Source organism: Halichoeres trimaculatus, unplaced genomic scaffold, assembly GCF_033239565.1.
Source record: "Halichoeres trimaculatus isolate MK-OKI-2021-1 unplaced genomic scaffold, fHalTri1.1 fHalTri1_scaffold_1, whole genome shotgun sequence".
NCBI classification, from domain to species: Eukaryota; Metazoa; Chordata; class Actinopteri; order Labriformes; family Labridae; genus Halichoeres; species Halichoeres trimaculatus.
Genome location: NW_027437179.1, coordinates 41,373,744 through 41,517,922, shown reverse-complemented (window position 1 = coordinate 41,517,922; position 144,179 = coordinate 41,373,744). Strand labels below are relative to the sequence as shown.

Genomic DNA, 144,179 nt, shown 5'->3' with positions numbered 1-144,179 from the left:
TTTGGTCAAATACAGGTGCTTTTGGCAAAACAAGCCAGTTTCAAGTTTTTTAATTTTTTATTTATTTTTAAAAAGGTATATATACATATATACATATATATATATATATATATATATATATATATATATATATATATATATATATATATATATATATATATATATATATATATATATATATATATATATATATATTTATTTATTTATTTATTTATTTATTAAACTCTGACAGTGTGGTTTAAAAATAATGCATATATATATATATATATATATATATATATATATATATATATATATATATATATATATATATATATATATATACATATATATATATATATAAAGTTTAAGAAAAAAAATATAGAAATCTAAATATGTATGTACGCATGCAACTGTGTATGTGTATATGTATATAAACATGTGCATATTCATGGGATATATATATTTACTACTTGCTCCTTTTTAAATATGTTATTCACTTCTTTTGATTTCACTCTATCTGTCATTAGTATTTGGCTTCTTTGAATTTTCATTTTAAGATGTTGCGCAGAAAACTGTTGGTTGTAATTGGGGAGTTCATTTTTTTAATGAAAATGTAAGGAAATGTAAAAAAATACTGCCAATTAATAAAGAACAGAAAAATGTGGAAACTGTTTTGTTTTGTTTTGTTTTTTTTTCTTGCTGAAGAGGAGAATCTCTTTTATCTGGTGGTTTTGTGTTTAAATAGTCATAAAACACAATATTCAGTGGGTCTGAGATATCGGTCCAAATGGACTGAAACAGCCGATGAGTTGAGAGACAAAACTGACGCCTGGATTGGAAGTAAAGAAGAAATGTTTAACATCTGCCAACGGGTGAGAAGGATAAACATGTTTAATTTCTTTAAATTAACACAAACATTACTGAAAGTGATTCAGTCGCTATTTTTTGTCTTTTTTTAGCTTGAAAAAAGACATTTCTTCTGCTCTGTCAGGTGAATGTGGCTCAGATTGAGTATTATAGGACAACTTTTGACTAAAAATAAGACACAAACACTTGTTTAGATTTCAGATTTTGCAGAAAATGACAACAAAGAGTCGAAATGAGCCGAGCCTGGCATGAAATCCTCCATCTGGGTTTGTGCTGGGAGTGGAGATGGACAGAACATGGATCTGGTGGAAATCTGGCTCCATTTACATTTTGATGTTACATCTGTATTATCCTCATGTTGAGGTTTATTGCTGTTATGTCTTAAACTTGAGCATCTCTTTTAGAAGAAGTCCTTAATCTTGACTTTCGTGACCTTTTTTATCTGTTGGTCATCGTGAAAACTCCTCCCAGGAGCTTTCAGCAAGTTTTCAAAGTATGAATCTTTTCTTAGTCACGCATCAACTCTTCAGTTTTCTTCTTATTCATTCAGAAAGTTTTCTTCTGAAGTCAGGTAAGAAGTGAGAACGTAACTAAAACACTCATCAGAAAGATGATCTGAGTCATCAGGAGGAAGAAAAGGGTTTGAGTGTGACCCTGAAAGAGATCCAGGTCTTAATGATGAGGCCTAAAGGTGTCTTCAGTGTCTCCTGTAATATCGTCTGCCTGATGTTCAGACTCACAACCCGTCCAACGACTGAAGCTGTCGCCGTGTTTCCCTCGGGTTATGCTGACCTGAAGATTCCTGCTCCTGCTGTAAACAGGTTATCTGACAAACACCTGAAGATGCAGAGCTACGCTGCGTTCAGTCTGACTCTAAATCCCCAGCAGTCAGACCGGTCCCGTTAATCGCAGCAACAATCTGCTCCCCTTCACTCCTCGTCACGTTTATGGCTTTATTGAAGCCGTGATGTGGATCTGGAGTCTCCTGAGAGCTACTGTAGAGACTGATGGACTCTGAGGGGGTGAAGGGGGCGGGGTCCGGGTCTTTTGTTGTGTGGTGTGGTTGCTGCAGGGTTTAGATCGGGAATGTGAGGCTCCAGCTTCAGGCTGGAGTTTGTTATGACGAAGGAAACTCGATGCATGATGTTAACACATTTTACAGTGATTCGTGAAAAAATATACAAACAGACTTTTTTCTTTTTTTTATTTCAGTGATGCTCATTCTCACGTGCAGCTCATGTCTCCTTGTCTCCTCCGCTCCCTCCTCCCTTATTAAATTTACAGGTATTGTCTTAGTTTTTATCTTTAAGACATTTTCAAATAATAATAATAATAAAAATAAAAAAAAAAATCAAAAATAAAATAAAATAAATAAATAAATAAATGGATTTAAAAAAAAAACAAATAAAAAAAAAAATTGAGAAAAATGAATTTGAAAAATGTTCAAAAAATTGTGAAACCATAAGTTTGCAAAAAAAAAAGAAAAATCAAAGCTTTATGAAATTTTTAAAAGTTTGCAAAAAATTAAAATAGTAATTAAAATTTCACATTTTGGGGGGAAATTTGAAATATTTATCAAATTTCACACAATTCCAAAAATTTTAGAAATTTGCATAAATATTGTTTTTTTAAATAAATACATATATATATATATATATATATATATATATATATATATATATATATATATATATATATATATATATATATATATATATATATATATATATATATATATATTCCCTTGAAATAAAAAGAAAAAAATATTTATTATTATTATTATTATTATTATTATTATTATTATTATTATTATTATTATTATTATATCTAGATCCTTAACCCTTTTCTTGAGTTGGACCAGAAAGATGCACATTCCAGAAACTCAAGCAGCAACTTTTTAACATTTATGCCAGGCTTTGTACTTAGATATAAATGATTTTTATCCAAAATGTTAATTACTTTCATCCTTATTTAATTTCAGCTTGAGTTTATCACTGATGCTGAAGCTCTGATTGTTTTGTCTGATTTAGAAATTTTCAGAGAAAAGCTCTGAAAAGTTGGTGAAAACCTCCCAGCAGCTAATCCCACCCTCTTCCTCTCCTCCTCTGCTTTTTCTCCTCCTTTGTTTCTGTGGACACACCGAGGACCCCCGCTGCTCTAATACAGAGCCCCCATTGAAGTGAATGGGCGACCTGGGGTTCAGCGCTGCTGGGCTTTTGTTGATGTTCAGGGGTCATTAGCTCGCGTGCTAATCAGTGAGGAGCTGGTCTCTGCCCAGCTGCAGGAGGAGCAGCACATTCCTGCTCCCAAACCTCACTCCTCCTCCTCCTCTTCCTCCATCTTCTTCTTCTTTGTTTGTCTGAGCGTTTCCTCGGCTCGCAGCTTCCAGGAGCTCAGAGCGTGTTTGACGGAGGAGGCCGGCTGTGTGCCGAGCAAACACGCTGCTGGAGTCCAAACAGGAGCACGTGTTGGAGAACATGTGGACGTGTTAGCTCAGCCACACACCTGAGAGTTTACCTTCAACATTAACCACAGTTCTCCTCAAAGGTCAGGGGCTGCGCTTTAGTTTTTATACCTTAAACAAACCGATGACGGCATCCTGAGCACACAGTGAGTCAGTCTCAGTAAACTCTGAGCTCCTCCAGGCTCTGGAGAAAGTTCACTGATTCCTCCTGAAGAGATAAACAAACTCTTAAATATGAGCCCTACATCCCTTTTTTCTTTCGTTTTGCTAATTTAGGTGGAAATTAACCTGTCATAAAGTGATGAAGGGGCAGGGTCTACTTTCTTCAAAAGAGCTTGTATCATTAAATGTTTTTGCAGAAGCCTCCACTCCATCTTTAGTTACTGGTGCTTCACAGATTGGAGAGATGAACTGATGATCCCAGTTTTACATCCTGCACATCTCACTTTTTCTGTCACATGACCAGGAAGCTCCTCTCAGGGACCTGGACCTTCTTTTACCTTATTCTAAACCCACAGTTTACCTTGGTGTCAAGATTAACAGTGATCTTAAATTGAATCCAGTTTTTATCACCTCAGGCTTTTATCCATTTATCTTTTTACGATTTTAAGCGAATGATTCATGCTTTGATTTCTACATGGTTGGATGTCTGTAAGGAACTTGCTCAAGCTTTCTCATTTTATTTTTAATGTTGTTCTGAACGTTTTGTTTGTTTGTTCTATTATTCTTTGATTGCAAAAGCAAAACAACTTTCGGTTGCTCTACAAAAATCACCTGGCGGTTATATCCAACCAGGGTCAGTAAACACAACTGAAAAAAAAAAAACACTTCTCAAAATGTAATAAAAGCCAAAGATACTGTTTTATTCTGTTTTATTTTGATTCAATTGATTTTATCTTATTGTATTTTATTTTATTTTGTTTTATTTAATTTTATCTTATTTTTTATCTAATTTAAATTAATTCTATTTTATTTTAAGTTAATGAAATAAAACATAATTTAATGTAAATTAATTTCATTTATTTCGTTTTATTTTTTATTTTATTTCATTTTATTTTATTGTATTTTAATTCAGTTTAATTTAGTTTAAATTATTTCATCTTATTTTATTTGGATATGATTTATTTTAATTTATTTTATCTTATTTAAATATATTTTATTTCTGTTTAATTTAATTTAATTTATTTTAATTTTATTTTATTCTTTTCTAACCCTTTTGTTTTATTTTTTTTTTTCAAGGATTTTTGATACCCCTTTTTTCAGACCTTTTCTAGCACAAGTACTCTCTCCTTAGTACTCACAAATACCAAGTGCTGATACTAGTATTGTTTGATCCATAAAGTTTCAATTAACAGTGTCTGATCATTTTGAACTAAGACAGCACAGTCACTCTGACATTTTGTCCGAAATAAAACACGAATAACTCTCTCTGAGTTTACGAACAACAAGTTAACAAAAGTTCAAAATAAAACTAAAAACTGTCAGCGTTTAAGGATTTTTTTTTTTTAATATTCCCTGGTTTATTCATGTTTTCTGAAAAAGACCTGACGCACATTTGCCAGATACTGATAACAGTTTTCGTCCATTCCTAATTTTATGAATAAATAATGTTTGGAGCTTGGGAGCCATGACAGACAGATTTTGCTGAGTCAGTTGTTTCATAATCATAACAGAGTCGATATTTCCACGACTAGGATTGAGTTATAGATCCTGGGATTGGAAGAAACTGTGAATCTTTGTGGGAATAATGTGTTTGGATCAAACATTTTCCTGGTCTTTGATCGTGGGAGCTCCTTTTGTTTCTGTAGATTGTCTAACTTCCAAAGAAAATATTAATTTCTGCAGATTTTGATCAGAACTTTTGTTTTCACTGAATTTAAAGATGTTAAGTAGTCTGGTTTTAGATGTAAAACACTGAATAACTGAGTCTAAGGAGCTTTAATCTGAGATGATGGACTGATTCTGGTTTGTCTCTCAGACGTGTTCTGCAGGGAGCATGTCGCTCTCAGCCTGAAAGTTTCTCACGTTGGATTTATCGTCTGTCATGTTTGTTCAGATAATTAAACCTTAATGTGACATGCCGCTGTCGATCAAACGCCTGTTTGTCTCTGTAACCACCCTCTCCTCTCTGCCTCTCACCTGTCCTCTGTGTGTTTGGGTGACTCACATCATGAGTCACACGTTTTATTCTCAGCGGGGAATTCCCCTCTGGTCATTAAAGCTTCATCTCAAACACAAACAGTCAGAGGCTTTGTCGGCTGTTGTTCCAGCACAATCCTAAGTGTTGCTTCTCTCGCTGCAATCGCTGTGTTGGCACGGCCCAGGGCGCAGGCTGCAGCAGAGAAGATCAGTGTGTGTGGAGAGCAAAAGCATGCAGGACACAATCAACACAAAGAAATGTCAGCATGAAAGTGCAGCTAACATTTGATGCTGTGTTGCAGTAATCCGTCAGAGTTAAGGTTTCCTGACTTCCTTGAATGCAACAGAGTTTACAGAACTCAGGTTTCAATTTTCATTAATATGAATCATGATGTTTGTGAGAAAAAAATAGAGGTATTTGTTTCTGCTTCAGGGTCATAACCGCTGAAGGAAGCTGGAGTGAAGCCTCTGTGTGACTTAATGTCTACAGTGAAACTGAGACTCATCCAGATCTGAGCACATGCTAGCTTCTGAAGTTGGTAACCAGACTGCGATCGCTAACTGCAGCTACGAGGAGATGACACGTGAAGATCCGTCAGGAACGACGCTCTAAGACTTTTAGATATCCGTCTTCCTCACTTAGAAGTTTGGAAACTATCAAGAGTGTTTCAAGTGGTGATCTACGGCGCGTCAAAGTTTGTGTCGTGCAAAAAGATGGTGGATAGATTCATGAAGTCAATTAAGCAGCAGCATACTTCATCTCACTCCAGCTGTGTGATCAGTCCGGCTCGTATCTGGACCTCCAGACAGCTGGAGTCACAGACTGTGGAGTTCCTGTTGCCTCCTGGTCTGGCTCCAACCATCACATCAGCTTGTTGTTGTTGTAGTCAAGATAAATAACATCTAGTTCAGACAGATTCTGGTTCTAGTTTTGACATATTTCCACTTAAAAAAAAGGAAATATATTTCTTTTTTAAGATTTCTTTTTTTTTTCTTTTTTTTTTTTTTTTTTTTAATTGCCAGATAGTTAAAATTCTCATTTTATTTATTAAATTTTATTTATTCTTATTTAATTTTTTTTATTTAATTTTATTTTATTTATTTTATTTATTCATTTATTTATATTTAATATATATATCTTTTTATTTACTCATTTTTTAAATAAACGTATTGTTATTTTATCTATTTATTTTTCTTTAATATATATATATATATATATATATATATATATATATATATATATATATATATATATATATATATATATATATATATATATATATATATATATATAATTTTATTTATTTATTTATTTATTTTTTGCCAATGTATGAAATTTGGGGAATTTTTTAGAACTTTTTTTTTTCAATTTAATCAATACATTTAGCGAGTTGATAAATATATATTACAGTTTTTTCTTATTTTAAAAAATATTTGCAAATTTATTAAAAACTGAAAACTAAGACATCACACGCAAAATTTAAAATAATAATAAACAAAATCTCATTTCGGTAATTATTCGGTAGATATTCACTAGGTTGAGAATGTTAAACATTTTTGTCTTTATTGTGAAGATAAAGTAGATTTTGTGGCTCCAGAATGACTTTAATTCAGGTGAGGTGAGGCTAAATGGCCTTTCACTGTTTTTCTTTATCCCCGAAGGTGACAATTCTTCAACCAATCAAAGGACTGCAGTGATTCTAGCTCCAGTTCCCAAGGTTAGATCTGTATTTTTGGACACCAACTGAAGGGGACCAAAAAGTGTGACGGTACGGATCAGTAATTTGGGAATCAAAGGAAACGCCACGAAATGCGTGCTGTACTGAGACGAGCCGAACTGAACCACTTGGTGGAAACAGGTCTTTAAGATCTCTGAATCTTGTGTATGGTGACGATCCGTGGTCTGGTCAATCCTCGCTGAACTCTACGGACATTCACTGGTGAATTCTTCGTTACATCTCGAGGCCTTCACATGCTTCATGAGCAGAAATTATCCTCGTGCACAAACAAAGCTGAACATTCACAGATTGTGTTTCATGTCAAACCTTCCCTAAACTCTCTGATAGTTGGTGGTGGTTCACAGTTAACTGCTGTTATGCAAAGTTATCACAGTAGGAGTGGCGCTTACACAAGCTTCAAAAGGAGCCACATGTTAACCGTGCTTGTGCACACACACGTGTGCATCATCGACGTGCTACAGTAATAATAAAGACAGCTCCTGATGGGAACGCTGGACGCAGCCGTTTGTCTCAGCTTCGCAGACGTTTCTGTCCGTTCTCCATGAAACCAACCATTCAGAGCTTTGCTGCATTCAAGGAGAACGATGTTTTAATGAAACACTTTCCTTCACAGGGTTTGACGACGCTCAGGTTAATGTGCTGTAGCCCTGAGGCTCCTCCATCTCTCTGAGTTTAATGACTCAATAAATGTTTCTCCAAGCGCTCCAGGAGATCACTCAGAGGCGTGTTTGATCTGACGTCCTCTCTCAAACACTGGATATTTCTGGCGCCTGGTGAGACCGTTTCTTCTCCTGAAGCTGTCTGAACAGTTTTCAGATCTCTCTCGGACTCTCATGGAGCGATGAGCAAGCGTTTCCACAGAATCATCCACCTGAAGCTGAGTGTGAGAGGAGGAAAACGTGTTTTCTGTACAGACCTCAGGGACTCCAGTCAGATGTCAGAGGGGAATTTCAAGACTCTCGAGAGCGTGTGTGTCTCTTTCCACTCAGAGGAGCAGGCAGAGCGGGACCTCCCCTCATTTACATGTAGACTCAGTGACCCTGACTCTGTGAACACGCTGATAGAGGTGTCAGCCTGTTTAAAGGGCACGGCCTGCTGCAATCTGAACCCAAACACCTGAAGAAGAAATCCTCAGGTTAACCCCTCATGGTGAGGAGGACATGTCGCTGAGTCATCTCTGCTGGAGACTGAGCAGCTTTGAGCAAACTGTCAGATATTTAAAACTCATGGTTAGAAATGTTAATGGTGGGCGGCGTGTAAACTGGAAGCTGCTAGCTGGGTCAGCTGTGTAATAGCATGACGCCATAGCAGCACCACACAGTACAGTCTGCAACCTGCGGCTCTTTGTAGCTTCAAAATATTGTTGAAAAAAAAAGATTTTTATCTTTCTTCCAGAGTGTATTGATGATTAAAGACACTGACACTAAATAAAATCCTGTGTTAACATTTAGTTGAACTAAATCTTCATCCCATCTGTCAATAAAGCCTGCCACCGCTCTACTTCACCTCCTACAACATCAACAGCCCACCAACTTTCCATGCACCTGTGGCTAACCTCAAGTTTTACAGCCCTGGGAAGATAACTACATCTACAAAAAGACTAATTTGGAAGAAAATACTGATTTTAATTCTGTGAGGATGGATTCATTTAACTGACAATATGACAAAATAATATACATTATTGGTTGTTGATTATTGCAAGACACTGGCAAAAAAAAGAAAGAAAAGGAAAAAGAAAAGGAAAAAAATCTAAAAAAAAAAAATCAATGTACATTTGTTTTTAATTCTAGTTTTTTTTATTTCTCCTTTTTTTTTAATTCATTTATTTTAAACTTTCAGAATACTCTGATTTTATTTATTATCTATTATGTTACAATTTAAAATAACCAATTTGCTTTTTTTTAATTTTTACAATTTTTCAAATAACTAAATTCAGCATTTTTTACAAATAAAAACTATAACTTTTTGTATATTGACACATTTTTGCAGATTATCTCAATGGCAATTTTTTTTTATTTTTGCATTATTGGTTATCATGTCCAAGGTTTTTTCTTCTTTTTTTGCATCTATAAAATTTTGAACTTACTAAATTGTCTGTTTTTTATGAATATCTTTTACATTTCAATTTGAAAAAAAAAATGATTTTTTTTTATTTTTAAAATTTTGCATTTTTTAAAAAAAAAATTATTTTATTAACAGCTCTAGTATTTTTTTTCTTTTTTTTACCAATTTCTGCAAATTTTTCTGAAATTCAGATTTTTGGGAAATATTTGCTAAATGCTTAAAATTTCAATCTTTCAATTTTTGCTATTTTTTAATTTAAAAAATCTGTATTAGATTAGATTGATTAGATTTCATAAATTTAAATTTTAGAAATTTTTTAATTTTTTATATGTTTTTGAAATTTTTGCAAATTATTTTAAAACCTTTTTATTATATTTTGCAAATGTGCGACATCTCTTTTTTTTTAGATTTTATTTTTTTAAAAATCTTTTTTTAAATTTGCTCATCTATAAAAAAAATAAATAAATAGAATTAGAAATCACATGTAAAAATATATATATATTAATATTTACAAAAACTTCTCATTTGGACAGTTGTTTCAGATTCTAACTATGTTTGGGTTTTGATTTTCAACACTTTATGGACTTTATTGTGAAGTTAGTACATTTTAGGCCTGAGAATGACTTTAATCCAGATGAGCTGAGGTTTCAATGGCTCCTATGGAAGTTGCAGACCCTGTATTCTCACAGGATCAAAGTTTTGGAAACTCCAGAATATCCTGATTCTGAGCCGTATCCTGATCATGGTGTTCACACGCTCACAGAGAAAGCTGCTGGTTCCCGTCCCTATAATCATCATCATCATCATCATCCAAACCAGGAGCTGGCTCATGAAACGAACCCCTGGATGAACTTGTGTAAACTGTGCAGGTTTAACTGAGCGTGTGGGCTGGGGTGATGGTGTTAACATCGTACCATCAGTGTGAAACCAGAAGAGCAGAATTGTTGAAGGTGAGAACGGCTGAGAGCTCTGCACGTCGCTGTGTTTGCATGCTGCGTTGATATCATACAAAACCTGTTGCTCCATCCTCCATCCTGTTGTTGTTCACACTTTCCACATCACGTCCTGAGACTCTTCCTGCACCCTCGGCTTCACTCTGAGGGGGACGTGTAAACAACCAGTTCAGCTCTGGAAAGTTTGGGGTTGCAGAGCTCCTGCAGACTCTGAGACAGTTCCCAGGAGAGCAGCCGTGAAAGAGGTTTCTGTGAGCTCTGAGAGCGTGCACAGCAGTGTTTTCACCGTCGAGCATGGCGCCGTGAGCCTGCAGCAGCGTTGACGTCCTGCAGAAAGCTGGTGTGTCCGCTCTCCTGCTGCAGAGAAACTCGACTCAGCTCGGAGGTTAAGGAAGCAGACTCTGTGTCACCTCACGGCTACGATCCAACGAAGCAGACTCTGTGTCACCTCACGGCTACGATCCAACGACGCCGACACAGAGCAGAGAGGAGCCAGGAGTGTGAATCAGACTGTAGGCCGCTTCTTACTGCGTGCTAATGACGTGTCGATGGTTTGATGGCGAGCGTTTTCACACATGAGGAGGATGACCAAGAGGAGGGGGGGGGTGACACGAGGTGTAAACCTGCAGCCACTGAGTCTCAGCCACATTTACACATGAACACGGTGACCCCGTGCAACACAACCCCCCAACACACACACACACACACACACACACACACACACACACACACACACACACACACACACACACACACACACACACTGCGAAGTGTATCTGTGTGCCACAGCTGAGGGCTCTAACATGACCCAAAGATCAAACAGCTCAGAGACGTTTCCTCTGTTAGCATTTCACACCTCGGTATCAGGTCAGAGAGGACGCAGGAGGTGAAATGCATTATGGGATACTGTTTGTCTCAGAGCTTGGTTTGATGTTTGGGTTCAGTATCTCTCTGTAGGATGAACCCCTGACCCAGGAGGCTCATGGCCGCTCCTGTCCTCGCCCTGACATATGTCACTGTCTTTTTTTTTTTTTCTGGGAGAGATGAAACTGAAACTTAACTACCCCTCAAGGATCAGTAAAGAAGTCCGAATTCTGGATACTGTGAGGGCTGGTTTTGGTTCAGGGTCCCTCTCACTCTGAAGTCCCAGACCTGGATCCAGCAAAATAAACAACAGGCCATTTCCATCTGATGTCCCACCCTGAGGAGCCACCCTGTTCAGACTTTGGTTCATCAGTCCATGGATCCATCTTCCCATCATGCATACATACCATACAGCGCACGTTTTGCTACCTAAGGGGGCAGAGTTTTGGTGTTTTGGCTCTCAAGTGAACAATCCAGATCACGTTTTTTTTAACAATTCCTGCCTCCACATGTGCAAACTACGGTGGCTGATAGGTGTCAGCTGATTTGCAAAAGCAACAACATGAATACAAAGGCCAAAGCTAATTTTTTGCTCTTGCATTTGTGTTGTAGCTTTTGCAAATCGTCTGACACCAACCGCCCACCGTAGCACGCCACTGTTCACCCAGTCAAGACTCTTTATCAGCGTACCAGTGGCCAGTGTTGGGCATTAACGTCATTAGTAGTTCAACTACATTTTTTAGTAACGACGTGGTAGAGTCGTTGTTTACAAAATCAAAGAACGTTTCAATAGCTTTGTTGTTTTTTTGGTCATGTAGCGCGGTGGCGAACGCAGAAGTTACATTAAACATTTTAAAATGATTCATGTTGATGTGATTGAAGTGGAGCTTTCTCCTGAAGTCTCATCTCACATTTGTAAGGATCAGACTCCAAACGCTACTCACTGCATACACACACACACACACACACACACACACATGCCCGCTTGAGTTCACTGAGAGATAACAGAAGAGGAAGGAGAAGAGGAGCAGCTGAAGGAGTCACCGTGAACCTGCCTAAACAGATTTATGAAATTTTGTAAATAAACGGGGAAAAGTTATTTGTTCAGATGCCGACTGTGCCAACGTAAGGCGAAGTTTCTGTCAACTTCAACGACTTCAAGCACAAATCTGAGAACCGGGTACTACCAAATATGCAGAACCAGCAGTTAAGCTAACCACCACATGTCAACTGTAGAATAAGACGTCAACACAAACAAGCTACTTGTCAACAGCCAACAATTCATGAATGTTTTCAGCTAATTTGGCCATATTGTTGTAGCTTAGCTTGCTTCATTTCTGATGGTCATAGCTTCAGTGTCGTGAAGCTTGATTTACCACAGAGTAGCTGATAGCTTAGCTCATTACATTTTGACCTCAAGTCATGTAAAGTAAAGAAATGTGTGATTAGTCATGATTGATGATCCCAGGGTTGCTGTGGATGGTGATAATGTTTCATGTTGCACGAGCAAACAGACTCAAGAAAGAAGGAAACGCTCCTGAGAGGTGGGCTTACTTTATGCATGTGGACAGCAAGTATGATCCATGACATATGACCACCGCGACCGCTCCTCTTGGCAATCATTTTAAACAAAGCAGGGGTGTTAGAGGGCTGACGAGGTCGCTTCTTGAAAACAGACATTTCATGATGATGTAGGTGAGCCATGCGCATATGTGATACCTGCTAAAGTCTGGTTCATTTGACCGCTGGACGTACTCTCCAGCGGGGAAATTGCTCTGCAGCTTGGGCAAGGCTTGGATGGCCAGATCCAGACCTCGTCCTGTCAGAGCCTCCAGTCCCAGGGTGTGAGTGTCTCTGGATGCTAAAGGAAACTCTCCTCTCTGAGCTCACCTTGACTTTCTTTGACCTCATTTCTGTGGAGCACAGACCTGTTTCTGGAAACATCCTGATGCTCTGTCTCTGTCTGCAGGAATCGTCTTTTCCTGCTGGTTTTTACAGCGCTACACGACAGTGGTGATTGCTCTAAGACTGCAAAGGAAGCTCAGCTTCCCCTAAAATGTCCCTTATAAAAAGTGTTGATATGTCCTGCTGTGTGAACATCTCATTGATAAAATCTGAGCTAGAATTCCTTCATCTTTTGTTCAGAATCAGCTCCGATCACAGGTAACTGGCTCCACCTCCTTCTCATTCATCCCCGCAGCGTCTCAGCGCTTTAACACAGTCGGACGCTCAGCGTCTCTGGGGGTCTATGAGGCAGTGGGCTGGCCTGGACGCTGGGCTTCTGCATGATGATTGGATGATCTGTCTGAGGCTGAATCCCTTTTTGATTGACAGTGAAATGAGCCAGTCAGAGATCTTGAAGTATAACCCTCCACCGGAGCATCTTCTCAGTTTTACAGTCAGTTGTTCTGGACTGATCCTGAGGCTTTATTGATCCCCAGTTTACTTTTCTTAAAAACGACGAGCGTTGTGTTTAAAGATTCTCTCTCTTTTCACCAATAAGCAGCTACAGCTCCAGCTGTGGAGCTTCTCCTCCTGTCACTCACACTTACAGCCTGTCGTAGTCTCACGTAGCAGCTCCAGCTGCTAACAAGCTGACATGGAGGGTAGAATTTACGTTTAAATAAATAAACAAATTTATGATGTAGGAGGAAAAAAAATGAGCTCCCCCTCCTGGACTGACCAGCAGCCGCCACTGCTACAGAACGATACTGATCAATAACGCTCACCAAGAGGCTCTGGTTCATATTTTTCACTTATTTTACATCTCTACCATCTCAAACTTGTCATCAGACTTGAGCTGCTTCAAATTAAGTTTCAATAAAAATGGAAAAACTGAGCTGTTCAGAAGGTTTTGACCGTCGTGGATGAAGATTTTCAGAGCAGCTGTTTTTTGTTTCATCAAGTTAAACTGAACCACAGACTGTACTAAATGTGTAAAAGGAGCTCAACAGGCAGACACACACACGCCGACACTTTCCTGGCACTTTCCTGGCTGGCTGCACACACACACTCTCTCACACACACACTCTCTCACACACACTCTGCATCTCGTGCCTGTGACTCCGCTCTGATATAATCGTCGTATTATTTCAGCATGACTCTCACACTCTGTGACGTACGGACAGGAAACGCCGCGTCAGAGCTGGCCGCCGGCCCCTTAAGGGGGGAAGCTCCTGGCCGGGGCACTGGAGCAAAGGCTTCTGGGTAATGGGTTACAGATGAGGGGAATGTAGGACAGCTGCGTCAGGACTTACTGGCTGTTGAGTCACATCCCGAGTGTGGATTTAACGTCTCAGCGTGAACACATGAGGATGAGGATGATGAGGGTGATGACGAGGAGCAGCTGCCCCACACGCCGACCGCCGCCATCGTCACACCAGATTATGAAGCCAAGATGTAGATTTTTATGGGAGCGCTGAGACTTTAAACCTGGAACAAAGAAAGTTTTCTTTCCTCCAGCAGCAGAGAGCAGAGATTACACTTCAGCGTCTCTGATTTATCTCTGAGCTCTCATCTAAAGGTTGATGTGACTGAACTTTAAATGTCAAACTGAAGTTTTCTTTGACTTCATGAGGGTTATTTTTCTTACAGAGGGTATTGATGATTAAAGACCCTGACTCTAAATAAAATAAAAAATTTCCAGGCCTGGTAAGATAACTAAATCTACAAAAAGACAAATCTCAAACAAAATGCAGATTTTAATTCTGTGAGGATGGACTTGTTAGGCTGACAACGTGCTGGCTTAAAAATAAATGCTTGATATGTAGCAAAACATTGGCCAAAAAAGAATTAATTTTTTAAAAAGTGTTTTTTAAATTGAAGTATTACAAAAGCTTGTTTTTATTTTATTTTTCCTTTTTTTATTTTAAAACAATTTTAATTTCAACATTGCCAGTTGTTTTTTTTTTTTTTTTTTTTTTTTTTTACCATTTTTAATATAAAAATTTATAAATTTAAGAAAAAAAATAGTTCATTGTTTATTTTTTTCTTCAAAATTTTGCAAATTTTCTGAATATCAACATTTTTTAATTCTTTGCATTTCTTTTTAATAACATTTTTTTTAGTTTTTGCATTTTTTAGCGTATCTTTTTTTAATACTTGCAAATTTTTTTGCAAAGTTTATAAATAAAAAAAACTGTAATTATTGAAAAATTTAGTTTCTTTTCTTGGACAATTTTGCAAATTTTCTGAATATATAATTTTTTTAATACTTGCATTTCTTTTTAATTACATTTATCTTAGTCTTTGCATTTTTTTTACCTTTTCTTTTTTTTTTACTTGCAGGATTTTTTTTTGCAAAGTTCTGAAATATTTGAAATAATTCTTGAATTTTTTTTTTTAATTTCAACATTTTCTTGACATTTATGCAAATGTTTTGAATATCAACAATTTTGAATATTTGGCAATTTAATCATTTTTTTTCTTTTTTTAATTTTTGCAAATGGATGAAAAAAAACAGAATCTAAAACATCACATGTACAATATCTAAAAGATATTTAAAAAAAAAGAAAAAAAAAATCCCAGTTGGATTATTATTCCCTAGATTTTAACTGTGTTTAGAAGTTTCTACACTTCACAGTCTTGAATGACTATCGTCCAGGTGATCTGAGGTAAAACGGCTCCAGTGAAAGAAAACGTTGCAGACTGCTGGTCATGAAAAATGTTTGGGTGTTTAAATCTTAAACTCTGACCACCAAGAGGACTCTGAACCAAAACCAAACCAAATATCAGAGCTGAACTTTCATTTATCATCATTTGTCCCGTATGAAATCAGCCTGAGTGAGTTTATCTTCCTCTGTTTCTGTATTCAGAGTCTCTGCTGAGGCCACTGCTGAGAAGGTCGTGCCATTTGGTGGCCTTTACCTATCAGACGTGTTGCATCAGGCTGGAGATAAAGCTCACTGAGCTGGCAGCCAGGCCCAGTCACACATTTTACAGGTTGAGTCAGAAAGTCCTGAAGCTGCTGCTGGTGTGGATTTCAGATATGAAACAGGATGATGCAGTCAGAGAGATGACTCAGAGAGATGTTTTTTATTTATGAAGACAAATATGTCAGAGTTATCAGGACCATCATTGTCAGAGACGACAGGACAGTGGACAGAGCAGGAAACAGGGTCAGAGACGAGCAGGGAAGAGGTCTAAAGGTGGATTCAAACCGAACACTTGAGGATTAACCTTGTGGTGCGTGCAGCCTAAGCACCAGACCACCCGGCTTTAGAGGTGAGGTTTGGTGAAGAACAGGGCGTTAGTTTGGCTTTGTGGTTAACACGTTCAGAGACTCTGGTTGACCCCAACCTGCAGCTCCTCTCTGACCACCATCCCTCCTCTTGTCCCTGTTTCCTGCTCCATCCAAACAGGGTCAGATCAGGTCTGAACTTTAAGGACCTGGCTTCAGGGAAAAGGTTCAGCAGAGACCACGTTTCTTCAGGAGCTCAGGGGGAAGAGCGTCATCACCTTCTGCACACCACCGCAGCTCTTCAAACACAACACTGACTTTAATTAAAAAAACATATCAAGTGAACCAACTTTATTTTTCATTAAATGTCATTAGCATACATTTTAAAGAAGTAATGTGTCAGAATTTGTAAAAGATGGAAAAACTTTGTATACATTTGCAGGCAAGTCCATGTGAACTTTAAAAAAGGGGATTTTTTTAATCAGCTGAAGAAATGTCACACTCTACATTTTCATATTCAGATTTTAAACTTTTTTTTCTGTATTATAACAGCCTGAAACTCTGCATCGTTTCCTTGAAACTTTAATATTTTGATGCAGTTTAAAGCAAATCAGGCAAGTTCCTCTTTGAATTGTGTTTCTGACATTTGTTCCTGTCCAATCCACTTTATTTATTGTGCACATTTTAAGAAAAAAATCAAGTTTCCCACAGTGATGCACAGTAAACATCAAATAGGAAAATCAATTAAACAAAAAAAATCTAAAAAAAAAAAAAAAAAAAGAAAAAGGAAAAAAAGTTCCCGCACTGGAAAAAATTTAAAAAGCTAGTCCAGCTGAATAAAACTGTTTCAGTTGGTGACACTCTAATAGTTTAATTTTGTTCAGATGACTGTTTTTATGTTGGACTATCATTGGTTTAAGTCACATGATTTTAATAATTTGATTCATTTGAAATCATCATGTCATCAAGAAAATTTAGACGAGCTAACCAAATACTAAAAAAAAAAAAAAAAAAAAAAAAAAAAAAAAAAAGATTTTCAATGAAATATTCTCTGTAAATAAACTTAAAAAAAAGCTCTTTTTCACTGAAAAAATAAATAAATAATATTTTTTTATTCATTTGTTTTAGCAAGTTTTGTCTGATTTTTAGTGGAAAATGCTTTTTAAGACATTTAAGTAAAAATAATAAAAAAAAGAAATTTAAAAAAAAATCTGCCAATGGAACAAGAGAAAAGTTTTGTGTACCAAGACATTATTCTAATTTTAAGCAAAAAAAAAATGTCCCATTGGCAGATTTATTTTAACTTGTTACGGCAATTCAGCGCTCATTTTGTCCTTAAATAAATAAGACATTTTTCTGGATTGATCAGTTGAACGTGGCTCACGTGGAACATTTTTTACTTAAAATAAGACAAAAACACTTGATAAAATTTTAGTTTTACAGTGTACATTTAAAAAAAATGGTTTTAGTAAAGTTATTTTTGTTGTTGCTGCCTGTGCTGCATGGCACAGACCAGCTGTGCTCCACTACATGGACGACTGGTACATTTTACATAAGAAACGGCCGCCTCCCACAACATCACTTGTGCAAAAAACACAATAGAGGCCCATCTCACCCTGGTCACAATTTTTATCCCTCAGTATCCAGCACACTGAACACAACGGGACTTTTTAGCTTCATCTTCGTCTTTTTTTCTAAAGTCTTAATTAAAAGAAAATGAACTGATGACTGTCATGCTAACTTCCTCGTCCTCTGTGATGAAATCTAAGGACTTGAAAACACTTGTGACAAATCTTGTGATGGCAGCGAAAAACACCCAGTAACAAACTCTAAACATAGAAGTTAAACCTCTGTCTTTATAAAGAACTTTAATCCCTGAAACTGTTTGTTGAATCTTTTCAAAAGTGGTCGTAAATGTTTATTTTTCCACGTCTAATCAACAGAAAACCTCTCTGGGATCTTTTTTCTTCTTCCTCTGACGTTTTCCTGCTGCTGTTTTCACTTTACAAACCAAACGTTTTGACTCATGTGTGCTTCGCTGTGGCTCATGGTCGGCGCTCAGAAAGCGGTTTGGACTCAGTTATGTAATAAAAACTCTCTCAGCTCTCTCATTATTTCCTCAACAGCTGGAAAATAAAATAAACTCCAGCCTCAGGGATCTTTTTTTAAAACCGTTTCTCAGCGTTTTCTCCAAATTCTCTCTTTGTCCTCTTCTCGTTTGTTTCCTCTCTTCAGTTTTCTTTTTCCATCTGTATCCATCCACACACACACTCACACACACACTCTCTGTGTGTCGTGATGTGGCGGATTGGAATGAATGAGTCAGAAAATCTGGGTCACTGAACCACATGAGAAGCAAACGCAGTCAGCTACTGTACACAGTTACACAAACAAGACACACACAGACACTGACGGAGCTTTTGTCTGTGACGGAGTCTAAAGAGCCGCTCCACCCAGAGTCCATCAGGATCAGACGGACATGGAAACTCTGTTTCTGCTTCCTTCAGCACAGAGGTGGTCTTCTTACATAACACAGAACAAGTTTAACACAAGTTTAACAGCTGATAGAGAAGCAGTTTGGCTGAAAGAGATGGGATTGTGAGGTAAAAGTCACAATTCCTAAATAATGAGAATTAATCCACCTCCACAGGGTCCAGGACTGAGCTTCTTCAGCAGTCTGTTCAGTCTCTGTCTCCTGGATCCTGTCTCTGGTAGCCATGTCTGTGAATAGCATGATGCTACCCTGCCCTCTGGTATTCCCTCTGTTGCTGGGTTAGCACAGCTAGCTCGTCCATCTTATTGGAGATAGATCTTCACCTCCTTCTCCTCACCTTGTGGGGAAACATCCGGCCTAGCACCAGTTAGCATTGACATGCTCCAGGCTGCTAACAGCTGATTTCACATATAAACAATGCAGCCATGTTATACATCTAACAGCATTGTGTGTATTGTTTACTTGTCTTCTTCTTATTTTTTTTTTAATATTTCCTTTTATTTTCATGTTTAAATTTCTATATTTTCATCTTCTACTTACTTTTTTATCCTAATAAAACATCATCAGTTTACAGCTGGAATAAACCAGGATGTCATAATGGTGGATTGTGTTCCTCCTGCTTTTGCTCTCCATACAGACTGTTATTTCTGCCGTGCTGCAGGCAGACCACCTCTCATAGGAAAACCCAGGCCCCTGTTTTTTGGTACCCAGCTCAAACGATGTGACTGTATTTTAAACTAGTTGGGTTATTTATCCAGAAACAGTGAAAGGAAGAAGCTGTGATGTCATCAAAGTTGGTTAAACGTGTAAACTAAGAACATTAACACATTAAAGGTGTCAGTTGAAGCTAAGCTCCGCCTCTTTGTGTGTGACCTCACACCCTGCAGCAGAAATCCGGCCTGGCTGAGTGTTTGTGAGCCTGTTTGTAAATGTTTGTGTGTGTTTACATGTTTTTAGCTCAGGCTCTTATCGCGCCTCGCCCTGCTCCCTTTCATAAAACAACAAATCTAATCTGTCAGCCGCTGATGAAAAGGCTTTATGACAGCTGGAGCAATCTGTTCGCTGCTATCTGACCTACCTGTCAGGCTCCAAACCAAACACTCACCTTGACCTACATACTTCTTTTTGTTGTGCATTACTCAACACACACACACACACACACACACACACACACACACACACACACACACACACACACACACACACACACACACACTGACACTCTGTCCTCAGGCCTGAGAGCCTGAGGACTGGATCTGCAGATGGCAGCTTCAGGAAGCTCATTCAGTGAAATTCAGGGTTTGTTTTCTATCAGTGTAACGTCCCATACTCTGATGTGTGGTTTGATATTTTTTATTAGTCACTAGCGTCCAGCTCTTCCTGGTTAATGCTGCAGTATTTGGACTCATCAGGAGTTCCAGTCTGGTTCCTTCCAGGTTGATTCAGGTCATGTGTGTGTGTGTGTGTGTGTGTGTGACTCCATTGTTCCCCAAATAAAGACCTGACTGGTCAAACTGAGCATGTCCCTTTGACCTGAGTCTTCCCCGTGTTGACTGACCTGCAGGTATTCACCGCCCAGTTAGCGAGCAGTGTTGCTAAATACTGTTTCCACAAGTTTGTGGCTCTGAACTCGATGTAATATGATATTTTTTTTTTTATTTGAAGTTATATTTTGGGTCTTTTTACACCTTTATTTAAAGGAACAGGACAGTGGACAGAGCAGGAAACTGGGAGGGATTTGGGGGAATGACAGGAAAAGGACACCAGACAAACACAAGCCATTTACTGTAAGGGCACAACTTAACTCAGTGGCTCCACCCCTAGGGTTACCTGAGGGCACTCCAGGGGGTCGCAACCAAGCAAAACTCCTTTAATGCCATTTAGTCAACCAATGTTTAAATCAAATATAAGCTGAGTTCATAAAGTGAATATTGTATCCAACAGATCAGGGGTATTCAATCAAAAGTCGCTGAGGTCCAGCTATTAAAGCTTCTTCCAAGTCAAAGGTGCGAACCCATCATTCATTCAGCATAAATAAAAGTAATTCTGGGCAAATAAATGTTATACCTTTATTTCAGAAGCAGAAACCTGACTATAAAATTAATTAATAAAAAATAAACAGAGCTGAATAACCATTTTTTTCTCTTAAATTAAAGAGGTCCCAGCCAAAGGAATTGAAGGCCTGCACTTAAAGCAAAACGTCAACAAAGAAAGAATAAAAGTGGTTATTTAAAGAAAAAAAAACAAGTGCAAACATAGAATTAACTTTTAACATGTTTCCCTTCTTTTTTTATTAAATTAAAGAAAACCCAGCCGAAAAAAACTGAAGACTTACTTTTAAAGCAAAAAGTTATTGTCTTCAGAGTACAATAAATAAAAAGTGTAGAACACAAACAAAAAGAGCTTTGAAAACCATCCTTTCTCTATTTTTTTTCTTTCTTTTATTCTTTAACTTTTCTCAGTGAGCGCAATGGACCCGTGACGAGTTGGTGGATCTTTCATCCTGGGCTCTAAGCTCAGTTATTTTGTGTGTCTTCACTTTGGACTTTGGATAACTTTGCTCAAAGGAGCTTGTTTTTGTTTCGTTGTGGCGCTTCATGTTGCCACTCTTAGTTAATGCCACATTTTCAGAGCATATGAGGCACACTGACTAAAACAACAGTTTCCCACATCAACCTTTCTTTTTTTGGAGCACGCCATACTCTCAGCGATGTGGCTTCCTCACCGCTCCGGTGCGATGGCCGTGCAGGATAAACAAATGGGTTTTTCAGATTCATCACAGTTTGAGACCAAGTGACTTAACCAGTGGGTCAAGCCTGCTCCTACTTTCGGTGAAATAATAATTCAACAAATCAGAACTTCTTGGCCTGGAGTTGTGCGCACACTGTCATGATGACGTGACTCTACACAAGGCGTGTCTTTGTTAAGGAAATGATGGCAGATCAGATCTTCTTTTTAACTCTGCTTTTCTACGTTCAAAACGACTTTTTCCCAGATCCAACTCCACGAGGTAAGGTTTTTATCATCAGTTAGAGCTACACTCTGAAACGTGGCAACAAGCTAACTTTTTTAGTTTGTACCGTTGTTTAGTAGCCAGAAAAATGTAGCGCTATCGGCAGCCTGGTGCTCTGAGACGTGTCTGTAACTTGTAACGTTAGTGAATCCTGGTTCTGTCCTACCAGAGCTCATCTACCAACTCCAGCCTCACCAAGCAGAGCTAACGTAACCTGGCTCTTAGCACAAATATATAGCTCTTTTAGCCTTTAGCTCGTGCTCTATCTCTCTCCTGTTTCTCTTTCTTCTGCTCTTCTGTCCTTTTTCTGTCCGACAGTTAGGCTCCAGTGTCCACCATCACTACAAAATTAATCACAGAAATCAAGACAAAGATAAATATTTATGTCTAAATGAGAAGTTATTTAATGATTTTGGACTCATGAGCACCTCTAAACTTTATTCTTGACATAAAAAACAAAATCGGAGTGAATGTGAGACCTTCAGAATGAGGCTAAAACAGACTTCTGGGTAAATTCAGTGTAAATGTTTGAAATGTTAATATAAAAAATGAGATTAGTATTAGCTTTATAGTCTATTGGTGTTTCCGTGGAAACTATTAAGTCTAAAAATATTAGTTTCTGAGAATAAATTAAACTTGATTTTAAAAAATAACTCTGAAGGACTTAAACTCCCAAATGTTTTCTCTTGAGCTCGTATGTTTGTTTTCTTCATGTTGTATTGTGACGGCCCATGAAGCCGTCCATGCTTGTGTGGCACTGTTGAGCTGCCCTGCTCTCTCTCATAGGTGACGTCTGGAGTAGGCGGAACATGCATGATGGAGCAACCCGAAACACCTGGCCAGTGTGAGGGTTGGGCCTCCTATTTCTTCGAGCCTGCAGGGGGAGATTGGGCTCTCTTGTGTGTGGACGTGGTCGTCGTTCTGGATGTCTCTGCGCGGCTGCGCCCGAGTAGCTCTGATTCCAGAAGAGATATTATGGACTTTTGCTTTTTAAATAATAAAAACAAACGTAAACCGGTTTAAACCTTGGAGTTGTCTCCTTCCTTTGGTGCGCCTGAGAGCCGGGCGTAACAAATTGGGGGCTCGTCTTTTGATTTCGAAGGGATAAATTAGTGCGTCAGTGCGATTAGGTAATTATGTTGCACGCGGGAGAGGGAGATTAGGCTCCGGTGTGTGTGTGACGTCATTCCCTGGGATTTCCTCTGCTGCAGGTAGTGAGTGATTGCGCTCCGGTGTGTGGAGGCTCACTTCAGCTGATTGTCTTGCTGTGCCAGCATGCGTAATGCGCTTAAGGGGACGCGCTAAGGTTTAAAATTGTGATAATCAACCCGTTCACTTTTTTTTGGAATCAACAGGACCGGTGCGGTGTTTCTTTCTACGGAGATTTGGAGAAGGTAAGTGTAGTGTGTGTGCTTTTGTGTGCGCGCGTTACCTGTCGGTGTTTCCCCAGGTAGGTCTAAGCGGCGTCTCTCCTTTGGGATTCGTCGGGGGGGCTTGGTAGTGCTGAGGTACGGTGGTTGAGAGCATCCCTTTCCCTTTTTCCTACCGCCGCTCGGGAGCACATCCGTGGTTTCGAGGGGGGTGAACATCACCGGGATCCTCTCTCGGGCTACCGGGCTGCAGTGCGTAATTACCCACCGCCACGCCTCATGAAGACTAGGGGGGAGTGAGCTAGTCAGATTTCGGTTAGGCAGTCAGACAGGGGGAAACTCCGGTGGAGGCAGTTCATGCTTGGTGCACGCAGTACGTACCTACACTTAACAGTTCTCAGTTCTCGTAGTGTGCTTTGTTTGTTTGAAAATGGATCCTGTGGTAAAAGCTTTCGTTGACGCGCCGGATGAGAGTTTTCTGGATGATTGCTCTAAGGATGAGTTAATTAAAATAGTTGATCACTTTGCGATCGATGTCGGGGACAGACGGCGTAATGTAGAGACGGTGAAAGCGAGTTTAAAATCCGGTTTGGAAAAAATGGGAGTCCTGGGTGCTGGAAAAGCTGAACTTGGCGCTGCCGGTAAGGCTGTCCCTCCTTTCCCACAGGTATCAGGGCCCGCAACGGGGTTAACATTCGAGCAGCAGAAAGAATTAATGCGTTTACAAATAACACTAGAGACGCAAAAGGAAGTAGAAGTGGAAAGGCTGAGGCAGGAAAAGTTCATAGCAGTGGAGAAGTTGCGACAGGAGACGGAGCAGGCTAAGATTGAGCTGCAGAGACAGAAGCTTGCGTTAATTGGCGACGGAAAAGTTGGAACAGAGGTGCTGCTGAGTGACGGTCCGACTCTCTCTAATGGTGTTGCGAAGCGCGATGAGTTAGGGGATTTGAGGCTCGTACCTAAATTTGACGAGGGGGATCCTGAAACGTTTTTTGTTTTGTTTGAACGTTTGGCGAGTTTAAGAGAGTGGAGTGATCCTGTGTGCACACTAATGTTACAATGCGTGTTGACCGGCAGAGCTCAGGAAGCTTTCTCGGCTTTAAGTAGCAGGGGGGAGCTCACTTACGACGCGGTGAAGTCTGCCGTTCTTAAGGCGTACGAGTTAGTGCCGGAGGCCTATCGTCAGCGGTTCCGCGGCTGGAAGAGAGGTAGTAAGTCCCACCTTGAATTTGCGCGTGACCTGTCAGCACAGTTCGATCGTTGGTGTGCTGCTTCAGATGTCCACAGTTATGAGGATCTGCGCGATCTACTAATCTTGGAACAGTTTAAAAACTCTGTACCTGAGGCAATTGCAGTCTACATCAGCGAGAGTAGGGTTAAGACTGCGGCTGAGGCTGCTGCCTTGGCAGATGACTACACTCTGACACATGGTGGAGAGTCCTGGCATGCCAGTGCGCAGAGTGCAGGGGCGCACAGAGGACGTCAGTCGGCTGTGGGGGCCTGGTCCTCCCGCCCAGGGGGAAACTGGGGAGCCGACCATGGAAAAGAACGTGGAGTTCGTGAGTGTGATAAAATTTGTCACTTCTGTCAAAGAAAGGGTCATATAAAACGAGACTGCTTTGCTTTCAAATCTAGGCAGAAGCAAGCTGGAGCTTCTGTAAATCCCAAGCCAGTCATGTGTGCAGCGCCAGTGGCTGGGCAGCTGAAAGGTGTCACTGGGGGGGAGTCGAGACCTGCGGTAAGTTGTCAGGAGCTCACTTCTTACCTGCCCTTCATTAGAGAAGGCTCTGTGTCTCTGGTGGAGGGAGGAGAACAGGTAGCTGTACAGATATTGAGAGACACTGGTGCGTTCGACTCTTTCATTGTTGCATCTACCTTACCTTTTTCTGATGTGAGTAGAACAGGGGCTTGTATTCCGGTGCGGGGCATGGGAATGGAAATTTTGTGTGTTCCCCAGCATAAAATGTGGTTGTCCTGTGAGTTGTTTCAGGGTGAAGTTGCAGTTGCGGTGCGGCCTGCGCTGCCTCTGGAGGGCATCCAGCTGATTTTGGGTAATGACATTGCAGGAAGCCAGGTGTGGTCGGACAAGCGGTGCCCTGCTCCAATCCACTCTTCTGCTGGTGGTCAGGGGTGCTCCAACCAGGGAGCAACCCTTCCTGTGATTGCTCCTACACCCCTGATAAGGAAGGTGCCTGAAGAGAGTGGAAGTGAGATTCCAGGTGTCTTTGCTGCGTGTGCAGTGACACGGGCAATGGCAAAGGCTCAGTCAAAGGAAGCAGGTGGTACAAATGGAGACTTTTCTCTGGATGTTGATGTGTTCAGTGTTGATGCTCCTTGGTTTGTGTCTCGCAGTGATCTGGTGTTGGAGCAGCGAGGGGATGAGTCTTTGAGGCCCTTGTGGGAGGTGGCGCAGCCCATTGGTGAGGTGAAAAATCATGCACAGTGTTACTTTGTGAAGGATGAGGTCTTGATGAGGAAATGGGTGCCACAATGGGAGGACTTTGTCGGTGAACCTGTGTACCAGGTGGTGGTGCCGTCTAAGCTCCGCGATGTGGTGTTAAAAATTTCTCATGACCAGTCTGGCCATTTAGGAGTAAGGAAGACCTATGACCGCATCTTGAAGTACTTCTTCTGGCCTAAACTTAAGCGTGATGTTTCCTCTTACCTCAAGTTGTGTCATGTGTGTCAGGTAACAGGTAAACCCAATCAGGGTATTAGCCCAGCACCCTTGTGTCCAATCCCAGCAATAGGACAGCCATTTGAGCATCTCATAATTGACTGCGTGGGTCCGCTGCCGCCTTCTAAATCAGGTGCCAAATACCTTTTGACTGTAATGTGCCAAAATACCAGATACCCTGCTGCTTATCCCTTAAGAACAATCACAGCTAGAGCTATTGTGCGTGCCTTAACACAGTTTGTTTCTGTGTTTGGTATTCCCAGGGTGATCCAATCTGACCAGGGGTCGAATTTCTCGTCACGTTTGTTTGCACAGGTGCTAAAACAGTTGCAGGTCGCTCACAATCAGGCATCCGCATACCATCCACAGAGCCAGGGAGCCTTAGAGCGCTTCCATCAGACGCTAAAGTCAATGTTGAGGGCATACTGTGTGCAGATGAACCGAGACTGGGAGGAAGGCTTGCCCTGGTTACTTTTGTCAGCTCGTGAGGTGGTCCAGGAGAGCACTGGGTTCAGTCCAAACGACCTTGTGTTCGGTCACAAGGTTCGGGGGCCTTTGGCCTTGGTGCAAGACGGCTGGACTGATGCTCCACCTCCCCAGAACCTGCTAGAGTATGTAAATGGCTTCAGGTATAGGCTGTATCGGGCTCAGGAGGTGGCTCGGGAGAAGCTGGTTGCGGCCCAAGGGAAGATGAAGAAGCTTTTTGACCGTCATGCAGAGAAGCGAGTGTTCCTTCCAGGCGATCAGGTGCTAGCTTTGCTACCCCTTGTGACGTCTCCCTTCCAGGCCAAGTTTTTAGGTCCTTACACAGTGATGGAGCAACTGTCAGAGCAGAACTATGTGATTGCTACTCCGGATAGAAAGTCACATACTCAGCTCTGTCATGTTAATCTGCTTAAGCCCTATCAGTCATCTGAACGACAGTCAGAGAGTGAGAGTGGGGGTGCAGAGGGTGTCCATCCAGCCTGCATGGCAGTGTCAGGGTCTCATCTGGTTGAGGCAGCACAGGTGAGTGAGGATGTTCGGGAGCCTGATGAGATGGAGTTGTGTGGCCGGCTAAAAAACTCAGAGTCTTTAGAGAAACTTGACCAGCTGCTTTCCCATTTAGATGTGTTGAAGCAGAAGGATTTGATTGAGCTTATCAAGAGCTATCCATGTTTGTTTCAAGACACGCCCACCCGCACGCACCTTATTGAACATGACATAGATGTTGGTGATTGCAAACCCATCAGACAGAGGTTTTATCGTGTTCATCCAGAGAAGCGCAAATTTCTTGATGCAGAGGTACAGTACATGCTGGATAATGATATAGCACAGCCGTCCTCTTCTAGTTGGGCGTCACCCTGTCTTCTCGTCCCAAAATCTGACAACACACCCAGGTTTTGTTCTGATTTTCGCAAAGTGAACAGTGTGACCAAGCCTGATTCTTTTCCACTCCCTCGGATAGAGGACTGTATTGATCTTGTCGGTTCTGCTAAATATGTCAGTAAATTCGACCTTTTGAAGGGATATTGGCAGGTGCCGTTATCAGCCAGAGCTCAAGAGATTGCAGCCTTCATCACACCCTCTGGTTTGTATTCATATTCTGTAATGCCTTTTGGTCTGCGAAATGCACCCGCAACTTTCCAGCGCCTCATGAATATGGTAGTGAAAGGTTTGGAAGGTTGTTCAGTGTATTTAGATGATGTTGTTATCTATTCTGATGATTGGAATACCCATCTTGAACGCATTAACAAGCTGTTTGCCTCTTTAGCTGATGCGAATTTGACGGTAAATCTTGCAAAGTGCGAGTTCGCTAAGGCTACGGTGACCTATCTGGGGAGAGTGGTGGGTCAAGGTAATGTGTGTCCCGTGCGTGTTAAGGTGCAGGCTGTTGATAACTACGCCCCTCCTTTGACAAAGAAGGCTCTCATGCGGTTTTTGGGGCTAGTGGGCTACTATAGATCCTTTTGTAGGAACTTTTCTACTGTTGTGGCTCCCCTGACCAATCTGTTGAAGTCCTCTGTGAAGTATGTGTGGACACCTGAGTGTCAAGCTGCATTTGAGAGTGTGAAAACATTGATTTGTACTTCTCCTGTTCTTTCAGCTCCAAAGTGGGACCGGGAGTTCAGGTTGGAAGTTGACGCAAGTCATGTGGGGGCGGGGGCAGTGTTGCTGCAGCCTGACGACCTGGGCGTGGATAGGCCTGTGTGTTTCTTTTCCAGGAAGTTTAACAAACATCAACTGAACTATTCTGTGATAGAGAAGGAGACACTGGCTCTAGTGTTAGCATTGCAACACTTCCATGTTTATGTCAGCTCTGGTCCAGTGGTGGTGTTTACAGACCATAACCCTCTAACATTTTTAAGTTCTTTACAGAGTCCAAACCGGAGGCTTGTACGTTGGGCTCTGTTCCTGCAGTCTTATAGTCTTAAAATCTGCCACATTAAGGGGCGGGACAACGTAGTTGCAGATGCGCTGTCCCGGGCTCCTCAGGAATGAGTTTGTGTTTATTTTTATTCCGCTCTGTCAGGGTTTCCTAGGCATTCCTTCCTGCTCTTAAATGCTTCCAGGATCCAGTTGCTGAGGAGGATGGGAGTGTCGAGGAGACCCCAGATGGATGCGGTGAGGTGTTTTTGTTTTTTTTTCCTGTGTTTTTGTCCTGCATTTTTCATAGGGTTAAACCACATGGGTTACATTACGGTTCCCTTTGGGACCCTGTCTTCATGAGGGGGGGTGTGACGGCCCATGAAGCCGTCCATGCTTGTGTGGCACTGTTGAGCTGCCCTGCTCTCTCTCATAGGTGACGTCTGGAGTAGGCGGAACATGCATGATGGAGCAACCCGAAACACCTGGCCAGTGTGAGGGTTGGGCCTCCTATTTCTTCGAGCCTGCAGGGGGAGATTGGGCTCTCTTGTGTGTGGACGTGGTCGTCGTTCTGGATGTCTCTGCGCGGCTGCGCCCGAGTAGCTCTGATTCCAGAAGAGATATTATGGACTTTTGCTTTTTAAATAATAAAAACAAACGTAAACCGGTTTAAACCTTGGAGTTGTCTCCTTCCTTTGGTGCGCCTGAGAGCCGGGCGTAACAGTATCTTCAGGTGTTGAAGTTGAAATGCAAACATGTAAATTATCTTTTATCTCTGAGTGTAAAATCTTTGAGGACCGACTCAGATGGAAAAGCAGGAAATCATTTCACGCCACTGCTTTTTATCGTCTGACCGATGCAGTGAAACCTTTTTCCAGAACTGACTTCAAGAGAAACACAAACTCGGCTCAGGACAGAGATAACACACACACACTGTGTGGAGAGCGTTACACACTGACACACACACCCGTCTGGCACATGTCCACCTGCTCCACATGCTCACGGCGACACATGGACTGTGCTCAGGTTGCACAATCGGCCTACCTGCTGCGGCCTCACACTTTGCCCTGAGAAAACACTCCAGCAGCTTCACACCTGGGAGGGGTGGCAGAGGTGACAGGTGTGTGAGGGAAAGTATTTCTGCTCGGAGAGGACGGTGCTCGCTGAGCTCAGTTAGTCTCCATTTTTATACCACACCACTCTAAATATCTCAGTGAATACCTGCTGGGAGGGATCAAAGCTGCTGATCAGACATGTCGTATGTTTAAGGTTAAAAACAGGATGATACTGTCGTTATTTTCCAAGTTAGACCACAACAACTCCAGGTCAAGGTTAATTTTTCATTCCTTCTATGCAAACCCTACAGACCTGATCCAGTCTACAGAGCCCCACAGCTCAGCATCGCCCCAACACTTCCTGTTTGTTCAGACTGAGGCGGTTTGGAGCACTGTTTTGGTTCGCCGGCTCTCGATGAGCGAAGGTGGCTTCACAAACCAAGTCCAACCAACAATAAGACATTTAGAGATATCCTTCTACACATTTCCTTTCTCCATCTTTTGCTCTTCATTTTAAAGTTTTAATAGAGTAGAATAGAATAGAATAGAATAGAATAGAATAGAATAGAATAGAAAATACTCTATTTATCCCTGAGGGGAAATTCAGGAGTCACAGCAGCATTTAAGCAAACAAAAGTAAGAAAGTGTATAGAAAGTGCAAAAATGTCCATAAGAAATTAGATGACGACATCCCGTCCACCACTCGTCCACCACTCTCCAGCCAGTCTCCACCTCCACAGGGTCCAGGACTGAGCCTCCCCAGTAGTCTGTTCAGTCTCTGTCTCCTGGATCCTGTCTGCTCACAGCAGGTGAAGCTCTTCCAATGTGGCGCCGGTGTCCGATGTCAGCTCCGTCGGCCACGTCCGTGAACAACACGATGCGGCTGGGTTAGCACGGCTAGCTCGTCCATCCCACTGGAGATAGATCCCACATTTCCAACAACGATGGATGGAAGGACAGGTCCACGTCGTCACTTCTTAGCTCACACCTGAGAACCAGCACGTCGTCCTCACCTCCTTCTCCTCACCTTGTGGGGAAACATCTGGCCTTGCACCAGCTAGCATTGACATGCTACAGGCTGCTAACAGCTGATTTCACATGTAAACAAAGCAGCCATGGTTACATGTAGGATCTCCAGACAAACACAGGAGAAAAGTAGTAAAAATATCACTGAAGACACAAAAAGTTTGGTGTCCATGACCAACAATGAGCCGTACAAAGTGATGATCCACTCCAAATACAGAGATGACGAAAAAAGAGACAAATAAAATTACAAGAAACGGACAAAGAAGAGAGAGCTGCTGCAACAGGCAGCTACTTGGGCAGCGCCAATGGAAGGTTTGGAAACAAAGTTTTATCGTTGATTTTTTATTATTATCATAAATGTTGATGGAATGTCGATGTTTTAGTGTCAGCCTTGGTTTGTTTTGTGATGGTTCCTCTAAGTTTGTCAAGCAGGTGAGTTTAGTCGTCCAATCGAGCTTTCTTCACCTGAGACACTGAGCCGGAGTGAAGCCCTATCTGAAGTCTTTAAACGTGTTATTCACATGTTCATCACTAGCTGGTTGGATTACTGTAAGTCTCTGTATCATAGTCTGGAGCTAGACTCTGTACATACATTCACTGGTTGATGCTCCAGCTCAAACCATGACGTCCAGTTCCCAGTTGGTCTTAAATCCTCAAAGGACTAAACTTAAATCTGGAGGCGACAGAGCTTTTTCTGTGGCAGGTCCCAGACTCTAGAAGAGCCCTGCATTAAATACCAGATCTGCACAAACACGGGACTTAAACTCTCTATCGTTCTGATGCCTGAAAAAAAAGTTTTGAGTGTTTCTTTTTTGTCTTAAAATAGATCAAATGAATATGATCGAGTTGCTTTGCGCCACCCTGTTGGCTATGGCTGCCTTTTGCAGCAGCTCTCTCTTCTTTGACCATTTGTTGTCATTTTTTCGTCTCTTTTTCGTCATCTTTTTATTTGTAGTGGATCATTACTTTGTTTGGCTCATTTGTTGGTCATGGACACCAAACTTTTTGTGTCTTCAGTGATATTTTTACTACTTTTTCTCCTGTGTTTGTCTGGAGATCCTACATGTAACCATGGCTGCATTGTTTACATGTGAAATCAGCTGTTAGCAGCCTGTAGCATGTCAATGCTAACTGGTGCTAGGCCGGATGTTTCCCCACAAGGTGAGGTGAAGGAGGTGAGGACGACGTGCTGGTTCTCAGGTGTGAGCTAAGAAGTGACGACATGGACCTGTCCTTCCATCCATCGTTATTGGGAGCAATAACGATGTTAGACATGGCTGACAGAGCTAACATCAGACACCAACGCCACATTGGAAGAGCTTCACCTGCTGTGAGCAGACAGGATCCAGGAGACAGAGACTTTGCAAAGACTCACCTCTGTAGACCGACTTTACCACAGGTTGACCTGAGGGTTTGTCTTAAATGATTAGTTGTGTGAGTGTTTTTACTGTGGCTTATACGTATTTTATTCATTTAATTATATATATTGTATTTAATTTTCTTGAGAATATTTGTATTTTGCTTGTTCAGCACTTTGGGCAGCCTGAGTGGTTTAAAATGTGCTTTATAAATAAATTTAACCCTGACTTTAGCATCTTTAAGCTAATATTTGTAATATTTGTCTTGCGCTACTTTAGTTTTATGGTGTCTCTTTCCCTAAATGTTCCTGCTTTGAGTTTTTTCATGATAAAATTAAAGTTTCAGCCAGAGTTTGTCTCTTTCTAATCTGAGCAGTGTGCATTTGTGTGTGTCTCGTCTGAACAGAACGACACAAACGTCCCAGCTCTCAGCTCTTCAATCTTTAATTACATCAATATTAAAAAAAGTGCTGCTTGGTAAAGAACATCTTTTTAAATCCTCAAAATTCAAAATGAACAAAGAAAAAATGACAAAAAATAATTTATGATACAATAACAAAAATATTTACACTTTAATAGAAAAAAAAATCTATACAATATTATAACCAGAGAAAATAAAACAAGGTTACAGGCCAGACTGCAGCCAGGTGGAGGTAGGTTTCATCATGCTAACAAATAAAAAACATCACCCCAGCTGTCCCGGGAAAACCTCCGAGTCTGTTCCGTCAAAAATGAGCAAAAAGTCTGAAAAGAGTGGAGGTTTTACCGGGACAGCCACGTCAAAGGAAACAAGGAGTCCTGAACAGAAAACATTTCAAGGCAGAACAGGTTTTTACCATTTCAACACCAAAACACCTCCAGGCTCTGTTCAAGTACAGCCAGGCTGAAGAGGAAGAACGACGAGGGTGAAACAGCGACAGGATGACACAGATCTACACGTTTTCATCACTAACAGCACGTTACAGGATAAAATCAGCCTCAGACGCCTGGAGGTGCGACCAACAGGCTCCTGGAGAGCGTCACTCTGCGCCATTCTGCATCCCTCTCAACCAAACAGCTTATCTGGGAACAAAACGGCACCAGAGACGAGTTTCCATCCATAAAAAAAGGGGAAATTCTTCCTAAATGAGCTCATAATGTAAAATATACATGGTTTAAATCATTTTCTACCATCATCATGATCATCATACAGGCGCCTTTCAGCTCAGTCAGCATCTCATTCGTGGAAGATTGGTTTGAGCAGGTGAATGCGAAGCAGATTGGCGTTCACAGAATCACAACAACATCATCCGTCTGATTCTGCGCGTAGAAAAACTAAATGTCACAGCTTCCTCCAACCACAACCTTTAAATAAAACCTCCGACGTGCGAACGCTTTCTCCGACTTTGGCTGATTTGCTACTCTGCGCGGCTCGCGGCTCAGCCCGCCTCCCGCGTCGCCCCTCCTCAGAACCTGAATGCTGTTTCTTATGGCTACTCTTTAGCTTTAACGGGTAAAACACACACACAGTTACACACTCACACACTCTGAGGGGGGCGACGCGGTGGCGGCGGCGAGCTCAGCCTCAGGCCGCGCTCTGGGGTTCGTACAGTATCAAACCTGGTCTCTACAGTACTGTCTTTGACACGTTAACCTGATAACAGAGTGGTGTTGGGCCCGAGGGTCCGCCTGAAGTCACACGGGGCTGGACACGCGCGGAAAACCTCTCGACTTGGCGGGAAAACATCAGATTTGGAATTGAGAGGACTCACGGGGCGGATAACGTGAAGCCAGCATCGCAGGCGGTCAGCGTGGAGGGATCACTGGTTAGTATGGCTATAAGACGTCCTGAAAGCACAAGATTCAAGTTTCGTTCATCTACTGAGCGGCTCTGGCTTCACGTTATTCGGCCGTTTGGCGTCACAAACGTACGGGATGACGTGAGGGATTCAGCGTGCGTCCAGCCCGACTTAAATATAAAAAATCTGCTCTCCAACCTCGTTTCGTCTTAAAACTCCTACTCTACAACAGTCAGCAGTCAAGGCATGAGAATGATCTGAGGCAATGAGTGTGTTACATGAGTCTGTACAGTCCAGGCGGCGTTTTCTGGCGCCGTGAAGTCCTTGAAATGTCTGGAGAAGTTGTGCGCTCCTTTCAGCATGACGCCACCTCTTCTACCTCCCTGTCCGTTTTGTACAAAGTCTCAAATCGTCTTCACGCAGCTAAAGCGGTGGCCTGCGATTGGTCCGTTAGCTGCGGAGCTGCTCCAGCCGCGCCTTCAGCTCCTCCTGCTTGGCGCGGAGCCGCTCCCGCTTGGACTGCAGCCTGTGGCCTTCGTCCTCCAGGCCGTAGATGCAGTCCCGCGCCTTCTTCAGGATCACCACCTTGGACGCCTTGTCGTTGTGCGACAGCTCGGGGACGTTGTCCCGCAGGCGCATGAAGCAGTTCTTCAGCTCGTTCCGCCGCTGCCGCTCCATCACGTTGTGCGTCCTCCTCCTCTCCTCCTCGTCTTCTGTCTCCGTCGAGTTCCTGGACGAGTGGTGGTGGTGGTGGTACCGTGACGAGGAGGAGGAGGATGAGGAAGACGAGCTGCGGGAGGAAGAGGAGTAGTGGAAGCGGGATGAGCCATCGCCGCCTCTCGAGCGTTTGTTGGATGAAGGTGGCGGCGAGGCGGGGCATGGCGCGGCGTAGTTGTGCTGCAGCTGGATCTCGAAGTTGTGGCGCTGGAGAGCTCGCTGCTCCTCTTCCTCCTTCTGGCGGGCGGACAGGTCGGCCAATGAGGGCAGGGGGGAGGGGCTGGAGGGGCAGCGCACCACGGTGACCACGTCGATCTCTTCCTCTGTGGGGAGGAGACAGAGAGGAGAAAGGTCAGGTGAGTTTTCTGCTGCGACCTTGTTTTTCTGACCCGTTCTGAAACTGAATCTGAGGTTTGGTGACGTCATGACATTTCAGAGGAGCGCTGACACCAAAAACACGAGTGTGGGCACTGTACACATGTGGGCTCGGCTTACACACACACACACACACACACGGAGTAGTAAAGACTCTTCCTGTCACTGTAAACAGACGCCGTTTGACGTCTCTGCTCGATAAAATCAAAGTTTCATCCTCTGGGATTTTAATCCGAGCATGAAAAGTTATTATCTGCACATAAAATTTGTTTGTTTGTAAAAATAAGAGAAAGAAACTTTTAAAAAAGCTGAAAAAAAAAGTTGAATTCTTCCTATTTTTAGCCGTGACTAATCCTGACGAGATAATTCAATCAGCCTCTTCTTCTCTGGTTTATAAAGCGCAGGATGCCACAGGGCGAAAGTCGTTGCGATGACTCATTAGGTGGTAATGGATGGTGCTTCATAACATGACTCACACACACACACACACACACACATTTACAGTCGATTCCCTCTCTTAAAACCCTCTCATCTCTTGTGTCAGTCATCAGCTACACCCCGCCCACGCTCAGACTTCATCCTCACGTCGTAAAGCGCTCCCGCAGATTACAGGTGGGCGGCTGGCGTGCAGATAAGGCGAGTTCAAAGGACGCGCTGGGGCTCGGTGCCACTAAACATTAACGGTGAATTATCAATGAAATCCGCGGGAAGGAGCTCGGGGTGAGGAGTGTTTACGCTGATAAGCTGCAGGAGAGCAAGGTCGGATCTGGTTATCGGGACGGAAACGTCCATAAAAGAAGCAGGAATGTTTACGAGCTGACTTTCTGTTATTGGATTAAAAATCAGCAGGTTCTCACCTTCGGTTCCTGAGCTGAAGTTAAAGATTGACACGCCCGTTAAAGTAAAATAGATCCTAAAAGTTTGGATCACTAGTCGCCAAGCCACATGTGCACAAAAGAAGAAGAAACGTGCATGAAAATGTTAAAAAGTCTCACCTGAGTCACTGGAGGAGTACGTGGACAGCTCGCCTCCCGTGGAGCCGTAGTCTGACGTAGCCTCGTTGGTCTCCTGCGTGTCCATCAGGTTCTGGCAGTCCAGCGTGGACCCAGCGATCTCCTCAAAGATGCTGTCGTTGATCTCCGACAGCAGCGGGCTGGTGCCCAGCATGGTGGACACCAGCTTCTCCTCCAGACTCTTGTCCACGGCGAGGCAGCGCCACAGACAGTCCTCGCCGCTCTCCTCCAGAGGGGAGCACGGCTGGACGGGCTCGCCCTCCTTCTCTGCAGCGTCGGAGTGGAAGAAGTCGTAGTTCCAGTTGAGCTGCATGTCGCGGTCCTCCAGGAGGAGCTCCGACACGAAGCTCAGCTGGTCCTCTTTGGACAGGGGCTTGCTGCTGCCCACCTCGGCCTTCATCGGAGGGGACTGTGGGGGGGTCGGCAGGGACTGGAGGTCCTTCATCAAACTCTGGCAGAACTCATCGTCAAACAGCAGCGGCTCAGAGTAAAGCCAGTCCTGCGACTGAGCGAAGCTTTGCAACATTTTTCTTGTAGGATCTGTGAGAAAAACAACAAAAACCACCAAAAAATAAATAAACAAGCGAGGTAGGTGAAGTTAGATCCACAGAAGAGACGCCAGTAGTGTGTGTGAGCAGCAGCGCCGTGTCAGGGCTGAGTGGGTAAATCCCCGCTGAAGCAGCGACACGTGGTGTAGTGAAAGTTTAAACCGGTCTCTCCTCACTGAGAGCCCAAAAGGCAGAGAGCCACCTTTTATGTGTGTTTACATCACTAAGGCTCCGCCCACAACGCTCCCCGAGGCGTAAATTACCCCCAAGACTTAGCACCCCCCCCCCTCCCCATGACATCACAGGAACAGCTGGGAGAGAGTGGGACAGAAACTTTACACCTCTTTCCACAATTTGCATTTTTCCTCTTCAGAAACTTCATCAAACTGTGTAAAGGAGGAGCCGGCTGCCTGCTGAGGAGAAAGTTCCCGGCTTTTGTTTGACTTCTTTTTGTTAGGCAACACTTTACACCTCTGCTACCAGCTCACGACGACTTCTTTTCAGGAATAAAACCTAGTTTACACAGCAAGAGTCAGGGAAGTAAATCATCCTAAAAGCCCTGAGGAGATCCCTGTAACAACACCAACCAGCCAGGACATGCAGCTTCTCCTCAGGCTGGAGCAAATCTCATCAAAGTTATGAATTAATAAGCAGGTATGAAGCGTAACAGTGTAAAATACCCAGCTTTAACCTCAAGTCAACAAACAGAAAGGAAGCCAGAGCTTGTGAGGGGGAAATCCTCCAATAATCAGGCTCTCATGCTCCTATATGTGAATGTATAGCAGTCTGTGTGTGGGAACAAAGCAGCAGTGTGTGAGCTGCAGACGGACCCAGACTCAGGCAGGGAGACTTTAAACACAACTTAAATACTTCTCTGTTGCAGGACAGTGAAATTAAATCATTAACAGTGTTTATTTTGACTCATTTCCAGCTTTTGCAGAAATGAATGGGTGCTTTTTTTCCTTTTTAAAGGACCTGCGGCTGAGTACAGAGTGTGCACATGTGAGTTCACAGTCAGGAATAGTGAAAATGTCATTTTAGTAAATCAGCTTTTGAGTAGATATTTGATTTAAAGTCGTGTTAAATGTAATTTTATGGTTGTTTAAGATTAAATTTGATTTTTTATAAAAATTGAACATTGTGTACACTGATTTAACTAAATTAAATAAATGTCACAAATATAGACAGTGCATGAAGATGTGTTTTTAAGCTATACTAATGCAAAAGAAGGGTGAAGGTGTAATTTCCGTGCATGAAAAGCTCAAAGTCCGCATTGTTTCAGAGGTTGACCTGCTCTTCGGGTCATTTAAACCCCGCATGGGTTGGAGCAACTCCGGCTCCCCACGTGAAAACCGGCTTTCTCCATTTTTTAACCACTTTACTCAACAAAAAACTCGAAAACATGCTTTAAAAATGCACAAAAACTCTAATTAACGACACAGAATGAGGTGACTTAAACGCCTCATTCTGCATCATGTAACCCCAATTCACCCGAATGCACCAAGTTACCTTCAGCTGTCCTTAGAGAAGACGAGAGGAGTCAAAGTGAAGAAAAATCGAGAAGGCGTCCGAAATATCCGATAAAGTCCAAAGCGTGGGGTGAAACACTACAACTGAGTGTCTGCGTGGGGTTTTCTGCGTGTGAAATTAAAGTGAGAGCACGGCAGCATGGTGTTTATCTCCTGTCTTTCTCCTTTCTCCTTCTTCTCCTCCGCTACGAGCAGACAGAGTAGGTGTGGCTGTCGGGGTCGCTCGGTTTATAAGTACGGCGACTCGGCCGTGCTCTTCCGCTGCCACCAAAATCGCGCCAAAATGTTAAAACCACTCAATTTCACTCCCTGACACCCACATGTATTGTTAATATATTCAAATTAACGTCCTGTTTCTTATAAATCAAGGCGTGAAATAGAAGGTGAAAGCGTTTTACAGAAATTTCGCCGTGAAGTCAGGGTCTATGTTGTCTTCTCGGCGGAGGGATACAGAGAAGGCAGGGATTCCAGGAAAATGGTGGCGGGTAAAAGTTGGGACAGAACACACGTGGATTGTGCTGAGATGCCGGGTGTCTCACTGCCTGTCTGTCTGCCTGTCTGTCCGTCTTGAATCAGGATGTTCATTTGAGCCTAGAGCCGCACTACAACACTAATATTAAACAGTTAAATATTAATTTCGAGTTAAAATAAACAAAAAATGCTTTGGTTTGTGTTACATTCAGGGTCATTTGTGCATTTTATGTTTTTTTTCTGATCCGAAAACTACTTCTCACACTGATTACAGCCGGTACAGTAATGCTTAATGGTATTTTTACAGCATGTTAAAAGGTTGTGTGTGCTTTGTGTGTAACACAGCAGAGAGACAGGCTGGCAGGCAGACAGACGGGATGCTTTCAAAGCCACGTTGTCCTCGAATTCCAACTCCTCTTGCAGGAGTGTTTCACCATCCATCCATTTAACCCCAGCTCCTCCTCCTCCTCCTCCTCCTCCTCCACCTCCCACTGCTACTACTACAACCATAAACCATCTGAAACGGTCACCTACAAAACAAAACAACACTTAAAGCGTATGCAGAGTTGAATTATCTCAGATTTCTGCCTGAATTAAATCCCTGCATTGATGGCTTCAAAATGCAAAGTACAGCAAAGTTTGTAAAATAAATAAATAAAAAAAAATTAAAAAAATAAATAAAATATTTCTCTGATTTTTTTGCACTTTTATGCACAAACATGACTCCAATAAAACCTTAAAATCACATTTTTCTCGAAAAAAAAATATCGCACAAAATGCAAATGAGTTAATTAATTACTGTAATTACTGGTTTAAGGAGTATGCATTAGGATGAATGAACTCTAAGCAGCTCCTGCACAGATACCGCAGCCCTCCCTCTTCCTCCTTCTTCCTCCTCCTCAGCCTCTTGTAGCTCCTCTCGTGCACTGCACGTTACATAAGGGACAAGGATTCGCCGGTACACGTGCAGGAGCACCGGCCAATCAGAGCACGAGCCAGCTCGGTTCACGTGAGTTCTCGGCAAGGCGTCTTGTAACAGGAGCTCACAGTCTTTGCATCTACAACTGTCCTACATGCATGATTCATACACACACATGCCTTTAATGTGGCGTTTACGCATGTCCAGTTGGTGGTCAGATGGAGTCATATTTACAAATGTAGGCTGCAGGAACAAACACACTGTTCTTTACATTTAAAATGAGTTTCTGCATCAGTAATCTCAGTTTATCCCAGTTAAAGTCTCCACACATGTAAATAAACAATCCCCTTTGTGTGTTATTGGTGCATGCATTCTGTACTTTAAAGATAATGGCAGCTTTGTTTGCACTCCATCATATGGAAACTGGTCTCCCTGACCCTAAATGCTCCCTCCACATCTCCACAAACGCAGAGCCGGACGCTGCAGAAATCTCAACATCAGAAAAAAAAAATAAACCTGAGTATTTAGAGTGAGCTGCTCCACATTGGGATTTACCCCCGTGTGTTTATGAGCGGAGCAGCTGATGTAGGGCGGATCACAGCAGCAGAGCAGAACAGAACATTTTGCTCCAACAGCAGTAGACACAAAGAGGAGGAGAGGGGAGGAGGAGGAGGAGGGAGGAGGGAGGAGGGGGTCGTGCAGGGAATAAGTGGGTTAATGTGCCACCTACAGGCCGACTGGCAGACTGACTGAGTGGCCTGGTTTCTGCAGTGGATACCAACCCCAGGCTGGCAGAGTGACTCACTGGTTGAGTTCATGACTAACTGGTTAATTCTGGGGTTTCTGTAAAGATCTGCATGAACACTGATTCCCAAAACATCCGCTTTAGATCATGAGATACATTTTTAATCATTTAACTGTTTACACACTGCACGCTTTAAAGTTACCTCCCAGATTTTTCCCAACCCTTACTGTCATTCAGTCAGTTAATGTCAAACAGTTTGAGCTTTATTTTTTTGTCAGAATTATTCCTGTTTTGTTTTTCTCTGCTTTAGCAGTTAATGTGTTGGACGTGGCCTAAACACAAAGAGACATTTTGGGATCAGATTTCAGTGCAAGCTTTCTGCAAATAAAGTCCTGGATCTGTTGTTTTTTTCTGTTTCTGGTGTGAAATTCTTCTGTTCTTGTGTTGTATTCATGACAAGTAGAGATTATCATTTCTGCATCTCTTAACTTTAAAGTTTTGGAAAAAAGAAAACGTAAAAAATAAAGTTGTTGGAGTCTAAAAGAAATTTTCTCTACAGCGCTTTACGATCAGGCTCTTTTATCAAACATTTTTTTGTGGTGTCAGATTTTGAATCTCTGACTTGATAAAATAATAATTCAAATACTGTTTTGAAAAACTGCTCAACCTCATCTCTCTGTTGCAGAAAATGAAAAAAAAAAAAAATCTTCCTTGATTTACACATTGGCTGATTAATGGTTGAATCATCGACTCTCCGACCACCTGAACGACTCTGACTCACTGAGCTTGTTTGTATTCTAATCAAACGACTCAGGACTCATACCGCAGCTCCTGGACGATTCAAAACAGCAACTAGACATAGAAATGGAATAGAATAGAATAGAATAATATAGAATAATTCTTCATTATCAACCGAAGTGGAAATTCGATTTGGCTCACCAGCACAACACTGCAAAAAACTGAAATCTTATCAAGTGTTTTTGTCTCATTTTCATTAAAAAATGCCTTTTAGACTCAATCTGAGCCACATTCACCTGACCAGTCCAGAAAAATATTTGTTTCAAGTTATTTAAGGAAAAAAAATGAGTCTGAAATGCTGTAACAAGTTAAAAAAATATATATATGCCAAAGGAACAAAAACATTTTTGCTCTTTATAAAAGACTCAAGCGTCATTTCTGCTCTTTAAAATCTTGAAATGAGCCATTTTTCTGGACCTGTCAGAGGAATGTGGATGACTTTGGGTCTAAAAGACTAGATTTATTTAAAATACTGAGTTTTTATTTCCCTACATGATGTTTTTGGGCAGGTCCTCTGTGACTTTTGAGTTTGAACCAAGTTTAAAATGAAACTAAACAAACCTTGTGTGAGATAAATGAGGGAAATCTGAGAAAATCTTCAACAAACTGTCAGAAAAAAAGTGTGATACAAATGGTCACAGAAACCAGTCAGTTGTAACTGATAAAAAGTGGTAGTTAAAAGACTGAATTCCCTGGTTGTGAACAGTTAGCTTTAACAAATACTGCTCTCACTGTTATTTTGTCCCTTTTGGCACACTGTAGTTTAGTTGCCGCAGTGTTTCCTTGCTTCCTGCCCTCATGATGCTCAAACTTTAGTTGACCCCACTTTAAAACAGTAAATATCAGACTTTACTTTGAAAAACTAACTTTACTGCCAACTTTTAACAGAAAATGAGTAAATTTAAAGTTTGATTGTTTTGAATTGACTCCTGATAAAAAAAAAAAAAATGCTGACGTATAGTTTGAGTTACTAAACCACAGAAACGTGGAAGCGTGTTGGTCACAGACGTTGGGCTGTTGAATTTCTCATGTTGCAGCGTGGTTAGATTCTGGATTAGCTCTTTCCTGCTCAAAGACAAATCTCCGCGCTGTGACTGGCTGATTGACTGACTGACCAACAAACCGACTGACTGCTCGCCTGGCCCAGTGAACTTGACGGCATCAGAAAGTTAATAAGACGCACTGCAGACTGCACGGGGGGAGGGACGGCCTGGGAATGGGATTACTGCTGTGTGTGTGTGTGTGTGTGTGTGTGTGTGTGTGTGTGTGTGTGTGAGCACCGAGCGCTGTGATCTCCTCCTTATTAGGACTCCTCATCCTGCAGTGCGTCTGTGCAGACAGACAGGCTGCAGCTGCCTGTCTCTCTGCCTGCTTTAATTAGACCCCAGCAGCTCCTGGATGAGCTCATGCTCTCAGACACTTCTCTGAGCTGAGGGTTCTCAAGCTGTGGTTGGAGGGCTGGCTGGGGTCCTGCAGCCTGTTGCTCCAGATCTGGATCAGCGTGGCATTGTGTGAATATGTCAGGACACAATCTGACATTTTTACACACTTTAGTGGAGAGTTTTTTTGTTTTTGTTTTTGTTTTTTTGAGTATTTTAATTTGCTTCACTGCAAGAATCTGAAATCTAATCAAGTGATTTTGTCTTATTTTCAGCTGAAAATGTCTTTTTAGACTTAATCTGAGCCACATTCACCTGAAAAGTCCAGAAAAATGTCTTAGTTTGAGTTACTTAAAGACAAAATGAGCTCTGGATTGCTTGTATAAAGACATTGTTCTAGTTTCACCAAATTTTCTGGCAATGTTTTTTGTTTCATTTGCAGATTTTTTTTTTAACTTGTTACAGTAATTCAGACCTCATTTTTGTCTTTGAATAACTTGAAAAAAGACATTTTTTTCATCCAAATAAGGTGAATGTGGCTCATATCAAGTGTAAAAGGACAGTTTTTACTTAAAATAAGACAAAAACACCTCATAAGATTTCCGTTTTTTGCAGTGTTTACATTACTATAACCCAAGTTTTAATATTATGCATTGACTTGCGTCTAAATTACGATAAATTGTTTAAAAAGACTGAAATAAACCTTAAAAAAAGAAGAAAAAAATGTGTTTATTTATTTATTTATTTTATAAATGTTTCCTTCAAACTTCTCAATGTAATCAATCAATCAATCAATCTTTATTTATATAGCACCAAATCATAACAAATGTTATTTCAAGACACTTTACAAAAACATTTACAGGTCTAGACCCGTAAATGTTAATAAAATGTAAAAAAAAAAAAAAAAAAAGGGGGCACAATATCCCTTGGAAGCATATGAAATGTATTTAAAGTCTGTACAAAACTTTTTTTTATTATCTTTTATTTTTAGAAAAAGTCAAAATGGAATTAATAATAATCTAAAAAATATATAATGCAGATAAAATAATAAATACATAAATATATACATAAATGAATAAATAAATAAATAAATAAATAAATAAATAAATAAATAAATAAATAAATAAATAAATACACAGCTAAATAAATAAATAAATGTGCAACATTTTTAAAGAGACAACACTAACAGGAAAATAACTGTTTGCAACGTTGTGATTTAATTCCTAAGTGTGCCTGATATTTATGAACACAGACATTTTATCTACAAAAACATGGTGGTCCACAAAAAGTGGATTTAAAAATAGAAGAAAATCATCTTTACTGAGTTAAAAATTCAGAATAGAGTGAGACAAATGACCACATGATGACGGTAATCTAACATAGGAGGTGCCATGGGCTCTTTACACAGATTTTTTGTTATGTGTGCTTCAATGTGCATTTTTCTACAAACCATTCCCTGCAGAGGGAAAGTGCTAAATCGATCAATCAGTTTCCTTTATTTAACCCGGTAAAAACTCATTGAGATTTAAAACCTCATTTTCAAGAGTGACCTGGCGTGCAGTGATCCATAGCTCACTTGTAAAGTCTAGGAAGAAGTCTTACGAAAGAATCAGACAGAATCAGACTTTCCCTCCACTTCAACAGATGGCGCTGTGTCTTTTTACAATAAGTGAAGCTGCATGCATAATAAATTTGTTTCATTTCACCTGCAGAGGAAAGAACTTTCCAAACACGGTGGGTGAGATGGAAGCAGGTGTGTTTGTTTGCTGTGTTGGAGCACAGAGACCCTTTTTATCACTGTCTCTACTTCCTCTTCCTGGGGAAATTGACCAAATCCAACCTCAGTCCGATAGCAGTCACATTAGCCATGCTCAGTCCATTCTTGATCTCACTAAGATGTTCACATGCATCTTAATAGTCTGATTTTGTGCTGACTAAGCTCATAGTCTGATTTCTTCAGCTGCGTGTAAACGTAAAACAGATTAATCTGTCTCATCTAGTTTCAAATCTACGGCCAATCAAAAAATGAACATGCCAACTTTCTTGCTAGAAGAAACTGTTGAGAAGTTATGGTAATTTGAATTCACCGCTTCATAACACCACCCGTAGTGACAGGCTGAGGACAGGGTGCAGAGCCCTTAGTGAACAGGTTTTGTGCAGAAGGATTTTGCTGGGAAAATCTTCAACAAGTTGTTGGTAAAGAATAATTTGTCGTGCACATAAAGTGAGGACCTGACGCTTTAACAAAGATAACTTCTCTCTGCAACCACTTTTTGTTTTACTCATCTTGGTTTGAGTCACTTTGAGGCAACAGGAGGATCATAACCAGACATCAGGACTCGTGTTTCTCTGTCATTACTGAAGGTGACCGAGGTCGCAGGAAAAGAGATTTGTCTTCCCTTCATTCCTCTGAAATTACAGCTCTGAGAGGATCTCACCAAAGTGTGTAATGACAGACCCCAACGAGCGCGCTCAGACTGTCAGTGTTGATGTTTTAAAGAGCTGTGTTTGACTCCACACTGAGAAAAATCATCCACAGTCAGCGATGCGTTTTCTGTTTCCAGGTTGGTTCAGATAAACAGAGCATGTGTGAACGCAAACATCCCAAATTTTCACTTTTCTCTTTTCATGCCAGCCTCTTGGTGAAATGTTAGTGTGACGTCACAGGAAGTGGATGTAAAAACACAACCCAGAGTGGTAGAAGAAGACGTGTGGAGGCCTTGAAGAGCGACGTGCAACAGGATGGATAAAAAGAACCAAGGTTAAAAATCTAAAAAAAAATGTTGAAGATTTTCCTGATATCAGCTCCTGGTAACCAGTTGCTCTTGACACAATGTTTCCTGTGAGTGTTGTGGTTCACACAGATGAATTAAAAATGGGGTATTCTGCTCTCTTGTATTTTAAAGATAGATGTAAAGTAACACTGCTCGATGTTTGGAGGAAACATGTCGTTCATGATACGTCTAAGGGACGGGGTCTCAAATACTCACAGCCTTGCCATTGACAGGCCTCCAGAAGGCTGGCCAATCAGAGTGAAGGGGGTTCATAGAGCAAGGAGCCTTAAAGAGACAGCAGCTAAAACAGTGTTTCAGAAAGAGGCTGAATTAAGGGTTTTCTAAAACACCAGGGAGAGAAAAGAAGAGTTTTATTTTAGCTTTTTGATCAGAGGGAAAGAACAGCACAACACCCACTCTTTAATTTTCACTCATGAGATTGAATCCAATCCCTTTTGTGTTGGTCACCTAAGGGTGGGGTGTAACTGGAAAATCTCAACAGGAAAAATGAGCAAATGTGCTTTTTGTCTGGTTTTAATGTGCTGGTTTATTTTTACGTCCTGTCTCCGTGATTAAATATCACAGACAATAAAAGTCGTTAAGTTCAACGAGCTCCAGGTGAGTAAAAAACAAGTTTATCAGAAGTTACGAACGTTGATGTTAAAAATAAACCAATGCTTCACAATTCCCATTGTGTTTACCTGTGTTCTGGAAAGTTCTGAGCTTGGCACCGGAGCCCGGATGAAGAACAATACGCTCGAAACGCCGAACGATGCCAAACACGCCGCGCAGACCACCGGCAGCTGGATCTGAGGGGGGCAGCGGTTTCGGGTGGAGCTTTTCCTTCAGCGGGGTGAGCGCCCGTCTGACCTCAGTCAGCTGCTGGAGGAGGAGGAGGAGGAGGAAGAGCATTCCTTCTGGGAACAGCCTTCATGTGGTGTGTGTGAGTGTGAGTGTGTGTGTGTGTGTGTGTGTGTGTGGTTCGGCGTGCCTGGTGGTAGTCATCAAAGGGAGAAACCACAGCTTTGCCAGGAAGATGAAAAAATGCATCCTGCTGCACTTTCTCCAGGGTGTGTGTGTGTGTGTGTGTGTGTGTGTGTGTGTGTGTGTGTGTGTGTGTGTGTGTGTGTGTGTGTGTGTGTGTGTGTGTGTGTGTGTGTGTGTGTGTGTAACAGGAAAGGAAAGAGCTCTAACTGCAGCTTCCCAGTCAGAGAGGAAGCAAACACAGGATGATCCAGGTGTCCCCGTCTCTTCAGGTGTTCAGAGTTTGACCTTTGACCCCAAACTGACCCGGCTGTGCCATCAGTGTGTGTGTGTGTGTGTGTGTGTGTGTGTGTGTGTGTGTGTGTGTGTGTGTGTGTGTGTGTGTGATGAATACTGTTGGTGATGCCTCTCATGTGAATGGGTGAACATGGCGTGAAGTCTTCGAGCACTTTGTGGTCAGAGGACCACAGGAAGTGCCTTTTAACCACTTCCTCCAGGTCACATGTTAGTCTAACACTGTTCCACGGTCTTTGTGTCAGTGTTGACATTTCTTGGAGGTGGTCTCTAACTGGAAAACAGAACAGAAGGTGTAGATGACTCATCCTGGAGGCACTGATGCTGATAAAGATAATTTGACACGGTGGCTAAAGCGTGAAACTGCTTCACGCTCAAAGACTACTCGAAAGTATTTCAACTTAAAAAGTGTCGAAAACAAAGCATGTATTTGAGTTTTAAAGTGACAGATTGGGCTCCTCCAGACCTCTGAAGGTATCCTGTGGTATCTGGCACCGAGATGTCAGCAGCAGATCCCTGAAGTCCTGAAACTGTGAGGTGGAGCCTCCAGAGATCTTGTTTTTCTGGTTGTGTATCTGTTCTCACTTGCTTTTATTTTGAAGGAGACTCTTTATGCAGCAGAATGCCGTTTATCCCTGATCCTCAACAGTCAGTGCATGAATGTCTTGTTATGCTAACTGTTATGCTAACTCACACCTGTTCATCAAGGATCGGCTTGAGGCTGGTTTTAGAGAGACCAGAAGTTACAACCACCAAGCCAGTAAAGAAGGCCTGAAAAGTTTGTTTTCAAGTGCTAACCTGGATCTGGATCACGATAATATAACCTCTGGATTCTGTATACCACTCTGCTCTCTGTTTCATTACTGCTGACAGGTACAACACACACCTTGTCTCCTCTATGAGAAGGCTGGTTGGCCAGAGAAGGAACAAACATTGTTTTTTATACATTTTTAAAGCCTTTACCGGAAAACTTCCACCCTACCTCTAAAACCTGTCAGAGTTTTATGAAGGGTCCTTCACGGACCTACGGTTGCTCGGCGCTACCCAAGTAGCTGCCTGTTGCAGCAGCTCTCTCGTCTTTGTCCGTTTCTTGTAATTTTTTTGTCTCTTTTTCGTCGTCTTTGTATTTGGAGTGGATCATTACTTTGTATGAATCATTGTCGGTCACGGACACCAAACTTTTTGTGGCTTCGGCGATATTTTTTACTACTTTTCTCCTGTGTTTGTCTGGAGATCCTACATGTAACCATGGCTGCATTGTTTACATGTGAAATTAGCTGTTAGCAGCCTGTAGCATGTCAATGCTAACTAGTGTAGGGCTTGATGATTTCCCTCGAGGTGAGGAGAAGGAGGTGAGGACGACGTGCTGGTTCTCAGGTGTGAGCTGGGAGGTGACGACGTGGACCTGTCCGTCCATCCATTGTTGTTGGGAACGTGGGATCTAGCCCCGGGGGATGGATGAGCTAGCTGTGCTAACCCAGCGGCATCGTGCTGTTCACGGACGTGGCTGACGGAGCTGACATCGGACGCCGGCGCCACATCGGAGGAGCTTCACCTGCTGTGAGCAGACAGGATCCAGGAGACAGAGACTGAACAGACTGCTGGGGAGGCTCAGTCCTGGACCCTGTGGAGGTGTAGACTGGCTGGGCTGGAGAGTGGTGGACGAGTGGTGGATGGGATGTCGTCATCTAATTTCTTATGGACATTTTTGCACTTTCTATACTCTTTCTTACTTTTGTTTTCTTAAATGCTGCGGTGACTCCTGAATTTCCCCTCGGGGATAAATAAAGTATTTTCTATTCTATTCTATTCTATTCTATTCTATTCTATTCTATTCTATTCTATTCTATTCATGACTGGTTCATCTGACCTTCTAAATCTCTAAGCCCCTCGAATCCACACTGAACTGGGAAAATTTGCATTTTTTATTTGATGCCCCATACTCTTGGAACACAGTCCAACAAATTCAATAAACAACGTCCTTTCCTTCTCTCAATGTCAAACCTCAATGTTCCTTTCAAGAATAAATAAAGGTTTGAATGAATGAATGAACCCAAGCACAACATTTCCCGCATAAGATGTGGATCTTTGGTTGTTGTTTGTCGTTGGGGAACAGTAGTCCCGTGTCCTGAAGCCAGACCAGTTGAGAACCTCTGGTCTAGAACATCCCACAGATGCTCAACTGGATGGAGAGTAGATTGTAAACAAAAAAAAAAGAAAGAAAGTGAGGTTGTTACAAAGACAGCTCCCCCTGGTGGCTGGCTGCAGTAAAGGTCAAAACATCAATCTCCCCAGTCATTCCAGATGGGCTGTGGCCAAACTTTAAAAAATTAATACACCTGGTAGAAATGTTTCTCACGTCTGATTGTTGTGGTGATTTGAAGATATCATTTGGCTGTCTTATATTCAAGTTCTATTTTTTCTGAAAAGTTTCTTTATCATCAGTTATTTGAGGCTAAAAATGAGGCTTAATGTCAGGTTTAACGATGCTTGACAGCTGTTGTTCTTATGTATTTTTTCTGGATTAGTAAAATATTTCAGGATGGAGAGCCAAGAAGAGATTAGACTCTGGAAAGACCAGTTTCTGGAGGCACAGGCCCCTGCAGACCGGGAACACCCCTCAAAAACTTTAGCTGTGGAGAAACTCTGACTCAGGCCAACTCTTCTCCACAAGTGTGAGACTTTTTGGACTCAGGCCCCCAATTCCACAAACATTTCGTTGCGTTTTCAGTGAAAACGCAAACTTTTGAAAACGCTCCCCAGAGTGGAAAGATTTGAATCCGCTCCTCCATCCAGCTTCGCGTAAACACAGAGCGGAGCGTCTCAGGGTGAAACGCTGACGTCTCCACATGCGCACTCGCAGTTTCAGGTGAAGGCTGTGCGCGCAGCCACAACTTCCTGTTAAGCCATCATGTTCCAGTTAGTGGCGGTAATGCGCGTCATGGTTGGATTGCCGACCGTCTCGCACAACAAAACGGCAGAAAAAGAAAGAACAACCACAACAATGATGGCGGATTTCTGAGCAACATACGTGCTGCTTCCTGTCCACATCGCCAACTACTAGCCTGGCATGGCCACTACATCGTTGTGACTTGTCCTCCTGGAGTCGTATGAACGTGGATCGTTTTCACGCCGTCCTCATGTAAACGCGGGTGACTCCCGCAAAGGAAGAATCTTTGCGGGAGTCTCCGTGTAAACGGGGCCTCACTCACACAGTTTTATACCCAACAGAGGATGGAAGGTGTTGTGGATGATGTTCATCTAGAGTTTGAAGCTGTCCTTAAATTTCTAACACTGAGATCATGTTTGCTAAAGTCGGCCGTGGAAGGAGAGAGATAAGCCGTTCTGAACTCCAGCTTCATGTTGTGGAGTCTGGGCAGGAAGTTGTGGGTTTGGGAATGTTGATCAGGGTCTGTTTTTAACGGTAATTTAATCTCAGGACAGCAGCCTTTTTCTATTGAGTTAAGTTTTCCTTCCCATGGATGGACTTTGTTCTGCTCTATAAATGAAATGAGGAGGCCGTGGTCAGCGTTAGTGCAGAGGAGCACAGAACAGGACATTTAGACCCGGCGTGCCCCGAACGAGGGGTCAGAACATCTCATCCTGCAGGCTGCATCAGCTGACCTGAGAGCGGAAGTCATCTGCAACGTATTTACAGAGATATACATCCAAACACACACACACACACAGGCTGTACAGTACAGATTCCCATGGGTGTGTGTGTGTGTGTGTGTGTGTGCAGTGATGGCATGCATTACCAGACAAAGGCAGATTGATCTGCATGGCTTCATGAGGACACAGTGTGTGTGTCTGTGTGTGTTTCTAACAATGAGGGTACACACAGAGGAGAGAGGTCACGGTGGAGTCAGCTCTGGTTTGATTCATGGAGAAATGTGTGTTCCAGGTTTTCAGGAACAGATTGTCGTCACGGTAATTCTCGTTCAGTGATTAGACGGTTCAGGTCACGTTCTGTTGAAGAAGTGGTTTGGTTTTTCTTTCGGCCAAGAGCCAAGTCGGTGCCACGTCATTGCGTCACCATATGTAGCAGCTCCAGGAAAAAGCGGCGTCGGCTGTGGACGCAGGGGGCGAAAGACGGCAACAAATTTGGCTTTAGGAGCGGTTTTAAACAGTGAGCTTACTTCTTTTTAACTAAAACCAATCAATAACATAAGAGTGTTTAGTCTGTTTAATAAAATAACTATGTACACACCTCACAGGGATGGGGACCTTTAACATTTAAAATGATACGTACCAACGCCCAGGACCTGGCAATTGGTATTGGTACTCAACAGTACCAATTTTAGGTACTTCTGTGTGTTTCTGTGGTGATAAAAGTTATTTGTTTAATTCTAAAATCTCAAATTTCTTTTGATTTTGTTTGTTCATTTTCCACCGCTTATCTGAGTCTATATTGCGGGGGCAGAAGCGCCATCAGTGAAGACCGATGGTCCCTGTCCCTGGTCACTTCCACCAGCTCCACTGAGGAGATACCAATGCGTTCCCAGGTCACTCAAGAGATGTGATCTCTCCATCGTGACCTGGGTCTACCCCAGGGTCTCCTCCCAGTTGGACATGCCCGAACCACCTCATCTGGCTCCTCTGGATGCTGAGGAGCAGCGGCTCTACCCCGAACCTCTCCCTGATGTCTGAGCTCTGATCCCTATCTCTAAGGCTGAGCCCAGACACCCTAAGGAGAAAGCTCATTTCAGCCGCTTGTAACTGCCATCTCGTTCCTTCGGTCACAACCCACAGCTCGTGGCCATAGGTGAGGGTTGGAACGTAGATTGAAGGTATATTGAGAGCCTCTTGCTCCATTTCCCCCCTCACTCATTAACAAAACCCCGAGATACTTGAACTCCTCCACTTGGGGCAAAGACTCTTCCAACCTGGAGTTGGCAGTCCACCCTTTTCCGACTTAGAGGTGCTGATCTTCGCACTCGGCTGCAAACCGCCCCAGTGTGAGCTGGAGGTCAGTGTTGGATGAGGTCAACAGGACCACATCATCTTTCATTCCATCAAACTTCCTGAGGTTAACCTCTTGTCTGAGGGTGATCCTGGCTGCACTGTGAGACGTCCAGAGTAAAAGATGCAGATTTTCAAACCTCTGGAGAAATCTCTCAATCTGTCGGTGGACTGATTAAAACACTGTTCTAAAAATAACATCAAATCTTCTCCAGATTCCCGTGGACTCATCACCCGCAGGAGGGGCCATAGGGGTTGGGTGCAGTGTGAGTTGGGCGGCAGCCGAAGGCAGGGACCTTGGCGGTCTGATCCTCGGCTGCAGAAGCTAGCTCTAGGGACGTGGAACGTCACCTCTCTGGCGGGGAAGGAGCCTGAGCTGGTGCGCGAGGTTGAGAAGTTCCAGCTAGACATAGTCGGCCTCACCTCGACACATAGCAAGGGCTCTGGAACCAGCCTTCTCGAGAGGGGTTGGACTCTCTTCCACTCTGGAGTTGCCGATGGTGAGAGGCGGCGGGCAGGGGTGGCGATACTCGTTGCCCCCAGGCTCGGTGCCTGTACGTTGGAGTTTACCCCGGTGGACGAGAGGGTAGCTGGCCTGGGAACGTCTTGGGATCCCCCCGGAAGAGCTGGACGAAGTAGCTAGGGAGAGGGAAGTCTGGGCTTCCCTGCTTAGGCTGCTGCCCCCGCGACCCGACCCCGGATAAGCGGAAGAAAATGGATGGATGGATGGATCTTCTCCAGAATTGCTGAAATAATGACGCCATCGCATAAGGATCTCCTTACTGCCTCACGATATGTTGCAGGGGCAGGGCCTTGAACACCAAGGCAAGCCCATAGCTCCGCCCCAGGCCTCAGAGGGCTGGCCAATCAGAGGGAAGGGGGTTTAGTGGTTTAGTTTTCAAGTGGTTTAGTTTAGTTCTTGGTATGGCTAAAACCAAATTACCGAACCATACCGTCCCACTCTTTGGTACCCTTCTGTTGGGGTGCCTGACATACGGATCTGACCCCAGAAGGTGGAGCTAGAAACACTTTTAAAGAATCGTCACTCACACTTCTTCTTTGGAAAATGGCGTCACCAAACAGCAAGAAACTACAGTCTAAAAGTAGATATGTTGTGCTTTTCTTCTTCGCTGGATTTATTAGCGAGTCACGCTGAGTCACGCCATAACTTAGCTGATGTTGCTACCATCATCCAGCTTACACGCCACCTACCAAGAACGGCATGGTTGGCTGGGGAAACACAAACAGGATCAGGCTTTGCTGATCCAACCCATACCAAACTGTTCTGATCCGTACCGGACCGTTTGGTGGAAACAGGGCTTTAAAGTCACAGCAGCTAAAACAAAGTGTTTTAGACAGAGGCTGAAATATGAGTTTTCTAAAACACCAAAGAGAGAAAAACAGGGATTTATCTGAGCTGTCAATCACGTAGAGATACTACGGGAGCACCAGAGGGACAAAATTAAAACTTGAAACAGCACAATGGCCCCTCTTTAACTTCCTGTGGTCCACTCAGTAAAATATCAAAATGAAGAATCTGGATTGGAGCTTTTTAACGAACCCTGCGTCAGCCATGTGTTTTTAACTCTGCGGTTTGGGAAGAAGTTAAAGCCACAACAGACAACGCTTCGCTTTCTGCCAACTTGGAAATACCAGCTCATCCTGTCACGTGTCGTTTTCCTGGTCGGACGCTTTAAACGTCACGGTGAAATATCCCAAATATCACCAGGTGAACTCTCACAAAAGCTCTCTTTCCAAAAAGGTTGGCAGGAATTCACACATTTAAAAAATAAATAACGAATTAATGAAGTTTTTGAACCACAACACGACCAAGCTCCAACTGATGACATCATCATGTGTCAGCTCACTGTCCGATTTGTAACCTCCTGTCGCAGGAAAGTTCAACACATCTGTGCTGCTGTTCAAACAGAAAGGAAATCTGGTGTGTGTGTGTGTGTGTGTGTGTGTGTGTGTGTGTGTGTGTGTGTGTGTGTGTGTGTGTGTGTGTGTGTGTGTGTGTGTGTAATCAGTTGCAGTCTGTGTCAGGACAGATAAGTGAATCCTGAGCAGCAATCAATAGAAAACAAAACACACGCTGTTCATCCCCAGAGTGCTATCAGCAACAACATACTGCTGTCCTGACACACACACACACACACACACACACACACACACACACACACACACACACACACACACACACACACACACACACACACGCTTGTGTATTGATAAGAGAGCTGGTATGCAACACTGAGCATCTGATCACACTCACTATCACTTGACTCCACACACAGACATCCTCGTCCTACTTCCTCTTGCTTTTGCCCACACACACACACACACACACACACACACACACACACACACACACACACACACACACACACAGTTACTGAAACTTATGGGTTCCTTTTAAGTGAAGAAACGTTACAGACGGTGGTTATTCTGCAGAATCCCACCCCCCCCAGCATTAACCAACACACACACACACACACACACCCACACACACACACACACACACACACTAACCTTTATGTAACTGAGATGCCAGCCCTGGCGGCCTCAGGATGGTCGTTGCACAAACACAGAGACACCACGCTGCTCTGATTCCCGTCACTGATGCATTTTTGGCGCCCTCCCCGCCGCCGTGCAGAGTTTACTCGACCGCCAGCGCTTCACGTGTGGATCAAGATGCTTCTTTCAAACACACACTGATGATAAAGAATGAAACAATCACTTTATTATCCTCCAGTTGGATTTCTGACTCACAGTTTAGCTTCATGTGTCCAAACTCACGCGTCACAGAATCCAGATTTTTCATCCTCAACAAGCGAAGAACATTCACGGTTTTCAGGGACACAGAAAAAGCTTTGTTGCACTTTCTTTGACCTTTGACCTGTGCTCTTTAAACAGATTTTTTACAGCATACTTAGAGGGCAAAAAGCCTTCGCCAAAAACGACTCAATGAGCAGCATTCACCGCGTTTCCCCTCGGGACGAGGAGTTACGAGTTTGGTGAGCATCTGATCTCTGCAGCCTGAGGTTTCTACGTTTGTTAGCCCCTGAAGTGGCCTCGGGTCTTTCACTTCTGTAGTTCTGTGGATCGGAGAACAACCCTGACCAAATTCTGACCACAGGGTGTTATCAATCCTTCAGACTTCTTTGGGTTTTTAATTTTATTGTTACTGGTTATAAAAGGCGTCTGTTTGAAAACAGTCGCACATTTTCTCCACCGAGTCGGGACGTCCTGCAGGGACTCGTTTCCTCGTCTAGAGAATAAAAACCTAAAGAAAAGAAAAAAAACTCATAATTAAACACGGTTTATCAAACACAGGGTCTGCAGGTTAGCTGGTTTTCAGAGTGTGGCTAACGTTAGCAGAGCTAGCACCCCTTGCTTAGGGTTATCCTCCCAGGTCCAGCTCTGTGCAGTCCGTCCTCAGCGATCCTGGAGGTCTATGAGCCTCTGATCAGACGCCCGCTGCCTGTGGAGGCATTCAGTGCACACCCAAGTGGAAGAAAACCAGGAGACAGATCCAGATCTCACCCGGAGGATTACACTTTCCATCTGTCGCAGAGAGACTGGGATCACCCAGGAAGACTTGGAAAACAGAGAAGGCGTTTTGGCTGCCATCTTAACCTGGCTGAAATGATGGCAACAACTAGATCACTGCTTCCAGAAAGTCTTCGTGGCACTTTGGAGTAAATTCACTTCTTCCTCAGAATTTGACAGTTGTAGTAGTTGGTCTCTCGTCATGTTTTGTTTTATTTCTTTGTTGTTGTTGTTTCTCTTTCCTCCAAGCTGTCGTTTCCCTGAATTTCTTTCACATCCTTCCATAGTTCCTTTTTTTACGCCCAGACTTTATTCCATGTAATCACTTTGAGTTATCTTCTTTGTATTGGTCCAGCGTCTCCTTTATGCTTTGTTCAAGGCCTTTGTCAGCTGCTGTGGCGTCTCTTGTGACCTTTGTTTCAAAGGCCCTCTCATTTGTCTCTTTGACTCCAGTTTGTGCAGTCGTACCTGAGCACAGGTTTATACTACAGAAAAGAAAAGTCAAACCTCATTTGTTTTTGTGTTTTGGTCGAGTTTAGACTTTTTATGTGTAGGTCTTTTTATGGGAACAGGAACTGGGAATCAGTCAGGATTGAGGGAAAGATGACTGCAGCGATGTACAGAGACATCATGGATGAAAACCTGCTCCAGAGCGCCTTGGACCTCAGACTGGAGTGGCTTCAGGAGGATTCTGTGAAGGCCCTTGAGGGGCCCAGGAGCCCAGACTTGAACCTGATGGACCATCTCTGGAGAGATCTGAAAATGGCTGCCCCAACGCTCTCCATCCAACCTGATGGAGCTGAGAGGAACCGACCAAACTGTCCAAAGAGAGGTGAGCCCAGCTTGAAGCATCAAATTCAGAAAGAGGCGTGAATACTGAAATACTTGTGCTCTTGTGAAGTCTGATTTTTTTTTTTTTTTTTTGTCCAAAAACTGGAAAAAAATTAATAAATAAAATAATGAACTTTTTTTTCAGGTTGCCAGTATGTGGTGTTATATGTTGAAATTTGAGGGGGGGGGGGGGGGGATAAATCATCCAACATAACAACATGTAAAAAAAAAAATGGTAAAAATCAAAAGATGAATAAATAAATTACATTAAAAAACCAGAGATAAAATTAGAAAATCAAAAGATAAATAAATAAATAAATAAATAAATAAATAAACTTTCTTCAGGTGACCTGGTACTTTTTTTTGTTTTGTTTTCAAAAAATGTGAATAAATTAAATTAAATTAAATTAAATTAAATTAAATTAAATTAAATTAAATTAAATTAAATTAAATTAAATTAAATTAAATTGGGTTAATGTAGGAACGATGATGCAACATAACATGTAGAAAAAGTGAAGCACTATGAAAACCTCCTGGATACTGAGTCTGTAAACAGAGATTAATGAGCAGCACAAAGAGGATGTTAATACTGAAACACTTGTGTTCCTGTGATGTGTTTTTTTTTTGTTTTTGTTTTTTTTGGGTCAATTAATTTTGAAAAATAGATAAATAAAAAAAAAAAACTGTTTTCCAGGTTGGCAGTATGGGATGTTTTGTGTTGAATTTTGAGGGGGAAAAAAAAAGAAATCATCCAACATAACAACATGTAAAAAATGGCAAAAATAAATAGATTAATAAATAAATTAAAAGACACATAAATAAAAACATAGAAAAATAGATAAATAAATAGAATAAAAAAATAAAAAGATAATTAAAAAACAACTTCCTACAGGTTTCCAGGTACTTTTATTGTATTGTTTAAAAAAAAAAAGAAAAAAAAATGAAAAAATAAATAATAAAAAACAGCACTTTTTTGGGGTTATTACGGGATATTAATGTAAAATTTTGCGGAAAAATAAGAAATGTAACTTTTTTTGGAACGTAGATTCAACATAACATGGAGAAAAAAGTGTAGCGCTTTGAAGAGTTTCTGGATGCTTAGTCTGTAAACGAAGATTAATGAGCAGTAAACTGATGAGGGACCATCCTCCACTCTGCTCACACACACACGTGCTCACACACACACACACACACACACACACACACACACACACACACACACACACACACACACACATCAGTGTGTCAGGAGCCGACTCATTCACAACTCTGCAACAGGACGAAGGAGAGGAAGAGGAAGCCAAACCGTCCGCTCTCTCTTCCTCTTTCTGCGTAAAAATAGAAAGTTTAGAACGTTCTGGACCCAGAATGTTGCAAATGTCGAGGTGGCGTTGCATGCAGACTGTGGGTCAAACACACTGCAGACGTGTGTGTGAGAGAAAGAAACGTTCATGTCAGCAGAGAGGTGTGAGAGCAGGGGAACTCTGGTGTGTCTTCATACTTTCTGACAGCGTGGATGAAAAAACCAAACAGATTCCTGATCGTTGGTTCGTTTTCTCTGTGGTTGGCAATTTGAAAACATTCATTCAGACTCATAACGTCCTATTTTGGGGGTGAATTAACAGAATCTACTGACTCATGACTCATTTCCTGTCGTCTGGACGCGGGTATTTTGAAATTAGAGATTAGATCAGAGGTGTTTTTTGGGGAATTTCATGCCGTTAATTAAGAAGACAGCAGAAGAAAGACAGGAAAATGTGGAGGAAAAGGTCAAACAGAGGGCTCCTCACCTCCCTGAGCTGATCCTGAACCGGCTTCAAACCGTTTTATACTTTAAACAGATCCAGGAGCAGATCTGAACGCTCTCCTGGAGCAGATTCATCGACATTTACCTCTAATCAAACAAATTTGGAGTTGCATAATCAAACCTTTGAGTTGGATCTGATAATTTTCCTGACATTTCACGGTTAATTCAGCAGAAAGGAAGCAGCAGAGAGCATCAAACCGTCCTCGGAGCCTCCAGCCCACCCTCTCATCCTCCACTCATCCAGTCACACACTCCTTTGTCCCTCAGCCATAAACAAAAACAAAACAGTCTGTGCTACTGATCCTAATCCCCTGCAGGTCTCTGGACACACACACACACACACACACACTCACAGATGCTCCTTTGTGCGGTTAAACACTCATTTTTTTCTGTGTCCCTCAGAGTTTAATCACATGTTTCGTTTATTTCGTTATTCAGCTCAGGAAGTTTTCATGTCTGGACTCTGGAGCTCAGTTTGGGACATTCTGTACGTTCACATGTTCATGTACCAAACCTGAACCATCGCTCCTGCATCAGCATCTTCACTCTGGTCACTTTAAAGCTCTGATTAAGACATGCAGGAAAAAAAAATCCATGTGTTTAATATTCAAAACAAAGTGAAAATCTAGATAATAATTATTTAAATGAGAAGTTTTTTTTAAAAAAAAGGTTCTATAAGATTTCACATATGATGTCTTAGTTTTTAATTAATAATAAATTTACATTTTTGAAAAATTCTGAAATGAAAATTGTGCATTGTTAAAATGTTTAAAAAAATGTATGTTTAAAATTTAAAATACTTAACTATTAAATTTATACAATTATTCTAATTTTTTTAATATTTCACAAATTCAAGAAAAATACTTTTAATTTCTTTACTGTTTTTTTTAAATGTAATTTATAGAAATTGACAAACAATGAAAAAAAAATGATATTAAGAAAATTTGCAAAAATTCCCCAAAAATTATTAAATTGATTTGCCACAAAACCAGAAATTCAAAAAAACTGAAATAAAAAAAGGGGGAATTTTTTTTATTGTCAAACATTTGCACAAAAAAAAATAAAAAAATAAAAAATAAAACGTCAAATAATTACAGAAATTTCAGACAATTTTGAAATTTTTAAGATTTGGAAATATTTTTAAAAAATGATTCTTGAATTAGCTAATATTTTTTGATTTTATCATCCTTTATTTTTATCATTATTATTTCTTTTTATTATTATTGTTTATTTATTCATTTTTATTATAATTTCTCACTTTCAAGAACCAATCTGTGTATATATCTCACTTATATATAAACATGTAAATAGTAAAATTTTTTCTTCTCTATATTTCTTATATTTCTTTAGATTTTTTCAAGTTTCGAATTCAATATTTTATTTTCATTATACTGTCTTTATTGTTAATGCATTACTTCACTTTTTTGTGAGCTGTTGTGACAAAAAATTTCCCCCAAGGGGGATTTATAAATAATATTCTGTTCTATTCTATGTGAATTTACCTTATCCTCAGCACCTCCCACCTCTGGGGTACCCCAGGGCTCCATCCTCGGGCCGATTCTCTTCTTGCTCTGGGTAAATTTTCACAACACAATGTTTCCCTTCATTGTTACACAGACGACTTCCAGCTCTACCTGCCTTTAACTTTTTAATCTGTCAGAACTTTGCTTGACTTCCTATAAACTGTTTAGTCCTGTTGGCTGCAAACTTTCTTCACTTCAGTGAAAAAAAGACAAAATTCACAACGTTTGGATGTGATCCAGCAAATTTTCCAGCTGGTTCTCTGAACCCAGTTACACCTCCGTCATCTGTAAAGAATCTTCAGATCTGTGAAGTTACGACCTGTCAAACACCAGCTCATCACTTTATCTCCTCCTCTCTTTGTCTCCTTTCTTCCTCCAACACGTTTAAGGGTAATGAAGTTATTTTCATTTTTGTCTTTGGTTACACAGAGATACTCGATATGAAGCTTCCTGACACACCTCATCATGTTAGAGACAGAAGAGCTCAAACACGCTGCAACACTTCAGGGAGGATCACAGATCAACTGGACCAGACCGTATCCACAAAGTTCATGTTTGAAGATCCTGGTGCATAAAGAGCAGTTTGGGAGCTTTTCTGAGAAGTTTCCGTGTAACTTGGAAAGCTGTGAGTCTCTTAAACCAGCTGACATCACCTCTGGTCTGTTTCAGTGTGAAGATGCCAAACGAACAAGGAAATAAATGAAACCGAAGTTTAGAGAAGTAAAAAAAACTCAAACGACTGGACGTTCTCGACAAGGGAACTATAAAGCTCTACAAACCGGCACAGCACCAAGGCTGTGTCCACACTTAGTCAGGTATTTGGGAAACAGCGTATATTTTTATACGTCAAGTCCTGCGATCCGCATGAAACCACAGTTTTACGTCACTAAAAACTTTCCTGAAAACTCCGACCAAAGTAAGGGATATTTGAAAACTCTAGTTCATGGTTTCGTGTCGACACCTGGAAACAGAATTTTTCAGATTAAAGAGGCCGATTCTCTAGATTCTTCTAAGCGTTTCACTCCTGGGTTCATTCCTGTGGTTTGGTGTTACGAGGCGTTCGTCGTTGCCAAACCTCGGTGGGCAGCGTTTGCTTTTCCGTGCTCCCAGTTTTCTTTTAAAGAGCTGGAACTTTAACCAACATTTGTGGAAAAAATGTAGGTCAACAACCACGAATAGAGTCAGCGGATGGAGGTTTTTGCAGAAAGTGACGCTGAAAAATGAGACTTAGCTGCAGTAAGTGTTAACCTTTAAGTTGCTATGATTAAATTTAACATGTGGAACAAATTGTCCTGCACAGTTTTCAGCATAAAGATCTCTTTCTGTATTTTTTTATTCATTCAGGGTAAAGTTTGCTGTGCTGTGCAAACAGACAGGCCTGCTGTGGACCAATAAAAGGCCTGACATGTGTATGAACCAATCAGACGATCAGACACACGGTGCTGATAAGCTCACATGTGATCTACATGTGGAGACTCTGAACAGACTCTGACTGAGGCCGACAGCAGTTTGTGGAGCTGGCAGCTCCTGGATGTTCCCTGAAGCTGCAACCGTGGAAGATTCTAGGAACTTTAGGAACGAAGCCCAGGGAGGAGGAGGAGGAGGAGGAGGAGGAGATGAGTGTGTGTATGTGTGTGTGGGAGGGGGGGCAGGACGGGAGATCAGGGTTAGTGCGGTGGAGTGGTGTTACCAGACGACTTTATTTTAGGAACTACAAGAGTGAAATGTAAGATCTGAATCCAGGATCAGGTTTTTGATGCTGAGAAACTCGCTCAGACTTTTGAGGGAGTGAGTCATGTGACTTTTTTACCTCCGCTCTGCTCATTCATTCATTGAATAATCTCTGCTATAAACTTGACCTTAAAATAAAGGATTTTGTATTATTCGTGCAAGGGGGTGTTGTGTGTTTGTGGTCAGAGCAGTATCGACCAATCAGTTGTCAGCAGGCTTTGGTAAATGAGTTAAAACAGTCAGTATGGAGAGCAAAAGCAGGAGGAACTCAGTCCAGGTCCCATGGTTTTTAGGACGCGGTCACACTGGCCAATCGTGCCGTGCCCAAGCACGCTTCAGCACGTTTGGAAAGGCCAGTGTGACCGCAACTGTGCGGTACTCAAGCACGAATGCTTCACGATGACGTAGGCGGGCTGTGCGCGTGTCTGATACCCGCTAAAGTCTGGTCGACGTAGGGGTAGTGTGAGCGCTGGCCGTACTCTCCAGCTGGGGAGCAGCGCTGCAGGGGGGCAATCGTGCTGAGGCACAGCACGGTTTGGGTAGCTGGTGTGAGCACGCTCTTAATCGTGTCACACACAGAAATCTTTCTCTCTGGATCCACCTCAGCTCAACTGTAAGGCCGACGGTTAAGGTGGGCAGCTCACAAACACGGGTAGAGGGTGTGTGAGGGGGGTTTATTGTTTTTCTTGCATTTTCAAGTCGTGATTGACCCTCGTTTGTATGAATTATTGCTCTGTAATGTAATATTTGTGGGTAAGGGCCACTCCCAGGGGAGGTGATTTAAGGTGGGAGGAGATTTACCTGAGCGGGGTCTGGAGGAGAGAGTTCTGGCGTTCCTTCATGCAGAGGAAAAATCAAATCCTACGGCGATAGCAAGTCTGGCTGGACCCTGGGGAGCTGCAGGAGTTTTCTCTGGGAAGGGAGCACTAAACCCGAACTAAACTAAGGCCCCGTTTACACGGAGACTCCCGCAAAGATTCTTCCTTTGCGTTTCCAAAAGCCACCCGCGTTTACATGAGGACGGCGTGAAAACGATCCGCGTTCATACGACTCCAGGAGGAGAAGTCTCCTCTTCTGTTCTTTCTTTTTCTGCCGTTTTGTTGTGTGAGACGGTCGGCAATCCAACCATAACGTGCATTACCGCCACCTACTGGCTCAACTGGAAATGTGGCTGAGCGCGGAGCCTTCACCTGAATCTGCGAGTGCGCATGCGGTGACGTCAGCGTTTCACCCTGAGACGCTCCGCTCTGTGTTTACACGAAGCTGGATGGAGGAGCGGATTCAGATCTTTCCACTCTGGGGAGCGTTTTCAAAAGTTTGCGTTTTCACTGAAAACGCAACGTGGTCTCGTCTAAACGGAAGGCCAAAACGCAACGAAATGTTTGCGGAATTGACCGTTTTCGGCGTCGTGTAAACGGGGCCTAAACCCGAAGCGTTTTTGAGGAGGAGATCAGTGGCGTCGCGCTGATTCGGTCATGAAGAGCAAAGGAACGGTAAAGCCCTGAGGTATTTGCAGTACCTCAAATTTCCACCAGGGGCGGATTCCAAAAGGGATGGAATCCCTATAAGTCTCATTGTAAAACGTCGGTTTTCACAGCAGAATTAAATCGTCTTGCTGCCAGGTATGGAAACGGGTTTGGTCTTGAAATCTTGCGTTTTTGTTCACACATTTTACAAACAACTTTTCATGACACCAATTTTTTCCTGTGTTTTTATTTCTCAGTCTTTTTTCTACCTTTATTACAGAGCTAGACCTTTGAGACCGTTTCTGAGTTCACTAACGTTTTATTGAGCCCAGTCATCGTGCTCTAAAAGCCTCTCCAGACTCTGCTTGGTGCCGTTTCAAAGAGTCTTTGCTTGGTTTGGTTGGCACAGACTCTTCCTCTTTTTGGCGTCGCTCGGGGACTCCCCTGGTTCCTCATCACCCGCGTGCACGTGCTGCTCACGCCGCCCCAGCACCGCCTTCGGTAACACCAGCGTAACTCCTCACAGACGGTTCATTACTTAATCTGGACATCCTGGGCGAAGGCGAGGGTTTTTTCATGCTCGACGTGTGAACGCAGGTTTTTCTGTGTCAGGGTTCGGAGTGTCCTGAGCGTCCCGCTTCTGTTTGTGGATAAAAGCATTAAACAGCTCCAGGATCAGCTGAGGCCAATAAAGAAGAAGAAGAAGAAGTCTTTCCAGCTCACACTCTTTCTTCCCTGACCATATTTGGCGGCCTGTTGCTCCCTCACACACTCACACACACACACACACACATTCCCCTGCTGTTCCCTCGCTCTTCATGACCGGGATTGAACCGGAGAACCTGAAGACTCCCCCCTCCTCCTCCTCCTCCTCCTCCTCCTCGTCTTCGTCTCCTTCAGGTTCAGTGGGTGATCTTCTGGGAATGAAAAGCAGGAACAGCCTTTTTGGACGGCTGGTTGGCGGGAGTTTCTCCTCCTCCAGAGATTTTCCCACCTGTTGATCGCAGCATGCAAGAAAACTGATTAAAGCTGCTTCTTCCCAATCCATGCATCATGATTTCAATTTCTGCACGCACCCAGCTCCGAGAATAAATGTGCTACTATGTCATCAGCGAGTACTGGATCTGTGTAAGGCAGCCGCGCGGGTCAGGCCGGTGAAATCCCACACTCGGTCTATTTCAGGCAGGAATGTGTTGGACGCAGCTCGCCGCCTTGACACTCTGCAGAACCAAAATAACAGATTCAAAACGACTCGTCAGGGTTCGTCACAGCTCCAACACCTGACTCCGCGCCGCAGGGTTCAGCCTCTGGTGACATTTAACGCCTCGTGGGTTACGTAAAGGAGATTTTTTAACGTGAGACGAATTGAGGATCTCAGCGTTACTTTGAAATGTCATAACTCCAGCTGAGGGTTTGACCTGACATGAAATGTTTTCCGTGTTTCTGAAGATTGATGGGATATCTGGTGAAGGCCTGAGAGCAGGATCTAAAGTTCAGATGTTAGAAAGACGGGATGGAGCAATGACGAGGATCTTAACGATGATGTCGGTCACACAGTTTATCTCCAAGCTTTAGATAAAAAAGTTACCTCATCAAAGTGACAAACTTTTCTTTTTACCTCTTATTTTTTTCCTCCTCACTTGTCCTGTGGAGTTAAAGATGCTGTGAGGAGGATCTGTTTTAATGGGACTGCCTCGCCACCTTCTGGCCTGGAGTCTTGTAAACTACTTTTAATGAGGTGTGTGTTTGTTTTGGAAATAAAAAGAGATCAGATGAGACAGATTTTCTTTGTTCGAGTCAACATTTTACTGGATACAATGTTCTGAGGTATGTATCAGTTAAGTTACGTAGCCCAACAGTTTGAAACGTGGCATCAAGCAAATGTTGTAGCAGCCGGCTACATGTAGTGCTATCGGCAGCCTGGTGCTCAGACGTATCTGTAGGCTAGTGTGACAACAAGCTAACACTGTCAGTTTGTACGTAGTTTAGAAGCCGTCACAACACCACGTCCGCTGATGAAGTTTAGTAGAGAGAAGAGAGATCTGTGTTTTTCTCTGCTGAAAACGATTTCTGTGATTAACTTTGTAGTGATGGTGGACACTGGAGCCTAAAGCCGTGTTTCCACCAAACAGTCTGGTTCGGTTTAGCACAGTTTGGTACGGTTACGCCTGATCCCGTTTGCGTTTCCACAGCAAACTGTGCCCTCTCGTGGTAGGCGGCGTGTAAGCTAGATGCCGAAAGCTGCAGCTGTTAGATAATAGCATGACGCCTTAGCAGCGTGACACAGTTTACCCCGCTAATAAATCCAACGAAGAAGAAAAACGCGACACAGTAAACAAAGAGCACAGATGAAGACATGCAGCATTTCGTCCTCTCTGTGATTGTCATGTAGCTCTTTGATACAAAGAACAATCAAGCTTTGTTTCAGAGAAGTCTGTGTGCCGCCAGGAGAAATACAGCCACTGTCACACAGGAAGTGACGAATCTTTTGACCAATCAACAGTCTGCAGTGTTGTAGCTCCACCTTCTGAGAGCGGATCAGTTCAGTCTAGCACCCATACGAAAGGATCCCAAAAAGTGGGACGGCTGGTCTTGGTTATTTGAGGATCTGTCCCGGGATAAGTCGGCGGAAACGCCACAAAATGCGTGCCGTACTGAGACGAACTGAACCGGTCTGCTTGGTGGAAACGTGGCTTAACTGTCAGACAGAAAAAGGACAGAAGAGCAGAAGAAAGAGAAACAGGAGAGAGATAGAGCACGAGCTAAAGGCTAAAAGGGCTAATCTGTTTGTGCTAATGTTGCCTCCAACCCACAGTCAGCAGTTATTCTGCAGTGGTCTGTTCAAACTTGAGAGTCTATCAATAAAATGAAGAGTGAGGTTACGTTAGCTCTGATTGGTAGATGACTGACGAGACATAACCAGGATTCACTAACGTTACACATTACAGACACGTCTCAGAGCACCGGGCTGCCGATAGCGCTACATATAGCAGGCTGCTACAATGTTAGCTTGGTGGCACGTTTCAGACTGTAGCGCTATGTAACTGTACTGATAGATACCTTACCTCGGCATGCTGTATCCAGTTAAAGCTGACTTGAACAAAGAAAATTTATTTTGATCCGATTTCCATTTAATTCCAAAACAAACACACACCTCACTAAAATTAATCTATGACAATGTGAGGAGACTCCGGGCCACAAGGTGGCGAGGGAGAGCAATCAAAACAGATCCTCCTCACAGCATCTTCACTTTTCCTTTTTATTTTGAGTAATATTTTGTGATTTACATAAACATTATTAGTTACATCGTGAAACATTGTGATACTGTTGTATCGTGACATTACGAAATGATTCTTCCCCTTTAATTTATGTAAAAATAAATTTTAAAAGGAAATGACAACATAGAGTTTTAATAGTGATTCCGACTTTTGCAGCCTTCCTCTAGTGGACACTTAAGGAACTGCAGGCTGCACTGTTCACTGTTGAAAATCACTTCAACCACTGCAAAGATGAAATACTACAAAATAAAGTGGGCGCTTATGGAGCAGAAATGGTTCAAACCTGCTGTGTTTGCCCTCACCTGACACCATGACACTTTAAAGTGCTGAATTAATGAAACTAAAGATGCAAAGAGAACTCTACTTCGTCTTAAAAATTAAATTATGAATGTGAAAAAAATTTTTCCTGGGGGTGTAAAAAGTGCTGATTCTGGTTTTTAAAGGTGGAACACTCAGAGCTGCAGAGACTCTCTACTCCCGTCTGAATCCACGTCCAGAGTCTGAGGATGAAATGTGGACTCTGACTGCTCCCTGCTGCTGCAGACAGCCTCAAACACAGCTCTTAAAACATGCACACACACACACTCTGTCTCTAACACACACACTGTGCAGACTCAGGCTGACACAGCTGACGTGGCGTCCACACGGCACGTGGATTACTCTGTGTGTGTGTGGGGGGGAATGCTGAGCGTTTTTCAGCTGGAGGGATTTAAAGAGGGCGTCTCTCTTTGTTTCACACACATACATGAGTCTGAGCACACACACGAACACACTCACATACATGGAGGAGAGACTTCCAGCTGCAGAAATGTTGGTTTTTACTACAAACCTGTTCGCGTCTCGTTCCTGGTCAAAGTGCTGAATGAGCGCACGCTGCTGCAGCTGTTTGTCTGCAGGCTCAGGTTTCAGAGACACAAATAAAGTCTGAGCTTGGTGTCATGGAGTTCACACACTCCTGCACGTATGTAAGCAGAGCAGAGATGCTGGAGAGAAGAAGATGAAGAAGAAAATACATCTTAGAAAACACACTTCTATTGTTCCTTAATGAAATCATGAGACAATGAAGCCCAAACCTCTGGTCTCACTGTCGGAGCTGCAGAACAAGGGTCTTCAACCTGCAGCTCTTTGGCTCCTTTGCAGTGGCTTGAAAAAATATTACTGAAATAAAGATTTTTTTATTTTTCTTACTGAGGGTTTTGATGATTAAAGACACAGACACTAAAAAATCAACAGCCCACCAACTTTCCATGCACCTGTGGCTAACCTCAAGTCTTTTTGTACATCTACAAAAAGACTAATCTGAAAGAAAATACAGATTTTAATTCTGTGAGGATGGATTCATTTAACTGATATGACTGATATGTGGCAAAATATTAGCAAACAACAAAAAATGGTGAGTTCAGTTATAATAGCAATATGTATTATCAAATTCAGTTTATTTTATTCACAGTTTAGAATTTTGAAATTTTGAAAATCAATAAAACATTTTAAAAAAAAGGAAAGTGAAAATGAGTAAGATTTTTTTTTTCAAATTTTTGAAGAATATTCAAAAAAATATTTGAGTTTGGAAATTTTTGAAATTTGAAATAAATAATAACTTTTACAATTTCAGGATGCAATAGTTGAAATAGTTTTTCTTAATTCTTTTTTATTTTCGCAAATTTTTAAATGCAAAAAAATTTGAAATCTGCAAATCTTGAATTTATTTTTTTATTCTTTTTTTATTTTTGCAGATTTTGAAAGGAAATAAAATTGAAAACTGCAAAAAATATTTCTTTTTCAACTTTTTTTAAATTTTTGCTCATTTTTAAATGCACAAAATTGAAATCAGCAATTTTATAGAGACTTAGTTATTTTAAATTCTTTTTATTTTTGCCAATTCTTTAATGCAAAAAAAAATGAAATCTGCAAATTCTGAAAATTTCTAAATGAATATTCTTTTGAAATAAATGAAATGAAATCTGCAATTATTTTAAATGTCATTGTTTTTGTGAAATATTTGCAAATTATTTAAAATTAAGACCTAGAAATCATATATACACAAATTTATAAATTCAAAAAACGTTTAATTTAAACAATTATTTACTAGATTTTAACTTTTTTTTTAATTTTTTTACACTCTTATTCTTTATTTTGAAGATAAAGTTGATTTTGTGGCTCCTGAATGACTTAGATCCAGGTGAGCTGAGGCTAATTGGCTTTAACAAAAGTAAAGGTTGCAGACCCCTGCTTCAGAAAATATCAACCAATGAGAAGAAGATAAAAAAGATGTAATTCTGCTCCAGGGTCTGAAGAAGTTTGGTTTGATAGCAGAACCTCAGTCTAAATTTAGCTTTGTGGTATAAAACGAGGTGAAAGGTGATCCAGACATGACTTTTCTGGAAACACCCACATGTGCAGCAGCAGCAGCTCCTAAAAACAAACAGCCGTCAGCAGACCGACCACAGAGACGCAAACATTAATGCACGCTGAGTTTCTGGTATTTAAAGCTCATTAAATGAAGAACCACAGTGTTTGGAAAATCCTAAACTTCCCTCCTCAGAGCCGAAGACGATGAAGATGATGGAGTGACTCAGCGCAGAGCCGTCTGCTGCCATCAGTTCCTCCAAAACAAAAGGACAGAAGAAGAGGGGGAAGTTTGGAGTCAGGAGTGACTCTCAGTTCCTCAAACTGTAAATAAAAGTCAACCTGAGGTGTTACGTAACAACGCAGGACTCTGCAGGGTGGAGTCGGGACTGTTTGACTTCAAAGTGGAGCCCAGAAACAGGATTTCAATCTCTTGGTGGTAGATTTAGTGAGGGGAACTGTTACGCTTTTATTGGAAATATTGGTGGCTTCAATCGACTTCTTGTTAATTCTTCCCTGAATGTTTTCCTAACTAAGTGTCCAACAACATCTAACTTAAATACAGAGCTCAGACATGAATAGAGTTTCAGGCGTTAGTCGGTGTCACGCAGGGACAAACTGGACTCTCTGACAAACAGAGGTCTACAGACTTCCCTCCTCAGAGCCGTAGATGTTGGACTGACTCACCGCAGAGCCGCAGTTCCTCCACAACAAAAACACCAAAAGAAAAGAGGAATGTAGGAGTCAGGGATGACGCTCACTTCCTCATCTGAAAATATGAAACAACTGAAGGCGGCGTGATGTGGTGAAGCTCGGATCCTGGAGGTTAAAGCTGAGAGCGGTTCCCTTGTTGAGTAGACAGTCGATCGAGCCCTGATCCTGTCGACCTGAGTTGGGGTCAAACTAGAGGACAATAAAGAAACTAGAAACTGAAATGTAAGTTTGAGCTGAGCAGGGAGGTTTGGATGGAGGTTTCCAGAGTAAGACTGACTCGTTTCTCCTTTAAAGACCTGATGATTCCTGCCTGTCAGTCTTGGCACAGAAAGTCCGGACAACATTCGGTTCTACAAGAAGTCACTATTTTAACATCAGCACTGGAAAAAACTGAAACCTTATCAAGTGTTTTGTCTTATTTTCAGTAGAAAATGTCTTTTTAGACTCAATATGAGCCACATTTACCTGACCAGTCCAGAAAAATGACTTTTTTGTCTAAAAGTACATCTAAGCAGACAAAAATTGCACGTGGAGTCCCCCAAGGCTCCATCCTAGGGCCTCCTCTATTTATCATATACATGCTTTTATTGTGTTACCAGGTCCTTTTTCATGTTCCCGGCCCCTTTACCGAAAACAGAGATTAGAAAAAGGTTTTTAGGACTTGTGCATCCTAGAAAATTAACATTTACAGACGACACTCAGTTTTACATCACATCCATCCACCAGACGATCATGGGCGGAGACAAGCTCTGAGTGAATGTGTTGAATAAATCAGTGAGGGGGTCATTTTCTACAGCTGAGCAAAGAAAGAACTGAAGACACTTTTGGAGCTAAGAAGGAGGGAGGAAGCAGCTACAGAGGTGAAAGTTATAGAATCTGGGGGTAGTCATGGACTCATACCTGGATGTTAAAAACTGAAGACTAATATCACTTGAAATTAAGAACTAAGGGTCTGATAGGTCAGCAGGACCAGGAAAATCTGGTTCAGTCATTTATCTTCAGTGGATTTAAAGTGATACTCCGGGATGGAACAAGTTGGGTCCTATCACAAGGTTTAGGGCAGAAATTACCCCTACAGCAGTGTTTTTGTGCAGCAGAAGCCCAGGGCGCTCGCACCAAACACCCCCTCCCTGCTCCTCTGCCGGTTTCCTCTGCACTCAGACGGGGCCTTATTTTACTGACCAAAAACACAAATAAACGGACTCCCACTGAAAAAATCTGATATGGGTCTGCATTCACGCTTTATTTAAAGAATTTTCAGCGCGTTACTTTCACACAAAAACACCGCTAAATAAGGCTCTAGTTCTCATCGTGTCTCTTCGTCCTGGCAGACTACCTGCGTTTGTTTATATCTGGCACGCTGCACGCGGACTGATACACTAAGCGGCGAGCGCCTCGTAGCCAGCTGTGGCTCTGCAGCGGAGGTAGCGCCGTTTTACGACACGATGAGAACTAGAGCCTTATTTAGCAGTGTTTTTGTGTGAAAGTAACGCGCTGAAAATTCTCTAAATAAAGCGTGAATGCAGACCAATATCAGATCTTTTCAGTGGGAGTCCGTTTATTTGTGTTTTTGGTCAAGGAAAATATGGCCCCGTCTGAGTGCAGAGGAAACCTGCAGAGGAGCAGGGAGGGGGTGTTTGGTGTGAGCGCTCTGGGCTTCTGCTGCACAAAATCACTGCTGTAGGGGTAATTTCTGCCCTAAACCTTGTGATAGGACCCAACTTGTTCCACCCCAGAGTATCACTTTAAGGACTGTGACAGTGTCTTTAGAGGTCTCATCCAGACAAGTTCAGAACGCTACTTCTTGAGTCCTCACTGAAGCCTCATTTCCACCAAGTGGTTCAGGTCAGTTCATCTTGTTCATTATGATTCTTTTGACCAATCAATGGTCTGCAGTGTTGTAGCTCCACCGTCCTAGAGCGGATCGGTTCAGCCTGGCACCCCTACGAAAGGGTCCCAAAAGGTGGGACGGCTCGTCTCGGTTATTTGAGGATCTGTCCCGGGATAAGTCAGCGCTGTAGCAGCGCGACACAGTTTACCCCACTATTAAATCCAACAAAGAAGAAAAACGCGACACAGTAAACAAAGAGCAGAGATGAAGACATGCAGCATTTCGTCCTCTCTGTGATTGTCATGTAGCTCTTTGATACTAAGAACAATGAAGCTTTGTTTCAGAGAAGTCTGTGAGCCGCAAGGAGAAAAACAGTCGCTGTCACACAGGAAGTGACGAATCTTTTGACCAATCAACAGTCTGCAGTGTTGTAGCTCCACCTTCTGAGAGCGGATCAGTTCAGTCTAGCACCCATACGAAAGGATCCCAAAAAGTGGGACGGCTGGTCTTGGTTATTTGAGGATCTGTCCCGGGATAAGTCAGCGGAAACGCCACAAAATGCGTGCCGTACCGAGTCGAACCGAACTGGTCTGCTTGGTGGAAACGGGGCTCAAGTTACTGACCCGTACCGTCCCACTTTTTGGTTCCCTACTGTTATTTTTAGTAATAAGGAAACAAAGCTTGATTGTTCTTTGTAACAAAGAGCTACATGCCAATCACAAAGAAGATGAATCACTGGATGTCTTCATTGTTGCTCTTTGTTTACTGTGTCACGTTTTTCTTCTTCGTTGGATTTATTAGCGGGGTACACCGTGTTGTGCTAATGTGCCGTCACAATGTTACTTAGCTGACACGTCTATCGGCATCTGACTTAGACGCCGCCTACTACGAAGGGCACTGTTTGCTGTGGAAATGCAAGAATCTGCCAATGGAACAAGAGAAAAGTTTCTCGTATTAAGACATAATTCTAGTTTCAGACAAATTTTCCAGCAAATTTCTCTTGTCCAAAGTCAGAACCAAACATGAAGAAGATGAGACCAAATATCTGAACAAATATCTTTTTTTTAAACAAGCGACACTGCTCTGTAGTTTTAATGTTTACATTTTTAACCTGACTTCCTGTTAACGCTGTTTGATTATATTTCCAACATCGACCTTTAGTCTGACTCGTGCTGTGGCCTGTGAGGAGGAAATCACTCCTCTAAAAGTTTATAACTGCTCGGTCTCTAAACTCTCCTTCTGATTCATGCTTTGAGGAGTCACCTCCATGAGTTAATATAATCAGACCAACCTCAGCGTGACTCAGAGAGGATCAGACTGAATTTAATCTGAATACTTAACGCTGGCCCTCTCTTTTTGGTTGTTTGATATTTTCCATTTTGCTGCAGAGGAAGTGAACTCGCTTCAGACGACACCGTGAGTCAAATTCAGCCATTTCAGCTCTGAGGGAAGTTTGGTCATTTCTAAAAGCGTCTGATCAGGGAGTTCAGGGCTCTGTTACTGAGCGTGAAATGGATCCAGTTTGGGTTTAACGACGGGCCGGTGTTTGGGATCAATGAGATCACATAAAGAAGAAACAAGAGAGAAAGAGGCTGAAACGACTTCAGACCAACAGAAAATCAACCTGACATCAGAGAAAACAGCCCAGCAGATGATTTCTAATCTGAGTTTCATCTGAAGATGTTTCTAAATTGTCCTTGTTAAAGTTGGTGAGCAGGGAGTGACTCCTCTAAACCCCAGAAATTAAAAACGTACTGATGTTTATGGGATCAAGGAGGATTTTTTCATCTCCTCGGCTGATTTATTCCTTAAATTAACATTTTCATTGTACATTTATGATTTCATTTTATAGTTTGAAGTATTCAGAGCCAAGTAGCTGGTTTTAGAAGGTATTTCATGACCCCACTGTCAGAGTTTTGTGACCCACAAGGGGTCCCCACCCACACTTTTGTAACCACATCAGAACAGTACAAAGTCAAAAGTTTAGAAAAAAGGGAACCAAAGTAATCTGTACTGATGCACTGCAAAAAACTGTAATGAAAATGTATTTTTAGACTCAATCAGAGCCACATTCACCTGACCAGTCCAGAAAAATAGAATAGAACTTTATTGTCATTGTAACAAGTACAACGAAACTGCAGCAATCAAGTAAACAAAAGTAAGAGAGTGTATAGAAAGTGTAAAAAGCTCCATAAGAAAATAGATGCTGACAGCTTGTCCATCATTGTCCAGTCAGCCAGCCTCCACCTCCACAGGGTCCAGGACTGAGCTTCTTCAGCAGTCTGTTCAGTCTCTGTCTCCTGGATCCTGTCTGCTCACAGCAGGTGAAGCTCTTCACATGTGGTGTTGGTGTCTGATGTTAGCTCTGTTAGCCATGTCTGTGAATAGCACGATGCTACTCTGCCCTCTGGTATTCCCTCTGTTGCTAGGTTAGCACAGCTAGCTCGTCCATCTTATTGGAGATAGATCTTACGTTCCCAATAACGATGGATGGAAGGACAGGTCCATGTCGTCACTTCTTAGCTCACACCTGAGAACCAGCACGTCGTCCTCACCTCCTTCTCCTCACCTGGTGGGAAACATCAGGCCTTGCACCAGTTAGCATTTACATGCTACAGGCTGCTAACAGCTGAGTTCACATGTAAATAATGCAGCCATGGTTACATGTAGGATCTCCAGACAAACACAGGAGAAAAATAGTAAAAATATCACTGAAGACAAAAACAGTTTGGTGTCCATGACCAACAAATGAGCCAAACAAAGTAATGATCCAAGAAACAGACAAAGAAGAGAGAGCTGCTGCAACAGGCAGCTACTTGAGCAGCGCCTAGCGACGAAAAAAAAAAATGTCTGATTTCAAGTTATTTAGAGTCAGGTTTGAAAAAATCTGCCAGTGGAACAAAAGAAAAGTTACTCGTTTTCTAGTTTCAAGCAAATATAAGAGCAAATTTATCTTATTCCATTGGCAGATTTTTAAAAGATAAATAAAAATAAATAAATAAAAAACTTGTAATAAGAAATTCTATGATGGTGTATTGCATTCACCTGAAAATAGAAAAAAATCCTCCCGTTTACAGAGATAGAATCTCATGAAAACAGGATTTTTATTTACTTTGATTTTCCTGTTTTTGTGAGATAGTATCTGATAAAAACAGGAATCTGAAAAGTAAAGGAATTCCTGAAAATCTTGGATCGTTATCTCGATGAAGAAACACGTCTGGCCTGTTTAACCTCAGTTTATTTCTCTCTTGGTTTGAAACAATGAGAGATATGTGTGTCTTTAAGAAGTTTAGATTGTATTGTTAGCAGTTTGTCCTCATTGTTTGAAGACACCTGAGGAATTTGTGGTTGTTCAGGCAACTGCTGAAAGTACTGGAAAAGTACTGGTTTGTAACGCTGCTGGAGACGATTTCGACGCCTCAGTTTCTCTCCATGAGGATCCAGAACTTTCAGCAGTTGCTGATTGTTTCTTGACAAACCTCGTAGCCAGATTGAATGGACTTCAGATTATCTTTTATCCCTGCAGCCTGCCGCGTTAGTCCAGCTGATCCTGGAGAAAAAACATGATTCTGTGCAGATCTGAGCGGGCTTTACGCCTGAACAACCCAACGAGATGACGATTTTGAGGGATTTCAGATTCCTGTTTTTGTGAGATAAGTAAAATTGAAAAAAATTGTGTGTGAAATAATTTTTGAGTTTTATTTTGACAAGTCATCCTACAGCTCTCAAGGTGTTATGATCATTTCATGTTGGGTTTAGATCTCCAGGAAAACTCTGTAAACAAAGTATTTGGATGCATGTCCCTTCCGGGCTTCCGTAGCAAACTCTGCAGCTCTAACTTTCACTCCTCTCACAAACCAACACATCTGGTCAGCACATTCACTGACCACGCCTGCTCCTCTTTCTAACCTCAAGCTAAAGTGTGTGTGTGGCTGTCTGAGTGTGTGTGTGTGTGTGTGTGTGTGTACGGGGTCCCCTATGTGTGTGTGTGTGTGTGTAAATCCCAAAGCTAACATCCGTAGCTGGTAGATCCTGGCTGATAGGGAGCGGCTCACACTTACGTTATCATAATCCAGGGACAGGAAGAAGGTGGTGTGTGTGTTGATAGAGCAGCAGAGTGCAAACACACACACACTGACACACACACACACACACACACACACACACACACACACACAGCTGACACAGGAGGACAGAATGGTGAAATGTCCCTTTAACTGTCAGAAATGGGGAAAATGAGCGTTTTCTCTCTGATTTCCAGATTACAGTTTAGATTCAACGCCCCACGAAACGAGCTCCTCAGAGACGGCGAGCAGACCTCCCTGAGAGTGATGAAGATGATGATGAAGAAAAACACCATCTGAGCCAGAAAGAGAAGATTTGAGGGGGAAACATCTTATCTTCTGTGTTTATCTCTCAGACAGAAAGTGCGTCAGGATGCAGGAACGCAGAGACGCTTCCAGGATCTGAAACTGAAAAATGTGAAACAAATCTTCCTCAGAACGTGTGATATGAATATTTACTGGATCCTAAAGGCTCTGCTGTGAGTTTCAGGGGAGTCTGTGATCCAGTTTCTGGAGAATCTGGGTCAGTGTGAGGCCTGGCCCTGACAGTCCAAACGTGACGTCCTCTAAACGACCCTGAAACCTCAAACATCACGTTATCGTTGAACCCAAACGCTCCCAAACCTCCAGTCTGACCCAAACTCCAGCCCGCAGAGCTTAAATCCTCCAGAAACCGTTAACCCTTCACTTTCAGAGCCTCAGATTATAACCTCAGCCTGCAGCCACACGCTGCCGCACACTGGGAGTGCCTTTAAGCAAGGCATTGATCCCCACACAGGAATGTGTGTTTGTACAAACAGAGAGCTGTGTGCATTTTTATTCAGTTATAAAAAGAAAAAGATGTTTTTTTTTTCAGTAATGTGTTTGTGTGCTCAGGGGAAAAGGCTTAATATAAAAGATCATAGTGTTGTAGATCCAGATCCAGAAGATTCTGGGTGAAGAAAGCTGATGTTCAGCTGTCGGCCCGGTAAGTGACAGCTTCTCCAAGAGTTATTTAATTAGTTGATTATTTAAGTAATCATTTATTGATTTATTAATATTTTGTTATCAATTTTTTTTATCAATTTCATTAATAATTTTTGAATCATTTTTTTATCAATTTGATATATGTATATATATATATATATATATATATATATATATATATATATATATATATATATATATATATATATATATATATATATATTATTTTTTTATATATTTATTTATTTATTTTTTATTATTCAACTTTTTATTATCTATCTATCTATCTATCTATCTATCTATCTATCTATCTTTGGGTGAGTTTCTATGTCTCCAGGGTAGATTTCAAAGAAGAAAAGTTTTTTTTACAAAAAAAAAAGAGACAAATTGTAAGGGTTAGGTTTAAGAAGTTGTGAAAAAAAATAACTGCATCTCAATAATGATATTTTAATTCTTTTTTTTTTCTGTGTGTTGAAAATTCAAATGTGTAAGATGTTCTCTGTTTTGGGCTTGTTCCCCGTGTGATGATAATGACAAATTTCCCTTTATGCAGAAAATGCTGGTTGAGTTTGGGACTTGCTAAGCTAACAGGTTAGCTGGCATAGAATGAACACAAAATGCGTGTTAAAAGTGACATTTACTACTAATTCAGTACTAGTCCAGAGGATCAGCAGCAGGGGACGCCTTACCTCTGTGCGCTGCAGGACCGAGAGGTTCCGAAGATCATTCCTCCCTGCAGCCATCAGAGTGTACAATTCTCTGCTTGGAAGAGTGCCCAAACAACTTGAATTTCCCTCCGGGGATTAATAAAGTATGACTTATCTTATCTTATCTTATCTTAATTAGTTCAAATTAAATCAAATTTAATTGAACCAAAAAAATAAATTAAATTAGTTTAAATTATTTAAAATAAAATAAAATATTATAAAACAAAATAAAATAAATTTAAACAAAATCAAATTAAATGAAATTGAATTAAACCGAAAAAAGTAATTGAATTAATTTAAATGAAATTGAATCAAACCAAAAAATAAGAATTAAAATTAATTTAATTTTAATTAAATCAAATTAAATTATAAAATAAAATTAAATAAAGTTAAACAAAACAAAATCAAATTCAAATAAATTGAATCAAACCAAAAAAAATTAAATTAATTTAATTTAAATCAAATTCAATTTAATTATGTATAAAAATAAATTAATTAATTAAATTAAATAAAAATTGTTTAAACTAAATTAAATTACTCATGTATGTTGGCTGTAAAAAAAATCAGGTTTCTGCCTCAAGTCTTGTATGGTCATCTGGAGCATCTACTTAGCATGTCACAATGTCAGTAAATCTTTGTAAAAACTTTATTAGTCTGTAAAATGTTGGTTGTAATGATATGTAATGATGGAAGTATAAGGAACAGCAAAATTCAACTATGAATTAATTGTAAATTGAACAAATACAAACTATATGAATTTGAAAAAAGTATTAAAATATCATCATTGACTTCCAACTGTCTTCTTGTTATTTCAGGCTGTTCTGATCATTTTTTAATCCTTCTTTCTGCCCGGCAACAAGTGTTGAAATTTGGCCTGGTTATAGCGAAAAGGGCATTTCTAAAGGATGGAAGTCAGCTACTCCTCTCTCTTTTAAAGCCAGGCTAACTGATGTGGTTTCTTGCTTTTACTTGGAGAAGATTTGTTACACTCTGTCCAACTCAGTCTATTAACTGACAAAGTATGTATGTGTCTGTGATGAATATTTCTGTTTTTTTTTGTAATCCTTTCCTTTTTTCTTGTATGAAATAAAGTATTGAATTTAATTCAAGGTGCAGAGTTTAATCTGAGTAACAGTCTCAGTGATCAATAACTCTCCTCTCAGTGATGCACGAGGAGGAAGATCGACCCTGAACTGGCTGTAACTCGTCTCCAGAGGACGGTTTAAACCTCCTGTTTTGCAATATCCAAATGTTCCTGGATCTGGACCAAAACTTGTAACTTGTTCCTCGACTCTTGGCAGAAGGTTTCCAACACTTCACGGAAATCTCTTCAGAGATTTTTGAGGAAATTACTCAGTGATAAACTGTAGGGTGGAAAGAGGTTACCCAAGCTCTGAAACTCAGGCTGAATATGACGTTAGACGGTTTGAAGTGGAGCTGGACTCTGATGGTCTCTGGGGTGGATCAGGATCCAGGGACTTTGGGTTTTTCACTTTTTTCTATAACTTTGTAATTACTTTTCTGAACGGAACTTCTTGACACACTTGTTTTTAAGTTCACAAAAACGCAGCCAAATGAAATATTAGCTTAGCGTTAGCTTCTCTTAGCTTAGCTGTCTCATCTCTCATGAGATGCAGTCCATGGTGGTGAAGTCTGTTTGCTGTGAATGAGTCGCCCTAATCTGACATCAGTTTATCATCACTTTGTAAAAATATGTTCCCCTTGGAGGAGAAGAAACAGTCGCTCGCAAAAGTCTAGGGGTGATGACGTAGCGGGAATCGAGTGGCGTCTTGTTTCTCAGGGCGCAGAAACGCTGACAAACTGTACCAGATCAGACCCAAGGAATGATCCAAACTGTCCAGATTAATCTGACATTGTGGATTAAAACGGTCTAAACACACGTTTTCTCGTTATGTAAGCGTCTGAAGGAGAAAAGGTGACGGAGCAGAAACAAACACTGAGGGGACGTCACTGCGTCATCCAGCAAACCGTCTGAATATTTAATGACACGGCGCTCCGTCATCAACCTGCTGATGTCTCTGCTCCTCTGGGGACTGGAGCTCAACATGACATGGATCAGATATGATACATACACACACACACACACACACACACACACACACACACACACACACACAGGGAGGCAGAGTGCTACGCCCCAGACGGATAATTGTGTTTCCAGTATCAAAGTGTCCTCTGAGGACTGTGAGGCTGAACTGCTCAGCTCTGCGTGGCCCTGACACACACACACACACACACACACACACACACCCTCGAACAGACTACCACACACACACACACACAGGAAGTTACTCAAGCTGGCTGTAATTTCATTCAGATGCTTTGTTTCCTTTATTTGTGTGTGTGTGTGTGTGTGTGTGTGTGTGTGTGTGTGTGTGTGTGTGTGAGGGGTTAGAAGTTATCACACAGTTTGAGGAGCATGGTCGCCATCTATTGGCTGATGGAGGTAACTGCAGCTCGCTTAGAGTAAAACATGATTAAAGCATCTTTTTTCTTCAAACCCATAATTTTAAACTACTACTTATGACGGTAAAATGAAAAAAAAAACATGTTTTAAATCTGTAGATTTTTTATTTATTGATTGATTTCTATTTCTTTTTACTTTTCCATGACTTTGCTCTCCGACGTTATCTGCACTGAACCTAAACTTTTGCTTTCAAAAGTCATCTTGATTTTCTATTTTTTAATTGTTTTTTGTACAAAGAAAAAAACATATGAGCAGATATTTTGAAGTATGATGACAAGCTTGTCTGAAGCTCTGTATAACTCAGACTTCCTGAAATAAAGACAGACAGACAGGTGTGTTTCCAGCCAGAGGGGTCAGAGGTCAGCCAGCAGCCATATTTAATTTAGCTCAGGGGGTCTCGAGCAGTGATTTGGTTTCTCTTTCATTTTCAAAACTGTCCCTGTTCTTTTCAGACCACTATGAAACTGAAATGTCGTAGAAGAAGAAACAGGACTTCTGTATCAAGCTCTCATTTCTTGTTGAAGTGGCGACGAAAAGCCTTTTGATTGGGCAAACAGAGAAGACAAAGTTGCTTAAGGAGGAGATTTTCTGCTTTCCCATGTTTTACTCATGGATAGAGAGTAACAATCCTGAATGTTCAGACTGAGCATGTGCAGACTTTCAAACCTCTACATGTTCAAACCATAGCCTGTATATAGAGTGGACAGCGTGGCTCCGCCTTTAACCATTGTACGGTTTTGAAGCCAAAATTCCTCCATCACAGGTGCCGCCATTGAAGCAGTTGTGCAGCCAGAGTCTGACAGTAGAGACTGTGAGGGATTCTGGGAGAATCTGAGTGGAGCTGGGTGACAAAAATAATAATTATTTTTTTCTCTCAAGAGTCTAATCACTTCTTGACTCTACCTCCCGACATATTTTACAATCCCCGAAAAAAATACACGAGAACGTCAGCTGTCAATCATCGTTAAACGTGACATAAAACCTTGTTTTTAACCTCGTATAACTAATGAAAATGAAACTTTTCAGAAAAAAGAGGACTTGGATACAAGACAGCCAAATGATATCTTCAAATCACCACAACAATCAGACGTGAGAAACATTTCTAGCAGGTGTATTAATTTTTTAAAGTTTGACCACAGCCCATCTGGAATGACTGGGGAGATGGATTTTTAAACCTATACTGCAGCCAGCCACCAGGGGGAGCAGCTTTTGTGGAGACCTCACTTCAAGCCGAGCAAGAGGACGTCCATTTTTTTTTTTTTACAGTCTATGGTTCCTACATTGTAAGAATCCCGCTAACTTCTAAAAATATCACCCAGAATCCACCAGATCATGCTGAAAAGGTGAGGTCATTGCACCCCATGTTTACAATCAAAGATGGCTGCCCTGGGTGTAAACAGTAACTAAGCTCCTGCTATATTCAGCTTATTTTTTTGACGAGAGTTTGTTGCACTAAATCAGACATATACAGAGTATTATCTGATGTTTATTTATAGAAATTTAGCTGTTAAGGCAGCTCCCCACTTCCCAGATCAGATGTAAATGCAACGCACCAAAACAAGGCCTCCTGAGGGCTGGCCAATCAGAGGGAAGGGGGTTTGTCTTAAAGAGACAGCAGCTAAAACAAAGTGTTTCAGACAGAGGCTGAAATAAAAGTTTTCTAAAACACCAGAAAGAAAAATTAGATGGTTTTTTTTTTAGCTGTAAATCAACAGAGAATTAAATTTCTGATACATGGAGGGATTATTAATCTGGCTGTTCGGGATTTTTTCCCACCAAGAAATCCTTCAACTTTTTAATTTTTACAAAAAACGAGGAGGGAAACGTGTGAAGCTGGTGTATTCAACATTTATTCTGTCATTTTAAAAACTGTTCGAGGACAATCAAAATATAAATACATTTCTCAAACACTCATACACACTCACACACACACACATTCACGCCAACCAGCATCAGAACACCCCCTCACACACACACACACACACTCACAGTCTCACACAACCCCTGCCCCTGATTTAGAAGTCAAAAGGTGCAACAATCAACCATCGACGATAAATCACCAGAAACGTTCAAGAACTGCATCGTCCAGGTTTCAGGAGGTTTTACAAACACAGAGGAGAAAAGTTAAACCGTGTCTCTTTGCGGCCGCGACGCGCTGATGGTTTGATGTAAACATGAACAGAGGAAGGAGCGTTTACCGTCCTCACTGTTCTGCAGTTTGTGTAAAAAAAGGTGAGTCAGGATAGAAACTCTGATTCCTAATCAATGATCCAGATCCTGTGAAACACTCATCCTAACCACGCCGTCACCCGCTGCGTCTGTGTCTAACACTCTCCATCGACCAAAATAAACACTGAGCCGTGAAGATCAAACTGTAAAATCAAACATCTGGCTCTCGCATGTCGACCCCACCATGAGTCAGGGATAAATCCAGATCTGTCTCTCTGCGGTCTGGAGCTTCCTGCTGAGCTCCCTCTCATTTTCTCAGAGACCATAACCACGCTTTGAACGCCTCAGAGGACGAGCACCGTCCTTTAAAGACCCCCCCACTCCCACTCCCACAGACCCAGGGGTAAAAATACAAACAGAAGCACATGGCGTAACCGCAGCCCTGCAGGGCGGACCGAGGTCTGGATCCCAGCAGAGCAGAAGAAGCCGTTTCCTCCTGGATGAACAGAAACTTCATCACAGACACACGTTGTCTCCCTCTGTCCTCTGAGGACGACGTGTCTGTACATATTTACACTCCTGAACACAAAAAATACCAAAATCATCATGATTTATGAGTTTCTGGATGATCACAGCGAGGAAACATGAGAAAAAGTCTCATTTTCTCTCGGAGCGATGAAGCGGTGCAGACACAGTAAGGGCCTGTTTCCACAGACAGCAGTTTTTGTGCTGGCACCGCCTTCGACCTCTGGTTTAAATCTCTCTGCGTGAGTTAATCAGTTTTTCTCTTTACAGATAATTTACAAAGAAAGTGAAGAAAACAATGACAGAGAATTGTTTTGTGTTTCTCTTTGTTTTAGTCCTTTCTTGATTCTGATTGGTCAGTCAGAGAGAAATGACTCTGATTTGGCGATTTTCACGAGTTTACGTTACGTTTATCTCAGAGTAAAATGTTAAAACACTGCTTCAATTATACGTGTTATTCGGCTGAAGTGATTTTTTTTTTTAGCCATGAAAACACTTAAAGTGGACACAGGCCCTTAAGAGAAAAAAATAAAGATTTTGAGAGCAAAGTTATGATTTTACAGGAGAAAACGTGTAATTTCATGATAATTAAGTCGTTATTTAATGAGATAAAGTCAGTTTCTAGCTGTGCTTAAAGGGGAAATGGATCATCTTAAGTCTAGCAAAAAGTTTCATGAGTCCAAGACTGATCCATCCTCATGACTTCTTTTTACTTTAATCCCCCATTTCTCAACTTTATCCTCATTATTTTTGATTTTTTTATCCAAACTATGACCTCAAACCACAGTCATGCCCAATAAAGGAGCTCTTTATTCACTTTACACTGCAAAAAACTGAAATCTTATCATATGTTTTTGTTTTATTTTCAGTAAAAAAATGTCTTTTTAGACTCAATATGAGCCACACTTGCCTGACCAGTCCAGAAAAGTTTCCTATTTCAAGTTATTTAAAGACAAAAATGAGGTCTGAATTACTGTAACAAGGAAAAAAAAAAAAAGGACATGAGGTCAGAAAAAAAGTTTTATGTTTTGAGGCATTTATCGGACCTCTTTGGTTATTTTTTTTTACTTGTTACAGGCAATTAATACCTCATTATTTTCTTTAAATATCTTAAATAAGACATTTTTTTGGATTGCTAAGGTGAATGTGGCTCATATCAAGTATAATAAGACAATTCATACTTAAAATAAGACAAGAACGCTTGATAAGATTTCAGTTTCTTGCAGTGTAAATGTCTGAATCTGCACCTGAGGATGGTACAAACTGCAAAAACTTTAATCTCATCAAGTGTTTTTTTCTAATTTTCAGCAGAAGATGTCTTTTTAGACTCAATATGAGCCACATTCACCTGAACAGTCAAGAAAAATGTCTGATTTAAAGTTATCCAAAGACAAAAATGAGGTCTGAATTGCTTTTAATGAATTTTAAAAAGCTGTCAATGAGGTCTGAAAATAGTTTCCTGTTTTACAACATATGTCAGGCCTCATTGGCAAATTTTTTAACTTGTTACAGCAATTAATACCTCATTATTTTCTATAAATATCTTGGAATAAGACCTTTTTCTCTGGACTGATAAATTGAATGCGGCTCATATAAGGTATAACAAGACAATTTGTACTCAAAATAAGACAAAACACTTGATACGATTTCAGTTTTTTGCAGCATAAATGACTAAAGCTGCACATGAGGATGGTAAACACTGCAAAAAGTTTCATCTTACCAAGTGTTTTTGTCTTATTTTCAGTAGAAAATGTATTTTTAGACTAAATATGAGCCACATTAACCAGACCAGTCCAGAAAATGTCTGATTACAGGTTATTAAAAACAAAAATGAAGTCTGAATTGCTTTAACAGAGAGACATTAAAATTTGATCAAATTTTTCTTGTCCTGTTGGATTTTTTTTACTTGTTACAGCAATTCAAACCTCATTTTTGTCTTTGAATAACTTAAAACAAGAGATTTTTCTGAACTAATAAGCTCAATTTGGCTCATATTAAGTGTAAAAATGCAATTTTTACTCAAAAAAAGACAAAAACACTTGATAAGATTTCAGTTTTTTGTAGTGAAAGGAGACGAGGAAGGAGGAAAACGGAGCACAGCCAGCACAAAAAAAACACTTTCAGTGAACACAGACCTTTAAGAAATGAATACTAAGAGATTTGAAGATAAAGCCATAAACTTATAAGAGGAAAGGTGGAATTTCATGACAAGAAGTCAACGCCTGCAGCCACCGATGGACTTATTCACAGGATGTTTTTACTTAAAGTGCCAATTTTTTGCACTTTATCCCATATTATAACACTTTTATTTTCTTTATCCTTGTAATCTTTGATTGTTTTTGTCCCAAGTCCTCTGAAAAGGAGCTAATTATTCAGTTTAAAGGACTAAAACCAAATGTAAGGATGAAACAAATATAACTGAACCATACTGTGAAAGTTAAGTCAACTTCCACTCGGACACAGGCGGAGTTTGGCGTCTTAAAACATAGGTTTTCATTTATTCAGGTAGATTAAACTCATATCCTGTTATAATTAATTCATGATTTTAAATTTAGTGAAGTTTTGTTGTGATTTGGCCTTTTCTTAAAGTCTTAATCCTCATGTTGTTAATCTCCATCATGGCCTCTCGTCCTCACAGCGAGTCGACCGGCGCTGAAGCAGGAACGAGTGGAGAAATTCTGCTTTTCTGTGTTTTTTTTTCTGGATCTGAATCGATGAATCGTCGTCTTCTCTGCTCCGTTTTCATGAATGTCTGAATCTCTGAAGTTGGCATTCATTCTCAACCACCGCTCAAAAACCAAAAATCAAAAGTCCCACAAAGATCCTCTGCAGTGATTTTACACAACAACAAAAAAACGGACAGAGGAATAAAAACTTGTACCGATGTAAAACCTCCACGTCCCTCCGTCCTCCTTCAGTCTTTTCAGTACGATCGAGTTACAAAATGCTGCTCCTGATCCCGAACCTGTCCCTCTCCTCTCTGTCTCTGTGTCTCTGTGTCTCTGTGCCCGTGTCTCAGTCTGTGTTGCACCTTAGAAGCCAGCGGGGGGCGCTGTTAGGATGCCTTTCCCAGCTCTATCTTCTTCTGGATGACCCGGGCTGAGTGGTAGATGAGTGAGTCGATCAGACCAGCCACTGCAGGAGGAGAAGAAGAAGAAATCCAGATTTTAATAACTTCCTGTTTGGTACGAGGCGACACATCAAACATCAGGAGAAGGACTGACCTGTAAACACTCCTCCGATGATGGCACAAACTCCTGTTAAAAAGTGTGTGAACGATCTGAGGAGAAAAGAGGAAACACTGATTAGATATTATCCCTTAAAAAGCTTCTTACAGAGCAAACTCCTCGCCGTCTCCTACCTTTGTTTCTCTGTGAACTTCACCATCATGGGCGACAGCTCGTATAAAACGAACACGCCCGGCAGCCCCTGGTCCCCTATCAACCCGTTGGCCACTTTCTCATGTCGGGTGACTGAGAACTGGTTTGTTTTTACCACCTGAACGCACAAAAACAACAACAAGGGATGAGCATCGACAGTTTGTAAGGAGAAAAGATGAAACGGTGAGAAGTCCAGCTCTTCTCAGTCTCACCTCTCCGTCCGTTTTCATGTAGATGGTCGGGACTATTTTCACAAAGTACTGGTACATCATGGAGGCTGTGAGCAAAGAGAGGAAGTCATTAAACCAATCAGTAGCTTTTCATTTTGACTTTTTAATCTAAGATATTTGATGAAGTATCCCTTGATCTCTTCTTTTCATCTCTGAATCTGAACTTTCTATCTTGTAATTTTGACATTTTAATCTCACTATTTATCAAATAAAACTGTTAGATTTTTGATTTAAAAAAAATGGCTTTAAGTGTTTTTTATGATGGCTATAATATCACAAACACAGAAAACTGGTACACCAAGGACGGATGAATGGATGGACGGATGAATAAATAAGAGACCTGAGGCTGGAACAAAACAAAGAAAACCAAACTAAGGCAACAGCTGTCATGGAAACTTGTATGATCATTAAAAAAAAAAAGAAAAAAAAGTGTCATTTAATGGAAAATGTGTGAACTGTGTGTTAAATATAGCCAGGCACATCAGCTTGTGACCATACACACATTGAAACTACTGATGTGTTTGGTAAAAGTGTCTGAGCTACAGGTGCAAAAAAAATTAAATAAATAAAAAATAATAATAATAATAATAATCGCAATAATTTTAATTAATTTGGAGGATTTAAAACTAGGAATAATGATGATCCAAATTGAATTAATTCTCAATAAATACATAAATAAATAATATTTCTATTTACACCTGATTTATTAGAGTACTTCCTAAAAATAAATTATTGGAACCTAAGTAAAAAGTTAACAACTGTTTTTTTAAGAAAAAAAAACAACAACAAAAAAAGCAATTATTTATTATTATTATTATTATTTTAATTTTTAATTATTTTTTTTAACTAAAAAATAAAAATAATAACAATAATTTTAATTAATTTGGAGGATTTAAAACTAGGAATAAGGGTGATCTGAATTGAATTAATTCTCAATAAATACATAAATAAATAATATTACTATTTACACATGATTTATTAGAGTACTTCATAAAGAAAATTAATGGAACCTAACTAAAAATGTATTTTTTCAACTAATTTATCTGGATTATTCAAACTGAAAGCTATTCCTGTGGTGCCCACGGGGGGCGCTGTTTCCCCTCCTCCCTGCTTTGCTCCTCTCTTTCTGTGACTCGTCGGTCTCTCTGTCCGGGTATGGAGGTCTGCTAAAAAGACATTTAAACGCTGCTGCGCTAAAAACACGATAACCATCCAGTTAGGAACCAGAAAACTCATTAATTAGAAAACATAAATCAAGGTAAGGCTGGTTTTAAAATATATTTTTGTATTTAACGGTTAAAAAGTCCGTGTAAGGGTTTTTACTCTCCGTGTTTATCTTTCAAGGCCACAGGTGACGTTAGCCTGACAGTTAGCATGCTAAGCTAATAAAACATGATGTTCCCCACACTGTGACAGGGAGTGAGAAGGAAACTGTTGAAAGTAGCTTTCTTAAACATGTTCAATACAATATAACGGCTTAAAAAGCGTAATAAACACATGTCTGATTAAACCATTTACTCACGGTATAATATAAACTTGCTAACGTTAGCTTAGCCTGCTACTTCATTAAATAACACTGAATAACCTGCTCTCACAGACATAAAGTCACGACTAAACCTTTGATTAACGCCAAAAACAGACTTCAAACTGTTGAAATTAAATTGAAATGTTTCATGTAATATATATTTATACCACATTAGCTGTACTGGATCACCAGCTGTGACAAACCCATCTTTAAACAGTCCAGATAACAGTGAGTCAGACCCAGAGGTCAAATATTTGACTTTTAGGAAGCTGAAACCTTTTCTTACTCTTAGTGATTACGTTCCCAGAGTCATAAAGTTGTCATAATTTATATCTTACATGTCTAAGTTTTGAAATAAGGTGTTAAAAGTTAATGTTGGAGTCTTTCAAGTTAGTCTTTCATAATCATAACAAAGTGAAAATTGGTAAATTTGGAGTTTAAAATGGGTTAAAATCAATGTAGTGGTGCACAAATACTCTACAATTCTTATCAGGCTCATTCATTTATGTTGTGGATGCATGTTTCTGCCTTTTTTATTATATTGCTGACATTTTTCTACCTCTGTAGAGAAGTATTTTATCCTGTGTCCCCTCCACATAAAAGGTTGTGACTCAGCTGACAATAAGCATTTCAGATCAGTAAAATCATCAAAAACTCGATGAAGGAAAACTAACTTATAGAATAAGTTGCTTAAAGCTCTCGTTAGGAGTCTTTACCTGGTCCAGGGTTTATGCTGATATCCTGAGGTTAAATTCAATACCTTTTAAAGACTTTTTTAAAAACCTTACAAAAAGTCTTAAGACATTATCGCAACTTTAAACTGTTGTTAGCAACCGATCTTTGATAGTTGTAGTTTGCATTTTAACATAAATTAGGTTCATTGCTAAGGAATAAAGCTTGAAAGAATAAGTGAAACTAAAGGCAGGTTAATTGACATTCTCACAAAAAGTAACAGTGGGTATTTAAAGGCCAACTTGTAGATAAAAAAACAAGAATTTATTTCATCATTGTTAAAATTTAGGACATGTGCTTAAGATTGTGTGATTTGCTTTCTGTCAGCGCTACATACTGACGGCTACGAAACTATTCTACAAACGGAGTTTGTTGTCACATTAGCCTACGGATATGTTGGGCTGCTAGTGCTACGTATAGCTGGTGCCTCACAAAATGACAACTTTGCTTATTGTCACGTCTCAAACAACAGCGCAACATAACTGTATTGATAAATACCTTATCACATTGTGTAGTATCCAGTAAAAAGGTGATTTGAACAAAGAAAAACATTTTCCAACCTGACGGACTATTTCCAAGGCGGACATTTGGAACTGTCCGTCTTTGGAGTTAGAGCTTGAACACCAATAAAATTTAATATGTCATAACATTACGGTTAAGACTTTTTTATACTTTTCAAAGGCCTTAATTTTCCCACAACTGATTTATCAACTTTTAATACTTTTTAAGACCCTGCGGACACCCTGTGGTCATGAAATGGGCTTGTATTGATTGATTGTAATGCCTGTTTATGAGATTTAAAGTCAAACTAAGCCATCAGCAGGAAGACTATTTAAATAAAATTATTGTGGATATCAGAGATTGTACTCCTTTTACTGTGTTTGCTACAGAAACTCCCTTTTCTAAACCTTTCCATGACTAGTTATCTGTTTGACTGTTGTAATGTCAGATTTCTGCAGAGATGGTATACCGTGCAGCATTTATAAACTTAGTGTTGTAACACAAAGAAAAAAAATGTCTTCTGAAACACTGTGGACACTGTTCTTACAGTTTCCCTCTCAGGTAATGGATTAAACACAAACTAATTGAGGAACACGGATTAAATCAAGCTCTGTTATCTCTTTAGTTCATTTGTAAACATCTATAGGCAACAGCCTGAGCTCAGTTTATCTTTCCTCTCCAGATGCCTGTTGCAGTAGGTCCGTATGGTCAGACCCAGCCCAGCTGCTTTGACCGGGTCAAGATGGGTTTCATGATGGGGTTTGCAGTAGGAATGGCTGCTGGCGCCATGTTTGGCACTTTCTCCTGTCTACGGTGAGTTATTCAGCTTTTACAGAGAGAAACTACAGAACCAGCAAACATTTCAGTCTACAAGAGGATCAGTTATTAAGCTGCTGTTTTATGTCCCTGATACTCATTGAACTTTTTTCACAGTCTGATCATTTTATAGTTTTTCAGCTCACTCTCAGCCAAGGTGGTTGGATTATTCTCAGTTTATCAAAAGCTAGACTCCTGACACAACCTCACTTCATTTCCTTAAAGCTTTCCTGTGAAACAGTTTGACTCCAAACTCTCTGAGTGGTTGTTTTGCGAATCCCCCAAGGAGTAAAAGTTTGTTTCTTATCGTTTATAAGTGCTAATTAAAGTTAGTGTCCTGGAGTTGGTGGCTGTTTTTCTGCATATTAATGGAAACAAAAGTAAAGTTTATCATTTAAAAAAAGTCTTCTCTAGTAGAAATGAGAACTGTTTCATGTTTTTTCTGTCAACATTAGTAAAATAAAAACTATTCTCTTTGTCTTTAGGATCGGCATGCGTGGCAGGGAGCTCATGGGCGGAGTAGGAAAGACCATGATGCAAAGCGGGGGCACGTTCGGCACCTTCATGGCCATCGGTATGGGCATCCGCTGCTGAGGAAGACGAGGATTAACCTCCTCCATCTCCACACATCTGTACAGCTATGGGACTCCTCTGAATATTTCAATCACGTCTCTGTGTCTGCTCGGCGCTGTCACCGCCTCAAACGGCAGTTTAGTTTTGTCAATAAAAGTTCAGTTTGTCAAACAAACTCTAGAGTTTTAACCTTTCTGAAACGGCAGAAAGAATTTATACACCTGGGGGGAATTTTTTTCTTTAAATCCTTACATCGTCCTCTCCTCCTGTGTATCCTCTCTGAATGACGATAATGGGTAAAAATCTGACAGTTTTTGATCACCAACCTTGCTGCGCTGTGACGTCCGTCCCATCCAGCGGGTTAACGATGCCGGGGTAATCTCTCCCAAACGACAGGTGCTTTATCAGGTGGGTCATGTTTATCTGTGAGGCCACAAATAGAAGACTAAACAAACTGCAGCAACTTTTCAGAAAAAGAAGTTTAGGAAAATATTTCTGCAGACTGTGTTTACAGTTACAGAAATAAAAGAGGCAAAAAAAAGAGGATGGAAAGAGATTGATTAGAGATGTGTTACTCACGTTGTCTAAGCCGAAGCTCTGCAGGTCGTGTACTGCAAAAAACACACAAAAAGACACAAAACATGACTGGATTTGTTCCCTACAGAAGTTTCAGACACATTTCTCAGAGGAAAACAACAGTTTACGTGTCCCAGCTTAAAGACGTGTGATAAACGTGAGTCGTGTCAGTGTGAGCTGATTGGTACAAGCTGAAGCCAAGTGTCACACAGAGTTAGTGCGTGTGTCAGATCTACTCTCATGGTGCTACAGCCTGACCTTTGACCTCCCTCAGATACAGCTCTGTCTGAATAACTGAACAAAGAGTCAGCTGGGGAAGTTTTTCTGTGAAATCTGATCGTCTGCAGCTTCATGAAAACCTGTTAATCAGGTAGGTCAACACAATGCAACTGATGTTTCTCCTGCAAATTTGAGAGTCAGGCTCTGACGTAGAAACGCACGATGTATCTGTATCAGCTGATGTGTAAAAGTTAGGGATGCACTGATCCGATCCTGGTATGGGCGCTGATCCAGCCCCTCAAAGCTGGATTGTATATCGGTGGGAAAGGATGGGTCCAAACTTAACACTTAGACTAAACTATGATTTAGTCTACAACTTTATTTGTTCAGCACTTTAAAACAGACACTGTTGGCCAAAGTGCTGTACAGAGAAATTAAATAAATAAAATAAAATGAAATACATGGCGAACAAGAGACAAGAGAGACACTTCATGTGAAATACAAAAACAATTTATAACGTAGTTAAAGCACCATTAAAAGGCACTGAAAGAGCAATCAGATAATTAAATAAATAAAATAAATAGACTGAGGGATTTCTGTGCCAGGGAAAGCCAGGGAAAAAAGTGGGTATAAGGTATAAGATATGAAAAATTACAATTCCTGTAAATTCTGAAGCTTTTTTTAAACCAAACGCTTTTAGTTTAAATCAATTTTAACTTCAGTAATTCTGCTTGTACTCATTTTTGCCTTTACTCAAAACATTACCAGTCTTATAACACTGGTATCTGATCAGGATCGGTATCAGTCGATATCCAAAGCCCAGGTATCGGTATCAGGGTCAGAAAAGCTGGATCGGTGCATCCCTGGTAAAAGTGGACTGATATTTTTATTCATTAGCTGCCAGCCATTTTCAGAGCATCTTGAACGATCTTTCAAGACCCCAATGATCTTGTTTTCTATGACTACAAAACCCCAAAACTATTTTTTTGTTTACCAATATTGATATTGTATCAGCCACAGTTTTCATATTGGTCCAATCTTGCCCTGAAGTTACAGTGTATTTCCTTTTGAGGCGTTTACAGAGAGTGGGTTAAAGCTGCAGGAGGATTTAACAATTTTACTGGACAGCAGCTGCCGACTCATCACAAAGTCCAAACACACGACTTCAACTCAGAATACAAGAGTTACACGACTCCGCAGCCTGTGTTACTCGGGGTGAAGCAGTGAAAGAAACTACACACTGCAAAAAACGGAAATCTTATCAAGTGTTTTTGTCTTATTTTAGGTAAAAATTGTCTCATTACACTTGATTTGAGCCACATTCACCTGACCAGTCCAGAAAAATGGCTTGTCTCAAGTTATGTAATGAGGTCTGAATTGCTGTAACAAGTAAAATAATCTGCCAATGGAACAAGGGAAAAGTTTCTTGTATTAAGACATTATTCTAGTTTCAAGCAAATTTTCCTTTGTCAATTGACAGATTTTTTTAACTTGTTCCAAAGAATTCAGACCTCAGACCTCATTTTATCCTTAGATAACTTGAACCAAGACATTTTTCTGGACTAACTATCTTCATACTAACTTCACCTTCCTCCTCAGACGGTCAGCTGAGAGTGCGTTCAAGACAAAATGAGGTCTGAACTGCTTGTAACAACTAAAAAATCCCAGACCTTATTTTGTCATTAAATAACTAAACAAGTAATAAATCTGGGCTAACTATTTTCGTACTAACTTCACTTGACTCCTCAGGCGGTCAGCTGAGGGTGTGTTAACAACAAAATGAGGTCTGAACTGCATGTAACAACTAAAAATCTCAGACCTCATTTTGTACTTAGAAACTTGAAATAAGACATTATTAAGGACTAACATTTTTTTACTATCTTCACTTTACTTAGACGGTCAGCTAAGGGTGTGTTAAAGACAAAATGAGGTCAGAATGAGGTCTGACCTGCATGTAACAACAAAATAATCTCAGACCTCATTTTGACCTCATTTTGTCTTTAAATAACATAAATCAGGACATTTTTCTGGACTAACTATTTTTGTACTAACTTCACTGTACTCAGACGGTCAGCTAAGGGTGCGTTAAATACAAAATGAGGTCAAAATAAGGTCTGAACTGATTGAAATTACTGGAAAAAATCTCAGACCTCATTTTGACCCCATCTTGTCCTTGGATAACTTAAAATAAGACATTTTTTAGGGCTAACTTTTTTTCGTACTTACTTCACTTTACTCCTCAGACGGTCAGCTGAGGGTGCGTTCAAGAAAAAATGAGGTCAAAATAAGGTCTGGACAGCTTGTAACAAAAATTTCAGACCTCATTTAGTCTTTACATAACTTCAAACAAGACGTTTTTCTGGACTAAATATGTTAGTACTAACTTCACTTTACTCCTCAGACGGTCAGCTGAGGGTGTGTTCAAGACAAAATGAGGTCAAGATGAGGTCTGAACTGCTTGTAACAAGTAAAAATATTCTCAGATCTTATTTTGACCTCATTTAGTCTTTAAATAACTTAAAACAAGCCATTTTCTGGGCTGTTCAGGTGAATGTGGCTCATATTAAGTCTAAAAAGACACTTTTTACCAAAAACAAGACAAAAACACTCGGTAAGATTTCAGTTTTTTCCAGTGCAGAGCCAGATTTCATTCTCCTTCTGCAGAAATCTTTGAAACTATATGATAAAAACCTGTTTATAGTCATATGAATCAACGCATGAAGCATTTTAATTATTGTGTAGAAAACTGACATGTATTTAGTCACATCTGGGAAACTCTTCACATCCAGAATAAATCAGTTTAACTTGTGCAAATGGATTCAAAGAAATCATCCTGCCCTACCTCACTGATCTACAGAAACTTCATCAACTTTATAAACCACAGGAAACTACAAATAAAGATGGACTTACTTTCCACAGCGTGCACTGCAGAAAGAAGAGAGAAGAGTCACTGTAATGATGCAGGAGCACAACAAAGCAGCTCACGTTGACGTGTCGGAGAGACGCTGCTGGGGCTGCACGACACTGACGCATGACTTTTAAAACAGCTTTACAGACTTAAAGTTTTTTTTTTTTACAGAAGAGCAGAATGTCCCATCACAGAGGATTATCCATCAGAGGAAGAGTCCGTCAGGGTCGTCATGCAGCCCCAAACACACGGCACAGCGTTCATAACTTTAAGATCTTTGGTGTAAGATGCTTGGAGATGAAGAATAAAGGGAGGTTTGGGAAAATAAGGGTGAGGATAACTTATTTCAGCTTTATTTAAAGTAAAAACCTTCAGCTTGAGTGATTCTTGTCTCTTTTTTCTGCTGCTAAGCATTCAAATGTGACGCTAATGAAACAAGCTAGTTAATTTAAGTCACACTGAGCAGGAAACTGACAGCAGAAGCAGAAGATCAGACAAAAATCACAACAAGACTTTTCTCCAGAGACCAACCTCTCCTGCTGGAGGGAGCTATTGATAAAAATTACTAAACATCACGTTTGGTAACTGTCTGCTGTGTGTTTCCTGCTCTGGTTTGAACGTGCAAACACTTGAAGCATGCAGATACAACAGGAGAAACTGAGGCACACGCAAAGGAAACACAAATGGAGATAGATGCAGTAGGAACGTGGACTTTGCAGTGAATTAGGTCAGAGGAAAATAATCTTTGATCCTAAATCCTGAGCATCCTGTGATGAGCGTCCTGAGATTCAGCCTTGAATTAAAAATGTGTTTGGGAGTTTAGTTTTTGCAGAGATTGTGCACAGGATGATGACTTTTTGAGTAATACTTTGAGCAAAATAATCCCTCTGTCAATCAGTGTGTTTACACGCACGCAGCAGTCAGACTAAGGTCATAACTGGATCATGAAGTCCCATCAGGAGGTCTGGTCTTGTCTGGGTATTCATGCAGAAAGCTAAAGCTGCACCTCTTATGTTTCTTACACACTATTCGTGGTTATCACATGTCGGGATGAAATTTGCTGGCGCTGAACTGCAGTCAGACAGAAATCACATTATCTAGTCTGATCTCGTGCTGACTGAGCTCATAGTCTGATTTCTTAAGCTGTGAGTAAACCAGTGGCGTCTGCTGATCAGTCAAGGAGGGGAAGCTCATTTTTTTCTGGCCTACATCATGAATTTGTTTATTTATTTAAAGGTAAATTCTCCCCTCTGTGTCAGCTTGTTAGCAGCTGGAGCTGCTACGTGAGACTACGACAGGCTGTAAGTGTGAGTGACAGGGGGAGAAGCTCCACAGCTGTAGCTGTAGCTGATTATTGGTGAAAAGAGAAAGAATCTTTAAACACAACGCTCGTCGTTTTTGAGAAAAGTAAACTCGCTGTGGATCGATAAAACCTCTGGATCAGTCCAGAACAACTGACTGTTAAACTGAGAAGATGCTCTGGTGGAGGGTTATACTTCAAGATCTCTGACTGGCTCATTTCACTGTCAATCAAAAAGGGATTCAGCCTCAGACAGATCATCCAATCATCATGCAGAAGCCCAGCGTCCAGGCCAGCCCACTGCCTCATAGACCCCCAGAGACGCTGAGCGTCCGATGGGCGGGACAAAGCCCAGCGTTTATCCAATGACCATCCAGTTTCCACAGTGGAACAACCCACTCTACGCTTCCCCGCTGAAGTCAGAAGACGCTCAGCGTCCGACTGTGTTAAAGCGCTGAGACGCTGCGGGGATGAATGAGAAGGAGGTGGAGCCAGTTACCTGTGATAGGAGCTGATTCTGAACTAAAGATGAAGGAATTCTAGCTCAGATTTATCAATGAAATGTTCACACAGCAGAACATATCACCTCTTTTTTAGGGACATTTTAGGGGAAGCTGAGCTTCACTTGCAGTCTTAGAGCAATCGCCACTGGTGTTAACGTACCATATCCGAATACTGCAATAAACTTTTATTTCCCATGTGAATTTTTTACCATGTTCAGTGGAATATCAATAACTCTCAAATATTAAAAAACACACAGTAAAAATATGGGCTCTCAGTCAAAAATTACGCTTGAATAAAAAACTGTTAAAAAGCAAAATTTCTTTTGTGATGTAGCAAACTAAACTCTCTGTGTCCGTGTTAATTCTCATCATCCAGCTCAGTTATTCTGAACGCTCCAAACCAGGAAACCGGACTGTTCAGAGTCTGTGAAGACGTTTCTCTTCTCATCCATGAGCCTTCATCATCCTCGTCAGCTTCATACCAAACTACAAAAACAAACCTGCACGCACATGGTGATAAACTAAGGCTGGCATAATTATTGAGTTCTTTTCAATTACTGAACAATTAATTGATTTATTGACTATCGTCCCAGGCTTAGCGGTATAATTGGTAGTTTGATTTAGATAGACTTTTTGTTAAACTGGTTAAAATGATCTATATGTCCCGATGGCAGCAATACATGATGTGTTCTTAAATGAGAGCAAATAATATCCGTTATCTACAGGAGGAGAAAACCCAGGAAAACATCAGCCAATCACATCGATCAGGATCCAATCTGATAAACCAATCAGATCCCGTCCTGCCGTTTTTCCCTCCTCCTGCGCGGACATTTATATTAAGATCTAAACGCTATCGGTAGATGCTGATATTATCAAGTCCTAGAGAAAATGTACATGTACTACTTGTATTTTAGCTTTATTCCTGAGGGGGGGCTAGGCGGAGTCCTGACGAGATGCTACACTCAAACTCATGCTAGTTTTTCAGGACTGCCAACCCTGCCTTTAAGTGCGATTTTTTTTTTTTTTTTTTTTTTTAAGGTGAAATTTTTAATTTCCCTTTTGCTCATTGTGCAAAAAGTGTCCTGACCTGTAAACTCGTGGCTCCACCAGGACTAAACTCTTACTGGGACCTGCATTCAGAGCAAGACCACCGACCCAAACAGATCTGCTCCTTCGCCAATATCTTTCTAAACTTCAAGTTTTTTTCAGTGAATTTACTTCAGAGACTGAGAAAAACACAGATAAGATAATCAGATCTGCTTTCACTCTGAGCTGGACTTCCAGGGATTCACATCATAAAGCAAATGCAGAAATTTAGGTTTGCAGTAAGATCCAAAAAAGTGTCAACATATATTTATATAAAAATCTTAGAGAAAAAATTAAAATTGATCAAAGTTATTAAAAAAAACATGGTTGTCCCCCGAGCTGTGGTTTGTCTGAACTGGGTTTTATAAATAAAGCATTCTGATGCCTGACAAAAGGTCATCGTTCAGTCAAAATAAAAACTGTGCAGGCGTTGAATAATGATTTCTAAAAACTGGATATTTGATGTGATTGATGCGATGCAGGTTGGATGATGAGTGGAGACAAACACACAAACAGCCGATGTTTCTGAACACCCTGGATCTTAAGCACAGTGAGCTGAAACAGTGTGGAAACACACACTATACTCCTGTCCTGTGGGGTTTTTATTTACAGCAGATTTTCTTTTCAGGGACTAACTGATCAGTCAGAGCTTGGGTCTGTACGAGGAAAAGTTTCACATCTTAGAAATAAAACAGGAACAAACCTGTGGAGCCGTTCAGCTGCTGTTTCAGGATTTTGTCTTTAATAATCATTCTGAACAGACCCCAGCTCTCTGAATCAGAGCTATCTGCTGAAGGATCAACTTTCTTTGTAAGTTCGATTTTGTAACATGTGCAGTCTTTGAATTTCAAAGAAACTCAGGGTGTTCAAAAACATCCCAACGGATCAGAGTGAGATCAGAGTTTTTAACAGCCGGTCTTACCGTGGACGTGAGACTGCTGGAAACTTTTCCCAGGAGCAAAGTGGAAATTCCCCGCCACCTGAGACACAAAGAGGAGAAGAAGACACACAAGTTTCAGATCGAGACATTTTAAAGACTCTTTACAAAAAATTCAGAACTATAGTAGTGGTGATTTCCTGTGACTTTCTCTCACCCAATTAATGATGAGCAGTTATTCAACGATTAAAATCAATCAACCAACTGTCGTTTCCAGAAGGCGGACGCGAGGAGGTCCCCTGCAGCATGCTGTTTTACATCTGTCACACCTCCATGAGACACTGAGAAAGTTCTCCTGCATGCCTTGCAGTTTGCTTTATATTCATCTTCAGTGACTCTATCGAGCCACGGGTTGCCCTCTTCCCACTCCCGTCTATATTTTTGCAAACGTTTCCTCTTTTGAGGACAAGGTGGGGTGTCCTGAGCATCTGCTGTAGAAGTCGAAGACATTTTTGTTGTTTTTAAGACGCGTGGCGGTGCACTGAGCAGAGCGAGCGAGGTAACTAGGCAACGAACGGTAACCAGGAAGTGGAGCGCGAAAGGGGCTGGGCTGTGCAGTGCAGGGCAGGGCAGGCAGGCAACATATTTTGCTGTCTTTAATATTTCCTGTCCTTTATTTGTTAGTTTAGTGTTCACGTATGTGCGCGAGCGTGTGTGTGACAGTCGTGCATGGGACAAATGTGAAATACGCAATAACTGCGTTCCGTATTGGTTCAATAAGGAACGCAACTTTTAATTCCCAATTACGGAAAAATTCCGTATTTCAAGGGACGGGTGGCAAGCATAACCAAGCCTTATTTGTACAGTGAGTGTAACCACCTGGATACGGCTCTCCTTAAGTTTCACTTTCATTTTGTCAAGTGACAAGGAGCAGCAATCTTCAGGTGTGTGTGTGTTTTGCTTCGTCTAAGCTGTTTTATTCTCATATGACATGATCTAAAGCATTTAGGGATGGGTACCTTTCACATTTGAAATGATACGGTACCAGTGCCCAGTACCTAGCAATCGGTATCAGTACTCAACGGTACCAGTTTTCGGTACTTTTGTGTGTTTATGTGGTAAAAAAAAAAATCAATTTTGTTTAACAAAAAATTTACTATTTTTTCAATTCAACATATTAATTCTTAAATATATATAACCTTATAATGCTGTGTTCATGTGCAGCATGGAAAATTGCCTACTCTTTCAGTCCATCACAGTCACAAGGAACATGGTACCATTTGATTTTACGTGAATCGGTACTCTGTACTTTGGACAGAATTCTGCCGGTACCTATAAAAGTATCTAATTCGGTACCCATCCCTAAAAGCATTTACTCCCATTTTTTTGATCATTTTATTGTGTAATTAAGCGAAAAAGTCCAGGCAGGTATTTTAAGGCTCAGGTGTTAAAGGGTTAACATCTTGAAATCAGACACTTTCTGGTCTCGTCAGGTGATTGCGGCTTTTGTTACGTCTGATAAGATATTTTATGTGAAAAATGTGAGCCAAAGTCAATTTTACACTTTGGTGGATAATGAGGAAAATATTCTATTCTATTCTATTCTATTCTATTCTAAATAAGCCATAAACACTTGCTGCTTCTTGACTTGTTGTCGTCATGACTCACCTTGTTGACCTCCAGGAAGCCGTAAACCTGACAGCCTTCGTTCTTCTGCTCCTGCATCTTCTGCGTGAAGCCCTCCCTCTTACACTGCTCGATGGTGTCGGCGCTCTTAAACGCCCAGCCCCGCCGCCGGTACGCCTCCCGCACATCGTCACAGGTGTTACAGCACCTGAAAACACACACACACACATGAAAAGGAGCCTGGTTACACACAGGAAGAGAGCTGAGAGGACGTGTCCGTCTATGTCTGTTTCTTACCTGAGGTCTTCAGTCTCGGCTCCATAGCAGCTCTCACATCTGTTCGGGTCGAGCGTGCTGGGGTCAAACGTTTCCCCGTCGTCAGCCTGACCCAGGTCTACACACAGGAGATACAAAAAGAGTCTTCACCAGGAGAAAAACCTGATCCTGTGTGACCCTGAAGTCTCATACTCTCTGATCCAGAGCCTGTCCTCTCAGGCTCTGAAAACTCTGCACCCAAACTGAGTTTCACCTTTCATTTGGAGCTTTTCTCCTTCTGCAAACTCTGATATTCAACACAGAAAAGCAAAATGCAACAGGGATGTCTGATCTGGGAGTAAAGTTGAGGCTCACCGTGTTTCTCTGCCTCGTCTGTCACAGGTTTCAGGTCTTTGTCCAGACGCTGTTTGTACAGATTGTGTTCCACGTCCAGCTGCTGCTCGCCGGCCACGTCCATTGCGTCTATACTGAGATCTGAGCAGAAAATAAAGACGGGAGGGGGTTTAGGGTAACACATTCAGGGCTTATTTGGGAAGTTTCAGATATTTAGCAAGTTTAAGGCCTGCGTTTGACCTCAAAGGCATCAGTTTCGCTCAGCTGTTACAACACAGCAAAAAACTGAACTCTTATCAAGTGTTTTTAGTTATTTTAAGTAAAAGAGTGGCGTGAATCTCTCCAGCAGTGGAGAGAGGAGTGTGGCTGTTTTTGGCTGTAAACAGCCACATAGCTCCATGCTCAAGCTTCCCATCTCAGAAGAAGACAGACTAAGTGTCTAGAGTTCATTCATCAGGAAATGTTCCAGCTACACTCAGTAAAACTGAGCATGTGTGAGCTAGTCACTTCACGGCCGACTGCTTTTCCAACTTTGGACAGTCCAACAGAGGGCTAGCCAATAGACTGGTCCTGAATCCAGGCGCATTACCAACCATCCTCCAACAAACCTGGGACCCTGGAAATGTGAGTATTTTAAATGCTGTGTGCTGTGGAGCAGATGGAAGAGCTTTTCCTCAGTGTCCCCCCTGTCTCTGTGTTAGCTTCAGGATGCTAACTTTAGCTGCAGTTAGCCTGTTGTTTTAGCCTGTAATGTTACGGTAAGCGAGCTTCTCTGTTTTCTAAACATTGTGCACTCGGAGCTCGTGGCGCCGCTCTCAGTGACGTGGAAGAGCGGGGCGGTATCAGCGGTGGCTCATTTACATATGAAGGCCACGCCCACTAAATCAGAGGGTTCTGAACAGAGGGGCTATGAGAGCCTGGAAACAATGCTGCTGTGCTTGATTTATTGGCTTTTTGGACCAAAACATGTCACTACCATTTCATGAAGACATCAATGATCCATGTTTAACTGCAGGAAAGGAGCAGAATATGGGAACTTAAAAATAAGACATTTAGTCAGACATTTTTCTGGTCTGATCAGGTAAACGTGGCTCAGATAAAGTCTATTAAGACATTTTCTGTTGAAAATAAGACAAAAACACTTGACAAGATTTCAGTTTTTGCAGTACAGAAACTCAAAGAAGTGTACGGTTAAATGTCGGCTGAATCTGGTTTTTAAAGATCAAAATTTCTGATTGTCTCCTTTTCTTTCACAGAGATTTTCAGGTCTTCTGTTTTTTAAATCGTGAAGGAATTAACGCTCATCTATCACAGCTTCAACCAGAGAAGAGATCAGAAAACAGGTGTTTGAACCCTGAAGCTTCTGCATTCTTCTTTTTATTCCTTAAAAAACAGTTTATTGGATAGTTGTCTCTTTAACAGGCAGAAAAATGTGTTTTTTTTCTTTTAATTCATTCGTCTTTAAACACCATTAAAGTGTCAGAGTTCCCCATTTTTCCACCAAACTCTCTGACAATAAAACACCTGCAGGCTCACAGGAAATTCTCATGTTGTGTGTATATAAAGAAATGACCACACTGGCATTTTAAGTGTGTAGTGCTGCAGATTAAACGGTGAATCCGTGGTACTTACAGGCGCAGGGCATGTGGGGAAAAATGATATCGATGTTTATTTTTAGTTTGTCTCCTCTCGACGTGTCGACGTACAGCTCGGGGTGAACCTGCAGGAAGAAAACACACACGAGGGGTTAATGCTTCGACTTTCTGTGGGATAAAATGAAATCACACAGATTAGGGAATTTCCTAGACTCATCTTTTTACCCTCCCCCTCCAAAAAAAGGAAGAAAATGATGCAGTTTCATCTTTTATCTGACTTCTTCTACAACTTTAAGACTGAGTCAATAAATCTGATTCTTCTGTAAGATCATAAATCTATGTTGTTGGATCTTGAAAACAAGTTGGATCTGTCATCACGAAATAAATCTTTGAGTGACAGAGAGACAAAGACCGCTGAGGAATCTCCAAGGTGTGCGTCTCCAGCAAACTGAAGTGTCATTGTTTGTCTCAGAGGACTCCTCAGACCGGTCTGACAGGATCCGTGTCCTGAAAGCTGCGTAACGTTCACCTCAGACCATCAGTTTTATGCTAATCTTTCGTAAACAGTAACCTTCACAGATCTTTATCAGCTGAACAGGCCTCTTTGTTTTCTGGATGTTGACCCCCTGCTGTGGGAAGACTCTCATAGGCTGATCCAAAAACCAACAAAAAATACATTTTAATCACTATTTTTGGACGTATTTTACAACAACAGATGAAAGATCAAAGTTTTATTCTTTTTTACAGGACATTTCAAGGCCACACATGATGACCCTACAAAATCAGCAAATATATAAACATCAAATTCAACCTCCACGCCCATCAGGATCGTCTGATGAAGCTGGGAGAGAGCTGATTGGTTGATCTCAGGATGACAGAGATGCTGTCAGAGTTCAAACTGTTTGATTTGAAATGAATAAAAATCCTTCTTTTCAAATTTTCTTTGTTTTGTTTTTTTATTACTTTGCAAAAAACACAATATGAGAAAGGCTGAGTGCTGAATTAGCACTTTTTGCTTTAAATCACAAATATCATAAATAACTACCAAGCTTTTTCAACATTTACAAACCGTTTCCTGTTATTTAGTTCAGAAACTTGTCAAGAACTCAGACAAAAAGCTGAAAATGCATCAATTTGAGAATTGAAGCAACAGTTAAAGGAATTAAAACAACATTTTCAGGTCAATTTGCTCCTAGCTTCGGTGTCAGATTTGATGGAGTTGTGTAGGGATGGGAACCTTTCACATTTAAAATGATACAGTACCAATGCCCAGTACCTGGAAATCAGTATCAGTACTCAACGGTTGTGTTAATGTGGTGATTAATATTTATTTGTTTAATGATAAAATCTCAAAGTTTTTCTATTTAACATTTTTATTATTCAGTATATAAACTCACAATGCTGCGTTCACGTCCAGCATGGAAAATCGCCTACTCTTCATCTCTCTCAGTCACATGGATGTGTTAAGGGACCAAAATATGGTTAGGGATGGGTACTGAATTAGGTACTTTTTTAGCTACTGACCGAATTCTGTACCAGGTACCGATTCACGTAAAATCAAATGGTACCATGTTTAGGTACCTGAAAGCATCCTTGTGACTGTGAGGGAGTGGAAGAGTAGGAGATTTTCCATGCTGGACATGAACACAGCATTGCAAGGTTATATATTGAAGAACAAATGTGTTAAATTGAAAAATGTATTTTGATATTTTTTACCACTTAAACACAAAAAAAGTACAGAAAGTTGGTACCTTTGAGTATCAGTACCAATTACCAGGTACTGGGCATTTCACATTTCAAATGTGAAAGGTACCCATCCGTAAACATGGTACTCTTTTATTTTACATGAATCGATGTGCGATACTACAGATGAAATTCAATCTATTGGTGCTGAGTGAAATTTAAAACTGAACAACTTCCTGTCCTCTTAGTCTGCTTCAAAACAATCCTGGAAACTGTGGCGTTACAGCAGCAATTTTCAAAGCCAGCAGAAAAAGAAAGAAAATAGATACATGGTAAATAAGCACTTAACGTGTAAAAAAATACAATCAGACGAGTTATACACACCAAGAATTTATCAACAGACCTACTGGTTTGAAAAATGAAATACAAAAAAGTGTAAGTAAGTTGTGGGCTGTAAAAGTGTAAAAAAAGAAATTGCTTGAGTTAAGATTATAATCAAAATCAAGAACATATTAATGTTAATTAAACTCTACGTACTCTTGTTTCAGACTGTTTGTTTTTATGGTTTTTAATAAGAAGACACTTCAAATTGTACAGACTCTGTGGCATACTCCACGTTTTTAAACTGTGCAATACATAAGGAGACCTGTCTTTGTGGCAATACCTTTTATAAATGTGTTATACGTGTTAAATATGTCTTTACATCCTGTGTGAAATGTAATTTCAGCTTCATTTTTTAGCCCAGCTGAGGAGGAGGAGATCTAATAATCCCGTCGTGTGGATGAACTCACCTCTTTAGTGAGATAGTACTGCAGCTCAGAGACAAACAGGATTAACATGATGACACCGCTGATGATGGTCACTGCAGACAGAAACAGAGAGGAGGGGGAGTTAGAAATCAGAGGAATGAACCTTTAATCTAAAAGAGTGACATTATTTATTCTCTTTAATTGACTTTTGCCTGATTTTCTCTGGAAAACTTAGAATTAAAACATCTCAGAGTTTAAATCTTAATTTGTGCTTTAACAATGAAGAGTTTGGATGAATGAATGAATGAAAACATGGATATAAATAACCGCTCCTGATCAAACTGTAGCTGCACCATCTGTAAAGTCTTTTTACAACTTATTTAAGACTGAGTGCTTCTGATTTTGTTTGAGAGGGTCAGAGCGACGGCAGCGAAAGGAAAAACTATTCAGAACAATAAAGGTTGACAGTCCATCTTAACAAAAACAACAATGAAAGAAGTTTTCAACAGTCGCTTTGAATGTCTATCATCAGATATTGCAGCAGTGTTGGCAACTTGTTGTACTTGTGTATAACAAAGAAAAGCATTGTGTACTGGTTTTTGAAAAGGGCTGAAGTTACTTTTTTTTTTTAGTAGTAGAAGAATGGTGTCTTAACAACAAAACATCACAAACTGATCCATCATTTGGACTAACTTAGCCCCTACACAAAGATAATGTTGGATATGACAGATCATGTTCAGGTCTGGGTCTTGATTTTTCTATTAAGCTCGTTATCACTACAACCCAGAAGTAAGGGATGGTTATGATTTTTCAATATTTGAATAACGGAGTAAAAATGGCAAATTGAATAGTGTTAGTGACTATTAACTCAGTTTTAATGTGTTCTCCAGCCCCTGTTAGCAATAACAAAATTAATGTATTATCAGGAAACAGCTGTTGTATCTCATTGAATACCAGTAGACAACTAAAATCATGTTTTATATCAGTGCCTTACTAATAAATGTTGATGTTTTGACATAAAGACACTTATAACTGGTGTGTACCTCCTGAAATAGTTGAAGGATAAACGAATAACCACACTAAGGTGTTGATCTTTAAAGTACAGCTTAATAATATGCATTTACAGTCATTTTTACCTAAAGCCATATCGTGATGATGCATTATTACACAGTGTAACGTATTAAATGTGTTTGTCCTGCCGGTGTTCAGACTAACTGAGTGTAAAAATGTTCCTGTTAGGCTTTAACTTCATGTCTTTTTGATATTTGTGATATAAAACCCAGATGATTCAGTTAGCCTTGTTGTTAGCCCCAGCTGCTAACAGCCTGTGTGTCTGAATGGCAGCTCCTCTCTCTCATTAATAAAAGCCTCTCACCGGTCGCTCCGCCCCACGTCTTCACTCGGAAATCCTCCAGAGTTTTGGGATAAGCGTCAAACTGCTTCAGTTTATTCAAAGTGTCCATTTTCTCCAGCAGAAATCCACCTTAGAGTAGAAGTGTATCCGACAGATTCCTGCTCTCCAGCTACTCATCAGTGCTCCGCTTTCACTTCCGGGACACGCACGGCACAAGGCCCGGCTCGACCAATCAGAGGAAGCCGCGTAAATTCGCTATCGGCTTTTTTTGTTGTGTGTTTGAAGAAAAAAATAAGAAAAAGAATTCGATAAAATAAATAAATAATGAAGTAAAATTTAAGGCATCGGTTAAATAACAATTTTACTTGAAATTAGAGGGTTTAAACAATTTTCACTTCCTCGTTTTGTACTTTTTTGATATTTTTTTTTTTTTTTGAGTAAAGGTTGGAAAAATACACAAGGCGGTTAAAACCATTAAAAAATGTAATGAGTTAATGCGCGCAAATGGCTTCCTCATACGTATTTGTTGAGATTTCTTTCTTTTTTATTTTATTTTTTTATTTTTTATTTTTTTGTCTTTTCGGTTCTTCATATGTTTCAGCTGTGAGAAATCCGTTTTTCCAAAGTAAGAATTTTTATTTCTCATGTCAAGTATATTAAGTTATACAAATATACAACTATATTCCGAATATCAAATCATAAGTAGCGGTTGAAAAGGTTAAACACTGGTTATAAATAAAGGATGGCTCTGCATGTACTTTTTATTAGTTCATTTATTCATTTATCTCTTTTTTCAGTTTTTTTTTTTAATCTTATGTATTTGCTGTATTTGTTGAGTTGAACCTCTTTTTAGATGGTATTTTTCTTATAGTTTATTTGTGCTTAATTTTATTGTATCTATTTTTTTCTGCTATTAAGCATTTTGTTAACTTATACTTTAAAAGATGCTGTACAATTTGTATTATACTTATTATAATTGATAATAATGATAATTATAATTATTATTGTAATTTTTATAATAAAAATAATAATAATAATAGTAATTATTATTATCATTATTATTATTATTATTAATGATAATATTACTTTTTTTTAATTATTATTTTTTTTGAAAACAGAATTCCAATTACAACTATTTTTCTGACATCACTTAAAATAACAAATCCCAGATTATCGGCTTATTTTAATCTACTAGAAGTAAAAGTTGAGACAGAGCCTTACTTTACCTTTGTGTGATCATTTATGTCTTGTATTCCTCCACTTCACACCTGTGAATCTAACAGCAGTCAGCCTCACCTGTGTTAATGTTTTCATGTTTACTGAGAAATCATTCAACAGACAGGCAAAGGCTTCAATATTTTAAGTTATAATTTCACTTTTTACAGTGTAGGATAAAAAAAGGCATTAAACACTTATATGTCAGAGAAGATTTAACATTCTGAAGAAAAGTTTGATCCAGCAGGTATCGGACAATCAGTGTTTTTGTTGCCTGACAGTTCATCTGTACATCATAATTAATCAGCATTTCTCTTCATCCTCCACTGCTTCAAGGTGAAGATGATCTCGGTCCACTTCCTCTTGCTCATCCCTCTGGGCCTTCAGTTGACCTATGACCTCATGTCCGACCTGGAGGTCGACCACAGCCGTCTGAACCAGCCGCAGACGGGATTCTCTGAGGCAGCGTCTCAGCTTGGCTCGGCGGTTCTGAAACCAAATCTGTGACACAGACGGAGAGGACAAAACGTCAGTCAGGGGAAATGTGAGACATTTGAATGTCCTCTCAGATTAAATGTAAAAATCAAAGTTTGGATCTAAAGAGGGAGCTGACTGAACCTGTATCCGGTCCTCATCCAGGTCCAACCTCCCTGCCAGCTGCTCCCTCAGCTGGATCCCAGGATAACAGTTCATCTGGAACACGGACTCCAGGACTTTCACCTATACCACACAAACACACACACACACACACACACACACACACACAGGGCTTTAGTTTTAGATAAAATCTCCTTCAACTTGAATATTTGGTCCCAGGATCTAACGACTGACTGACTGAGTGGTTACCTGGCTGTTGGTGAAGGCCGTGCGTGGTCGGCGTCCGATGTACCAATTTGACGTTGGCCTGGTGGAGTGCAGCTGCTGAGTTTGATGATGATGATGATGAAGATGAGAAAGGTGACAGTTTTGGTGTTTTGAACACAGACTGTTTCCTCTGTTCTCCTCCTCGGCTTCAATCTCTGGATTCATGAATAAAAAGAAAAAGAGTAAAAAAAACATAAAGCCTCGTTATTCTGAAATAAACCCACAAACTGTTGATCTACGACCTGGTGCATTCTACTTATTTCAAAGTCAATCATTTTGACTTCCTCAGTGCTTTATTTACATTCTCATTTTAAATTGTATTATGCCTTTTTTATTTTTAAATCCAGACTTCTTTTGATGATACTATTTAAATCTTTTATTTCTCTTCTACCTTTTCATATTTTGTTTTGTTTTATTTGAACATGCGCAAATATATAAACAGAACAAAGCACATTCTTAAACAAAAGTACAACAGCCGAGGAACCAAACGAAATTGTCATTTGCATGTTCCAAAAGAGTGAGCGAAAGTCAAAACGTATCTAGTTCCACCCCTTTTCCTCACATTAATAATCAATAATTTAATTTACACACTTCAAAATAATAAAACAAGACTTAAGCTAATAACTGCTGAGGCAAAATACACTAAATACTGATAACATAATAGAGAAAATTTTTCATAAATAAACATTTGATAAAGTACAAAAACTGTTCATTGGACATTTGATTTATTTCATCATTCAGACATTTCCAAAGTTTAACTCCATGAACCAACACATGAAAACTTTTTCTTGTGGTCTCGCTTTCACATTTTTAAAATAAAACAATCCCCTTAGATTATATTTTTCCTCCCTTGGACAAAACCTGACCTGAATATTTGCTGGTGGTTGACTATGTCTTGAACATGATTTGTGCCGTTTGATATTGTATTCAATCAAGTAATTTTAACAGTTTCAATTGAAGGAACAGTGAATGTGTCCTACAACCTGCTCTGTTAATGACCCTAACTGCTCTTTTTGTGATATGAATAAAGATTGTAGCGAATATTTCACATATTTGTTTAAGCTGACTCCGAGAAGAGTGAAAAAAAAGGTTTCTTCTCTTATCTTCTGTGCTTTTAGTGATAAATGATCATTATGAAAGCTGTGACCAAAGAAAAAAAGAGTCGGTGAAACCTGAAAGTAGACTTTCCCCTCTTTTACTTCCTCCAGTCTTTTTAAAGTTTTCCCAGACCGGTAGTCTCTTTATCGATCTAGCCTACAGAAAGATAGAAGTCATGACTGCATGTATTAAGAGTGTTAATCCACAATGTATTAAATTAAATTAAATTAAATTAAATTAAATTAAATTAAATTAAATTAAATTATAGTAAATTATAGTTAATGTTTTGTATTATATTATATTATATTATATTATATTATATTATATTATATTATATTATATTATATTATAATATATTATATTATATTATATTGTTTTTTATTGCATTATATATTATATTATATTTTTTATATTATATTTTATTATATTTTATTTTTTGGAAGCCTTTTTTTTTTTTTTTTTTTTTTTATCTTTATGAATATGTAGGCTAGGCCCAGATTAGCATCCTGCTTCAGCCTGTACCTTCTCAGTCTCTACTCAACACAAGAATTTTGGTTTGTTAAAAAAGTCTGTCTTGAGAAAAATACTGTATTATGTATAAAGACTGAATAAATCCTACTATCCTATCCTAAAAAAAAAAAAAAAAGAGGCTTGAACTCTACGACTCTCTTTGAAACATGTGACCTAAGAGACAAACCAAATGGATGGAAACCGACAAACTGGGCATGCTCAGTGCTTTTTACATTTAATTTGGACCAGGTAGCATCAATGACCTGAGAGGTTCAGCCTTAATCTGAGGCCAATCGAAGCTTGAATTGACTTTAAACTTTGTAAAAACATGAAACACACAGTTTAAACCCTACTGACAGTTTCACAGAAGTTTCAGAAAGCGTTGGCCCCTCACCTGTCCAGGGTCGGTGCAGTTTCAGGCAGCTCGTCGGTCTCTCCACCTCCAAACCCAGAATCCTTTCGATGGAAAACGCCGGCCTTCTCTGTGCTGTTACAGACGCCATCACCACTAGTTTATAAACTTTCCTGAGAGGTGAGAGCTCCAAGTGTAGGAAATAAAGACCTGAAATAACCCAAAGTTACTCAGTCCAACAGGCCCAGAAACCAGATTTCTTGATGAAGCTTCCTCTGACCTGTGGACTAAAGTCAACAGAGCAGGTGAGCGGAGGGTAAATACGTGAAGCAGCAGGAAGACAAACCGCTGCCTGCTGGTTTAAATGGGAGAGGAGGATTTACACTGGCCACCAATTAGAGCCAAGAAGTGATTTTTCCATGAGAATGAGATTCCCTGAGGCTGCATACAACAGATAATCTCTGCTCTGTGTGTGTGATGGAGTGTGTGTGTGTGTTACTGAGGGAACTGAAAGTTTCTGAGTTTACAAACTAAGAGTTGACAAACTTTGCTGCAGACAAAAACAGTTTTTCCCTCATGCCGTCTGCTGTCAGCGTGAGATTAGGTGGAGCTCCTTTTGAAAAATGGTCACCAGCCGCACAGAAAAACAAACAGTAATTGCTCTTTTCTTCTGGATTACCAAAGTAGAAAATCAGTTTCATTTCCACGTTAAAAAACCCCTCCTCTGGCTGCTGTGGCATGACTCATTTTAATCTAATAATCATAATAAAAATGATAATGACTGCGCTGAGGAGCGCTAATGCTATTAGGCTAATCTGTGTGTGTTGTGATGCAGATGAAGCTGGTGGTGTGTGAATGCAGGATGGAGCAGCAGGGAGGAGCAGGGAGGAGGAGGAAGCTTTTCAGGAGCAGATTAGCTCCTAATGAGAGTGTGAAGCAGCTTTAAACCAACAGCACACTTTGTTTATTTAACCTGGAATACAGAGAGGATGCACAGAGAGGTGTGACGGCTGCAGGACGACAGGAAGTTCATCTCAACTTAATCGTGATCCTGGGAAACAGACGCCGTCACTTTCTTTCAGGCTGACAGGAGATCACCATCATGTCATCATTCCCATCTTTGGCCTTTTACACTCACACAACACATCCAAGTTAACATGAAATACTCTTAAAAAAGGGAAAACACCTTAAGGTACCAATAAAAGTGTTTGAATTTGTCATGTGACCCTCTGGAGGTCATACAGAATCACTTTTTGCAGACTTTCTTGCGAGGCCCAACTTGACCAATTTCCCTCCTCAAAACTGTCTTTGGGTTTACAAACTTTTCAAAAACAAACTGGTCATTAAGTTTTGTTTTGGACCTCTACAGTTTTCACCAAGAGATAAATTTGATGTTAGTTTTAGTAAAGTTCAGACAAAACTGTCAGCTCTGGTCTACTCACGTGAACTTTGTGAGCCTTCTTCACAGAGCACAGGCTCAGATCCTCCACACAATTTTCCCACAATGACAAGTTTCTCTCCTGAAAGCCAGAGAAGTGACGTCTTTTGTTAAATAGGTCATGTAAATTTGGATAAAATATGTTCAGATTTCTTGATCCATTCATTTCAATGGGCTGTTCCTCAATTGTACAGTGTTGCCTCCAGGAAAATCTTATAAAAAAGAGCCATTTTCAAAGTTTTTGTACTTTTTATGGCATACATTGTTAACTGTTGAGGTCATCAGGTATTATCCATGTGTTTTTCAAAAAAAAAATGTGTAGAAGCATAAAAAAATAACTATTTTTTTGCCTGATTTAGTTTTCTGCCATGAACGACTTGATTCTATCACAACTTTTTTGGGTGCCGATTTAACTTAAATTGCAATTCTTCAGTATTTCCAATTTTTACTTTGCTTTTGTTTTAAACACCAGACCATGAGAAAAAGTTAACTGATGATGTCTACAGACTATCAGGAGCCATATTTTCCCATAAAACACACATCACATCGGTCAGAGAGAAACGTTTTGCTCCCTGCTGGAGAAAAGTGGAAACTTAAAATCCAGTTTATAAACAAAGACAGAAATGAATTTAAATTTGAAAAAAAAAAATGATATTGCCAAAAGAAAAATCCCAAAATATCATATAACCATTTTTTCTCCCACCCCTAGTATCCATATTATGCTAATCAGTTGTACAATAATGAGGGGGTCCATGGAACAATGTCTCACCTAAAAGGGGTCCATGGTCTGAAAAGGTTTGAGAAACCCTGCTCTGAACCAGGGGAAATTCAGGAGGAGTTACAGCAGCAATCAAGAAAACAAAAGTAAGAAAGTGTATAGAAAGTGTAAAAAGCTCCATAAGAAAATAGATGCTGACAGCTTGTCCATCATTGTCCAGTCAGCCAGCCTCCACCTCCACAGGGTCCAGGACTGAGAGTCTCTGTCTCCTGGATCCTGTCTGCTCACAGCAGGTGAAGCTCTTCACATGTGGCCTTGGTGTCTGCTGTTAGCTCTGTTAGCCATGTCTTTGAATAGCATGATGCTACTCTGCCCTCTGGTATTCCCTCTGTTGCTGGGTTAGCACAGCTAGCTCGTCCATCTTATTGGAGATAGATCTTACGTTCCCAATAACGATGGATGGAAGGACAGGTCCATGTCGTCACTTCTTAGCTCACACCTGAGAACCAGCACGTCGTCCTCACCTCCTTCTCCTCACCTTGTGGGAAGCATCTGGCCTCGCACCAGTTAGCATTGACATGCTACAGGCTGCTAAAAGCTGATTTCACATGTAAACAATGCAGCCATGGTTACATGTAGGATCTCCAGACAAACACAGGAGAACGTCTTTTAACAAAATGTCTAAAAAACAAGCACCAAAGTGCAGAAAGATTGTGCTAAAGTGAAAACTTTTGGGGTCACCAGCTGACCTTTACCCACTGTGAGCCGTGAGAGACCGGATCTGTCAGGATGAAAACACACTTGACCATCCTGGGTGGTCACGCACACAAAAAGTATTTTATCAGTTTGAGGCATGAGAAAGACGCTTCCTTTCAGAGATCTGTACATCTATGATCTGTTTTAAGACTGTCAGCTGCCCCCTACTGGCAGTCTGAAAGAATACAGGTTTGTGACACTCCAGCTTTTAAAATGCAAAAGTCTCAGGAGTTAAAATTTAACCCTGCTTTTCTCACATCTACAATCCTTCATATGCTGTGCCTCAAATTTTGAGAAATCATCAAAAAAGATTCAAACATTAAAGGGAGAGGACATTTGTGAGCTGGTTATGACACACACCTGACAGGTGAGTCTGTCCTTTAATGATTAAAGGCAGCTGACAATGACTTCATCAGAAAGTTTGTTGATTGACGACTTTATTGAATATTTACATGACAGGTGTGGATGCAGGTGAACAGAGGTGGTCGCAGCCTTTAAAGCTGAGTATGAGACACCCCCCTTTAAAACAAGACAAAGCCCCACACAGACAGTTTCCTTTAAGATAATTTATTTGTACAGTAAAACAGAAGTTCAGAGGCTGCTTGGAGGAGAGGACAGGAAGGACGTACATGAACTCTGTGGTTATCTTACAAAGAGGGACCATCAATCAACGCATCGGTTCATTGAAACAAAGTTTCTGATACGAGATGTCAAGACGCAGACTGCTCACGGCGATGTCTCAAAGCAGATAAAACAAACAGACTTTGTGAAGGCTGCGTTCAAGGACGCCACAACTCTCTGACACACACGTCACACGATGCGCTGCAGCACGCCGGCGGCTAAAAGAAAGGCATTTCTCTGTAGGAAGGAACATAGAATATATACTCTTTAACTCTACCCCTGTTTCAGAAAGGCATGTCAGTCAGCTGTTTGTCTGTGTGGTCTCTGTGAGCCGAGGGTTGTGGGGTTGTTGAACGCGCCCCCTTCTGGTAGGTTTTAAGCCCAGGTAGGGGTGCGCTCGTTTCCGTTTACTTGGGAGGCTTGTAAGCGATCTTCCTGCTCTTCAGCACGGACCACCTGTGTCTCTTCATGTAGTAGATCAGAGGGACGAGGATGGCCGAGCCCATCAGCAGCTGGAGAGAGAAAAACAAGTCTGTTAAGATCGATCTCACCAAAAATCCTTCAAATCCAAACCCCGATGACTCTTAACTCAGAAAACCCTCAAAACAGCTTTCATCACCTCAGAAACTGGATTTAAACATTAACCTGCAGACATGTGACTAAGACCCAAACCTCACAACCAGCTTTGTGGAAGGATCTCCACCTTTCCTGCCTGTAACTCAACTTTTCCTGTCAAGAGTTAAAAAAAATAATCCATAAACAAGTGTTGAAGACACACAGCTGTAATAAGTTCAGACAGTAAGGGAAATTAAAACTGGCCTAACAGGGTTCCTACAGCTTAAGGCAAGTTAAATCTAAGACTTTTTAAGACCATTAGAAAGTAAATTTCAGACCAAATTCACGACATCACACATCAGTTAGATAGTTAACTAATAGAGTCCCAGCTGCAACCACATTAATGTTTGTTGGTTTTGCTGTTGTGATTGTGTGATGTTACCCCAAGAGTTACTCTGTTAAGTAGTTGAAAGTTAAGAAAAAGAAATATTTTTAGTATTTATTTTGAGATTTGGGACTGTTAACAATCATACTAACATGACATTTTTAAGGCTATTTTAAGACCTTGTTTTAGATTCATGAATTCAATGCCTTTAAGACTTTTTAAGGATCCCTGGGAACCCTGCCTGAACATATTTGTTTCACATTTTCTCCAAAAGTACTGTGTCTTTAAAAAATGAATGTGCGCTCACTCTGTGATGTTATTGGTAAATTACAAATAACAAAAGTGATTTAAATCAGTATTTCTTAAATTGTGGTTCGTGGACCACTAGCAGTCTGCCATGACTGTAAATAGATCATATATTTGAGGGACGTTTCACAAAAAAAAAAGAAAGAAAGAAAGAAAGAAAGAAAGAAAGAAAGAAAGAAAGAAAGAAAGAAAGAAAGAAAGAAAGAAAAAGGAAAGAAAGAAAAAAGAAAGAAAATTTCCCTGGGGCTTACAAAACTTTCCTGAAACCTTCCTCCTTGACAAACCATCTTGCTAACATAATTTCATTTACAAGCCCACTGATAAAATCCTACCTTCCTGTATTTTAAGAAGGCGACAATAAAAAGAAAATAGAAAGAGGAGGAAACCTCTGACACAGGCGAGAAAAAGGTGCAACAGCGAGATGATGTAGCTGCAGTGAGCGCTGTTGACTAGCAGTAGAAGTGCTAGTGCTAGTTTGCTTTAAACTTTCAATCAGTATGTGACATGAAAAGTTCACTTCCAAAGTGAAATGAAAAAAAAAACATAGTGAGTCCATACAATCTGGATTTTTTTGGACTGGAAACAAAGAGGATCCTAAACCACACCGTGTTCGTGCTACAAATCGTTAGTTAGCAAGGATATGAAACCTGATAACTAAAGAATACATCAGTCCATCTGGACTTTTTTTCCAGGGCTCTGGCTTGGTGGTCTGTTTTGAGGGTGTCAAGTGGTCTTTGGTCTGAAACAATCGGATAAACACTGATTTAAATGATACTAAACTCTATTTTAGTTTGATAAATTAGCATAAAGCTGCTTTGGTTTCATCTCAAAGTATCTGAAAATAGTGGCAAATAGCATTTGAATCTAAGCATGCAACTGTTAATGGGATTACTGTTGTTTTGATTTTAGAATATACATACATTTTTAAGAGCTGTACATTCAGAAAACATGTTCATCTTAAAATCGAGATACAGAAACTAGGGTCTGTTCTTTCCATAAAGATTTCTCTAGGGATAAATTTGACTCTGTACCTTAAGTCCCATGCGTTTGCGCTGGTCGTGCTCTGGCTCTGCAGCCCACCTCAGGAAAGTACACACATCCTTAGCAACCTGGCTCATGGTGGCAGGAGTTCCTGTGGAGACAAAGTCACAACACACATCAGCAAAAGTGTGAGACGACCACAACAACCTGAGGAGCTCAAGGTGACAGATGATGGCCTCGTACACCTGCAGAGGTGAAGACATGAATCTTTCCTCACCATCATCATACTCCAGGATCTCGTTGTAGATGGGCGGGGCCATGCCGATGGCCTGTCCAGGGAAATACGGGTTATAGTACAACCCCTCTCTGACCTGCACTCCTGCTGGGGGCTCACAGTATCCTGTCAGCAGGCTGAACACGTAGTCCTCTCCTCCGTGTCTGAGGGGGACACAACAAGTCAAAACCTGAGCATCCTCAAAACGTGATGTTTCCACGACAAGCTGTGTTTGTTTTCCATTACCTGGCATTGACGATGTAGCTGAGGTCTGGAGGCAGAGCTCCGTTGTTGGCGACCCTGGCGGCCTCAGGGTTGGCGTAGGGCTTTGGGAAGTAGTCTGAGAGCTTTCCTGGCCGAGTGAACATCTCTCCACTCTCATCAGGACCGTCCACGACCTCCACCTGAGCAGGACACACACATCATTTAACCCACACACCTTAAACTAGAGGGGACACAGCTCAGCAGTGCCATCTACTGTTCAGATTAAATAATGAAAGTCTCACCTCCTCAGCGATGGCTTTGACCTCAGCCTCTGTGTGCGACACTCCCACCAGGTTTCTGAAGGCCAGGTACTCCATACTGTGACAGGCTGAGCACACCTGCTTATACACCTGGTACCCACGACGAATGCTGCACAGACGGAGATGGAGAGAAAAGAGGGTCAGGGTTTCCTCTCAGGTGGAAATGACGTCAAACAAAAAGAAAACAGTGAATAAAAGTAGCATGTGTGTGTCTGTTCTTCCCACCTGGCGTGATCCAGCGAGGACAGGGGCCCAGCGTGGCTCCAGGGGTAGTTAGGGGGGTGAAGCTCCAGGTCTGAAGCTTTGACGGACTGGTGCAGCATCAGAGCCAGCCCCGCCCCACCAGCTGTGATCACACCAATGGTCGACAGGGCGACTTTCTTACTCCTTGACAGGCTGGCCATCGACATGTTGGCCTACGCAGAAACAACAAAACGGAAAAGTAGAGGAGATTATTCCAGAACAACAACCAGGATGTCCTGTTTCCAACCCCAAATGTCCAGTTCAAGCTTATCTGGACATTTTTTGAAGTTACTCTTTTGCAGCATTTTGACTTTTTAGGGACAGGAAATGTAGGAGGCAGAGAGCGGGGGATGATTTGCAGCAAATGGTCAAAGTTGGGGGTGGGGGGTCAAAGCAGACTGACCCAACAAGAACAACAGCCTCTGTAAGCTAATCTTGGTGCATTTCTAACTGATCTGGGATCTGGGATCTGTTATGTCCACCCTCCATCAACCATTTCAAAAGCTGAAGAGTTGCTGCACCAGAGCAACAAATTCATTGATTTTAAAGTTGAAATGAAGACCCTTCAGAGATCTAAATCGAAAAAGATGACAGAAGAGGTGGCTGAATTTAGAGTTTGGGATGTTCTGCTTATCTCTGTAGTTTAAGCGTAGGATTTTGCCTTCTCCTGAAGCCTCTAGATCCCCAGTTTACTTTTTAAAACAGTACTAAGTGGATAAATTATTTGTTTATGTCACTAAATATCGAGGTTAAACACAAATTTTACACCAGTCTGAATAGAAACTTGGTTTAAATGTGTGTTAACAACAATGCTGGGTTTACTTTAAAGCTGTCTGCATTGAAATGGTAACGATTCAAATTGGACTGTAGGCCAAAGACACAGACGGGGACAATGATGTTAAAAACAACTTTCAAGTACATCTTGCTTCAATCAAAATAGTATACTCCTAAATAACTTTCAGTCTATTTAATTTCCCTGCACATTTATCGCACCTTTTCAATCTTATGAAACTGTCCTTCAGGGGTGCTTCTGTAACCGGGCAGGAGGTATCACATGACAGCATCCCTGCTTCACAGTCCACACAAACACCAGCCTTAATGTCCTGTGATGCACTCAGTGATAGTGTCTGCGCACACTGGATGAGAGACTAACTAGTTTAAAGAGTGATTTTTTTCAAAGACACTTATCTAAGTTGCTGCCCCAAAATCTGAATAACATCAGTTGAAACGTCACCGTACATTAAAAGGTCACTTATGGGAGATCAGTTGTACATTAAACAACATCTGATATCAATAAACTAATGAAAAGGGTCATTACGCTTCACTTGTAAACAGATAAAAACATGACACGTGGCTTAAAGCAGGTTTTGACCTCACTAAAAGTAAAATATAACAGCACTTTAAGGCAAAATGTAAAGCAATAACCAGCTTATGACGTCAACGGAAGTCCTTACAGTCCTTGAAAAGCTAACTCGATAGCAGGCTACAGGATCTGTATCTCAAACCGCCGCTCCTCTTTGGCGACAAACACCGAATCAAAAGCAACACATGCAACAATTTATGACAGAGTGCAGTGTCATTTACATTTTATTCAATACTTGTGTCTGTGAGTTTATTGAAGGGGCTTGAGCTGCCGGTTTGCCGGGTGCTTCACACGGCATCATGAGTCAAAGCTAACCGGCTAGCATTTCTGGCACAGGTTTGGCACTAGACTTAAAGATATCCGGAGTGAGTGTTGTAACAAGTAATAACACATATCTCACGTAGCAGTTTAAGAATAACGTAATACACTGAAAGGCAATGCCACAGTCTTTCCAGGTGTAGTAAAAATGTGTGAGAACACGAGTGACCTTGCCTCACCCCATTGACTGAGACCAGGCTAATATTAGCTGAATGCTAAGACACTAAAAACACATATGAGACGTCAAAATATCAACAAATAAACACCACGTTAATGTTTTTCGATATAAAAGTAATAAATCGACTAACCGTCTGGGTCTTGATAGTCTTCGATGTGCCAAGGAGAGCCCTACCGCTCCCCGATAGCACCACGACTCGTAACGCCGCCATCTTCTTCTGAACTCCTCTGAGCTAACTGCCTGCACGAGCGTGAAGCTAGACTTGGAGGGCTTCCGGTCGGAACCTTCAAAATAAAACCAGACACTGTAAAGTACAATGCATTGTATTCAAATGAGACTCCGGTATCGTTTCTCAAAGTAAAGCCAAAAAGACAAATATTTAAAAAAAAAATGTAAGTTAGAAAAACTAATACACAACACAACGCACTGCAACACCCTTTTACGTTATAAAAGCTTATCCAAATTCACTCTAATTCACTTTATGGACGAACTGCAGAAAAAATAGAATTTTTCATTACAGTTCGTGGTTTTTATAACAACGTCAGGTTAAGCTAGTATGTGTTCTCCTGAGATGTGAAATCAAGTTAAAAGGAATTGTACATTTACTACTGCTGACCATTAAACTATTCGTCACAGAAGGGCTCCTTTTATATGAACAGAATTAGGTAAATATGGGGTTTGGCTACAGAAAGTACTTGATTTTAGAAATAATTCCAGTATCATATCTTTTTACTTTTAAAGATTTCTAGACACAAATATTGTCAAAGGAAGAATTAGAATCGAGAGGTTTTTTTTATTTTAATTTCTTTTTGTTTGCTTGTTTTTGAAGATACATTTACGCATATGAGAATTTTTTTTTTCTTTGTCTTAGAAAAATTTTAATATGAAAGATCTGCAAAGCTTTCGGTCTCGTGCGAATCCTCTTTGTAGCATCGAGCCTTTTTCTCTTATTTTGAAAGTTAGTCATTTCACGTGCCAACACTTCCAACGTCTCTACTCTGGTTTTCGCTAGCTTGACGATAAACTTACACAACTTACATTTACACAACCCATTTTTTTTCCTTGTTTTGTAATATATTATAAAACAATACTAAAAAACAATAACTAACACCATTATTGATCGACGCGCTGTCATTTTAAAAGCACTCTTCGTGTTTTATCATGTTAAATGTGATTTTTGTGACGTTTAGTCTCCATCCAGTGGCTGCTCCGTGGCTATGCAAAACATTTGACCTACATCAGGTAATTTCTTCCAGACTGTAAATCTACAGTAACATGATCTCAGTCACGCCTGATACGCTTTATTTATGTCACTGTGTTTTATTTAAAGGTCTTTTCATGGGTAGTTTCAGTGGGAGATAAGGATAAGAGCAGTTGTCTTCGTCAGCCCTTGACCTGAAATAGCTTTTGAATCCGACAAACTTTATTGAAAACACCCAAGAAATGACAACAAGGTCTTTCTCTTGTTAATTAAACTGTATTAAAGTTTGTTTAGGTTAAAAATCACTTTATATCTACAGCAAAAGCTCTATTTAAACTTATTTCAGGACAGATGGCATTGGTTACAAGAAATCCTTAAGATTATCAGCTTTAAATCTCTCGATTATTATTATTATTATTATTATTATTATTATTATTATTATTATTATTATTATTATTATTATTATTATATCCATGATGAAATTTATTGTGTCTACTGTATAGCTCTTTTTAGCCAACTGTAATTTTCTTCTTGTTGGATTTTTTTTTCAAGGTTAGTGTTACAATGACAAAAACATATATTTATAAGTTGAAGGACAACAACTAAACAGGCCTAAAAGTAAGGGATTTTATACATCAGAAGTAAAATTTAGGAAAACTTTTATAACTGTCTCCATGTAGGATGGCAACAGGTACATTTTGACAGGTATTTGCAGGTCTTTTGTTTTATCAGAGGTAAAATAATGATTTTTTTTTTTTATTTTTTTTTAACCACAGCAATGATTTTGGTTTTATTTATTGAATGTTTTCTTTTTAAAGCTATTTTACATTAACATATATCTAACATTAACCTTTCAATTGTCTGAAAACTGGGCTTCAATCTGTCAGCATGATTTCAAATCAGACAAGAAAACTAGTGCATAGTTGAAGGTGTTGTACCGGAGTCCTCCAGCAGGTGGAGACAGAGCACCAAAGACAAAGAAATCAACAAACAGACAAACCAAATACTTAATTCAGTGAATTCAAATGGCAGATTTTAAAGACAGTTGATTTTTTGAAATAAATACTAAAATTAAAAATACTTTAAACCCATAAGGCTTTTCACCAGGGCCAAAAAAAACTGAAAACAAGGAGTCTGAAAGTACATGAATAAAAGAAACACATTCAAGTATCCATAATTAACAAAACCTTTTGAACTAATGCAGAGCTGAGTGATTTGAAATTTAGTTGTAAGAGGAACAAAAATCTGAATAATGAAGGAGCAAACATGTACAGCTGAAATATTAAGACATACTGAAACACAGGTCTTGTTTGAATGAGCTGAAGTTGGTTTTGAGAGTAACTGCAGATGGATGTTTGCTGTTTGACAGCAGGTAGGTAATAAAGTATTCATCAGCTCCAGCAGTGACTGTCATCGCCTGTCATGTTTGCTTGACAGGAAGGACGTTCATGTTGTGATGTCTGCAGGTTCGTGCTGCGCATCCGAGCTCGGTGAATGTACAGCGAGGTGACAACTGCAGCTGTAAAGAAAACCAGAACACTCAGAGAAAAACGGAGAAGGATTTGATCAGAGACTGGAGTTTAAGGTTTAAAAACTCAAACATGATCAGAGAGGAGAGTAAACCAAGGGAAGGTCAAAGCTTTACCTGTGGATTGTTAGCTTTGGCTTTGCATCATGGTCTCCTCCTCCCACGGTGCCGGTAAACAAATGCCAAGTATTCAATTCACAAATTGCTAAGTTAACATTAAGTTCAAATTGAAATGAAGCGAACAGAGTGGTTCAGAGAAAAGAAGGTAACAGGAAGTCGTCATCCATAACACCAAAGGTTACAATGGTTTTCAAAGCAGCATGACGACACCAAGCTGAGAGGCTGATGTTGCTGCATCAACATAATGTTATTAAAACCATCAGCCTCTCTGATTCCTGCTACTGGATGGTGATGGGGCGGTCTATGAATTGCAACTTAAAGTCAACAATCCACACATGAAATGTATATTTCACTTTCCATTATCAAAAACATGGATATGAAGTGAAACATGCTGGTTTTTAAACCTGAAGATGTTCAAATGTAGAAATCCTTGAATCTGGGAACTGATCAAAACACTCTGTACTTAAAATAGCACCAGATCTTCACCAGATGATGAAGTCATCACAATAAGGATCTCTGAAACGGTTCATTACACATTGAGGGGGCGGGCCTCAAACACCAAGGTTAGGATTTTAGCATTTTAAACAAAAGACCTCGAATTGAGTGCAGTATGGTCTGTCTGTTTGTGCTGTCTGTTCTCATTTGTTGATTAATCTATGTTCCTAATTGCCCCTCAGGGATAAATTTAGTTTTTTCAATCCAATTTTATGGAAGAATTCTATAGAATAGGATAGAATAGAATATACTTTATTAATCACAGGAGTCACAGCAGGTGAAGCTCTTCCAATGTGGGGTTGGTGTCTGGTGTTAGCTCCGTCAGCCATGTCTGTGAATAGCATGATGCTACTCTGCCCTCTGGTATTCCCTCTGTTGCTGGGTTAGCACAGCTAGCTCGTCCATCTTATTGGAGATAGATCTTACGTTCCCAATAACGATGGATGGAAGGACAGGTCCATGTCGTCACTTCTTAGCTCACACCTGAGAACCAGCACGTCGTCCTCACCTCCTTCTCCTCACCTTGTGGGGAAACATCCGGCCTAGCACCAGTTAGCATTGACATGCTACAGGCTGCTAACAGCTGATTTCACATGTAAACAATGCAGCCATGGTTACATGTAGGATCTCCAGACAAACACAGGAGCAAAAATAGTAAAAATATCCCTGAAGATAAAACCAGTTTGGTGTCCATGACCAACAAATGAGCCATACAAAGTAATGATTCACTCCAACAGACAAAGATGACAGAGCAGCTGCAACAGGCAGCCACAACCAACAGGGCGGCACCTAGCAAAAAGGCTGGCCAATCAGAGGGGAGGAGGTTTATGGAGCAGGGAGCCTTAGGTTCATCAGAGATCACCGTGATTACCTTGGGTTGAATAACTCGTGGCATGTAATTGCGGCCACATAGAGGAAGAATTGTCAAAAAACATGCTGTAAACAGCGTAACTCCAGTCTGGGGTTAATACACTTTATCATCTACTTTTCTTCACAGTAGTTTTTTAACATTTCTTCTACATTTTGACCTTTGACTTTTTGCAAGAATGCTGTCATGATGTAAAACTAAACAAACTTTCAGGATGAATTCACAGCTATGGTAAAGCTGTGGGAGTGTTTATGAATAAAAAGGCCAAAGCAGTCTCTTGGGAAGAGAAGCAGAGAACTCATGAGCACAAACAGAAATGTGGAAATAGATTTTAGCAATTTAAATGAGTGGAGAGAAGCATGTGCACTCAGGAAACTCAATAAAAAGTGCTTTTAATGTTTTCGTTAAGCAGAAAAAAGTGACTCCTGGCTAAAAGCATGAGTTTGTAGAGCTGTAACCTGATTGGACGGCTCTGGATTTTCCAAACTGTGTGAAGTGTCGTCGTTCACACGTCGTCGAGCCGAGCTGACAGCTGAAGTCATCATCTCAGGATGTTTTAATGAGTCGTGAGGACATGCTGTGTAATTATAGACATGTTAGCTGTCAGAGGATCACCGTCTGCATGTCAGTCTGTGTGTGTGTTGAAGCTGTGTGTGTGTCTGTAGAGTGTAACTGTGAGTGTGAAAGCTTATCATCGCTGTGTGAGCTTGTCTTTCTGATGTGTGTATCCGTTTGAGTCACTTCTGTCACGTCTGATGTTCACGGTCCCTGAAAGATCTCAGAGAGTCCCTGAGATCTGATGTATTAATTATACTGATGTGCTCTGATCAACAGGAGGAAGAGGAGGAGGAGGAAGAGGAGGAGGAGTTAGAAGGCATCTCTTTAAAAGTGGCTATTATTGATTTTGTCGTCCACAGGGGGGCGGAGTGTAAAAAAAGGAACAGGTTATCGTCTTCAAGCAGCAACCTGATGTGAAGTTAGAATGTGCTAAAAACTGCAGTACCTTAAGTGGCCTCTTGGGGCTTTCTTCTGTGTTCTAGATATCTGCCTGATCTTAATCCACACTTTGAAATTACGGGTTATCTCAAAATGCTACTTCTTAGCTTTCCCATCGAGTTCAGCAGGACTGGATTGATTTATGGCTCGTCTAAGTCTCTATGACAACACCACGCCGGCTGATGAGGTGTAGCAAAGAGAAGAGAGATCTGTGTTTTTCTCTTCTGAAAAAGATTTCTGTGATTAATTTTGTAGTGATGGTGGACACTAGAGCCTAACTGCCAGACAGAAAAAGGACAGAAGAGCAGAAGGAAGATAAACAGGAGAGAGATAGAGCACAAGCTAAAGGCTAAAACACGAGCCAAAGGCTAATCTATTAGCCAAAGGCTAAAACACAAGGTAAAGGCTCAAACATGAGCTAAGGGATAAAACATAAGCCAAAGGCTAAACTATGAGCTTAAACTACAAAACAAGTTAAGGGCTAAAATATGCATAGGTCTTGAGAAAAGCTAAGGGCTAAAACACAAGCTAAAATCGGTCTGCATTCACACTTTATTTAGAGAATTTTCAGCGTGTACTTTCACACAAAAACACCTCTAAATATAGCTCTAGTTCTCATCGTGTCGTAAAACGGCGCTACCTCCGCTGCAGAGCCACAGCTGGCTACGAGGCGCTCACTGCTTAGTGTATCAGCCCGCGTGCCAGATATAAACAAACGCAGGTAGTCTGCCAGGACGAATTATGCAATAACAACGTAAAGATGAGTGATTATGAGAGCGAGGACGACCTGCCGTTCACTTTGAATAAAGCGTGAATGCAGACCGATATCAATTTTTTTTGGTGGGAGTCCGTTTATTTGTGTTTTTGGTCAAGTAAAATATGGCCCCGTCTGAGTGCAGAGGAAACCTGCAGAGGAGCAGGGAGGGGGTGTTTGGTGCGAGCGCTCTGGGCTTCTGCTGCACAAAAACACTGCTGTAGGGGTAATTTCTGTCCTAAACCTTGTGATAGGACCCAACTTGTTCCATCCTGGAGTATCACTTTAAGGCTTTGACATGAGCCAAAGGCTAAACTATGAGCTAAAGGCTAAAACACAAGTTAAGGGCTAAAAAATTACCCAAGGGCTTAACAAAAGCTAAGGGCTTAAACACAAGTGATGGGCTAAAACACAAGCTAAAGGCTAAAACATGAGCTACAGTCTAAAACATAAACTAAGGGCTTAAACATGAGCCAAAGGCCAGACTATTATCCAAAAGCTAAAACACAAGCTAAGGGCTAAAACGAAGGTTAAAGGCTAAAACATGAGCTAACGGGTTGAACATGAGCCAAAGGCTAAATTATTAGCTAAAGACTAAGACACAAGCTAAGGGCTTTAACTGTAAGCTAAAGTGTAAAAACTTCTTTTAGTTGATGCATTCTTTGTTTCTGAAGACCATTGATCTGACTGTCTCTGTTGTTTCTGACTGAAGCTTGTTGTAAATGTCAGAGCGGTTTTCATCCTCCCTGCTCCATCTCAAACATCATGTACACAGTTAATGCATGTTCTGTAAATTATGGGATACCAGCTCCTAATGCACTTTTCAGATCTCAGATCCATTCACTCTTCAATGACCCCCTTTGAAGCTGGTATTGTTATCTGCTCTGGCCGCAGTCCCCTCATCATCTCTGCGATGCATCCATACTCTCCTCTTCCTCCTTACATGCATCATCTGAGAGCCTCTATTCAAGTTCTTCCTCCTCCTGGTCCTCGTCTTTGAATCATCTCTGCTCGATTAATCAAACTGCTCTTAAAGTAACCTCTGATCCCCCCTCAGCTCTGTTTTTCCTTTCAGAGATCTTCCTCCACTCCAGCTTTGATAAAGGGAAGCTAAAAGCTGCTTCATGACCGCGCTCTGCCTCTGACGTACATCACGGCACAGGAGTTCAATCTGAGATTTCTCTCAGAGAAGGAGCTCGAGTGCTCTCTTTCTTTGGCTCTGTTTCTTCTGTTTCGTGCACTTGTGGATTATTTTATAAACCTTTGGTTGGTTTTTTACTCAGGCAGTGTGGACTTAAGTCACCCAGAAAGACATATTTTCTGATAGTTGCAGCGGGATGTTAGTCAAAATGTTCTCTTTTGGAGTACTTGGGGGCTTTTAGCGTCTGCATTCAGAGGGAAGATAATGGAGTAATACATTAAGGAAGAGCCAGTGGAGGACGACATGCACCATTCTTTTCATTTGTGCTCACACACAGTTCAAGAAAAACATCAAACTCCATGCAGTTTGGTGCGTTACATCCAAGAAAAGACAGACTAAACCTGTTAAGAAAGGATTTCTACGCGGGAGTTTGCACAGATGTTAACAGTTTCTTACACGTGGAAAAAAAATGCACAATAACAATTACCTTTACTTCTTTACCTCAGGCTAGCTCCACCAAAGTTATGCTGAGTCAGCTTTTTCAATATGAGGGACGAAGACAGGCTGGAAAATCTAGACAGATCCGTGCCCAGATCAAGGTTTTAGATGTGGCTAGGCTAGCTTTTCTCCTCCAAACAGTCTTTAAGCTAAGCTATGCTAACAGCTAAATGGCTCCATTATGCACAAACAAAACTGTGGAGAGAAACTTTTTCTTTGATCTTGATGGATTCTTAATTCAGAGACGCAGAAACAGACTCGAAGTGGCTCCAACGTCACTGAATAATTCAATAAAGATGAAACACACACACACACACACACACACACACACACACACACACACACACACACACACAAACACACACACGAGAGGAGAGGAGTCTCTGGTTTCTGGATAATGCCGTTGTTTATTTTTAACACTGAGCATGTTTTATTCAGGCTGTATGAAGGATAAAAAGACCTTAATGTGGGACTCAGAGCGAAAGGTGAAGGTGAGCTCTGCAGGTGCTGAAGTTAATTCAGTGTCAAGGTTTCCTCTGCTTCACATCTTAGACGTCCTTTATGTCTTTGCACGTGTTCGGTCTCCTACTTCTCAGGGTGGGCTTCAGTTTCTGTCCACTTCCCCCCCAAAAATTGCAAATTTAAAAGAAACTCAGAGAAATATTAAAATTTGATAAGCAAAACTTTTCTGAACAAATAAGAGGCATCAGGTTTCTTTCTTCTTCTTCTTCTTTTTTTTTTAATATGTATGATATTCTTCACTCTGCTTTAAATTGAGATTTTATTATTTAAAAGTTATTTATTTATTTATTTATTTATTTATTTCATTTACAGGGACAATGCATATTAATTGACATCTCTGTAAATAAGCCAGAGTTAGCCAAAGGGCTAACTACCATCTATAGTCCCTGGTCAGACGTTAGGCAACCTAAAAGCATAATTTCAGATAAAACAAAACAGAATGAAAAGTATGAGGAGTCAGTTATCAGAAAACAAATCACACCCTGATGTAAAACATTTCTTGGACCTGAAGAAAAAACAAACAAACAAAACAAACACTAAAGAAGAAAAAAAAAAAAAGAAACTTAAGGGTAAGTAGCCATACAAATAAAGCATATGCAAGACAAACAGTTAACTAAATAGAATATTATAAAACTAATATTATTATATCCATAAATTTAAAACAAAAAGAAGGCATAGAGTTATCTTTTAGCACTTTTTGGTTATGAAAATATAATATATTTTTATATTAAATAAAATAATAATATATAATATAAATTTGTAAATAATATTAGATATAAAAATATAAGCATTAAAGATATACATATAAGATAGAATACAAAAAATATAGAATATATAAAATATTTATATAAAAATATAAATAATGGCTCACAATTAAAGAAGAAAACAATAGGTATCATATTCTTCTTTTTTCTTCCCTCTCAATTTTTCCTTTTTTCAAAAAAACAAAAAAAAAAAAAAAAACAAACGAACAAAAAAACATCTGAGAGCTCAGTGCAGGCAGCCAGAGCAAATTCTCTGTTTGATCTGATCACAAATTGTCTGAAACCAGCCACCGTAAACAGCTACCAAAAAATTTTACCATTAAATTATGTTTTTAAAAGAAACAAATCCCAATAAAATAGTTTACCTATAAGCCAATATGCTGAAAAGCGACATTATGAAATAAAAAATGACTTTGTAAGGTGTCATTTAGTTATTTATGTATTAATTATTTTATGAAAGCTTGATGGAAAAAAATTCATTATTTTAAAAAGTATGAAAATATTAAATAATTATCATAAAATATTTAATTTTAATTATTTGATATTAAACAATAATAAAAAAATATTTTATAATAATATTGCAGTATTTTGAAATTGAAATGCCATATTATATATTTATTATTTAAAGAAAGCTTGGGGAAAAAAGTCATAATTTTAAAAAGTATGAAATTATTGAATAATAATTATAAAATATTTGATTTGAATTGTTTGATTTTAAACAATAATAAAATTTTTTTATAATAATATTGCCACATTTTGAAATTTAAATGTCATATTATGTATTTATTATTTAAAGAAAGCTTGGGGGGAAAAAAAGTCATTATTATAAAAAGTATGAAATTATTAAATAATAATTTAAAAATATTCAATTTTAATAAATCAAGATTAAACAATAATAAAGAATATTTTACAATAATATTGCCATATTTGGAAATTTTAGTGCCATATTATCTATTTGTCTGTTATCTATTTTTTAAATAGTTTTACTTCAAAATGTTGTTTTTATTTAATTATGACCCTTTTAATTCCATACTGAAAAGCCAATGTACAGGATTTTCAACCTTGTGTTGGATTTGGCTCCCCCTATGGACGAAGTATGTACTATTTGTAGTGCTGGTAACCCAGTGTGTTTTCTCAGCACAGATATTGGTCAAAACATCCTCCTCTCCTGTTGGCTCTGAAAACATTTCTGTGTCAGATTGATTTCAGAGAGTGGGCGAATAATGACAGTTAGCCTGAGGAGCTCAAGAACCCCAGCCATCCCTGTCCTGCAGTCCAGGCACCAACAGCAGAGCTCTGAGGAGAAGGAGAGCTTGTCTGGTGCAGCTTGGTAGAGAAACATTCATTTGACTCTCATCTAAACTCCTCTTCCCTCTCACTCTGTCGCCGCTGTTTCCCCGCTGCCGTCCTGATCACATGACACCTCGGCCCGCGCCGACTCCTAACAGGTGGGCTTTAAACGCCGCGTTCAGAGCGCCAACAGAAGCTGAGTGCAAAATGAATGAAAGGTTCAGCGTTTCCACTTCACTGCTGTGTCTGTCTGCTTGTTCCCATTACAGAGAGTGTTACTGCTGTCAGGGTGTGTTTACCTCACCTCACACACACTCACTCACACACTCGATCACACACACATACTGCCCTGCAGGCCACAGCACTCCACAGATAAAAAGAGAGGAGCTTTCACACACAAACATGCTGTTTACTTCTTGGCTAACTCAAAAAGATGAAGCAGTGCCGTGACATGATTGTTGGTTTTCACCACAGATGATTTCAAACATCTCAATTTGAGCCACACGTTTAAAGAGGGGGTGTATTTTTTTTTTTTTTTTAGTCTTTCATCTGTCTCTTTGGTGCCATCGTAGTATTTTTACATGATTTAAAGCTCAAAAAAAAAATCTTTAAATCTCTCCATGGTGTTTGAGAAAACTCCTATTTTTGGTTCTGTCTAAAACACTCAACAAACCCCCTTCCTTCTGATTGGCTAGCCCTCTGAAGGGGGCGGAGCTACTGTTTGAGAAGCCACACCTCAAACATGTCATGATTCCTTTTACTTCATATTCTTTTTTATTTTTTTTTTTAATAAAAAATCTTAATACCCCCTCTTTAAATTTAGAGAAAAAAAAAACATTAAATTTCCTTTTGGTGGGTCCAACTCACAGCTGAAGTAAAAAAAAAAAAGATTTTAATTTGGTCACAGAAAAACAATTTGAAAACTTGAAACAGACACGAAATGTTTCTCCACCTGGCGCTGTAAATTATCTCACCATCCCTCCTGTGATGCCTCCAGCGGAGCCCCCCGCGCTGTGATTGGTTGAAACCGTCCCATTTACACACTCAGGCGCTCAGCAGGACTGAGAGAGCTGCCGTCGACGTCGATAGCGATTACAGCAGCAGGCCGACAGACCAAACCTGAAGCTCTCTGCGGGCCGTCGTCACCTCCAACAGGCGACACGCTACCCATAATGCAACCTGACAGGGACGAGCAGCCAAGGAGAGGAGGACAGAGATTACCACAGGACAACACAACCACCTTTGTGCAGTTTAAAGCACTTACTGTTCTCTGTCGCTAACAGGAGAGGGAAGAAGGGCTGACTTGATTGAAAAACTGGTTCAGTCCTGATGAGGATTCGATGCCAGCTTGGGTTTGGTTCCTGGTTCCTGGAGACAAACTGCCAAAACCACATTCTTAGAAAGTAGGATCACCTGAGGCTTCAAAGACACGTCATTTAACCATCTGCGATACATCAGCTGTCAGTGTGAAATAAAAACAGACTTAGTGGAAGTTTAGTGAATTAAAAGATTGATTAAAGTGCTGCAGAGTTTAACTACTCAGGAAAAAAACTCTTCAGGCGTTCATTCACAAATATCTTTATTTAAAAGTTAACTCTGTTTAAACTACACAAACTACATGCATTTAAGTATCTCTTTGGTGACAGTTTAATAAAATACACGTACTTGACACACAAACACGTTTTAAATTATTTTTTGTTGCAACCATAGACTGTAAGAAAAAATGGACGTCATTTTGCTTGGCTCGAAGTGAGGTTGCCACAAAAACTGCTCCCCCTGGTGGCTGGCTGCAGTATAGGTCAAAAAATTAATCTCCCCAGTCATTCCAGATGGGCTGTGGTCAAACTTTAAACAATTAATACACCTTGTGGTGATGTAAAGATATCATTTGGCTGCTTTCTATTCGAGTCCTCTTTTTTCTGAAAAGTTTTGTTTTCATTAGTTATTCCAGGTTGAAAACGAGGCTAGAGGACGTAACGTTTAACGATGATTGACAGCTGACGTTCTTCTGTATTTTTTTCAGGGGTTGTGAAAGATGTCTGGAGGTAGAGTCAAGAAGTGATTAGACTCTAGAAAGAAAAAAATATCATGATTTTTGTCATCCGCTCCACTCAGATTCTCCCAGAATCCCTCACAGTCTCTACTGAGCAGACTCTGGCTTCTGGCTTCAACCACCCTGTCCACTATATATACACTATATACAGTCTGTTACAGCACTAACTATCAACAAAGTTGAAAACCAGTCTCAGAAGACAGGAAGTGGTTTTATATATGACAGTTTTGTCTGCATACGCTGATTGAACACTTCGCTACGATATCTGCTTCTGTCAACAACATGCATGAAATAATTCCCCAAATATCTACACATATTATCACATCACATCCTGTATTTACCAGCAAAGAAGCGAAAGTGAAAAGGTAAAAAGTCCCGACTCAAGAGAGCCATCAACTCCCATTTAAATATTTATTGATGCCTATAACCCAAAGACTAATAAAAGTTTAATAACTAAGTTAGACCATGCTATCATCACACCGGACAAGGATTATACAGACTGAATCAAAAGAAAGATGGTGAAAAGGACTGGACATCGCCATAACAGAAGACACTCGGCAGCACCCATCTTCAACAAAGTCTTGGACCTTGAGGAACTTCTGTTGGAAAAACCTGGTCCGCTTATAATGGAAACACCAGCGAGGCGCAGTTGTTATATTGAAAACTCAGAAATATCGCTTTGATTTTGGAAATGCGGCTAATGGCAGCGAACACAGACATTTTAACATTGGCCAGTTGAAAAAAAAATGTAGATTTACAAATCTTCTCTTCTTTGTGTTTTCATTTGATTAATCATGCACTATAATTTTGTAAAGTCTTAGAACTCAGATTTTTTATATGGGGACCTTATAAGCAGTTATGAGATTAAAATGTGATTAATCAGATTAATTAATTACAAATCCTGTTATTAATTTGATTAATTTTTAATCGCCTGACAGCATTAGTCTTAAACTGTAGTCATGGCAGTGTAGTACGGTCTATTTGCGTTGCAGTAGCTTTTCCACCATTGACTCCACCTGGATTGTTGTTATTTGCATAGCTGTGAGCAGTGCATGGAAAAGTTTGACTGTTGATGTGAAAAACACCTGGCTGCACAGGGGGGACTCGAAAAATGCGGAGATCTTCTCAACAAGTCTTAGAGATTCAGTTGTAGATCTTGTACATCACACAACAACAGAACAAAGAGGAAAACTGACTCACTGTGAGCACGCTAACAGCACACCCTGAGTCCTGGAGTGTCCTTCAAAATATCTTCAGAGGAAACCGTGAGTTAGTGTTAAAGTATGGAAACATTTTCTCTGTGAGAGTGTGTGTGAAGGTGTGTATGTGTGTTTTGGTTTGATTCTCATAAAATGACAACCTCCCCCGGTCACAGTCCAGGTCAATTCTGATGTATCTGAGCTTCTTCACTGAGAGAAGAGTTTCTGTTTCAGCTTCTGGCCCGGCTGGAGACCACGCCGAGTACTCATTTCTGTGGAACAGGATTCTCCATAATCCAGACTTTGAGGCCACGCCCCCCTTTCTTTGGACCGATTCTGCTGCGACACCCAGAATCCAGGCTGGGCTGTCACCAACCATAACACGCCAGCTGTGAGTCCCTGAGTCAAATCCCTCAGAGCCCAGGACAGAGATGCAGGAATCAAATCTCTCTGGGTTGTTAGGAAAAGGCCGTCTCTCCCCGCATCCGGCGCCGGTCAGATCTGCAGACAGGACCAGTTCAGGATGAGCCGAGTTCGGATCCAGAATCACAGGAGAGAAAGAGACCATCTTTCTCATCTTGGAGTGGACTTGAAAGAGCAGGTTGCCCAGGTGTTTGGCCTCATCGATCAGAGCTCTCGGGACCAGCTCTGGGTCTGCCTGCAGGGGGCGCTGCTGCACCCTCCTCACTGCAGTCGTGTAGTTTTGCATGAATGAGACATCGTCAGCTTTCATCTCCTCCTCTGTGGCTCTGATAGTTCCTGAAAGAGCTGCTATCTCTCTGTTCAGACCCTCCATCTTCTCCGCCATCACCCCTCTCTTCCTTTCCTCTTCATCCCTCAGAGCGCAGATCCTGGCCTCCTCTTCCTCGTCTAGGAACCTGTGAAGCTTCTTAAACTGCTTTTTAATCTGCCTCTCTGTGTTTCTGACCTGGACTTTGATGTACTCTGCTGTTTGGTCACAGTTTCCTCTCACTCGTTCGAAGGTTTTCAGCTTTTCTCTCACAGGCTTCAAGATTCTGCGCATCTTCACTTTGTGATCTCGAGCAACTTCTCTGATTGTTCTGAATTTGTGTCCAGCATGTGTATCTGAATCCCGACAGACAACACACACCGGCTCCTGGTGGTTCAGGCAGTAGAGTTTGAGCTTCTCATCGTGCAGACCGCAGCGAGCGTCGGACTCTGCTGCAGGTCTCTGGTCCCTCTCCACCACGAAGGCCTCGCACAGGTTCTTTAACGCCAGGTTACGAGGTGGATCACTCGTTGCAGATATCACCTTACAGACTGGACACTGTTGTATGAGCCTTTCTCTCCACCAGCTCTTCACACAGTCTTTACAGAAGCTGTGGCTGCACGTCAGGATCACAGGATTGTTGAAGATGTCATGGCACACGGGACAGGTGAGATCCTTCTCCGTCTGGGATTCCATGTTCTCACTGAGCGAGGTTTGAAAACAAAGCCGGGACACACCGAGAAACGAAAGTAAAACTGTCACCAGGCAGTAAAACTCCTCCCAGCTGGGATTTCCATTTGTGGTGATTTCCATTTTCTGTGTGACACATCTCAGTGAACAAGGAACCTGTTTGACTTGATTTTAAAGGTGTGGAGCTCTATCATGGCCTGGATTATTTGTGCTGGAAGTGTTTATAAAAGAGCCAAACTGATCCAAAACACCATACGCACCACTGCTATATAATCTGTCATATCAAATGATTGAGATAAAAGGTTGAGAATTCCTCTTGGAAACTAGAAATAATAACAATGCTTATTGTGATGTCCCTTCCACTTGTGTATGAGGTTCCCCCTCCTCCATCGTTGACTTAACAAGAGCCTGAACAAGCAGCGGTGTTGTGCTCTGACTTGTGACTTTTTATCCACAATAATCTGACCCCCAGCTGTGATGGTCTTGGTTTAGTACCTCCTAACCAATGGTCTTCTTTGAGCCTGATGGTGTAAATGTGTCTCTGTCAGCCCCTGGTGTTCCAGTTTAAAGAGTGACCCTGTAAACTGGAGACCTTCAGCTGAACGTGTCAGAGGAGATCCAGGGTTGCTGTTCAAACACAGAAGAAGTCCTTGGGAAGTCATCCTGGTTTACTTTAGCTTTAACTGGCAACTGACCAACCATTGACCGACTGACCTGCAACAGACCACCAGCTCATGACTGACTAACAACCAACCAACAACTCATGGACTGACAACCCACTGGCGACTGATGAGTAACTAATGACCGATCAACAACCAACAATCAATGAATCAATGACCAACGACTGAAAGACGACCAATTGATGATCAACCAACAACCCACTGATGAGTGACTGATGACCAGCTGACGACCAATGAGAGACTGACCAACGACCAATTCCCAATAATCAAAAATTGACTGACCAACGACTGGCAGACTGAATGTTGACCAACTGATGACCCTTGAACAACCGACCGATAACCAACAATCAATGGATGACTGACCAACAACAAGCAGACAAACTGTTGACCAACATATGACCAACTGATGACCACTGGGCAACCGACCGATAACCAACAATCAATGGATGACTGACCAACGGCCAACAGACTGACTGTTGGCCAACTGATGACCAATGGGCAACTGACAACCAAACGATAACCAACAATCAATGGATGACTGACCAACAACAAGCAGACAAACTGTTGACCAACATATGACCAACTGATGACCACTCGGCAACCGACCGATAACCAACAATCAATGGATGACTGACCAACGGCCAACAGACTGACTGTTGACCAACTGATGACGAATGAGCAACCGACAACCGACCGATAACCAACAATCAATGGATGACTGACCAACAACAAGCAGACAAACTGTTGACCAACATATGACCAACTGATGACCACTGGGCAACCGACCGATAACCAACAATCAATGGATGACTGACCAACGGCCAACAGACTGACTGTTGACCAACTGATGACGAATGAGCAACCGACAACCGACCAATAACCAACAATCAGTGGATGACTGACCAACAACCAGCAGACAGACTGTTGACTGAATGACGACCCACTGATGATCAACCGACAACCAACAACTTACCAATAACTGACAATCCATGGATGACTGACCAACAACTGGCAGACAAACTGTCAACCAACTGATGACCAATGAGCAACCGACAACTGACTAGTCACCAACAATCAATGGATAATTGATCAACAACTGGCAGACCGACTTTTGACCAACTGACGACCCACTCATCAGCAACTAACAACCAACCAATAATTGACAATCAATGGATAACTGACCAACAACTGGCAGACCGACTGTTGATCAACTGACAACCACCTCATGACCAATGAGTAACCAACAACCGACCAACAAGCAACAATCAACAGACCAATGGGGAACTGTCAGACAACTAAATAATGACCGACTGAGTGATGACCAACTAGTGACTGACCAACCACTGACTGATGACCAATGATTAACCAACAACTGACCAATACCCGACAATCCACGGACGACTGACCAACGACTGGCAGACCGACTGTTGACCAACTGGTGACCAACTGGTGACCAATGAGTAACCTACAACTGATCAACAATCAACAGACCAATGGGGAACTGACAGACAACTAAATCATGACAGACTGCGTGATGACCTACTAGTGACTGACCGACCACTCACTGATGACCAACTACAACGAACTGGCCAAGAAACAGCCCACCAGCCAACCCATGACCAATGACTGGCTTCAGACGGTTTTGTCTCCTTTAAGAGTCCACAAATCCATCCGCTGTGAAATAAAGCTCCATTCAAACCAGCACAGGCTGAAGACCCTCCATGCTAACAGGCTAACAGGCTAACTGCAGAACTACTTGGCTTGTCCGTCTCATTCTAAAGGGTCATCTTTACTGATACTGTAACTTTTATTTCTCTCCATACGTCATTGTCTTGTCTGGGACAGTCTACCTGGGTCTTCGATTGTAGTGGGGAACTTTTCAACAGGAACTACACGTGTTGTGATGGGCAGAGCAGGGTATCATCTGCATATTAAGGTGGTGTATCATCCTCTCCCATGGTCTGACTTTGAAATGATTCCTACAAACAAAGCAGAGCAGTTAAACTTCCCTGTTCTCTCTGAGGTTACAGCCAGGCGATGTGTCGTTACCAACCTATTGATCCGTCCTGAGTTATCATTTGTCAGGGCGGCGGCTGGCATTGATGAGGTCGCTGCTCATTGATCTTCCCTGCTCCCTAATTGAATACACAGAGTCAGGCGTATTGATAACAAAGAGCTCTAATTTGATACAGCGGTCTCGGATATCGATCAGTAAATCTGACGGTGTTATTTAGCAGCGTGGATGAATGGGAGAGGAGGGAGTATTGATGGATCGTCCACAGGATCAACAAGGTGAGGTCAGCTGTGCGAGGTACAGTCACAGCACTGTGTGTGTGTGTGTGTGTGTGTGTGTGTGTGTGTGTGTGTGATCTTATTTTTCATCCTCAGAGAAAACAGTGGGTTCAGAGAGCCTCAAGTTCTGGATATTGAAAGACTTGTCCCTAAAACTGATGGAAAAACCTTTGGCACATATGCTCGGTTTTTTAGCCAACTTTGGAAAATATGGAGCTGAACACTCAGAGGGAAAGATTCTGACTGTAATCTTTAATGATTTCACTCCCAGATGGTGAATTTTCAGGCCACAGCAGGAAGTCGGTAATTCCTCTCATGAGTCGCGGCTTTGGATGGAAACTGAGTGAACCGAGCGCGTCGGGGTGAAGACAGATGGAAACAGGAAGACGATGCATCAGGAGGTAACGAGTGTGAGAGCGAGCTGAGGAGATCTCAGCTAATTACTCTCAGATTAGTGCTGAGGGAAGCATTTCTGCACTCTGTGAGTGTGTGTGAGAGTGTGTGTGTAACCAGTATCATTTGTCATGTCTGAACGGAGGTTTTGTTCAAGACTTTTTCACACAGAAATACACACCTGATCAAAATTTCAAGCCAAGTTAAAAACGTGTAAGATTTGCACCGTTGGATCTTGAAGGCCCATTTCTCTTTTGTTTACAAAAATGTCTCCATCCTTTTCAAACAATGTTACTGTCACTGCTCACATACTTCTGTGTGTTCTTTATGTTGTCATTGCTGTTTACCAATCCATCCACCAGGGGGCAGCCCAGAGTTAAAAGTTTATGACAACAACAAACTCAAAAACAAACACAGTGACCGTGGAGGAGGTGTTGCTAATGTAGCTCCAACATAAAATACAGAAACAGGGAAAGCGTTGAAGGAGGCGGTGGTCAGGGAAGTAGTTAGATTTATCATGAAAGTTACGCCATTGTTATTTTTCTTCATGTCTCACTAAAGCTACATTTCTGGTAGTGTTTTATTTTTTTATTTTTAAAAATGTAATTTTAAAAAATGTTTACATTAAAAAAAAAACTAAAAAAAAACTAAAAAACAAAAAAGATTTTGAAATATTTTTCACTTTTTTGATAGTTAAAAAAAATGTGTACAAATTAAAAATGTTAAATTACAAAAAGTAAAAAAACAAATGCAAAAGAAAAATATTATTTTCAAATATTTGTCACCATTTTGATGTTTACAAAATATTTACAAATTAAAAATGTAAAATTACAAAAAGTGAAACAAAAAAGAAAAAAAATGATTTTTTTAATATTTGTCACTTTTTGGATATTTTTAAAAAACGTGTACCAATTTAAAAAAAATTATAAAAAGTAAAAAAATAAAATAAAAATGAAAATAAATAATTTGCAAAAAAATCAAACATTTTGAGATGTAAAAAATGGAAAAAAATAAAAAAAAAATTCTAAAAAAAAAACAAATTCAAAAATAAAAAAAATAAATAAAAAACATGAATTTTTAAGAATTAGCATAAATTTTAAAAAAGCTAGAATCTTTTTTCATCTGCAAAACTTTCAATTTTTTTTTTAAGAATACTTCATGTTGAAGGTGGTAAAGTAGAACATTAAACAAAACGGTAGCTCATGATTTTATTCAGTGACAGTGTCTTTTATCATCAAAACCCTCTGTAAGAAAAATAAAAATTCTTTATTTCAATTTTAGATATTTTTTCAAAGCTACAAAAAGCCACTGCAAAGGAATCAAAGGGCCGCTTCGGGCTCCAGAGCCACAGGTTGAAGACCCTTGATCATACCGGAGTAAATACCTGACAGAAAATCACATTGAATTAACATTTTAAAGCAGATTTTCTCTTTAAAAGACAGTGGTCTTCAACTTTTGATCAGCTAACAAACGGAACATTTCACTTAAATAGTTTTTTTTCCAGTCAATTGCTTACTCAGATTATTTAAACTCTATATAAAACTTTCTTGTGGAAGAAGTTGATAAAACATCAAATCGGTAGAAGAACTGAAATTGTACTTAAAAAACAACAAAGCATCGTTTTGCAGTGACCATCACGTCCTTTCTTAGATCCAGAGGCTTCTTGTTAAGTTTCCTCTTTGTTTTCACACCTCACTTCTTCCCTCCTCTTCCGTTGGCGCCGTCCTGCCGACAGCCGACCCTCTGCCCAGATAAATGCAGTCATTTCCATCCCCGACCGCTCAGCCAAATAATTTCCCTCTCACTCCTTTATGTTGAGCAGAAGCTGTTACTGTGGAAATAAATTACATCCCGGGTCTCATCACCGTCCTGCGGGATGAGGAAACGAGGAGCAGACGAGACGGATCCTGCAAGTCAATCAGTCATTCAATGAGATGATTGATCCTCCTGTGTCTGGGAACTGAAGCTGTCCAGGAAAACCAGCTAAAGCACGACCTGGGTGCTTTAAGTACGTCGACTCAGGGTGTCAGAGAAAGGTTTCTGTTTCAGTTAGTCTCAGAGGAAGTCATGAATATATGGGAACAGGCAGAGAACAGCTGAGACCTGTGCTGTTAAACATGCAGTTAGTGATAAGACACTGAGCAATCATGGCTTTTTAAGGGTACCATAAAACTTCTAATAAAGGCCCACCTCAATTAAAGGCAGTGGCCTCTGCAATTAAAGGCTGGTCTCAATCAGAGGCCTGTAAACATTTACACCCCCAAACTAACACACACACACCGAGTCTCACTGGGGAGGCTGGCAGACAATACTTAAAGTCACCACAAGGCAAAGAAATCCAACGATTGGTGAAAATAAAGGTCAAAACAGCAAAGGTTCAAGAATCTAACCCTCTTAGTCTGACTTTCATGCACATCAAAGTTTTGCCTGCTAACGTTTGTCCAAGTTCTGTGAGTGAAAACCGCAGCAGGTCTTTTCTTCTAATATTCTTGGCTGTTTAATGAAGTCATTTTTACTGTACTCCTGTGTGAGGTTCATGAAATATGAAAAGTCTCACCATTGGTAACAAGTTAGCGTCCTTCATGAGTCTCAGGACAAAACATGTTGTTAGTTTCAACCCCAAACACAGACAGACAGAGATAAAGGAATCAAATGAAATATGTCTCTGTGGTCGTATGAAGCGGTCTGTAGGAGTTTCAGAGAGAGCTCCTGTGTGGCAGACTTCCTGGAGGCTCTGATGGAGAGAGGTGAAATAAAAGGCAAACCTGCTCCTCAACAAGCGAAGGAGCGATGCAGGACGGGAGGCGACCTGACAGGTGAACAAAGAGAGTCGGAGCCGGAGACAAAGCCGGAGATGGAGGGATGAGAGACGAGGCGCGGTGACAAGGTGAAGAGAGGAGAGCAGACAGGCCGCCACCGCCGCTCACGTCCAAGACAAACGCTCGGCCCTTTCATAAAACATCACTCATACAAACACACACAAACACACAAACACAGACTCCCTTTCTCTGCGTGTTAGAGGCCGATGTCCCTCAGTCCCCATCACCTTCAGGTTCTTATTGTACCCCATTGATGAAGAAACTCTTAGGGACTCTAATTTTGAGGTGCAGTGCAGGGGGCGCAAGCCTGGCATGTGTCGCACCGCCGTGCGCTGCCAATTTGACAATTTGGTAGACCGTCTGCACAGAGATGGGTGTGACGGCGCACCAGGGGGAGTTGACAGTGCACCAGGGGGAGGTGTCAGCAGATTCATGTTGGGGCAGTGACAATTTTGTGCCAAAAACAGAGCAGTAAGTGCGCTGAAAGCTCGCCAGCTCCAACCTGGTCTATCTTCGGCGTAAAGCGGAGTGCACCCTCCGCAGCTGTAATTTGGTGACAGGCGCACATGTGCGCTCACAACAAAGCCTCAGAGGCAGGTTTCCAGAGTGTCAGGCACATTTTAATGTAATAAACAATCACAGCAATCACTATTTAATGTAACTGTCTGAACCAGCATATACATTTATATCTATATTAACTGTCCCGTCACATCCGATGTCAGATTAAAGCCGTTTGTCATAATGGAAAGTTAACCTGACGACAGCTGGAAGTTTGATGCACATCTTACGATTAAACAATAAACAGCCTTAACATCTGATACTGAGTATATATCTGGCTTCTCTCATTTCATTTCATTCAAAGAAAAGAGGGAGAGAAAAGACGAAGAAAAAGGGACAAAATAAATGTTTGTCACTCAGGATTTACCCGTGATTTCCCATATTTCTCTGTTTTAGTCTTTATTTTTAACCTGATCTAAAAAGATGGAGTACATTATTGTAAGGAGGATGAGGTGGAGACACTGGGAGAGTATACAGTATATCACCAAAGGTTCTGCTATTTGGCGATGACAAACCAGGAGTGCAGGTGGATCAAAAGTATTCTGAATGGATAAGCCAGCTGTGTAACTGTCTCTTCATTTTGTTCTCCTATTAATGACAAAGGAACAGATTAAATCTGTCCCGGGAGCTGGCCCACACGGTGACGCGCTTTGTGTCCTCCGATGTGCCCCACTGTCCATTCTCCTGCTGCAGGGACAGCAGCTCTGACCGTCTCCGCTACCAGCACTGTTTCCACAGTGCTGTTGATCAGTCAGACCAATCAGATGCTGCGCCTCGGCCGCAGGGCATTTAGAGGCGAGGAGAGGCGCTCATTTGATTGGTGAAAACAGCGCTCGGCTGTGTTAAACCCACTCATGGCTTTTCTCCTCCCTCTCTGCCATTTGCGCAGAGGGAGGCGTGGACGCGCACCTCTGCGCTCCTCTGCGCCTTGACTGCGCCTCTCTTGGCACTGCAGGAAACTTGCACAGTGCGCCGGTCACACCCTGTGCGCACGGCGAAGGCCGGCGCAGGGCAGGTGCGCCTGTGCTTGCCCCTGGTCTACAAAATTAGAGCCCTAGATGTTTTACAGACACATTAGTGATCAGCAAACTTTGCTCGATAACAGCTGACGGTAACGATCAGATAAGGTCAGCTAAAACGCTGATCTCAGAGTTGGATCAGGATGTACGCCTCCACCAAACATCTCACAGTGAAAGAAAGTTCTGGATTTGGATGTTTTAAACCTGATGTAAGTCCCTAAAATGAAAGCAGGAAAATAAAGACACCTCTATCAAAGCTAGGAGGAGAGTTTTCAGGTTTGAGGGGAACACGTCCGTCTGTAGCAACCTGAAAACTTTCACCAGCTGCAGCAGAGCTTAGGTCTTTTTAGAGTTTAGGTTTTTAAGAGAAATAAAAGACGCGGCCGCTCTCCAGCTCATTTGTAGGTCACTGATTAACAGCATTGTTCATATTTTTAATCCTCCATTCGCTGTCTCCTTCCTTTGTGAATTAAAGCTGAAAATAAAAAATAAACCAGCAGCCAAACCCAGAACTCTTTGATATTTGGTTTTATAAGCTTCCCCGTCGCTCCAGTTCGAGCCTCTTAAGTAATCCTCAGAACAAAGGAGGAAAAAATCAGATTAAACTTCGAGGACTTTCTGAAACGAGGTGTGTGTGTGTGTGCTTTATTTATGATTTGGGACACACATGGTGAGACTTTCCTCTTTCACTCCTCGAGGTTGTTTGGCTGAATGAATAAACACGAGGAGCTGGGTTTTTAAATTGACTTCTGATTAGGAATTAAATTTGTTTGTTCCTCTTTTGAGTCATTCAGAAAGATTCATTAGTCTGAGAATTTCACATTTCTACTCTGAGACGACTGGAATTCAGACCGAGAAAAGCCGGCGTCCAAAACCCTTTCTTCATGGCGTCAGAATGTGTTAATTTGACTTTTTTAGACATAAAAACCCAAAGCAGCACCTTCATTTGATTCATAAAACATCATGTTTCTCAAGGATGAATCAGTAAAAGCACGTCTGCTGCTTTAAAAACACCAGGCGAGATGCAGAGGCCGCCTGGAAACCGTGGGACGTGCTGCGATGTGCTGCGATGTGCTGCGATGTGCTGCGATGTGTGCCTCAGATATATTTTTTAAAAGCCAAACTCAAACTTTCTGCTTTCTGTAATTGGGTAACAACTCTGCATGCCCCGAAGCAGAAACTGTGGGAGGCTGAAAAACATGAAGCTCAGCATGTTGCATCTTTTTTTTTTTTTTTCCTGGTCAGATGTAAGCAGGCTCTTCCCAAACAGTCGGGGGTAAAGAGTGTAACAGAAAGACGTGGATCTGCAGCTTCGCTCCGTCTTGTACGATGGCTTCCAGCGAGTCTGGATGTTTTGTTTTATTCTGAAGCGCTCGTCGTGTTTGTTCCCCGCTCCGCTTAGGGCTGCTGCGCTGGTGTTTATGTTTGCATCAGGAGCTGCAGAGTAAAAACACACAACAGCTGGAGATTAATCTCGTTATTTAACCCCCGAACGATATGTGACGAGACGCACGGTTAGGAATAAAACTACTTCCTGAAACAAGCAGAGAAAGAGGATGAGGAGGAATGGATGGAGACAGAAGGCGTCTGTGTTTAATCCTAGTAAAGAAACAGTTAGAGAAGCACAACGAAAGGATGATGATGGATGGTCTGTCCTCGCCGTGTGTGTGTGTGTCTGTGTATGATGCAGCTCTATCTTTATGTGGATCAATCTGAGCTTTAGTCCTTTGGGGAGAAACAGATAGCGAGCGGCCTGTTTGTTTCCAGGTGAAACCACATTCATTCGTTGAACTTACTCAGACTCGGTGTTGATGCTCCCTGGTGGTGACGCAGCGTCAGAGACGAAGTTAAAGAAGTGATTCAGCCATGACGGGAGCTCGATGAGCCACGAGTCATCTGACGACTCAGCCCTGAGTTCATAAGTGTAAGAGGTCACTGAGGGTTCAGGTTGGAAGCACAAAATAAGGGATCACAAAATTATCTACCAGGCCGATATTTGGTAATTTGAAGCAGATTGGCATCCGCCTTTTTTCCTTCTTAATAATAAAATCCTGCTCTGTTTATCGTGTCTTTTCTGGACATTTCTACCAGAAACCATTGGTCCAATGTTGCTGCTACCACCTGACATAGAATAGAATAGAATAGAATAGAATAGAATAGAATAGAATAGAATAGAAAATACTCTATTTATTCCTGAGGGGAAATTCAGGAGGGGTCACAGCAGTAATCAAGAAAACCAAGGTAAGAAAGTGTATAGAAAGTGCAAAAAGGTCCATAAGAAAATAGATGCTGACAGCTTGTCCATCATTGTCCAGTCAGCCAGTCTCCACCTCCACAGGGTCCAGGACTGAGCTTCTTCAGCAGTCTGTTCAGTCTCTGTCTCCTGGATCCTGTCTGCTCACAGCAGGTGAAGCTCTTCACATGTGGCCTTGGTGTCTGCTGTTAGCTCTGTTAGCCATGTCTGTGAATAGCATGATGCTACTCTGCCCTCTGGTATTCCCTCTGTTGCTGGGTTAGCACAGCTAGCTCGTCCATCTTATTGGAGATAGATCTTACGTTCCCAATAACGATGGATGGAAGGACAGGTCCATGTCGTCACTTCTTAGCTCACACCTGAGAACCAGCACGTCGTCCTCACCTCCTTCTTCTCACCTTGTGGGGAAACATCTGGCCTAGCACCAGTTAGCATCCACATCCTACAGGCTGCTAACAGCTGATTTCACATGTAAACAATGCAGCCATGGTTACATGTAGGATCTCCAGACAAACACAGGAGAAAAAATAGTAAAAATATCACTGAAGACACAAAAAGTTTGGTGTCCATGACCAACAAATGCAGAGATGATGAAAAAGAGATGACAAAATTACAAGAAAAGGACAAAGAAGACTGAGCTCACTCCTCACTTTGCAGAAAAAGAAATGATCGTTTGTCTTTCTTATTGCTGTCATTCCTTTTTTATCACGTGGTGCCACAAAAAAAGCAACATGCCAATAAACACTGTGCTTTGTCTGATGTCGGCCTCCACGCCAACCTCTGTGACGCCAACAATACCTTTAATGTCAGACGGCGCCTACTTGTTTTCTTTCTCTGATTGAGTCGTCCTTTAAAATCTCCCCTGCTTTATTCCTGACATGAGTATTTGTCTGTAAGCCTGTAATCATTTAAATCAGCGTTTCACATCCAGAGAATGAGCCTCTCAACAGCAATCAACACTTTTGTGTCGGGTGAGTCATCGTATCCAACATCAGCCTGTTAGTGATCAATGTCAGAGCGCAGGATGGAGGGAGGCCGGTCGCAGCTTAAAGAGACAGACGGAGGGTTTCAGAGGAAAACAGGAGGAAAACATGGAGATACTGAGAGAGAAAATGATGTTTACGTTTTACATTTGTGTTTAGAGACAGATTTTCAGAGCATGAAGGTTAGGGATCGACCTGCAAAAATGCTACAAGAAGATAAAACAAACTTCAACAGCAAACACTGAAGAGACTTTAAAAATGTAAATCAAAGCAAACATCATCATAAATAGTCAAACCTGCACATTTTTGGTCTAATGAAGCAAAAATCTGAAATTATTCCAGTGCAACAAAACGAAACCACACCTCTGGTTACGCCGAGCGAGCGGCGATCGATCACAGAGACACAAATAAATGGGGAGAAATTAAGAGAGAGAAGAAAAGGTGTGTGTCGCTTACAATGATGAAGTGTGTGTGTGTGTGTGTGTGTTCCTCAGAGACCATCATAAAGTAGTGAGTAAATGTGTTTAGCTCCTCTGCTCCGACTGCACTGTAAGCTCATCATCAATCACCGGCTCACACACGTCGTCGTGGATCCTTTCTGTTTAATCACAGCGTCTCAGGATCTTTCTGTGTTTTTTTTTTATTCTGTCCCTCTGGCGCCCCCTGTAGGCCATAAAAAAAACACAAAAAACAAAACGTTTTTCTCTTCTTGGTGTTTTGAAAAACTCTTATTTCAGACTCTGTACCATCCCACTTTTTGGGACCCTTTTGTTGGGGTGCAAGACTAAACCAATCAACCCCAGCAGATGGAGCTAGAAACACTGCTGTCTGCTGATTGTCGGAAAGAATGATCACTTCCTGTGTTTCTCCTGATTGTTTTTTGTATCAAAGAGCCACATGCCAATCACAAAGAAGATGAATTTCTGGATGTCTTCATTGTTGCTCTTTGTTAACTGTGTCACGTTTTTCTTCTTTGTTGGATTTATTAGCGGTTACACTGTGTCACGCTGCCATGGCATCACGCTAACATGTAGCTGATGCAGCATTAGCATCCAGCTTCCACTCCACCTACCAAGAAGGGCACTGTTGGCTATGGAAACTATGGCTATGGCTGCCTTTTGCAGTATCTCTCTCTTCTTTGTCCCTTTCTTTTAATTGTTTCGTCTCTTTTTCGTAATCTTTGTATTTAGAGTGGATCATTACTTTGGACGGCTCATGTGTTGGTCATGGACACCAAACTTTTTGTGTCTTCAGTGATATTTTTACTACTTTTCTCCTGTGTTTGTCTGGAGATCCTACATGTAACCATGGCTGCATTGTTTACATGTGAAATCAGCTGTTAATGCTAACTAGTGCTAGGCCGGATGTTTCCCCACAAGGTGAGGAGAAGGAGGTGAGGACAACGTGCTGGTTCTCAGGTGTGAGCTAAGAAGTGACGACATTGACCTGTCCTTCCATCCATCGTTATTGGGAACGTAAGATCTATCTCCAATAAGATGGAAGAGCTAGCTGTGCTAACCCAGCAACAGAGGGAATACCAGAAGGCTGAGTAGCATCATGCTATTCACAGACATGGCCAACAGAGCTAACAGTAGACACCAAGGCCACATGTGAAGAGCTTCACCTGCTGTGAGCAGACGGGATCCAGGAGACAGAGACTGAACAGACTGTTGGTCAAAAAATGTACGAAAAACTTAATATTTTTCGTTATTATTTTGCAATTACAATAAATTAAAAAATAATGAAAATAAAAACAAACAAAATGATTTTCTTTGTCACCTAGAAACTGCAATACCAAATATTTGAGCTGGAAATCAAAGAGTTAATAATTAGACTTTAAATGAGATTTAAATAAGACTTCATAACCCCAACATTTTAAAAGTGATCATCAAGGCGTTCAAAGGAAAAACGGGGTTA

General features: G+C 40.9%; 6 protein-coding genes across 7 annotated transcripts; 1 reads left to right on the top strand and 5 right to left on the bottom strand.

Moving 5' to 3' along the window:
* Nucleotides 1–32,038: 32,038 nt before the first annotated feature.
* mych (myelocytomatosis oncogene homolog) lies at nucleotides 32,039–37,768 on the bottom strand. The gene is made up of 3 exons (XM_074679320.1): nucleotides 37,531–37,768; nucleotides 35,456–36,013; nucleotides 32,039–34,408 (listed from the first exon to the last, which is right to left on the bottom strand). Exons 2-3 carry the CDS (start codon nucleotides 35,997–35,999, stop codon nucleotides 33,819–33,821), a joined length of 1,134 nt encoding a protein of 377 aa, XP_074535421.1. The 5' UTR covers nucleotides 36,000–36,013; nucleotides 37,531–37,768; the 3' UTR covers nucleotides 32,039–33,818.
* Nucleotides 37,769–81,505: 43,737 nt separating this feature from the next.
* Nucleotides 81,506–103,934, bottom strand: ergic3 (ERGIC and golgi 3). Of its 2 annotated transcripts, XM_074675615.1 has the most exons (14): nucleotides 103,738–103,934; nucleotides 102,405–102,475; nucleotides 99,968–100,055; nucleotides 98,357–98,476; nucleotides 98,024–98,120; nucleotides 97,769–97,934; nucleotides 96,146–96,203; nucleotides 92,337–92,351; nucleotides 89,211–89,242; nucleotides 88,958–89,054; nucleotides 84,467–84,531; nucleotides 84,236–84,372; nucleotides 84,099–84,154; nucleotides 81,506–84,009 (listed from the first exon to the last, which is right to left on the bottom strand). In XM_074675615.1, the coding sequence occupies exons 1-14, from the start codon at nucleotides 103,823–103,825 to the stop codon at nucleotides 83,930–83,932; spliced, it is 1,170 nt and encodes a 389-aa protein (XP_074531716.1). In that variant the 5' UTR covers nucleotides 103,826–103,934; the 3' UTR covers nucleotides 81,506–83,929. The 2 variants fall into 2 exon arrangements, with proteins under 2 accessions (XP_074531716.1, XP_074531725.1); XM_074675624.1 differs by lacking the exon at nucleotides 92,337–92,351.
* Nucleotides 85,586–88,811, top strand: romo1 (reactive oxygen species modulator 1). The gene is made up of 3 exons (XM_074675636.1): nucleotides 85,586–85,742; nucleotides 87,925–88,055; nucleotides 88,544–88,811. Exons 2-3 carry the CDS (start codon nucleotides 87,925–87,927, stop codon nucleotides 88,650–88,652), a joined length of 240 nt encoding a protein of 79 aa, XP_074531737.1. The 5' UTR covers nucleotides 85,586–85,742; the 3' UTR covers nucleotides 88,653–88,811.
* A 1,300-nt stretch (nucleotides 103,935–105,234) lies between the features above and the next one.
* On the bottom strand, nucleotides 105,235–107,906 carry LOC141789564 (homeobox expressed in ES cells 1-like). Its single transcript, XM_074669046.1, has 4 exons — nucleotides 107,798–107,906; nucleotides 105,778–105,950; nucleotides 105,550–105,651; nucleotides 105,235–105,432 (listed from the first exon to the last, which is right to left on the bottom strand). Exons 1-4 carry the CDS (start codon nucleotides 107,904–107,906, stop codon nucleotides 105,235–105,237), a joined length of 582 nt encoding a protein of 193 aa, XP_074525147.1.
* Nucleotides 107,907–111,218: 3,312 nt separating this feature from the next.
* Nucleotides 111,219–116,688, bottom strand: cyc1 (cytochrome c-1). The gene is made up of 7 exons (XM_074673127.1): nucleotides 116,546–116,688; nucleotides 114,539–114,729; nucleotides 114,296–114,422; nucleotides 114,036–114,193; nucleotides 113,793–113,953; nucleotides 113,566–113,666; nucleotides 111,219–111,800 (listed from the first exon to the last, which is right to left on the bottom strand). The coding sequence occupies exons 1-7, from the start codon at nucleotides 116,624–116,626 to the stop codon at nucleotides 111,696–111,698; spliced, it is 924 nt and encodes a 307-aa protein (XP_074529228.1). The 5' UTR covers nucleotides 116,627–116,688; the 3' UTR covers nucleotides 111,219–111,695.
* Nucleotides 116,689–127,628: 10,940 nt separating this feature from the next.
* Nucleotides 127,629–131,270, bottom strand: LOC141789559 (E3 ubiquitin-protein ligase TRIM35-like). Its single transcript, XM_074669033.1, has 4 exons — nucleotides 130,006–131,270; nucleotides 129,846–129,896; nucleotides 127,857–127,960; nucleotides 127,629–127,771 (listed from the first exon to the last, which is right to left on the bottom strand). The coding sequence occupies exons 1-4, from the start codon at nucleotides 131,268–131,270 to the stop codon at nucleotides 127,629–127,631; spliced, it is 1,563 nt and encodes a 520-aa protein (XP_074525134.1).
* Between the last annotated feature and the right edge of the window lie 12,909 nt (nucleotides 131,271–144,179).

Coding starts and splice junctions, on each gene's coding strand:
- mych (XM_074679320.1), bottom strand. CDS start 35,999: ATGTTGCAAAGCTTCGCTCAGTCGCAGGACTGGCTTTACTCTGAGCCG. Junction 34,409..35,455: donor GTACTCCTCCAGTGACTCAG/GTGAGACTTTTT, acceptor TCCTCCCCACAG/AGGAAGAGATCGACGTGGTC.
- romo1 (XM_074675636.1), top strand. CDS start 87,925: ATGCCTGTTGCAGTAGGTCCGTATGGTCAGACCCAGCCCAGCTGCTTT. Junction 88,056..88,543: donor GGCACTTTCTCCTGTCTACG/GTGAGTTATTCA, acceptor CTTTGTCTTTAG/GATCGGCATGCGTGGCAGGG.
- ergic3 (XM_074675615.1), bottom strand. CDS start 103,825: ATGGACACTTTGAATAAACTGAAGCAGTTTGACGCTTATCCCAAAACT. Junction 89,055..89,210: donor AGAGCTTCGGCTTAGACAAC/GTGAGTAACACA, acceptor GTGGCCTCACAG/ATAAACATGACCCACCTGAT. Junction 84,010..84,098: donor CATCGGAGGAGTGTTTACAG/GTCAGTCCTTCT, acceptor CTCCTCCTGCAG/TGGCTGGTCTGATCGACTCA.
- LOC141789564 (XM_074669046.1), bottom strand. CDS start 107,906: ATGGCGTCTGTAACAGCACAGAGAAGGCCGGCGTTTTCCATCGAAAGG. Junction 105,951..107,797: donor ACTGCACCGACCCTGGACAG/GTGAGGGGCCAA, acceptor TCATGAATCCAG/AGATTGAAGCCGAGGAGGAG. Junction 105,652..105,777: donor CGGCCTTCACCAACAGCCAG/GTAACCACTCAG, acceptor TGTGTGGTATAG/GTGAAAGTCCTGGAGTCCGT.
- cyc1 (XM_074673127.1), bottom strand. CDS start 116,626: ATGGCGGCGTTACGAGTCGTGGTGCTATCGGGGAGCGGTAGGGCTCTC. Junction 114,194..114,295: donor TCAAAGCCATCGCTGAGGAG/GTGAGACTTTCA, acceptor TGTCCTGCTCAG/GTGGAGGTCGTGGACGGTCC. Junction 113,667..113,792: donor GATCCTGGAGTATGATGATG/GTGAGGAAAGAT, acceptor TTGTCTCCACAG/GAACTCCTGCCACCATGAGC.
- LOC141789559 (XM_074669033.1), bottom strand. CDS start 131,270: ATGGAATCCCAGACGGAGAAGGATCTCACCTGTCCCGTGTGCCATGAC. Junction 129,897..130,005: donor CTGGACTGTGACCGGGGGAG/GTTGTCATTTTA, acceptor TTTCCTCTGAAG/ATATTTTGAAGGACACTCCA. Junction 127,961..129,845: donor GTGCTGTTAGCGTGCTCACA/GTGAGTCAGTTT, acceptor GTTTGTCTCCAG/GAACCAGGAACCAAACCCAA.